Source organism: Tympanuchus pallidicinctus, unplaced genomic scaffold, assembly GCF_026119805.1.
Source record: "Tympanuchus pallidicinctus isolate F22 unplaced genomic scaffold, pur_lepc_1.0 scaffold13, whole genome shotgun sequence".
Lineage (NCBI taxonomy): Eukaryota > Metazoa > Chordata > Aves > Galliformes > Phasianidae > Tympanuchus > Tympanuchus pallidicinctus.
The window spans coordinates 9,037,343-9,181,521 of NW_026294648.1; the positions used below are offsets into that span (position 1 = coordinate 9,037,343).

General features: G+C 36.0%; 3 long non-coding RNA genes across 5 annotated transcripts; all 3 read left to right on the forward strand.

Moving 5' to 3' along the window:
• The first annotated feature begins 47,521 nt into the window (after positions 1 to 47,521).
• LOC128076065 (uncharacterized) lies at positions 47,522 to 62,643 on the forward strand. The gene is made up of 3 exons (XR_008204231.1): positions 47,522 to 47,611; positions 58,157 to 58,214; positions 59,530 to 62,643. It is a non-coding gene; the product is annotated as an uncharacterized LOC128076065 (long non-coding RNA).
• Positions 62,644 to 70,727: 8,084 nt separating this feature from the next.
• On the forward strand, positions 70,728 to 102,088 carry LOC128076066 (uncharacterized). 2 transcript variants are annotated; one of them, XR_008204233.1, is made up of 3 exons: positions 70,728 to 70,853; positions 74,560 to 74,645; positions 100,599 to 102,088. It is a non-coding gene; the product is annotated as an uncharacterized LOC128076066 (long non-coding RNA). The 2 variants fall into 2 exon arrangements; XR_008204232.1 differs by lacking the exon at positions 100,599 to 102,088 and adding an exon at positions 75,611 to 75,877.
• A 7,862-nt stretch (positions 102,089 to 109,950) lies between these two features.
• On the forward strand, positions 109,951 to 116,308 carry LOC128075977 (uncharacterized). Of its 2 annotated transcripts, XR_008204180.1 has the most exons (4): positions 109,951 to 110,077; positions 114,380 to 114,450; positions 115,096 to 115,150; positions 115,628 to 116,308. It is a non-coding gene; the product is annotated as an uncharacterized LOC128075977 (long non-coding RNA). The 2 variants fall into 2 exon arrangements; XR_008204179.1 differs by having other exon boundaries at positions 114,380 to 115,150.
• The last annotated feature ends 27,871 nt before the right edge of the window (positions 116,309 to 144,179 follow it).

The following is a 144,179-nucleotide window of genomic DNA, read 5'->3' on the forward strand; positions in this document are numbered from 1 at the left end:
TATCATGTCTTGCATGTACTTTGTTTGCTGGAAATATTAAGTGTTTAAGTATCCTGATGAGGTGGGCAGATGTTAGTCCTTGCAGAGAAGATTTTGGCTAATGTTTAAGCCTGTCAAACAAATCATTGAGGAAGAAATTTTTTGTGATCTGATGTATTTTTTCATAATCTAAACCAGATGTCAAACACCAAAGCAGTTGCATGTAGGTGTCCACTAGAATGGCTGCAAGAGTTTTGTGCTCATATGCATTAAAATCTGAAGGTTTGTTGCGTCTAGCCTGCAAAAGTTGCTTGATAAACTTTAGACAAGCCAATAATTTTTGCTGTTGAAAAGATTCTGTGAGGCTCTTAATAACATGTAATGGTAATTTAGAGGCTATATAGAGTAAATATCATTTGCTTGTGAATAAAAGCTAATAAATGTGAAACAAAAATTCAGATACTAGTGATAAATACATAGATTTGTAGCCAAACAACTATTTGTAGAGTGCAGAAGGAAAAGTAACTCTTATGTTGTAGCCTCAAAGTTCGTTATTCATGTGTTTCCACTCTTAAAGATCTATGCTGAATCTTTAAGAAACAGTCTTAGTGGAGGAATTCTGAGAATTTTCAGGAATTTTCTGAGCAAAAGAAGACATCAGCCTTTCTTCCACTCAGCTTTCTGTATTTTACAATTTGAACTCAGATTCTTAAGGACACAGTCATTGTTAATTTATTATCCTGTTGACAACTGATATCTTAAAAAAAAAAAGAAACTTTAAAATGTGGTTGACTGAACTGCATTTGAGGGTAGATGTTTGAGCATTCAGAATTAAAGGTTTCAAACACTGTCCTGTAACAAACATAAAAGAGAATCAGAATTCTCATGCCAGTCTTCTTAATTCCTCAAAACACATTCTTCAAGAAAAAAAAAATGTATGTTTTGAAGATTTGCAATAAAAACACTGGTTGTGTGTTTTCCAGAGCTTAGTAAAATGGACTTATGATTTGCACCACCCTATTTTTCCCTCAGAGGTTATAAAGACAATGTTCATATTTTCCAGCTGCTCTTTATTTATTTCCTCTTTCAGCTGTCTTTGTACATATGTGTACTTTAAGAACCAACTTTAGGAACTACTTGGTAGGGAGATTTTTCCCTGGAAACTATATTCTCCTTTTGAGAATTAAACATTATGACCACAGCAATGAAATTCAGATGGAAGTAACTACTATTATTTGTCCCTCTTCTGCATTAAGAGACTTGTTTAAACAAGCCCAGTGCATTGCAATGGGGATGCTCCAGATTGCTCTGCATTAGATATACTAGATTAGAATACCAGAAGACAGCAGAACCATTTTAGCATGCCTCCACCTATGCTAATTTACCAGCTATCTCACTAGTGCTAATGAACTGAGACATAATACTGTGCTAACAAGGAGTCATGGCTTCGAGTATCCAGCCAAATTTATTTAACTTTAGCCTGAGCATCTCTATGCATTCAATGAAATGCTGTGTTGTGTAGATACAAATTGAAGCAGATATTAATGTGTTCTTAATGAACTAGCAGAGAAAAAAAACACCCTTCTACATACACTTGTTTGATTTTTTTCCTCTGTTCTCTTAAAAAACAAAATAGTTTTTGAGAGCACAGGAATTACTTGAAAACAACTACCTTTCTAGTGTGAAAAATAAGCAAGCAAACAAAGGGTTTCCCTTCCCTTCCCTTCCCTTCCCTTCCCTTCCCTTCCCTTCCCTTCCCTTCCCTTCCCTTCCCTTCCCTTCCCTTCCCTTCCCTTCCCTTCCCTTCCCTTCCCTTCCCTTCCCTTCCCTTCCCTTCCCTTCCCTTCCCTTCCCTTCCCTTCCCTTCCCTTCCCTTCCCTTCCCTTCCCTTCCCTTCCCTTCCCTTCCCTTCCCTTCCCTTCCCTTCCCTGGTAGATGATAAACAAACCCCTATTCCTCACAGTCATGTTTGAGGGATCACATTACAATGTCAGATTGAAGAGGCATAAAAGGGCATAAAAACTCTTAACAGAAAGATGGAAAAAATCAGTGAACATGTAAATGGTAGTTTCTGAAGTGCTTGTAAGAAGAGCAAGGAGCAGAGGAGGGACCATTTTGTAACTGGCTCTAGAAAAGAGACTGCGTCAAAAAGGAGAAGACTCTGTGGGGATGCTCAGGGAGCAAGGCAGTGATGAGTCCACTAGAGTCCCAGGACAGGAAACAGGAGCACAACTGTGGTGGTGGCTTAAGGTATCCTCACACTTGTCTCTACTTTCTGTGGTGTTTGACTGCTTTCCCTTTAAGACCCTCTTGGGCATTGCTACCTCCAGTCCCAGCCGTGCTATAATGCATTATTTTGAATGTTGTTTTGCCATCTCAACTCCTGTTAATGGCTTCCTCCTGCCACTTGTTTGAGAAGTGTTCTACAAGTTGTTTGTAGAAATGTTTCTCGAATTACGTTGACAAGTGAGACCAGATTGTAGTTTGAGTGTTCTATGGTAAAAAGATGTGAACTCTCTTGCTCCAAGATATAGAGAAAAGTTATGGACCACTTCCCTTCCTCCTCAATATCACTTATTTATCATAGGCTGCCTTAAAGAACTTCAGCTTTTCATCTATTGCTGTCTATTCTCCCTTCATTTCTACAACCAAATTTCTCTAACTCTATTGGGTCCCGTAGCCTTGAAATTCCCTCTGCAAGAACTGACCGAACGTCCTTTTGCATTTTCCCTCATATTTAATGAAACTCATTCATGCCAGCTCTGTTGGAGTTTCACATTCCTGACCAATGTAAGAAAGTTTGAGACCACTATTTTTTAAATTGTACTGCACGCCAAGTCACTTGGGAATATGCACAATTCTCAGAGCACAGATATAATGTGCTTTCATGAGAAGCACCATTAAGTCAGTGGGCTGCTTTATTACACATTAAAGCTTTGACACTGCTCATTAAGGCTAATAGCAACATTCCCTGTACATTCAGGAGAACACACCTCAGATCAACTTTCTGAAGTGAATTTAGGTATGGTTCCTTGAAAGGGCATGTAATAGAATTCTGTCCTGGATATATTTTATTGTACCTGTAGGGATGTAATTTCAAAAGAAAGAAATAACAGGGGAATAGTGGGCAAGGTCACATTAAAAAAAAAAAAAAAAATTGATACTTTTAGCTTCTACTTGAAATGCTATGCAAAATCCTGAGCTACTTACAGAATAAGATATTAGCCTCTTTGTTCTCCCTTTGTTCTCACAAAAGCATTTATATTATTCATTCACCTGTGCATTCACCCTCTGTTTCACAGCTTTCTTGCGGAGAAGGAGCCCTATGCAACAACATTCCAAAATCTTTCTCAGAGGGCAACAATTCCCTCCTAAAGCACAAGATGAAAAATGATCTTTACATTTTCATATTCGTCTCATGTTTGGTCTGCATTAAGACCGTAGAAGGAGAATGAATGCATTTTAATATTTATTTTCTTTCATAGTAGTCCGATGGAGTAGATCAAAATATTGTGTGTTTGAAATCAGTATCAGAATAATGTGCTAAGTAAATCTTGCTGTTATCACTGTCTCAGCCTCATTTAAATTGTTGGTTGTTTGGGGGCTGTCAATTTTTTTTCTTCACTATGTGACAGAGTTGTTATGTTATTGCTTAATAATAATTTTCAGAATTTAAATATAATAAAAAGCACAGGACTTGGTTCTGCTGCACGCTGTAAGCTACCTGTCCATCTTTGTCTACTGAGTTCTGGTTTTACAGCACTGTGTTCTGGATGATGCCCATAGCTTACATATCAGGATCTTTCTGTTGAACCTTTTATAACCCTTCACTAAGTGCTGATCTGGAACAGACTCAGTTCCATACAGTGCTGTACATAACATTTTCTAACAAGCAGTTTAGGAGGTGATGCAAGATATCCAGGTTAAATGTTACTACGCTAACTTCATTGTGATTTTTATGGAAGATCCACTGTAGTTTTTATGTAATTACTGACAACCTTCATTTATTCTCTCTTCTCAATTCTTTGTTCTTCATGCTTTTCTCAACCTTTTGTTTCCTTACTCTCTTTTCCTATCATTATTTTTCGGTTTGATATATCTATACAGTTCTGATATTTCTTTGTCTGGCTATAAAAGGCTTGAAGGCTAATTTGTGAGGATATGTGTTGAGAAGACAAATGTATGACAATTGGGCAAGGATTTAGACAAGGACAGAAAACTAATGAATACTTTACTAACGCATTTGATTAATTACGCATTATTTATTTAGAGATGCATTACAATTCTAATCTACAACTACTTACCCTGTAAGATACATTTTAAGGATTTTGATAAAAAGTAACCTACGATGTTAGAAAGTGTGATATTTCTCTCATTACATTTCTGCTGCCTAAAAGTTAGGTATTTAGTCACAAATAGCTATCTTGAGCCTTCTGATTTCCAGTGAATGTTTTAACAAAGTAAGAGTCAAACATTATTACTAGATTTTTTTCACATACTCTAGAATAGAAATTAGTGTTCTCCTTCTTATCTTATTGTCATTAATCTAATTTGATATCTGTTTCCACGTATTCTGCTGATTACACTATGCTGGCAGGTAATGCGATTATTTAGATAAAGTAAACAAACGTGTTTTATGCAAGCTGCCTGCCAGCATGAACGTGTACATATAGTAAATACTTGAGTTTTTTGGTTCCAATGAAGGGAAAAGCTGTACAAATTGTTTCTCTCACTAAGTAAAACTGCAAAGCAAAAAATATTGTATTCAAATATTTTGGAAGCACATATAAAAATTACTCCAGAATGCTGTGGATTTGTCAGCTCTTCCCCAAACAAAAATAGTTCGTTTCCACTGAAACATCTGAGAACCCAGAGAAATAAAATCCTGGTTCATTTCCATATGCTTTTGTATGTTTTCATAGTCCAAATGTTAGCTGGAAAGTCAAGCCTGAGAAGAACCAAGTAGATAGGAACTTAAAAAGAGATTTGATGGACAATTTAACAGTCATGGTTTGAGAAACCAATAACAGGGCTGTCAGAAGCTAAGAAGATATTCTTGCTTTTATTTGGCAGTAACTTTGTTTGTCCCTTGTTTATGAGATGTAAAATGGTGGAAAGAAAATAGTGAGTATCACAAGGGAGTATGCCACGAGCACTGAGTGCAAGGAACAAGACAAACATGCAGTGATGGGCTGTTTTAGACATTGCTGTTGAAGAGAGGGGGGCTCTGCACAGTCTGTGGTTGGTGAAATGAGGAGGGAAAGCTGAACGATTCATTCTGCAGGTTCCTTTATTTTCATTTTTTTTTTCACATTCAGAAAGTCATTGCAGCAAAAGTAGACAAGAATTATTCCATTAAAGAAGGACAAGTAGGGGAGGAACAAACATAGTGCTGAAGCAATGTGTTTTCTGCTGTATCTTCTGTGGCTGAGTTGCTGTAAGGGCAAACTCAGCCAGTGCATCAGCAAGACCCAGGGGTACAATGTGATGGCACTAGTGGCAATGAAACATGATAGAAGAAGGCATGCCTGTTCTGAGAGGTTTTGTGTAGTTCCGATCTTGCTCACTTCAGTGTGATAGAAAACACTCCACAAGAGTCAGAGGAATTGCACTGGCTTAAACATGGAGTGGATAAAGTTAGGATCGGGACTTCTGTTTCCTGGTTGAAAAGAAATGCTCAGATAAATTTAAATCTCTAGCAATACATTTAAACAAGAATGGTGGTTCACACTTAATAGCACTATGGATGCTGCCAGGGGTATTGACAAGCAGCTCTACAATATCCTTTTTCTTATTATTGTCATGATGATCTAAAAGCTGCCACAAAACCATCATGCATGATATTGCCTATTAATTGGGTTATGCTTTATGAAGTATGCAGTTTTATTGACATTAGTGCAGGGCATGCAGAGAGACTGAAGCTCAGGTGTGGTGTTCAGATAATCCTTTGATCTGCTATCCTTCACAGTGTCGTGACTGACATTCTTGGGGCTGCATGAGTAGCTGCTAGGGTACTTAGATGGGAATGCCAATAAAAAAGAATATTATCCCAAACAGATCTACAGGTTAAAGGACAGCAGTTCATCTGGGAATTAAAGACATTCATATTCTCTAATGCTTTCATTATTACATTGCTATCCTAGCTAATTTTTACTGGATGAACTAGTAGCAGTTCTTATACTTAGGCTGCTTGCCACTTCTTATTATAGAGTGTTCTTGTAACCTTTATTTGAACAGTTTCAACACCTCAGCTACTTGCAAAAGACCTTTGAAATTCAGTAGGGTGGAAGCCCTCAAGGTAATAAGTGTTTTCAATGAGAATCAGCTGGGATCTTTCTGTAAAAGATTTAGAGGCTTTCAGGTTGAAAAATGCTGATTCCCATGAACTGAATCTTTCCAGACCTGAACTTTGAACAGATGCAGAATGGAATGCAGTCTGGTCCAAATGAGAAAAAAAACCCAAAACATGGCATGTCCAATATGCAGAATGGAAATGAAACAGAAAATTGCCTACTTGAGAAGTGCATCAGACACTTAGAATCTATCGTACTTCAGGCTCAGTTTTAATTAATGCTCTAAATTAGTATCTTGAACCTGGACTTTTATTGTATTAGCTGTACCATAATGTCTGAGCTTTGGAATTTGTAGTTACTCCTTCTCTCTGTCATTAAAGATGAGAATTCTAATTTTGATATATTGTTATATAGTTGCTAGCAGAATGGAAACTACACTAGGCAGCTACAGGTGCAAAAATATTGGCAGATATGAAAGAGGAAGGAAGACCTTGCTGGGTTACATGGATGTGAACCATGCCATCTCTGCAGAGCCAATTTTAAATAAGTGAGACTCCAGGGCTAGAGTTATTGCTAGACTATAAGGACCACAACTTGTAATGTCTGTGGTATACTGATCCCCAGACTGGTTGGTCTATTTTCAGCAGAGATAGCATAGCTCCTTCTGCAACGATATGTCTTCCAAACATCTTCATCTGAAAGGTGAAACTATTCTGTAACTCAGACACCAGCAGGGGAAAGTCTGCTCACAAAAAGCATTGCTTCCAAATTCTGGATTACATGGCTTTTAAGGTGTCTGATTCTGTTCCTTACTAATTACGTCCACCTCTACAAGTACTTGGTTAGTTTAATAGTATTTCTCATACAATAAATAAAACAGACGTTTATCCAATTCCTCTTTTGCAGCAGGTAAAATTGTTAATCACCAGCAGCACTCTCACACTGGAGCATGGCAGGGGATAACAAACACCCATCAGAGGCTAGCAATAACAGCATTCTTTTCAGAGCTGTATGGCGCTGCGTAGAGAAGATGTTAGTCAATAGAAGCTATTTTAGCCCATTGAATTTCTTCTCTATTTGAGAAGTGAGTTTAATGGCCATAGAAAGTGTTCATATGATACCTCTGTGAACTCAAATCCTCTGCTATAACACAGTAGTGATGCAACATGGATTTTATTACTTCTGACCTGGTAGATTAGCCTTAGAAGTAACTTGCTTGTGCAGCTGCCCTACTCAAAAAATGAGACAAGGGAATATTAACTGAGAGGGGATGTGTGTCAGTTGGAAACAGACTGAGATCTTATAAATTATTCAACAAGCAAAAGAAACACACACAAGATATTTGTTGGGTTTCTGTCACAGGCAAGAGACAGACAACAGGTAATGACTTTAACTTAAAAGAGGGGCGATTTAAGTTAGATATTAGGAAGAAATATTTTACTCAGAGAGTGCTGAGGCACTGGCACTGCTGCCCACAGAAGCTGTGGGTGCCCCATCCCTGGGTCCAGGTTCAATTCTTCCTCAGTGAAATGGAAGAAATATAGTTTCCTTACTTTTCCAAAGCTGCAAGAGTCAGTATTATCAGTGCAACACTACAGGATTTAGAAGCTAAGGAACAGCAGACTTCTTCAGTTCTGAAAACTATTTTTCCCAAATTTATTACAGTTCATCTTACTCTTTGTCTCTTATCTTTTATCATTCTCAATTAAGTTGTACACAAAATTACATGCAAAAATCCTTAAAATCCTTCCACAATCCAAACATCCTTCTGCAGAGCAGTTCTTAGAGAAATACGGGTCTGAAAGAAAAGTAAGTGAGGAAAACCTTGGCAATGCATGACTACAACATTTGCAAACCAACTAGTATTTACAGTAAAGTATTGTTAGTTTCAGGATGATTGGAATGAGAAGATGTTCACTTGCTAATAAGTTATTAATAAATTGTCGATCAGTTTGTTTATGCGTGTTGCAAGTTTATCTGTCTGTATTTAGCCCATCTTATACGAAAAGAAAAGAATCTCACAATTTATTTTCCCAACATACTGTCTGTATCCTTCAACTTCTGTTTTTGATTTTTTTCCTTCTTTTTTTCTTGTAACCAAAAAGCTACAATAAAGTTTTCAAGTACAAACACTCGCTGTACCAACTGCAAAGTAATTTTCTCATTATCCTTTCTGTGAAGGTCTCTCTTGCTATTGCTTTTTAAATGGCTCACTGCAGATGTGTTTTAATATCCCAGACAATTTTGACTCCTCCTTATTTTTTTTAGAGGGCAGAGTTTTCTGTTTTCAGAAAACATTAATACTGCTTTGTTGACATATTAAGCTGTCTTTAAAAGCCATAGTTTTGATGAAAGTTGGTGCATTCTTTTTGCAGCAGAATTGTACCTAAACAAATTTTAGCTGGGGAAAATAAGTAAAAAAATAAATAAAAATTAAAAAAAAAGGGAGAGATAAGAAGAGAGATATAAATGCAAAATATTAAAATGCAGAAATGGAATGTTAAAATTTTCATGTTGTTATCATTGGTTAGTGATAACCAGTTCACTGAGTAAGCTTAGGTAACAAAATTTAGATCTAGATTCCTGTTAGGTAGATGCTGGCAAAAGTTGGATGCTGGCAATTCTAGCATTTGTCTTTTAGAATGGGAGGCACTGGGAATTCCCAGGCACCTGTTCAGTGTGCATCTGTGGCTCCAGTTTTGGTCATGCCCAGTATGTGATTACAGTGCAATTGAGTGATTCCAAAGCAGATATGGCTGCCACAATTCTGGACATGGTGATGCTGAGCTATGTGTCTCTAACACAAAAAGAGAAATGAAGTCATACGCTCTTTCCACAACACGTAGGAAGATGTATATACCTTATGCAGTTGTTCCTATCACTCAGTAGCCTTTATGAGGTACATAAAGAAAGGGGTACAACGAAACCCTCTTGCAAATCAAGTGAGGCTGAATTAATCTGATAGATAAGCACTGTGAAATGAAAGCAGAAACCCCAAAATGGAATTTTTTAGGTCAAGGAACAGTCTCATAAGCCTGCTCAGTGCTCTTTTTTCCCCCTCAAATATGTAAGAGCTTGACTTTGTTCATAAAACCATCTGTGTATATAATTTTGTACATATTAATGATGTTTTTGTAGGAAAGTGTAAAGGTCTAGGAATGAATTACAGTTTCCAATGGTCTTTGAAAATCAATTAGAAAAATACAGAGTTCTATAATTTGTTTTCTCTTTCATCAAACCAATTTTAACATGCTTGCTCAGAAAATAGAAAACATGAATCATACTGAGATTTCATCACAGGTGAAACTAAACAGAGCTTATAAAAATTTGCTCTTTGCTAGAGATCTATTTCAGCTGAAAGTTATTATCCACTTCTTCCTATATTATGTGTTCCAGTTTCTCCACTTTTTCAATTTTTTCTTTTCTTTTTATTTTTTTCATTTAGGAACAAAATGAAATGCAGATTAAACATGTACAGGAAAGCAGGTTTTTGCTTCCATCTCCTATTTCACTAGCTACGTGCAGTGTATTAGAAAATTTATTTCTGTGCCTCAATTTATCAAGCCAGATTGTATTAGTTAGAAGTTTTATTTTTGGTTTGTTTTATTTAATGAACTTCTGTCTATACTTGAAAAAACCTCCACTACAGCACTGCACTGGAATTATGTTAGGAGACAAAATGTAGATTACAGGCACATTTCAGCTAATAGATCTTTTTTAGCTCCAAGTGATAGGTGAGTTTATTTCCACAAGGTACCAGGAGGAGACTGTTTTGGATGTGGTAGAGAAAGATGATTTGTTATCAATTCACAATTCTGTATGTATAAGCTATTTGTTTAAGAAGACTGTTTGTCTTAATCCATTAGTTCAAAAGAAAGTCACTGTGTTAAAGAATAATGATTCTTAAAATGTGAAAGTGTACAGGGAATATACAGCCAGGATCAACAGTAGCACTTTTTAAATCCCTGCCTAATACTGAGCATCTTTAAGAAGGTTCTGGAGGCTTCAAACTCCCACTGGCCACAGCAGCAACACTTTTCTTACAGTACAAAAAGCAACCAGAGGCATTCCTAATGTCTGTCTGCACTGTGGGACCAAGATGTGTGCACATGAAACACTTTTCAAGAATAAAAGCAGCCTCTTAAATGCCTTTAATTACATATTTTGTTTTTATATATTTTGTTTGTAAATCAGTTACATTTAATGAGTTGTTGACCACTAGAGAAAAACTCAAACAAATCCAGATCTGGCATCAAATATATACAAACCCATAGTTGTTTCTTTCCCTCTTAGAGAATGATAGAAGAAGAAATTATTATTGACAGCAGATGTAGACAGGACTGCACAATGTTTGCCTTGGTGGTTCCTGCCTTAGGAAACATTTTGGTTCATAATACTGCTGACTTTTAGTAGGAGTTGAAACTATTAGTGATCTGCAGATGGCTTTCATTAGGAGACTTTCACCTAGATAGAGCACTGTATTTTGTTCTACATTTGCTTGCTCGCCGAGGTCATATGCAATCTTATGAATGGTGGCCAAAATGGCTTGTGAAGTTGACTGATCCTCATAGTGGTTTAAACTTAGGGCACATCAAACACTGACATTATTTAAATATTCCTATACTATTCTCTAAGTCTTTCTAAATGAGTCACTTAATCTTTCTTGTCCAGCATTAAATCTCTCTATCAGGAACTCTCCTGGGAAGTATGCCACTCGAGATGTTAGCTGTAGAAGAGACTGTATGAATAAATATTCAGCACACATATTTCAAGTGATATTTACTGTGTGTGAATAGATTCTAAATAGTCTGAAATTGCTGTAAATTGATCACTTCCATCTATTCCTGCTGTTGTTTTGTCTCTTAGTATGCATTACAAAGATTTGAGTTAGCAATAGTTTCATATTTCTTTATTTTTGTTGTCTGCAATAAGTCTGCAATATTTCTCTTTTTGTTTCTATAGAACTCTTTCTAAAGACTTCTGTGAGTCTTATTTGTATTTATTGCTACTGGAATCATAAATTAAAGAAGTGATTAATTTGTATTTATTGCTACTGGAATCATAAATTAAAGAAGTGATTAATTTATGAACTGTTTTTAAAGAAGTGGTCGTGATATTGAAATACAAGTTTTATAGCCTTGTCTAGATTTGGCTTGTAACTGTTTGATGCCAACAGTCTGAAATGCTGCTTGTGTTAGACACAAACGTGTATCCAACCAATGCTCTTGATATTCTGTAGAAAGATAATTGAAAACAATTTCAGTCTTACTTTACTGGTATTTTGTTTAGTGATTATAAAGTGGCAGGTTTAATTAAATTTCATGATCATCTTCTAACTCCAGTAAGTATTCAAAATCTAAATATTGAATTTGATTTACTTAGTATTTTTTCTCCTTCTGATACTACAGTTTTATTAGGAATTGTAGGAGATAAGCACTGCAGGCTGGAGTCAGCTGGCATTAACAGTATTATTCCACTGCAGTTGCCTAACAGCATGGTGCCCTTGACAAGAGATAATCTTGACAGGCTTGTTCAATCCATCAAAAGAAACAGTGATATAGGGATGTTTATGGACAATAAATTCCACAGATATTTGATGAACTGAGAACATAGTAGGAAATCTTACATGTCATCTGAGCTAAGTCCTTCAATTGTGCAGAAGTTTGCTTTCTTAAAAAATATATTAACAGGTATAGAAAAGCCGTACTTTCCTAGTTATGTTGTAGGCATTGTCCTGAATACATGACAGGCTGACAATACATTTTTATTCTTCTATTAATTTATTGCTATACAGTAGGAAATTTCCTCAAACATATTCCATTTCACTGACTTACTCTCTTCCAGTGACTGTTCTGAAAAAAGAACAGAGCTTTTTCCTACCTTGTTGCATGTCAGCTCTTGTACTCAGGATGCTATGAAAGCCATTTCTTTCTGTCTGCTCTCTTACAACTGTACAAATGCTGAATTCTCTCACAAGAAGTAATAACAATTCAACTCTGTAAGTTTTGTAGTATTTCACTGAGTTTTGAAAAGGTTAGTTGAAATCCAGCTTTGTGAAAGTCTGTGTATTTTGTCAAAGTAAAATTATCTGTTGATGATCAGAAGCAGTTTAATACAAATAATTGTGTTAGTATCTGTCTGAGTTAATTTCCCAGAGGATTTACCAAGAAGAGTAGATCACACCAAAATTAATTACAAAGTCTTCTATAACTTATTTAGCAAAGCTTCTGCTTATTTGCAAATAACAATTGGGATACTATCAATGATAGCACAACCTGGAGTCACTGAAAAAACTAATTAAAAAATTGTTTACATTTACTGAAACATCAGCTCCGATCAAAATTACCTTCCTTAGTGATAAGTCATTGTCAAAGTTTTTTCTTTTATACACTTGCTAATGCGTGCAATGAATTATTCCAGCTAATTCTAGTTTCTTTTGAAGTTCATTAGTAGCCGTAACCACGGTAACCTATAATTTTAATCCTACTTCACTATGAAGTCTTGCACAGTTTTTGTCAAACATGATGGTAAACTCTTCATTTATACATCAGACATTCATTAAATCATTTTTGTCTGCCTCTATCCAGAAGAAGTGACAGTTTTCTGCAATACACAATGGGGCTCATGGTAATGGCTGGGGCTTATGGTTTGTGTGTATGCCATTTGTAGTTAGCATTTCCTTACACATCAGTTATGCTTTCCAGTATATTAGTTTGGCAAACAACTGAATTTAAAAATACTTTTTCTGTTTCCTCCTTTTGTGAAAGTCAGTGCCAGAAATTACTGCATTTAAGAATGAGAACTGAGACACAAAAAGTGATAGATGTACATGTAAACAGTGCTCCTTGTGCTCTTTGTTGCTGGTGTTAACACATAGAGCCATGTTGGTAATTTCTTGTGTCAGTTTAGTTAATGGATGGATGTAGAATATCCATGATATATACACCTTTGCTTGGGTCAACACTGAGTGTGCAGGGCCCTATGAAACTCTGACAAATCAATGCATCTCATGGACATATAAACAGCCATATAGGGGAGAAGCAAATGTGCAAGTGTGCACAGATATGGTTTGTGTCCCAGGAAGAACATTACAACTAGAATGTTTGAGTGTTAAAAGCAGACTGCATGCAGATAGAAATAAGTTGTTTATCTGCTAGCAAGAAAGGCTTACGTAGACATGGAAGGTCTACCAGGAAAAATCCTTCCTATAATATCTTGGGCTTCTGGAGAAGTATAAATCTTCTATTATTCATTCCTTAGTAAGGAGCCTTGCTTAACAGCATCCTCATAAGTCGACAGCTGTCAGTATGGTTTAACAGAATGTGTTTCTTTCTGGTTATTTTCTTTTTTTCAGAAAGGATGATTCTTTTGTTTTCAATGTTTATTTTTAACTAAATGAAAAAAAAGCAGTCATGATTATCCAAAGTTGTTATACTACTTGCACATGATAGATATGCCATAGAGAATACAGTTAATAGTCCTTCTAACTGCATATTGCATTTCCTGCAGTGTCAGTTTTATTGGATGATAAAGCTAGATTCACTCTGGGATGTCATCTCCTTTTTTTATTAAAATGATCTGCCTAACTAAAGGGAACAATTAAAACCAGCATCACTGGGACCAGTGCTGATCCCCCATGAATGTTACCTGCGTCCTTCTGTGGCTCATATCACTGAGCAGATCCACATGACATGCATATGTAATCTCTCTAAAGAGTGAGAGACTCTTCCTGTCAGAACTGTTCTCCAAATTCTATATAACAGTCAGCTAAATAGAACAAAACAATGAGAGTCACTATAGTGTTTACATAGAATACACACTGCAGCATTAGCTATCTTTCCATATCTCTAATTGGCTGTTCTTATTTCTTTGTATTCCTAGCAGGCAACTTATAGCCTGAATTTTGCTCTATGTAGAATTAGAAAGACTTGCAAAAGCAGTTTTAATTCAGTACATTTAAATCTTTCATGATCGGTGTCACTGTAGAAGTTAAGAGTGAGGCAGCCCATTTTGGACTACTCTGTAAGACTACAATAATTGAATTTTTCACTGTCACGAGCTCAAGGGCTAGAACTTCTGGTTATGGCATTTCTAGGAGGGCTGAGATGCTGGTTCAAAGTCAGCCTTACGTTGCTGGAGGCATTATCTCTGTGAGAAGTTAGATAAGTAGACATGGCCACTACTTAAGTGGGATGATTGCTTAATCTCTCTCTTAGGTGGTGATCTTCCCTTCTGTTCACAAATATCCAAATATCCAATATCCCTTCCTCCAGTGAAATTCATTCAGTGTTGTACAAATATTTATTCAAGACAATGCAGAGATCTGAATGACACCAGAAAAAGACTGCAGTAACCCCAATTTATTTCAGAAGGCTTGTTGTGGATTTATCCTACTTAGAGATTAATAAACAAATACATGTATATTTATAGTATTTCTGTCTTTGAATTGTATAGCATAGAGTATAATGATGTGCTAAGCTTCATTCTCAGTTAGTAAAACAGTCCAGGGCAATCAGCGGAAAAATTTTACTGTAGACAAGATTGACAAGCTATGTTCCATTATCCATTTGGTCAAACAAAATATGAATGCCAGTGAATTCATTTTATTCTGTCATGCTCTTTTGAGAATGAGAAAACTTCTAAAACAGGTTTTCTGTTGTTGTTTATTTTTCTATAGATTTTACTTACTGGCATGTGTAAGAAATAAAAATTGAATTCTATCCAATTAGCCAATTAGTGAGTTTTCTACTGCATTAGTGTTTGGTAGATAGAAATTAAGTTCTTTCAACAGAAATTTTCTACAATACTTAAAAGTAGTTAAACTTATTATTAGACCTTTTTTGGGTCTGGCATGGAAAGGACGCTGGGCACACAATAAACATATAGTCAGGATATATGCTATAGCACACCGTTTCTGCTACACGAGCTTTCCTGCACCACCCCTACTCTATTTGGTCAGGAAAACAAATGCATGAATAAGAAACATTTACAGCTTGTGAAGGCAAATATTCTGGCCTTAGTTTCTGTGCTGAAAGTTTTCATATGAAAGCTGATGAAATTATTACTTCATCCATTCTCTTTTTTTTTATTATTTTTTCTCCAGAATCTCTACTTTGAACCATTTTTATTTTGAATTTCATCATAATTTTTCATGATTCACATTTAGATTGCAGAATAGGCATCTGCTCTGTTTTAGACTTGGCAAAATACTATATAAAGTTATGTGTACTATCCCATTTTAATAGTAATATTGCATTTAGATCAGATAATTATATTATTTTAGTGACTGTGCATTATATGAAATTGGTGCCTTCTTGTCTGTGGATATTATTTTATTATATTAAATATTCATCAGTTTTAGAAAAGTAGAATAAAACTGCAATGCAGAACAATAGCTTTTCTTAGTTCTGTTTTATTCCATGATTTTTTTTACATTAATGCTTGGAGATCCAACTGCTGGTCTGATATTTCTTCAGAAACATAATTTGATGTCCGGGGAAAGTTAGGACAGAATAGAATTCGACATTTTAATAAAGAAGTGTGGCTTTGTGCTGCAGTCATCATGCTTGACTAGAAAACAGCAAACCAAGCAGAGATGATGATAAAGTAGGTTGGTTTTTGTTGTTGTTGTTGCTGTTTTTGTAACTTAAATCCAGTAATCTGCAGAATTTTAGTAGTTCTAGGACCTAATTTGAAGGTGAAATTGTTACTGAACACTTTTATAGTTACTTATTTAAAACCACGGGGTTCAATCTGCTCTCAAAATGATATTCTCTTTGCTCTATTATGTCAGGATATTGCAGGTACTGAAACAAATTTTCTCCTTAGGATTGAATTATGAACTAAGGAACACCCCCTCCAGCCATACTACCACTTCACCCATTCCAAACATACCACCACCTTATTTCATTTATTGTAGCATTACGACATCCTTCATTCCAGATAATCTGTATCCTTCAGATAGAGAAAGATGTAGTTTTTAAGAATTGGGAAAATAAATTGATTTTGTTCTTGGGATTCTCTCTGGAGCATAAACAGAAAACTCAGTTTTGAGTACTCTTTGTAAGGTAGACATGCTCCAAAATAAATCTTTCATCACGTGTTCTATCAAAAACATATCCTCATGTGTCAGAATTTCAGCTCTTTATATTAAACTGTTCTGCATAGTCTCAAAAAGCTTCATGATAACAATGAAAGTTGCAATAAAACAGTCCTAAGTTTTCAAGATAGGAATCTTATTTTTAGAAAGAACGGCTGTGTATAATCACTATTCAACACCTGTGTAGGTCAGCATGTAGGTCAGTATTTTCAGGTGTTGGTGCTTAACATAAACGGGCTCTAAAACTTGAACGATGTAAATCTTGTTGCAGGTCACAGAGTGTCTGCTGTGCTTGACATTTGGCAAATTAAATTGCTTTAAAATACGATTTTGAGTGACCTTGAGAATTAGTGGCTTTTCTTGTAGGTTCTGTCTAGTATCTCAGGAAGCTGTAAGGGGAGAGATGGTGGCTACTCATTGTCTAAACAAATCAGTCTAATTTTAATAAGCATCTTTTTAAAATATGAGTTTTATGTCTTGGCCTCAGTGATCTGGTTCAACAATTTCTGAAGATGAATAGACTTGTTGCTGGGATTTGGGGGCTTTGTTCGCTTCAGGAAGGATTTAATTTTTTTATCTACAGATTGCTTTAAATGCATTTTATTTCATTTATTTATTTTTTTGCATAATGGGAAAATATTCTTACTTTCACTCCTGTTTCTTAAGTTGCTTTATGGATACTTCCTGTGTAGAGATGATCAGTTCTAACTCTGCGCTGGCAACAGCCTTTACCTAGATAAGATATCAGGAAGTTGGGTAATAATTCTTCACAAACTTCTACTTAAAACTGGAACAAAGGTGAGACACCATGAGTTCCATGAGAGTCAGACTGTTCTGCCTGAGCACACAGTGATTTTGTAATACTTAGCCCATGGTACCATAATGTAATGACCCTGGTATTATATTGCACTTTATTGTAAGTGGTGTCAGAGTGATTGTATGTTGTGTTAGACTCATAAGAAGGCCATCAAAATATGGTGATCTAATGTTGGCAAGACATTTTTATGTTTGAATGCTCTTAATTTGAAGTTTATTGCGCTCCTGTTGATTTGGTCAGTTGTGAAAATACTACCCTGGATGCTTATTTTCTTGCTGTGTTATGTCTCCCAGTTTAAGATGAAGTTTCTTTCTTTTTATTTGAAAGGGAATTTTTGCTTCATTTGTATTTGGAAGAACAGAAGGTGGTGCTTGACTTGAAGCTCTTTCAATCATCTTTAAATGTTACCAGTTAAAATCAGGTTTTGATTAATTAGTAGTTTAATCAATAGGATAGAGACAAAGTCATGAATGCTGGTGAGATGCATTCAGAGGAAATCATGGGAGGAAAGCATCAAGGAAAAGAAGCCATCAGTGTCTCAGAGGACACTGATCATTTTGCTATAGGACATCCTCCAGCAGCCAGTTCAAACTGGTTTGAATGAAGTAACACAGAAACGAGCTATCATTTAAAAGTAGTTTGATGCTCACAAGAGCACCCTTCCTTGAGCATGAGTGAATGGTTGCATGTAGTATTTTTTCAAATATCAGGCTACCACAGCAAAGTAAATGTCAAGAGTATGTGCACATCCTCAGACAATCAGTCTTAGTTTAATTTTATCCTCTTATTTTAAGAGATGTGTTGTATCTGCTGTGCCAAAGGAGAGAATTGCTTTTGGAGAGGGAAAGGGTGTGTTATTGGTCACTGTATCTCTAGTTCCCATTTATTTAAAGCTGCATATTGTTAGCACTAGTGCTTTCTCTGTCATTTTCATAATGCCATTTATGTAGAGGCTTTGAAATTGTCTTCACACTGAGTATGGAAGATTGGCATCAGTTCTTCATGTATCACCCGAATAGTTAAAGCTTGCGGCAAAATGATAGTACTGTAACAATGGGAGAACTCTGCTGTGGTTGCAGTCCTGAAGGCTGGAGGTGTGGTGAACTGGCAGTGTGATGTCTGGCTGTGGAATGGGGGGAGAATTCATCTGAGAAAGAGCAAGTTGCTGATAGGAAATTCTTTCTAGTGCTCATCCAAAAAATGGAACTAGAAATGCCAGAATCCAGGACATCTCTTGTAACTTCGGCCTTCCTGAGGTGTAACATGCTAGCAATTTAAGACTTGTTTGGTTAAGTTCCTGTCAGCTAGCTCTGGGTCAGGAGTAAAAATATTAAAGTAGGTTCTACATTACAGTGATGTGAACTTAAGGGAACTCTTTTAAATGTCAACATAACCTGACTTCAAATTTTTTAAAGAAGTTGACAAGTGCCTTTCAGCTCTTCTGGGGAACTGCTGTTTCCAAAGTCAGTGGCTCTCCTCTTCATACTCATGTTTAGCACAGTGTTTTCAAGAAAGCCTTGAACAGAGAGTGAAAACAGAATGTCATTGGTCATGTAGAAACACAGAAAAATCAAAGCAACTTGGAAATAAAATGTACTGAGATTGTAGAACCTTGACCGTAGAAGGGTTTATTCTGCAGTTAAGTGTCATTTTAAAATATTGGACTTAAAAAGCAGCACTCAGTAGTTCTCTTTCTAGTAGTTAGCTTTGATTACTTTATCACAAAACTGCACTGGAATTCTTCCCTGTAGCCAGAAAATAAGTTTATTTTATTTTCCTCTGTTTTGTTTGATGCTAGTCTGTCAGTGCAGATCTGGTTTACTCTGTTGCTTTCACCTGTGAAAGTATTTTCCAAAAACAATAGATGGTATCAGGATGTGGCTTCTCAGAAGAAAACACACATGTTCTGCCAGCAGTGGCTCCCGGTTGGGAGATTGGCTCCACCAATCTTTCAGCTTGGCTGCTGTAGCAATCGGCAACAACTCTTACTGATGTATCCTAGGGGAAACAAAAAAAGAAGCACATTCCTAAGGTGAATTATATTCTTGCACTTGATGAATTCAAGTTGGGGAAACAAACTAAGACACTTCCAGTGTTCTCTGCATGGCTTTAGTTTCTCTTGCAAGTTGATATTTTGGTTTTAATACAGTAGGTATTTGGCAGTCTTTGTTTTCTTTCAAACATAAGGGGAATCTATATCTAGAAACCTGCTTAAAACTTCCTGGTTGGATGGTTCGATCCAGAAAGAGTATGCCAGTTATGAACTTTCCTGCCAACCACTTATTTTTGAAGGAAGGAATTGTGATGTTTTTTAAGCTGAAAACTATTGCAAAAAATAAAAAGATGAAAGAAGATAAAAACCTAAAGCCAGTGAAGCCCATCTAAAAATGATTTTACTGGTGCAGAAAATGAAAAGATAGCATCTTTGACACAGGGAAAGGAGCTTCAGGTTTAGTTTTAGAACTTTTGTATCCTGAAAACACTCTTATAAAAGAGAGGCTATAACACTGACTATTGTTTATCTGTTATTTTTTCTTAATGTGAAAGTTGTAGCTTTCATAAGCAGATACTGTGTTCAGCAAAGTGAAATTCAACACTCATAAAATTGAATGAATTTGACCCCACAAAACATTCAAGTATTTTTTTTTTCCCCTTAGAAAATTTCCAACACTTAGCCAGCACTGCTTATTTTTTTCACAGTAGTGTCTTAACATGTAGTCTGCCTGTCATCTTCCTTTTCTTTCATGTGTAAAAACATGTTGCTTCCTGCATCTTCTTACTTCTTGGTAAGATGCTGAACTGTATTTATTTCTACCCAATTTTTTTATTTGTCAGACAGCAGCAGAACAAGTAAAAAGTCTTACATTTAGTGTGTCATTCGTTCATTTACTTGCACTACTCTAGTGTTGTTTATCCTAGTAGGACCAATAGTTACTAGGTATGAATAACAAAGCAGCATTATGTTTCCTAATCTATCTGAAATATCAGTACAAAATGGTCTCAGCTTCTAAAGGAAGAAAATGATTGACTGCTTAGTTGTTTCTGGTTATTTAAATTAAAAATTTCAAGTGGAAGTAGTGAAGACTGTTGATACATTATCCAGAATTCAGAGGAAATCAATAAAAGCCTTAATGACCTCCCTACACTGTTCTTTAGATTGCGTTAGTCACATCTTGGGAGAGCACTGTGGCCATCAATCAAGCAAACAAATTACTTTATTTTCATATTGTCAACATGGTGGCAGCCCTTGCTTAATCTTTCGAAGCTATTCTGAAATTCGGCATGAAAAATAGAACAGGAAAAAGATTCTGAAAGGATGATGAACTTGAAAGAATATACAGCCAGTAATTCAGACACCAGATGAACTTTAGAAAACCAATTTGTGTTCTTTCCAAGAATAGAATCATCTAGGTATGTAACCCTTTACCTTCTTGTGTTGAACCTGAAGAACAGATAAAATGAGCAGGAAGATTCTGTTACAACCGTAGTGTAGAGTAAGTACACATGCTGTCCAATTTCTGAGATCCTTGTGGGTTATAATGAATATAAAATGCTCAGAATAGCAATTTTTTAAATCAAAATTTTGTTGTAATTCATTGTGACAGAATAAAAACCTCAGTTCAAGCTTGTTCTTATGGCTGCAAATGCATATATCCTAACAAAATTCTGTTTGTTCATTTGTCATGGTTCAAACAATGTTTGTAGGGCAGCTGATGACTGAGTTTATTGCTCCCAGAATGCTACAAACTATTAGTAGAGGAATATAAAAGCAGGATAACAAACACTTTCAACACTGATGAATTCGTGATTGAAGTTGGAGCAATGAAATGGCAGTGAGTTTCAAACAAATGAAATGGAGAGCTGTTCTGTGTAAAATAGGCTAGAGGCTGTAATCTTTAATGTTTAGATGATGATGATTAGAAATATTTATGGATACCAGCTCCATCAGTGGTCTTTAAAACGCAATGGCTTGGATGCTGCCTTTACTTCACTTTAAGTCCCTGTTTGCTGGGAATGGAGCCCGTACTTGAAGAAGGATCACCTTATTCTTATTTTTCATATTTTCGGTTGAGCTTTTCATTAGCTTGAAAGCATTTCATTTCTTGAGAGAATAAAAGGAGACAACTGTTTTCTCTAGAGACTGTGCAGCCTTTTGGTCCATCTTCTTCTCCATCTGTGATAAGTTTTTGGATGAACTTGACCCTCAAACATGAGGGCTACTCCGAAAGTAATGCCTCCAGAAGTAATTACTCCAAAAGTATTTTTTTCTGTAGAAATCAAAGCTTCAACACAAAGACAGCATCACCTTTTCTCTGCACCATCCCCAGTAATATTTCTATCCCCTCTGAAGGAATGCTGGCAAGCCCATTTGTTGCTTTGGGATCAAATTAAAGACGGATTTTTTTTGATCCCAAGGGACTGATTACCTGAATTTCACTGCACAAAATGTTCAATTTCTAACAAGAGTTATTCATTAACATCACAATCTAAATTCATGATTTAGCTGAGTAACTATTTTCCTACTTATCGGTGCAAGCCTAGTTTGCAATTGAAATGTTTTTAATGGTTGGTTTAATGAAGGAAGAAGTTTTATTACAGGACAAAAACAAACAAAAACTCGCCATGAACAAGACTTATAGTACCATAGTTTTCTTCTGCTTTTTGTTTATAAATCAGTGTCCTCTTTTGTTGTCAAAACTGCTATGAGTCTGCTGGGTAAAGTTCTCTTTATTTGCATATGCTTAGCTTATTTTTTTACAACATTATTTTTATAATGTTAAAGGGGTTGAGATTTCACAAGAAGCTAAGAAAAAATGTTAGTTTCTTTTCTCATTTGCATGGCAGCACATATTTTTTTAAATAGAAGTTTTCCAAGCTAAATACTTGAATAAGACTCCATGAACCAGGTAGACTTTTTCCCAATCAACTGGAAGTCTGTTCAGGAAAATAGTGTTAATAGAGACTTACCTAATATTGGTACATCAGTCAGTGTGATGCCACTATCTGAAACATCCTCATAGCTATTCTAAAATACATTGGTTCTTATAACTTTCGGGGCTTTGTAGATGGAAAAGAGTTGCAATATTTCTCCCAGAATAGAGAAAATCTAAATGATGTGGAAGCAAAGGAATTGATTATTGTTTTCACGTTTGCTTATCTTAGTACACTCTCAGACTGCTTTCAGGAAGGGTATTTGTCTTTTTCAGGTTGGATTATTTTTGAAGTGCTTAATTTTAAAGAGTCAATGGAAACAAACCTCCTGCTGATTTCTCATGGATACTAGCTTGCAAAAGAGAGGTTACTCTGCTGGGATTAATAAAAAATTAATCAGAAGTTCCTGCCATTTTTCTTTCACTTTGTCATGATCTCAGCCATATTCTCATTCTGGTGAGAGAAGAGTCAAGGCGTCGTAAACAAGGGGATCAATGATCAACTGCTGCATGGTTGGAACGCAACAATACAAAAGATGTGGTGTCTGTAAAATAATCCACATTTTTACATGACAGGATATTTTCTTTACCAGCCTCTGCTTGTATGATTCAGTTCAGATAAGTAATCCTTCCAGTAATGCTGAGAAAAATTGGGTCAGAACTCGAAACAAAATTCTCCTTTATTATTTGTCAAGATTTATGTTCATTATTTTTATAACAACTGAATAATTTACATCACTAGTTTGCACTCATACACATTAGTTTAGGTCAAGCTTATTGTTTATTACAATTAAAATTAGTTCAGTTCATTCTGAGCAATTGTAGCGTTGCAGTGGAAAGTAAGGAAAAAAAAGGTTTTTTCTCATTGTTTTATTGAATGTCTTACCTTTGATGCACAGTTGAGTAAATTACATTCCTGCTTGGCAGAAATTCGTAGACCCATTACATTTTCATAACTACTGATCTGCCTTAAACAGATGCAGCTGTGCTCCAGTCCCCTGATCATCCTTGTGGCCCTCTCCAACAGCTCCCTGTCTTTTTTTGTACTGGGGGCTTCACACTGGGATGCAGTATTCCAGAGGGGACCTCACAAGAGCAGAGTGGAGGGGACAATCAAATTACAAGATACAGAAGAGTTTTAGATATTTATTTTTAAGAAACATATAAATTCTGTTAACTTTGGTATATTTCAGCTTAGACACTCAGTTCATATCTGTCCTTTGCTGCAGTATATTCTAAGTGTTTTTCTAGATGGAACCAGATGTTTAAGACAAAATATCATTGAGTTGGTAAAGATGGTGATTAGGGATCAGATTGTAAATCAGATCTTTAGGAATGTGGAATGTTTCAAGGAACAGTTTGAAGACAAAAAAAAAAAAAAATCTTGTCTGTACTACCTGTATAAAAAAGATTTTATTCCAATTTTTCTAAAGTATATGATGATGAAAGAAAGAGTGGCACATGGAAGTGTGCCCCTTAAACAATCAACATTACCTCTGTCTGTTTGGATTATGTGAATAAAACACTTGAACTTTTCCTCAAGGCAATATAACTCAAGGATCCTTGACACTCACTCATGTTCTGAGCCACTGAATATAATCCCCTTATAAATAGGGAAGCCACGCTTAGCATATTTACTCCTCTTAGAGATTTATCAAAGGTGATACATTCATTCTTGAGTAATAGATCACTGCCTTGAATTTCAGAGGCTATCTGGAATATCATAGAGACCAGGATTTTGTGCTTAGTGTCTCAAAGGTGTCAGTATCTCATGAAGTTTGATTTACTTCTTAAGCAAAGAGTAAGCAGCATATTTGTGTTTTCCTGGCCAGTGCCATATTGCATCTCAAAGACACAAGATTTGGACCCACAGAATAGGCTAAGGATTTATTGCATATCTGCATTTTCCTCTTTGACAGTTCTACTTCATTTATCTTTTTCATTCACTCAACAATGCTAACCTCCCAAAATATCCTATTTTTGAGATTTTTTTTTTTTTTTTTACTCAGCCAGTGGTCTTCTGAAGTTTATAACAGATTATAAAGTCCATAAAAACAAGAGCATTGGTCATTTTTGAGTAAATTCCTTCATGCCAAATAAGAACTATTAAAACAGAGAAGATTGATTGGTTTTGGTATTTGACTACCTTATGTTTTAAAAACGTTAGGTCATTTTTGTGTTTTGGTTCAGTGAGTATTTATAACATCTGAATATAAAACAAAAAAAACTGCTTCCAAAAATATACATATGTGTGCATCTCTGTGTCTGTATTTGTGTGCATACAGTAGCTTATGCTGTTGTCACATAAACTGACTGTTCAGCTATAATATTATGCAGTTGAATGATAATTGCAAGGCCAAGAATTGGGGGTTATTTAAAAGGTGAATGAGTAATGGTGAAATGGCTTAGAAGAGCATCTTAAATTCATAATGGTCATTCACATAAATAACACTTTACCATTTCCCATCTGTCATCCTCTGTGAAGATTTGTGGTACCCTTTGATCAGATGACTTGTCCTTGAAGTACAGTTAGCATTCTAGTGTGAAATATCAACTGTTCTGCTGACAGAATGAGTTCAGTCGGCAAGCATCAAACACTCTGCATGGCACTTATCATGGGAACTAAGAATAAAATAGTTTTAGCCCCCAGGCAGAGCAACCTGCACTAATAAGTGTTGCATTAGGACTATGAAAGCCTTAATTTTTAAAATTGAATTCATTCTGGTGGCAACAACATAGTTCGAAATAGTTCAAGCAAAGCTATGAACTATCATTGCCTGATAATCTCTCTGAAGTAATCACCTCACTGCTTAGAAAGCTTCTGTTACTTCCACCCCCACAGTCTTTTTTTTCCCCAAGTAATTCCTGACTTTACTTCTAAATCTCTTTTTCTCCACAACTACATTTTGTTTAGTTTGGTTTATGTTATGAATGGAAAAGTAAATAATAATGCTGATGGGAAGCAGGGGAAACAAAGCTAGATCATTTATAATGAAGGGAAATCAACGTAATTGCATCTCTCCTAACAGAATACACAATTAATATGATATCTGTTCAGGTTTTAGAGTTCTCTTGGTGACCTGATACTTGAAGGAAATGAATATGTGGTACATACTCATGAGTCAGAGAATATCTCTATAGAAGTAATCCAATACAGAAATGTCTGTATAAATCTGATTGAATTCATTGACTTCAGGATAAATAATTTTCATCTTGATGTGTATAGGCCCCACATATGCTGTGGGGCAGCTGAACCCTGCAAAATATCTCACAGCTTTTATGCTTTTATCATCCACAACTTCATTCTGGCTCAAATACTGAGCTGCCTTTTTGTGAAAATAAGGTCACATGCACAGCATACTTCTGGCCTTTCCTTCCCACACAAAGCCAAAAGTAGCTTCTACAGACATTTGGAGCCAGCAAACACTTCCACTACCTACAGTGTAACTCTATCTTTAAAGTCAATTCTGTTCCTTTGCCTTTTCTAAAATAGCTTGCTTACACTGGTGAGCATAGCTGTCTATGGAGCTGCCCTTGAAGAAGTCTATGATGCTTCTTGTATGGAACACAGAATAGCTGGAACACACAGGATGTGAATGCAAAGTAAGGATGATTTTTTTTTTTAAGCAGAGAGTCAGTTGCTTCCACAATGGGATTGCCTCTGCTACAAGCATTAAAATTGGAGATTTCTTGCTCGTGTAAAATACTTTGAATGAATGCAGATCTTGTGTCAAAGCATAAGCACTCCAATGAGAGCTATGCTGCTTTTGACAGAATAAGAAGAGCAAAATGAGAAAGGGATTTCATTATTTTGTTACGATTACTTTGCAACGATCTTTTATTCTGATATTTGCTGTAGTTTTTCTTTTGCCTGTTTAGGAAGTTCAAATGACTTCTTGGTTTACTTATAAATTTTAAACATAACTTGGATGTAGATCAAAATATGCCTTTCAGTTTTTTCATTCAATACACTGTTATTTAAGTTGTGCATATGGATATATGCACTACAACCTAGTTCTAAATACCTGAGGATGCATTTCTTTGTGACCAAGTATGAGTGTGATGTAGATATTACGAATATTCTTAATTGTTCAGGATCAAACTTTACTAATGAATAGAGCTCTCTATGAATTTTGCTGCCAGTAAATAAATCTTTCCTCAGATGTCTGGATGACCCTGAGCAGAAAGGTATTTTAAAAAAATATTCAGTTTTTTCAATAGACTCAAACTTATTCATAGATAAAATAATCTATCAATTTTATTTCTTACAAATATAGTCTTCTTAGTTCTTTGTTACTTTTCTTCAGAAAACTGAAAAATCTTCATAGCTTACTCAGTAGGGAACTGGTACTTTATTTCCACTGAGACTAAGATGATATTAAAGAACAACTGGTATATCAGTGACATTACTCAGCTATCTGGACCCTATCCAATCCTCTATAATTCCTAGATGCCATGAGATGTGCTAGTGTTGATTTTCATTTTTTACCTGCTCTTTCCTGAGAAGCAATAGAAGTGGGGAACAGTTCAAAGGTCAGTCAGTTTCCCACAAAAATTCATCACGTTGTTTTCCTGGTGGTTTCTTCCCATAAAAGTCTCTGGGGTTCAAAGGGATATACTAACAGGGATGAGTGTGCTTAGTCCCCCTGTGGTGTTAATCACAACTGCAGTCATGTTTTTGAAAGGATGGTTGCAGGACAGAAGGGATGTGTCAATCCCTACTCACATAAAACAGCTGGGAAATTACCAATGGAGAGATTTTTTTTCTTGAATGATCATAATGTATTCATTATTTATGATATTCATCATGGTGAGATGCATTCATGTAATTTATTCTTGCAGTAAATTTCTGTGCAGGTGAGAAAAACCTTCAGACATTCTTTTACATGGCTTTTTTTCCCTTAGTTATCCCTGTTAGTTGTGGATCACAGATCATTGCTGAAACTGGGGAAATTTTCAGGAATGAAGCAAGGCTTTTATTTTACAGGCATTTTTCCATGTGATAAGGAACGACGGAAAGTTGGCTTACTTTTAATTAGGCTAATTCTGTTTCAGTAGGGCTGATTATTATAATTCTGTTAGAACACTTAAGATATGAAATATTAGAATTTAAGAGCTTAGAGTACACATTCTTTTAGCATGATTTTGTATACATAAATCTTATTACAATAATTCCATGTTTTTGATTCTGCTTGTGCTCAGTTAGATCTTCCTTGCACTTAGTGGTATGGGTATAAGATGCTGTATAAGTCACGTATGTTGGATGAATACTTTATGGTTTTTCAGACAAAAGCTGCATCAAAATTTCCTGATGTGGTTTAAGCTCACAAAAGGATGAAAATTCTCAGTGTTGAGATTCAAAAACTGCTGCAAAAGGGTGCCTTGAAATTAAGTTTAAGTGGTTCCCTGTTGTGCCTTGATCGTGCTTGTGAATGTCTGTGCTTTTGTTGGTGCAGACAAAAGTTGTCAAACTGAAGTCATTTTAAAAGCTGGGGAAGGTAAAGAAAACAATCTCTAAACCCTTCTGGTTAGGAAAGTAGAAAGGTCCACACTGGCTGGGGTCTTCAGACTCAAAATTTCTTTTGTGTGCCATACTCAGAGGAACAGATGAATCTGAACAATAGCAGTTCCTTCTTGTGGACACAAATTTGTTAAGAATTGTATTGTTGTTATTCTCCAAGGAACTACGTAGTTATCTGTATTGCTTGCTGTAACACCTTAAGGAGCCTACATATCAAAATGGCTTTTGCTTAGTGGAAGAAATCAGTAGAAACTGAAAAATGTAATAATTTTTTATGCAACTCACTTAAATGAAGCTTCTCCACTCCCCTGATGGTAAAGGATCAGGATTTCTTTTAAAATCAGACTGATTTTTATTTTATCAGTTTGCAATGACTGTGTAACTGAGACAGTGTTCAGTTTTGTGTTTAGCCTAAAAAATGATTCTATGTATATAGAATATACCAGCTAGTGGAAAACAATAGAAAGTAATGTTTAAGAACACAGTTATTGATTGAAATATCATCACATTGAAACAAAGTTGACATTTTATTTTTACATTTTTCTTTCCATTATCATGCTAGAAAATATATCTTCATATACTGCACTTACCATTAAGCAAATGAAATGTTCTTTTCACAGCCTGTGAATGAAACAAAAGGCATGCTTATACTGAGTATGAAAAATCATTAATAGATTTTTTCATCAACAGTACCAAAATGACAACTGTGAGTCCACCTTAAAAGTAGCTACAATAAAGGCAAAATAACCTTCACAATTGCAAAAAGCTTTTTCATGGTGCTGAAAATAACATTTTCACTTGCTCCCTTTTAAAATAGCTTATCTGTAAGAACAAACAACATGAGCATTCAACCTTGAGACAGATGAAAGGACCTTTTTACAGAGAAGTAATCCACTGATGGATTAATTTAATTTAAAGCCCTTAATTGGTTAAGGGTCAGCCCCATTTTATGTTATAGAATATTATTTTCATGTTTTAAAAGAGATTGACATAGACTTTTCCAAGAGGAAATTTATTTCAAGAGGAATTTATTTTAGTTTGTCTGGTTTACTTAAACTGCCTATGTTAGATTGATATACTGCGTCCTAAAACTATTTTACATATATGATAACACTAATTTTTTATTTGTATTGGAGGAGGAAAAAAATGGAGAATAGGCTACAACATTGTAGAGATGCTTTGGAGGCCTAATATATTTCAGGTGCTGTATGGAAATTACAGCCAATTGCAAGTGGACTTTTGTGCACTTTTTGTTGGGAAGTGTAAAACATGAGCAATCAGATGTTCTTTACTTTGCTTCTTCTACAAGACCTGAGAAGCAGAAAACAACTTTGGCATTCAGTAGCTTAGTGAATATGACATCAAAAACAGCGTTTATTTGCAGAGATGATCATAGTGAAGTCTCTGGATTTTTTGTTTGTTTGTTTGTTTCATTTTTTCCATTAAAATAATGTAGGATCTGGATTTAGGTCCTCTGAATCACAAACCTGAACTACCATTCTACTTGTTGCTTCATACGCAGTGACAATACAGATGCCCTTCAAACGAGGCTGGAGAACAGCTGCATGGATGAACTGGGTATTCAATCTCAGTGAGCTTGTTAAATGCCACAAATTGCTAACTAACTTTACAAACCATATTACAGGAACTAGCGAGTCCACTGTTTTTCTGTGGTTACATCTCAAACCTTGAGCAATAGCCAGAGTATAGGTTGTGTTACTGTATAATAAGAAGTAATGATGTTCATACTTCACATTATTTTAAAACAGCTATGGCTAAGGTAAGTAATACCTAACACCATGTTTCTGTTTACCACTGACTATCACTGATAGTTGTAACAAAAACAAGTCCAATTTCTGGAGGTGATATCCTGGAAGATTTCAGTGGCTGCTATTTGTCAAACGTCAAGATAACACATCAGATTAGATGGAAAATTCTCTCTTTCATGAAAACTAAATTTTCTAAATATGGATAATGACTGTAATTATTGTGCTTTTAGTAGTGTCACAGTCTTCTCAGGATCTGTCCCAAAAGCTTTCATACTCTGTAAATCCAAATGTTTTAGACTTACAAACTGTTGAAGTATCAGATATGGTGACTTCATTACAAGAGCAGTGGTATAAGAGTGGCAGACAGAGTATCATATTTGGATGCACTGTACATCTAGGAATGACAAAATTTAAAATAAAAGTCTGCATAACAAAGTGGCCAGCATTTTGGTTACAAAATAACTAGATAAACAAAGTTCATGAAATGGTTTGATTCATTTATATACTTAAAAAAATAAAACACCAAATTTTATTACTCTTCCATTTGAGTTAAGTTGAATTTCATTGTACTGGCATCAGGAGGCTGACATGTCTAAATATTACGTAACTAATGAGATTTTCACAAATCTATCATTATGATTGATAACCAGCCCAGAGAGATATTTAAGTAGGGATAACAGTAAAAGTCATGACTAGACCTCTGATCTGCTGATTAACGATTCTGTGGTGAAACACAATTCCACCATGTAGACATAGAACAAAGAAAATCCACAGATCAATGTCTGGGTAATTGTAGATTTAGGTTTAATAGAAGAGTAGAAACAAAAATTTGATGTCCCATCTCACAAAGTCTTCTGATGAATTTTTTTGAACTCTGAAACTAAAACTGCTTTAAAGAATATGGACAGAAGAGAAGATAGAAATGAAAAAAAAAAAAGAAAAGAAATTGGCTTGTATGGATGCAAACTTCACTTAGTAAGACTACATCCAAATATCCATGATATATTGGATTCTTCTTTCATCTGTGTGAATGGTTGCAGAAACTGAGTTCCTCTTCTCTTATTCTAAGCACCTGGGTGAAAGATATTTACAATCTCAGACACCTATATTACTATGCCTGAAGTAATAAATTCATAAGTATTCTAAAATACGAGCTCATTTTGGAGCTCTATAGAGCTATTCACAGTCTGTGCAATTAGTAACCCTTTGACTGTAAGTAGTATGCCCTTAAGTAGTATTTGAGACTGTGAATTCTACCATATAAGTAGGTCTATGTAAATCCTTCATTGCTATCCATTTTTGTCATGTTGTTTCCTTGTTTAACTCCTCAGGGTTTCAGTAACATAGTACATGTTTATGGAGTTATGAAAATCTAATGTAGAAAGTGCTTTATATCCCAAGATAGTGCCCATAATTTTCCTTAAAATGTTTGCAGATACAACACATTATGAAGGAATAATCATTCTTTTCTAATCAATAAGTAATTATAAAATAACATTCAGATTCCAATGAATTGCACAACTGAATTATTACCTTTTGCCATTTGTGTGATAAGACTCATGACTCTGGATTCTTTTTCCCAGTGATCTGCCATCAATGGAGCTGTCGATTTTTCTTCCGTAGCCAAGTATGTGGCTCTGAGTCTTAGAGTTCCATATGCCATGGTTTTTATCCAATCCAAATACTATAACTTGCATCATATAAAATGCTAAATGAATAAACATGGATCTAGTGCAGTTTAATTTGTAATAGTAAAAGAATAATGTAAGGATACCAAAACCTAAGTCTGACTCGTGTTGTGACACATTTTTGCACCAAAGAAATAGGTATGTTTCTGTGATATAACATGATATGACACAATATTGAATTTTAAAATTAAATTTTACTTTATCAATTTATCTTCATTTTATTTATTACTTTAAGATGTTTCTCATTAAGTTTAATTCTATTTAAATGCAATTCAAGAATTGGCTCTAGGTACATAATTAAATCTTGCCAGTATTATAATGTATGTAATGTATTTCAAGTATGAGTTCTTTCAGTTGGATACATGTTTTGTGCTGGACTGTGCTTCAAACAGTCCTGACGTAAGCTGTAGCAGCAGAGAAACAGGTACCCAAGGCAAAATAAACCGAGACATGGAATTTTGGTAAAGTCACTTATCCCCAGCAAGTTAACTGTGATGGGCATAACAAATCAGCGTTATTTCCATACTATCTTTTTAAAAGTTCAGCCTTCCTTCAATAGATTTTATATTAAAATATATATTGAAGTCTATTTTCCACATGTTTTCTCTCTCTTCTGCCCCTGTGGATTACCATGTAGTTTTGTAGCTTTAAAATGTGCAGGAAGGAAGAACTGGGAGAGATGGAGAGGCTTTCTGCCAAACTAGTGGTAAGAATTCCTACCAAGTTCACTTGCATTCCTAAGGGAGGTTTGCATTCAAGCAGCATGCTGTAGCGTAGAAGCCAGAGAACTCTATTCCTTGCCAAACGGACAATATTTTGTCATGATGTGACTAAAAAAATCTCCCTGATCTTACTAAAGCATGCCATTCTAAATCACAGAAGATAAATTTGGCAGTTCCCTGTAATTGCAGTTTTTGGCTGTGATACTCTTCTTGGCTCAGATAAAATAGAGGGAACATTCTCTCTCTCTCTCTCTTTTTTTTTTTTTTTTTTTTAAGTGGGCTACCATGCCCTTCTCTGTCTGACAAAGTGAAATGCCTTTGAAGGTATTTTCATTAAGACTCTTCTTTCCCCTTCATGCATTTTATAAAAGCTAACACCTTACAAAGTTCTGCTCTTAGTAGGATTAGGAACAGCTACCAGGCTCTGGATTTTCATTGCAATCCTCCTGTCTCTTCTACATACCTTTTACTGAACATCAGGAAAGGCCACAGCCAGGAATCAAATGGAAAGATTGTCAGTGAACAGGAAAAGTGGGCCCAATTCAGCAATCAAATCTCTTTGCTGTGTTGAGCTGGATCTTGTTGGAATGGGTCTGGTTCAGTGCCAGAAGTCATCAACTGATGGGGGCTTTGCTCCCAACTCTCTTAGGTTTTTCATGTAACTATGAGCAACTGATTGTCCTTTGAAGAGAAATGACGTCTTGAAATTTTGTCTTTTGTTTCTCTTCTTATGAAACCATTCTTTTTATGCCCTGCATTGATTTGGCAAATACACTAATATCATTTTGTAAGCTGCACAGTTTAGGATATAAATAGAATAATAATTCTACACTTTACCATTGATCATTAATGAGCTGATTAATGATTAATTAATCAGCTTTCTTCTCCTTAGTATAATAAAGAGCCCTGAGATATCTACCACTGGCTTTGCTGTGATCTGGCACAGAAAAGTTCTTATGTTTTACTTATGAAATACTTTAATGCTGATAGTGTAAATAAGATTTTGTTACCTTCTGCTCTATTAGTCCACTAATCTGGCAGTTCTCAAGCCTGATTCACGCCATTTCTTGGCAGCTGAATAGTAGATAGTTATATCAGTAAGGCTTCATCTAATCTACTGCAGTGCATGTATTATATACTGTGGAGTATTACAGACAGCAGAACTCTCAGACTAGCTCAGTTTTCATTTTTCATGTGTTCATTTCTCATCTGTTCATCCCTCTGAATTCTGATTAAACTTTGGACTTCTGCTGTAGATTTCCATTGTGTCGAATTAAATTTTTCATGATACGTGCCGTAAACAAGATTCCCACATTTTCCTTTGGGTAGTGAAACTATTTTCCACATGGGAAATAGTTCCTGTGGGAGGGGTCTCGCTGAAGTTTGGGTGATTGCAGTGATCTTCTATGACCAACAATGCACAAAAACTCTGGCTCTGTTAACAAGGGCCTCCAGCTATGTTCTGCACCTGGGACGTATTAAGATCTGTTTCTAAACCAGATAATTGAAAACAAAGAGGAGTCAGGATGAAAAATTCACCTGTCCAAGATACATGCATTAAGAGCAAATTGGTTTCTGCCCCTAAAGAAATACAAACCTCATGATAACTTTTAGTCTTTCTCTTCATGTATCTTTGCTATCCTTACTAACACCTTTTGTTTGGTTAAAACATGGTGTACATAATAAAGAGGCTATGGATCCTGTTGTTTTGTGATGGAAGAGGATTTTCCTAAAAGAGGCAGGCAGGGGCACAAATTGCCTGATGATCTTGTCATGAAGAGAGACCCAAAAGAAATATTCTTCTTTTTGTCTTCTCTGTAATAATAATGAGAAACGAGCTGCTTTTTTATTTTTTTCCTATGATTTTAGTTCTGTTATCTAATAAATCTGTCTGTGAAGTAGTCAGTCCATTACCAGACAGAAATCTTTTGATCAATTTATTTTTTAATCAGAAGATAGACAGCCTTCCCCAAAATAACTATCTTTTAATTAGCAGAAAAACATCAAAGGTTTTGGATTTCATTCAGCATAGAATAAGGGCAATCTGAAGTCTCAGAGACTTTAGTGAGAAAACCATCTCACTATGAAGGGGAATTTGTAGTCGGCTGACTGGGAATAGTATGAAGTCTCTGAGAGGAATGATCTTGGGGGAGAGGAGAAGGACATCAGAAGAAGGGTAGTGTGAGTTAGATCATATATCCTTTCTATGGCAAAAGTCTTGCCTGATGAGCTAAACTCTGAAGACACTTCCTGTAGCTTCATAAGTCAGGCAGTGGCTGAGATAAAATTCTTGGATGAATTTGGGGTCAGAGAGTCAACAGCAATTCTGACTCTGTTTTTATTTTCTTTTAAAGGATAGCTCACATAGTGGTGAAATGGATATTTTTACATCTCTTTCAGTCCCTTCAGAAGGTCCTCAAATCGTGAGAAAATAACACCTTTTTGAAAAATAATAATTAGAGCTGCCCAAACAATAATGAAGATGAAAGATGTTTTGGAACATCTTGGTTATTTAAAAAAAAATGGCAAGTTCATTACTGACTTTTTTTGGTGTGTGTGTGTTTGTGTGTGTGTGTGTGTGTGTGTGTGTGTGTGAATAACAGAATTAAATCCTTTTATGGTCCAGGGAATATTAAGTTAGTAGCTCAGTTTAATAAAAGAAAGAGAGTGACTTAGGAAAAAAAAAAAAATCCATTAATGAATAAGGGAACTGAAAGAGATAGAAAAGGGAAATGATGAAGTGGAAACAATTGAGCATTCAAACAAGTCATAGGAATCAACTATAAGAGTAAAAATGTATTGTTTATATACCAGAAGGGTGAGAATCTGTGGAAAATAAAGGCTCTTAAAGTTTGCATATTCGATGGCATTTCATCTTAAGGATGATATAAACTTGATAGTAAAAAGCTCTTGTTTTTCTGTGCAGATCATTTGTCTGATGCTTCACTTGCAGTCTGACTTGATGTTTGTATCCTGACTGATGTAGTGATTGAATAGAAATTCAGTCAGTTTTGCAATGTTTCATGTTAAGAATCAGTTTGTGGAATATGGGGCTTTAAAGCTTGATCCAAAATCCACTTGAATAAGCAGAAGTTAATGAGGTGTTACAGTGCTTACTCACCTGTACAAGTAGATCTCATGTCACTAACAGGAAATGTAGATCAAGGTATACATATATTGAGTGACTTCAGTATGCATCTGTTACGCTAAAGAAAGCCGGACAGTCATGAAGGAATATCAGTGCCAGCATCCTGAGGAGAAGAATTCAGACGTGTTTTGTGCAGGGAAGATCTGGCATTTAATGACTCGGAATATTCTTACTTGAAGCAGAGCATCATTTATAGCCTCCCTTTCCCCCAAGCACTGGTTATGGAAAGTACTGACGTGCAAGTTATAGTGACCTGCCATTGCAGCAGGTATTTTGCTATTTCCAGTTGCTTCTTAAAAGTTTTAGAAAAGCACTTTTGTTCTAGCTGCTGTTGCATCAAAAGATGTAATACACCATGGCATTGCACTGAGTTGCCTAATAAGAAATGACAAAACTTGTCGTGTCAGGAATTTAACAAAGAATCACTTCTCTCTCCCATATGGTACCTGTTAAAAATATATACATTTCATTTTAAAGACTTCATGTTGTATAAAAATGTACAAGATTCTGCAATATCACTTTAGAGTTGCCTTTCTGTGTAAGTGGCAGTCAAAAATGTACATGGAATATTTGATATAAAGGAAATGAAAACAGTTAATTGAATTTGCTATGCCTCTATTCCTTGCTTTATAAGTTTTATATTTTTCTTCTTTATACCAGCTTTCCGTCCTGATGGAGAAAAGACAGTTTGTTTAGAGAAACTAAAATGAAGATAAAGGTTTCTGAGTGAGTGGCTTGCTTTCTATTAATTTAGCACAATTCATTAGCTAGGAGGGAAAAAGGGAGGTATAAATCAGATCTTGGTGTTCGGAAACTCAGGTACCATTAAGAAGTTTGTTCTTTATGAGGAAAATCTGCTAAGAGTAAATTTTTATTTCCCTCTTTGTTATATCGGGAGTTACAAGAGCTGTACTTTGGGCTTTTTAAGAGACTTTTCAGTATTTTTTGATACTCTTGCTACAGGCTTGCTAGGTTTTTGCTCTTATCTCACCACTCTTTCTGAGAAACACTTAAATGCAGCCCTAAGCCTAGCAGATTTATGAAGCTATGACTCACATCTCCTGTGAGAACGTCCTTTACCTGCTAGAAGCATCAGCTTTGTGTCACTAAGGAAATAATCCAACTCTCCAAGTCCTCAATTCCTGAGGACAACTTCTAATAAAAGAAGAAAGGCAATTCAAATAAATTTTGGAAATTATTTTGTCAAATCAGTACTTATTAGTTAAAGAAAATTCTCTCTGTAGAGCTATCATTGAGCTTTTTCAATCTGAATGTGAGACTGCTCTGGTGGGATTCATTTCATGCAACTTAAAATAGCTGAAATGTGCTCTAAAACTAGCTGCTCAGGCTCTATTTGTAATCACCTTCATCAGAGGAGGAGAACGATTCCACTCTTTTACACCTGGACATATTGAGGCTATGCTGCCTGATGGCAAACTACTACTAACTATTGCAAAGAAGCCACCACAGAGCTCCAGTAACCATTACTTAACTTGCTGTTGAGTCTGCGGATTTGTGGATAAAGGATAAGTATTGCCTTAAGTAACTACTTTTAATGATGAATAAACTGAGTTGGATATACCTTCCAAAGCATATGACAGATAGAACTCAAAGATGGCATGCATCAGCTTATTGTAACTGCGTTTGTCTCTTCAAGTGAGGTATTTTAATCAATCACTGCAGTGGACAGTATAGGCGTTACGAGCAATAAAACAGCTCAAAGTTGAAAGCTGGTCACAGCAAATGACAAGATGCATCCAGTCTTCATATCAAGAGATGAGTAATCTGTGGTAGCAGAACAGGATTTAGTATAAACAGGATAATGCTAGGAGGTTTAAGAGCTCACGTCATGGAGAAATACACATATCACAGCTGGTCATGACTGAAGTGAGTTGGGGAGTATATCTTACAGCTAGTTGTGAATCCCTAAGGACATGCATAAAACATTACAAGTCATGTAGAATTATGGACTGATAGTGGAAAGGGATTGTCTGATCCCATAAAATTCTGTCCTAACTCTGAGTCCAATCTTTTTACTCTTTGTTCTCTTTAATGATGGAAACTATGTTTCGGAACATTACCTCTCCCATTTCTGGGAGATGAATTGTCACTCAGACATGTGCTATGATTAGAAAGCTGAAAGTGTGCATTGCAGTATAAAAGGCAGCTGACACTGAATTTGTAGATGATGATCTACAGTTCACTGAAGCTGAATTTAAATGGTTCAGCACCATTGCGGCGTTAAGATGACTTCCTTTGAGCACCCACAAAGCAATGGGAGGAGAAGGTTGTCTGCAAAAAGCAACATATATCTAATGGAAATGGTAAAATTGGAAGAAAGTCCTACTGCCTTGTTGGACCTCTTCTGTCCTTAGATACAGGAGATTGAAATCTGGAGAATGGCATAAACTAGAACATAGGCACATGAGTAAGGTCTACCTCAGAGGAGCAGCTTCGTTTAGCATGGATTCCTGGCCATCACAAGTGTGGCAGAAAACTGAGGTTAGAGATTCAGTTTGGGACTTAAAACAGCAACAGAATTATGTACATAAAGACCTAAGCCATAAGGGACTCAGAACTGTAATGGATGTAAATTTGACAGTGACTGTGAAGTCCTGTTGGACTGCTTGTACACTCAGACAAATAGAGCTGATCTCAGGACTGGAATAAGTTTCAGCATTCAGTTATTTAAAGCAAATATGGGAAATGTACACAATGCCACTTTCAAATTATAATCAAGAATGCAAATTCCAGATAGGTTCAAGTCCGATGTTACCTGAATTGTAAGTAGGTGTAAGTAGTAAGTAGTATCCTATAGATGATGTTGTAATTTCAAACTTCAAGTAATGAATTAGCTCAGAACAATTTTTGCTTAAACAAACACTTGAAAATTGTCAACAGTTATGTAAATATAGGAAAAACATCACAGTGTGTATGCATGTCACAGATGGAATTGCACAGGAAAGTATTGGAATGGTCTCATGATAGTAATACATGTCACCACTAATAGCTTGTGATATTGAAAATCCAGTAGTGGATAATAGTATAATGATTTCTTTATTTTATCTGAATTTGTTCCCTCTCTGATCTTTCGTTTTCAGAGCATAAGAACTGCAAATGTAACAGAAAACAAGGGGAGAAGATGACTGGGAATATAATGGTTGCTTTTTCTCCTTTTGATGTATACATGTACACACATAATTTTCAAGTCTTATTGTAAACAATTTCTGATTCATGGCAGCATAAAACAGTTAACCTGTGACTATAAACTTTGACTCATGTAAATGTGAATATAATCTTACTAAGCTGGGGTTTATTTCCTTCTGCTTCTGACTTTCACTCTGAATTCATACTTTTGGAAAAAAAAAAAAGAAAGATTCATAAGTAACCTTACTTTTATAAAAGGTGTTTTTGTTTCATTAGATAATATAGTTTACATGGTGGAAATATGACCATTTCACTACTAATGTTTTCATATAGTGTTCATTCAAAAATAAAGATGATTGCTGTAATAAATAGGGCTGAAATTATCGTTCACCTCTCTCCTCCCCAGCCTGGTAGTAAATATTAACCATTTCCAAGTTCAAAAACATCTTTATGTCCCACAGTACTGTTACATACAATTTAATAAGATTTCAATAAAACGTACCTGTGTTGTACGGTTGATCAACACCACAAATACTTTTAGTTTGGAGAGATGAGTTTTAAGAAAAAAAGTAATGAAAGAATGTCTGTCGATATTGTCTGTTTGTGAAAGCAGTTTCTAGCTGATATAAAACTGATAAAACCTACTTCTAAAAAACAAAATGCATGGCTATGCTTTGAAGATACCCTTCAAGGTGCCTCTCAATTCTGCCCTTGTTTTTTCTCAAATTTGATCTTTTTATAACTGCAATGGGAATTAACAGGTCATGTGTTATGTGTCAGCCATTTTTAGCGTATGAATGAACTTGCGTAGATACACAGTATGCACAAATAAAAATATATGCATTATATAAACAGAGAAGTATAAATATATTTTAACAAACTGAGACTGAAAGGAACCTGTTCTTTAAATAGCCTTGTTACATCACAAGAGCTATTTTAAGAACTGTGTCGCAAAATTGCTTCTTCTGTGCCTGCTACGTGCAATGTGTGATGGATTACAGCTAACAGTTAAACTAGGAGATAATACGATTCTAGCATCTCTCAGCAAGTATCGGAGCAGAATCTGGGCATATTATCATGGAAAGGCTCCACAGCTGATGTGCAAGGGATCCACATGAGGAGACCCAGAAGGAAAACCACTGGGTCTTGCACTGGGTCAAGATCTTCCAAGGCACACAGATGTCAGGGCTTTGCACTACAAATGCAAATCTTACTGCAGCAGGATTCTTTTGCTCTCACAAAAGAGAACTGTGCTTGCTGGTTCATTTTTAAGCTCCAGTTAAACAAGTTAATGACATGGAAAACCCATAAGATGCACAGTCCTATGGAGAGAAGGAGATGCTTCTGACTGCATGACTGTATTATCTTCTGATAACTGCCTTTTGGCTAGGTGATAAAATACATTTCTTCTGCTCAGTGAGCACACTGGCTCTCTAAAAGCAAGTGTAACAACGGTGCAGAACATAAAATGCAGTGGGAAACTGTGAGGGTGCAGCAGTGCAGCAACAAATATCATGGTGAGCTAGCAAGAGTAGTTTGGAAAAAGTAGCACGGGAAACAACGCAAGACCAAAATTTGTGTGCTTGTTCTCTGATGCCTGTGTTATTTCTTGAACTGGGAAGTTTACTTAGCAAAATCAGCTGGTTTCAAAGCTTGTTGTCTCTATGTTAGAGAGCCATCAAAGAAACGTCTGGTGCTATCTTCATATCATTTCATTTTCTGAGATTTCATGAAAATAAATATAGGTTGACTTTGTTTCTGAAAGTGTATTGCCATGTCTTTGCAATAGGTATCTGCTGATAACCATTTTTCCCAGTAAATACTAGCTTTCACCCACCACTTTATATTTAGGAGACAGAGACAGAAAAGGATACCTTTCCTTGAATTTAATTCACGTACATTATAAAACTTTTTTTTGTTGTTGTTGTTTTGTTTTTTGTTTTTTTTTAAGGTACTGATACAATCTCTGTTTTACTTGACTGAGGAGAAAATGAAGGAAAAAGTAATAGCATGAAGTTCTGTAAATTTGTGTATTGGCATCTGCAGATAAAATTCTCTCATACAACTCTCAAGGTACCCAATCCACAATAACAATTATCTGATTTTTGTCTTTTTGTGTGGAAATTCCTTTTTGTTCTGGAAATTGTTGCTTGAAATGATATCTGTATTAATGAAACATGCAACTTTTGTTCTTAGTGCCCCTCCCTCACCCATTTTTATGTGGAAGTGGAAAATCTAGTGCATTATTTGAAATGGAATGTTGAACATCTCTACCATCTTTAGAAAGAAAATGTATGTTAGTACAGATTAGTGAAAAACAGATATTTAAGTGTTTTAAGAACATATATTAAACATATTCTAGCCTATAGAATGCAAGTCTTGAGATTGGGAAGAAAAATTTTTAAAGGGTGCAGGCCTGATTTGCTTGTTTTTTTCTAGTATAAGAAAATCATTTAACAAGATACTCCAGAAGTGATCTGGAATGAGTAGCATTCATATTGTTTTAAAAATTGTTTAACAAAAAGAGAACTTAATAACCTTACAGGTGGAGGATACATTTAAATCACCTATGGGTGATTGTTTGGGAAACATGTCAGTACTGATTCTGTAGGTATTTGCATCTGATGTTGTGTGACTTATAGTAAAAGAGCACCAGAGGCCTGAAGGTAATTGGAACTCCTGTCTCTTCCATCTATCAGACATGTTAAAAGCTAAATTGACATGGTTTGATTTGCAAAGCATAAGTGACTCCAAAATGTGTTAGGTCCTGCATCCTACAGTTCCTTCGAATGTTTGTACCTCAGTATCACTTACTGAAATCAAGACACCTTGCCTTTTGCATTTCTAAAGTCAAGTAACAATGCTTAAATTGTTGTTAGAATGGATAATTGAGGAATGTTTTAAGCTTAAATGAATTGTGCCTTATGTAGCCAGGTCTACACATTGTATCAGAAACAATTTTTTTTATCCGTGTCTTAAAAAGTGATGGGTGACCTTTTAGTGCAAGGAGATCAATTATTCCTTTCAGTAGAACTAGAAGTTAACCTAGCTTCAAGTATGAATGTTAAAATCTGTCAGAAAACTCAGGTGAATACACACAAAAAGGAGTATTTATAGGAAACAGAAACAGGTGTTTGCTGCTTACCATTAAAGTGTATCAGAAAGAAATAGCTGCAAAGCTGTCAGATTTCTGTCATGGTTCTCTGGTGCTTCTTTTCATGCTTTTGTTTTCTGTGGTCAACAGAGTTCATGAGAACTTGTTTTCATTTTCAGTGAAATGGTTTCTGGCCATTGTTTAAAGAAAGCCTTGAAAATATGAAGGGAGGACAATCTGTTAAGTGAGGCTCAGAAAAGCAGGAGGCAGGGGAAAGGCTTTACGTTTATTCTTCAGATGAAGACTCAAAGTTTCAAGTCTTTCAAAGGAATATTAGGATTCTTTCAGTTAATCAAAACAGATATTTTTTTTCAATGTTTTTGCTTGGAAAAGTACATTCTGGGAGTAAATGATGAGGGGATTTTGGAGCTGAAGCAGTGTGCAATTCTCCTGACAGTTCTGGTCTGCATGAGAGAACATCACCTTTTTAAAAAGCAGTGATGATCATGCAAGAGCACAGACTTGATTTTAAAAGTGTGTGTGCAAAGGTCTTTTGTTATTTGCACTTATATAGATCTAGTGGATATCAGTGTTAATATTTACCTGTATAAGAACAATGATCTTTATTAAAAATGACTGTTTTACAAGTATAAGTGATTTTAAGAATGCAACCAAGTTTCAGCAGGCAAACTTTGACTTTGGTTGATTGCACTGTTTAGTTTCAGATTGATGCTTGTCACATGTTTATTTTGACACAACAGAGAATTTTACTTTCTTATATGAGGACACCAAGATTTATCTTGCTATGAACCACGAGGCTTCTACCAGCTGTAACACAAACAAATAGAAACCCCAGATGTGTTGTTTCTCTTTGCAATTCATTATGCTTCATTTTTGTATGATCTTTTAGCAAATCCACTTTGGAATTACTTCATATCATTAGTAAATCACTTCTTCCCAGCTGTATGTTTGCCAACTAGTTACTGCAACATAAACATGAAGCACAAAGTGCATTGGAATAGCTTGAGATGTCCTTTCTAATGAGGGATTTGTTAACTCTAAATAGTTGATTTTCTGCAGATTTTAAGCATTTCATTCATAGATGTTAAGAGTCATTTGGTGTTGGATAATATCCTGTAGTATCAAGCATGATATTGCAGGGGAAAAAAAAAACACAAAACAAACAGGAGAGGGGAGCAAACTATCTTATTGTACAATTATGCACTCAGGTTTCCTGTGTAGTACCTTCCTGTAACTGAGATAAAGTAAATCTTAACTATATGTCTGAATGATTTTTCAGTAACAGAGAAAATAGGCTTGAAATTTTCAAGATCAGCAAGCAGTTATTGAAGAGTTGTTCTACTGCCTGAGTAGTGAAAGCGTTATCCCAAGGCATAAAATAGCTTCTTTTCCAGTGTTTGCAAGCTGAATGATATTGAATCAGCTGAGGAAAAGTATTTTTAATGACTATGGAAATGTAATTCATTTTGGCTAAAAGCTGGAAAGCTGCACAATACAACTCCAAAAAGTCAATTTTGTAGCAGGATAGAGATGCTTGATTTCATTTGCAGACATTTTTTTTTTCCATTTACATTGGATATGGCTTTTTTCTAAACAGAAAATCATCTATAGGCAAGAGGTGTCAAATAAAGTATGGTAATGTTTCTGTGCACTTCTGTAATCATTTGAAGTTGATTCTTTTAAAGAAAATAGGCTAAATTCTCTTACGAACTTCAATGTCTATTGTAAGCCTGGAAAGTTCCTGAGCCAACATGTCTTCTTTTCTCACGTCCTCAGTCTGGACTCTTCTTGAGTGATTTTCTATGAACACTGGAAAACATTTCTTCCCTAAGAATCTGTATGAATTTTCACATCTTTTGATGATTTCTGATGATAAAATGGAAGCCCTTGATTTAAGACTTTCTAAATGTGAAAATTCTATCTCCAATATCTTCTTTGTGCCCCTTACTTCATTATGGATGTCTTGCTTGCAATCTGCATTTCTTAACTGATTATTTTACACACATAGCTGTACTAAAGGTTATAAATATGAGCAGAGTGTGAATATGTGAAATTCAAGTAGACCTAGGTCAGCAAGAGATTTCTATGTCTGATTGAAACTGAAATGTAAAAACCAACATAAAAATCATGCTTATCTAAACCTAGTACTGAATGCATTTGTGCTTACATCTCTCACATCTCTTGTTTGCTAGGTAATTTTGGAAGTGCCAAGGTCTTAATGCTGCTGACCTGCTCAATGGCTGGTCATATGCAGGATATACCAAGATCAATAACATGGGGTACTTTCTGCAGCAGAACTTGCCATGCTGTTTTAGAGATAACATCCTGGCTGCAGCTCTGGCAATTCAGAGTGCATGACTTTTCTGTTACAGATTTACCTTGCAACTCCACCTTGTGCTTGTGAGTAAACCACATGGACTACAGCACTGGTGCTTTCCACACAGTCTTACTTATAGTGAATTCAAGACCAGAGCTGGATGCTGGGGTGCCATCCAGATCACCCTGATTAAAATGCGCATACAAAGTCCTCTGGCAGTTAGCTCTCCAGACACGCACAGTGCCTGTTTAGGGTCAACTGGCACAAATCTTATTGCTGGCAAAAGCTTTTATGTTCCTGTTTAGATATATATCTCTTCTCTGGATCATACAGAAGAGCTACTAGTGCCTAAAAATAAGGCACTCACAATTTTCCAGTCATTTTAGGATCTCAGTTCCAAGAACTATGCTCACTCAATTCTATTCAACTTATACACTCTCACAAAAACAGTAGTAATTATGGTACTTTAAGGATGTACAATGTCATTGTAATTTGTCAGTGGGGTACTACCACTGACTGCTGTCAAGGGAAATTTATATTAGCAGCTTTTTAAAGTACGATGTTTATGGGTTTCTTAGTGAACTGCAGCAAACTGTCATTGTACCTTGTATGCTTAATAGACAGCATAGCGAGAGGCTTCACTGTACCATGAAAAAAACAACACTGAAAACATGCTTGCAACTTTCTTGCAACTTTCAGTCATTTCTCTTAATATTACAGGTGCTTGCATTTAAACATGAAAATGCAGTTTCTTAAGTTTAAATCACAGCTGTGCTGCATGTATCTGTATTAACTTCATCTCCATCATTCTGAAGGCACACACACAAAAGTACTTAGATGTGTCTCAGGTACTCATTTCACTCCAGAGGAAAAGGCTGTGACTGAAATCTAGGCAGTCAGACCTGCTAAGTAGGTGCGTCAGCCTGAATCAAGGGGAAGGTACAGAGTCCTTTGCTTGAAGAAAATATACTTTCCAAAGCTAAGGGCTAGTTTCTAAGAAAATCAGTGAAAGTCTCCTTACTTAATGGTCTAGATCAAATAATAGAAACTGCTGATGGTGTACATTTGATATATAGCTTTCAAAACAAACCACCTTTTTGCATTTAAAATTTGCAAATATTGCTGGGGAGTCAATTTTGAATTCTTATTCTGTTGGTATAGAATCATAAAGTCTTTGAAGTTGGAAGGGACCCTCACAGCACGGAGCAGAGGGGCAAAATCACCTCCCTGATCTGCTGACAACACTTCTCCTGATGCAGCCCAGGATACAGTTAGCTTTCTGGGCTTTCTGGACTGTGATGGCACATTACTGGTTCATGCCCAGCTTCCCATTTGCTCTATCAAGTGGTGTTATTGTGCTCTTCATATCTGTTGTAGTTTCCATGAAAATAAATGAGTTGCATTACTTTCAGCACAGTGTACATATATTGGCAGATTAGAGACAGCAAAGGAGGAGGGTGAAACGTTGGGAATCAGTATTTAAGTACTGAGAATGAATAACAAAGATACAAAAGTAAAATATTCCATGGCAAAAACAGTCCATGAGAGTAGACTGGATGAAACTGAGGGTCATTCACCAATGAGGAAAACACTGGATAAATCCATAAGTGAATCCCACATCACCCTGGATCCCATCATTGCAGACAGGTAATTGCTTGGAAAGTGGGAAAAACGGCAAAGTGAGATTCATAAATTTTGGCTGCAAGAGCACTGTGCCTCCTTGTGGGATAATGTTAGAACTGATTTTGAGTTTGCTCCTATATGTAAGGCCACAGGAGCCGTAGGGTGCTCCTGGTTGCAGAGCAACCTATTTTGTGCCCTGAGAGTCCATTGAACTGGCTGGTCAGCATCTCTTCTGTGAACAGGAGAAGCATAGGCCTTACTGATGTAACATCTCCGTTGAAATATAAGAAACTTTGGAGTGAGGCTGAGAAAGGCAGGACTCACAACAATTATTTTCAACTTAACAAGGTTTAAAAATAAGGAAATTAGTGATTGAATACAAATATAATAATTACAAAGTGGAGATGTGTAGCACTGCATGTTCCTTGGAAAGGAAGATATGTATTAGCAGGATAATGTGAGCTCTGTATTAGTAAGTCCCTGTAAGAAAGTCTGTCACTCAGTTTTCCATTTTTAAATTGGAAATGGATCACCTATAATTTACTTATTCTTTTAGTGTTGTGAACCATGTACAATTCTAAAAGCATGAGGTGCAAAGTGCTAGTTTGAAATAGCATTAGTATTGTGATACGTGGTTAATATAATTTCAGTATATATAGCATTTTCTTACAATATTTTTAACAGGTTCAACAGAATGCAATTATACTTATGTATAATGTGTGAGATGAAGTCATGAATACTATAACATTTGATGAAAATAAACGTAACAGGAAGTAGCAGCTCTTTTTGAGGTGTTTTCAACTGTTGATACTAAACATGATTATTAAATTCGTCAATGGCAAAGTCTATGGCAGCAGACCATCTAAATTCATCTTTGAGTTATTATGTTTCTAGGTTTTTTTTTTCCTCTCCTCGAAGCTATTTTGGTAATAGGAACCTAAGGCAGTCAGAACTCTCTACTTACTTCTCTCTTAGACATTCAACTTTTAAGATTGGTTTAAAATATAATGAGATTTTAAAAATGCAAAGAATATGTATTACTTTTTATGTACCTTTTAGTTTTTGAGCCTTTAGGACCAGACAGATATTAACATTCATTAAAGAAAAGCTGGAAAAAAACCCTCAGATTTAGGAATTCAGGAACCAGAGAAGCAACTATATGGCTTGCAATCTATCATTATTTAACACAATCTTATGAACTGATGAACTTGATGATGAACTTGGGCACCAGTCAGCTAAAACACTGAGTGGAAGAAACCTGACTCTGTTGTAGTTCAGAAAAGTTTATGAAGCTTTAAGCATATTTTAATTTATGCTTAAAATATTTTATATTGTATTTATATTATATTGTATGCTAAAAATATTTTAAAAGACAAAACTGTTAAATGTGTCAATTAACAAAAGTAAAATAATTCTTGGACACAATGCCTTAGTGCTTAATGCTTGTTTTGTTGTGCTCAGGCTGTGGGGTCACAAATTATGAGGCAAGCAAGTAGTGGCAGGCAGTTGGAGAAACATTTGAAGACACGCTGCTTATTGCAGGTTAAATTCTGTCTCAAGGTATGCAAGATCAGCTTGAGTCTCGTTTATTTATTTGGCAACTTAATCTTCTGTAAGTGTTCTGCTTTTTCAAGGAGGATGCTATTGAGTTAGTAAATATTTATCAATGCTACAATCTTTTTAAAACTGCATCCTTATCTTCATTGTTTAAAGATAAAATGTACTGGCCTGGAGGAGAGAGAGACGAGGGAACTGATTGTGTTCTTTTATTTCTCCCAACAGTCAAGCAGGAATTATTTATAATATATTTCCTAGCTCTTGCTATTACAGAGAGGTCTTTTGGCCTCCTGAAAATGATATTTGGATGTGTAATTAAATTTGGTGTAGCTACAATGTTCTCCCAAAGTTTGCAAAATATTCCTTCAGCACCTTGATGCACATTATATAATATAGCTATTAAACATGGATTGTCTTTTGGAGGAGAGGCAAAGATTAATGACTCAAACTAAAATGATGAATTAGTTGTGTGTGATGAGATACAGACTCACAGCAACGTTGGAAACAGAACCAGAAAAGGCAAAAATCTCTTTGAAATGAAAATAATAGAGCCACAAGTTTAAGTTTAAAACAAAACAAAAATAAGGAAAAAAAAAATCTACCTATTCTGCACACAGGTGAGAAAAGAAATGCCGCTCTTGCACGTATTAAATAGGCATATGCAAGGGAGCTCTTATGCCTGAACTGATGACTGGGCACCTGGTGAAGGGGTGGCTGGCCCACGAAGCACAGGTGCAAGGAATTCAACCGTGCTTCCCACATGAGCAGAGGGGGCAGAGCCTGAGCCCTTCCCTCCCTGGGCTCATTTAAAGGCTCACCTGCAGAGCAGAGCCCTTTCTGGATGAAGGCTCTTCCTGAGAGGAAGTGTTGTGTATCAACAGTTCGGTGAGTCAGCGTTTTTATATATGTTATTATTGATATTTCTGATGATGTTTTGTATGGTGTTGCAAGGAAATTACCAGAAGCAATTTTACTGCTTCTAAGGACCAAGAGCCTCTAATAACCTCCTAGAGAAACCTGGCTGGTGACTACAGTCTCAGCTTTTTTGTAGAAAGCCTGCCTGCCACCTTGTGTAAAGAGAGCTTGCAGAAACTATGCTGTAGAGTATTCCTGAGAATTCTCAAAATAAGAGCAGGCAGAAATACACTTTCCTGGCATAATTTACCTATGGGGCTAAATTAATTTCCAGGTGTGGTGCAGTGTGTGGAAGGCATTTTTCTCCCCAGTCACTGTGGTGATGTTTATTGGTTTGTATTTTGTCTTCTTGTATAGATTTTCAGTCCTCTTTCTGAGATAACTGAAGCACTTGTTCAATGGAGTCCTGTCTTTCAGGGCAGTGCATGAAGGACAGTCCCTCCTGTACGGCTTTGGGAGATGGAGCCCATCTGGGGGCATTATAGGAGTAGCAGCAGGTGCTCTCAGCTGGTCATATGGTTCACTTCAGGGGGAGACAGGGCCTTGGCTTCATTTTGTGTGATTGAGACTAGGTTGTAAATGCTGGATGACAAGTGCTGGGGGAGACTCGTGCTTTTGTGCTGGCTCCACTGCCTGAGCAGCTGTTTTCAGTTTGTTTGTGTGCTGGGGCAACAGTAGCACTGGGCCACCAACAGGCCTGCTGGCCGAGCTGCTGGCAGTGTGTGATGCAAAGGGACAGCCTTTTCACAAGATGTTAACTTCTGACGTACCTGCAGACTTCTAGAAATCTACTTGAGTTGGTGTCTTTATGGAAGCTAACCTCCTTTAGTTGTTTTCTCTCTCATTATGAGCAGTACATTAGGATGAATACTTTTATATTTTACAGTTACAGAAGATGGTTCATCTTAAATGTGATGCTTACAGTCATCAACTTGTGCTCTTCTTCAATGAAATGTTTGTCTTTAAGGAAGAGCTACAGAAAGGCGAGCAGATTTTTGTCTATAACTTTTTTTTTTGTGTAACTGATATTTCTGTCAGTGCTATCTTGAATGGAAAAAAGATGCATTGATTTCTGAATTGGTTGAAAACAAATAGTAGTATAAATCTATGGCATAGACACAGATTAAGATGTGTTCCTCCTTAGATGAATAAAGTTGTAATCAGGGCTTCTGTGCACCTGGAAGAGTAACCCTTCTGTAGGTGCTTAAGGAAAGTGCTCCCGGGAATACTCCCGGTAAATGGATAGTTTTTAACAGTGGATGGTACTGAACTGATTTAGCATTTGTTCCGTGATTGGATTAGTTTAATCTGGGAGTACTTGCACAAGAAGCATCTGCCAGCAGCTGATTTGCTGAGGAGTGCCCTGTTACTAGGGAAGTGCTGCTAAGTAGACAAGTATTGCAGCTTTTCCCACTGAGTTAGCTAGATGTGGATTAGAGTATTGCAGTCTGAAGGCACGGGCTCAGATACGTGCACGATCCAAATCCTCTACTGCAGGTTCTAACCTCCCGTACGTGCATCTCCAAGTTCCCCTCCATAACTTTCCACCCCCCTGCATGTCAACGGAAGACTTAACGAGTCTCCTTCCCGTCTAGACACTAACTGCCCATGCAAGTGCTCATCCCATCAGAGCCGCAAGTTGCTTCTATTCACGCGCTACTCCGGTCAGGATCGCCATTACACAGGGATTATGTGCCCTATTTGATTTGGGCTCTTCTCCTGCAGACAGCCTTTGTTCTCAGTGTTCTTCCACACCCTGTCAAACTTGTTTTTTTCAGCCTCTATTCTGAACGTTCGGCTTGAACCCCTACGGGTTATGTTTGCAACCGTTCTTTTTTCCACTCATTTCTATTGGGAATGTTGTCCTCATAAATATTATATATATATATTTTTTTTTTTGTTATCACGCTAACAGTATTGGTACCCTTGTGGTGGGTCTCTCTTTAAATAGGGCATAGGCTCTTCTTGCTCACATGCATCTTCACTGTGCTCCCTCCATGTCCTATGAGCAGTGATGGCATTACAATATTTAGAATCCTATATGAAAAAAGCTGTAGTGAAAAAGTAAAGGTAATTCTCCTAATATTCTTCTGTAACTTGTTGGCACAGACATAAGTGGTGTGGAGATTTTTCGAGAACACATCATTTAGTAAACTAGTATTCTTTTTTTCTTAGCTGAGGATTGAGACCTATTTTAGGGTTGTGGAAAGATCAGCAGTTCGGTTCCATTAAGATGTGGGAGTAAGTAAATACTTGCAGGCAGTAATTACAGCCTGTTTTTGTTCCCCTGCCCAGAAGAAATAGAGGTGCTGATGCCTGGGGAGGAGGAGGGCTGGAAGGAATGGAAGGGTGGCAGGAAGACTGATGAGGAGAAAGGGGCTGCATCTTAAAAAATGTTCGAAAAATGTTGTCATAAGTGGTTATACAAAGTTCAGTGCTATCTTGTGGTAGAAGAAAAACAGCACAGAACTGCTCAGTGATTGATGATTCAATCAAGATTCAGTAAGAAAAAAAAATCATCTTTAAATAAACTGAGATGCTCTGTGTGGAAAGCTTCTTTATTCCTGAAATATTCCTGAAATATTCCTGAATCCCATGCACTGTTCCTGTTTGGGATGTGACTGCTCTGAAAAGCTGATTGCTGCTGGCAGTTTGTTTCTGACTAGGAGTGATTGGTCCAAAATTGCTATGTTGTCCTGGAATGAGAATATATGAACTTCATGTGTAGCCAGAAGGGTGCTTAGTTTTACTGTTTGAGAGTAATGCATTGGCCATCTGCACTATTTGCTCCTGCAGCTTGAATACAGCTTTTGCCTAATGGTTTTCTCTCTGGAAGAACTTAATAAAATCTGCAGTAGATGAAGCAGAGGCTCACAGTTGCACAGTTTAGCACATACTGTGCCTACCTCACAGTCAATAGGATGCCTTAGTCTGGAATAGGATCTAGCTGAATATGACTATAATCCATTATTTTTTAATACAGAACTCATGTTGCCTACAGTGAGATTTCCCTTTAAAGAATGGCAGAATGCATATAATACTTTGAAACATCCTTTAAAAAAAACACCTGGATGCCAAATGTTTTGTTTCATATTAAGTGTTCACTTCTGAAAGAGGGCACTGGACTCACTCCAGGAAAGCACTCAAATGCAGACTAAACTATCGGCACACAAATAGCTTTTGTTCATGGAGCCCGGCTTGGCTTGAGTCCAAAGATTAAATACCTGCCCACAGAGGGTCTTTGTAGAAACTACTGAAGTCAGTAGGAATGTCAGCGTGCTTAATGGTAAACATGTGGGAAAGGCTCAGCTCAAAGTTTTTGATACCTTCAGAAGAGATTTTTCTGTTCACTGAACTGTTTCTGCTTTCCCCAAGGGAATGGTTATCTGTCACCTGCATGGAAAGATGTTCAGGATGCTGGCTTCAGCAGAGTCATCCTATTCACCTGGGCTGTAACTGATGAGTTTTGCAGTTGAAATTCTTGACTTAAACCTTAATGGCAAGAGAGTTGATTTTAAAAAAAAAAAAAAAAAAAAAAAAGTATTTTCATGATCCTGTGCATGTTTATATTGAGGCCTAGTGAATAAAGAAGAGAGCAGGAAAATCAGTTCTGTTGCTGACTTGCCTGCTAACCTGTAAGTTGACTGAGGATGAGGTGATTTATCTCCTTTGTGGATCAGTGCTACTTGGGGTATAACGAGGATTATGATGCCTTCTGAGCAGTATAGCCCTGTTTGAACATCTGCACTGCTGATAAGTGGTAATATCTTTGAACAGTGTTTATCACTGCTGTATGATAGGTGGGTCTGAACCGTGATTTTTATGTGGCTGTCTGTTTGAAGTGGGTGTTAGGAAATATTGAGAGAAGAGCATCAAGTTTTTGTTTTCCTTCAGGAAGGAGAAGAAGGATAGGGATTTTAGCAGTTAAGGGTAAGCATTCTGAAGATTCCAAATGGCTTTATAGATTGTTGAATTTTGTTCTGAATCGATGTTTTTAATCAAAATGCAACCAAATAAAACCCTGCCTACACACAAAATGTCCCCAAAATACCTCTCCCCCCCAGCTGCTAAAAGTACATCTGGATGCACTCAGTGATTGCATGTAATTGCCAGGATGTCTGAGGTGACTAGAAATTTAGTGAAGAAAATCTTTTGTAGCAACAGCTACATCTGGGAAATTATTATGGAGAGTACTTTGAATACAGATTTCTGCTCATAATTAATGATTCAAAGTAAATTTGTTAACAGGAGATACATTTTCTTGTTTTTGCTGCTGCTCTGTGCCTTACAGACAAGTTCTGAACTGTACTGTTGCAGACAAAGAATGAGAAAATTCATTTTTAAAGATGCTTGCAAATTTAGTGGAAAAGATAGACCAAAAAAAATAAGCTATCTCCATTTTACAGGTGAAATTATGAAGCTTGAGAAGCTTGTTTAGAACTACACAATGTTAATGGTCCTAGTGAACCAATCTTGAGATCTAGCTTTTTTAATATCCTACTGGTTGGTGCAACTTGGTTATGACATATTTCCAAATCACCTCTCAGAAAGCCAAATTAACACAGTTTACTGGAGAACATAACCTGTTTCCCACCCAAAGTAGTGGTAGTATTACAGCTCATTGGAATTCATGGTCAGCCTGACTTGCTTCATCGCTTAATCCCAGAGAGCGTCACCTCCAGGATGCAGGCTTCCAAATCTCCTTCCCTCATTTTTTCAGACAGTTCCCCTCAAGGTTTATTGTCCAGCTAAATGATTCCTGTGGTGCATCAAATCAAATGTGCAAGATTGCTAAACTTTGTGTGAATGCTCTTTTCAGAACTGTTTAGCAAAACCTCTTTGAGGGTATTCTAGCTTCAGGAATGTGTCTCAGAGGAGAGGCAGATGGCAGTTTGCCATTGCTGTTTTGTGGTATGTCTGCCTGTGGAGGAAGAGGGAATCCCTTCAGGAGCCTGAATCACAATGTTGATGTAAATGAAAAACGTAAAGCCCTGCTGTGGAATTTTTGGCTGTGTTGAATTGTATGATAGTTTGTTGCTGGCTTTCACCTGCATCTTGGAAAATGTTTCTTTTAAATTAGCTGCTGTAACATATGAATTCTTGCATGAGATATCAATAATTCCAGTTCTCACTGTAACAGAATTAAGCATAGGACTGACAGTTGCCTGGAATTAACCAGAAACTTCTGAATTGTTTGTATGGAGCCTCACAGGGTGGTTTGACTGAAAACAATACGTAAATTTTTCTCTTGAAGAGAGTTGATGATCCTGAACATGCAACATACATTTCAATGGGGACCAGCTTTCCACAAATGCTATTTATCTGTCCCACAGTTTGCTCCTTATATTGTTTCCCTTCATTTTATAGCAGAAATGGTAAACGGATAAGAAGAGTGATTCCCACAGCAATTACACTTTTTAAACAAGTTTATTAATGTGCACCTCTTACATATGTGTATATGCAAGTCTGTTGACATTATTGGAACTGGTATTTTGCCAAGTTCATCCTTGTTCTTACCTCAGGATAGAGTTGCAATTAGTTAAATGTTCACAAAGACTTTTTAAAAAAAACTTTAAACTATTCTTTTGAAATAGAAATTAGATTTTCACAGTATCACAGCATACTTGGCTGCAATTCAGCAATTCAGTGTCCGAGTTCACTAAAGGGTAAACTTGGTTTGAGATCCTTTTTTGTCCCATAATCTCTCAATTACTGTTAGTAAAATAGTTGCTTCTACTTCATCAATCCCTCTACAAAGTGATTCTGTGCAGTCTGGAATTGGAATAATTAACAGGCTCATATGGAAACAGTCTTAAGGAGCTAAGGGCATAGTAACATATGCCAAGACAAACAGCCTGGAAGACAAACAACTGATAAATTATCTGGATAGCACCTCTTTGAATGGAGGTGTTGTGGAAGGAACTGTACTATGGCAACACAGCTGTACAGCCATCAGTTATGAGAGGAGTGCCTATTTGCATACTTGCACTGTGCATTAAGTACAGGTGTTTTCTCTATTAATGAAGACAACCAATTTAATTAGTGCAAGTGAGAAAATTCACCTACTAGTGAATTTTTACTTACCCTTCTGTGATCTGAAAGGGTCACTGCCTCTTGAGTTTAAATGCTTGAATTGATTTATCCAAGACCACATCTATCAGGCCAAACTTGGATCTTATGTGTATTTTTCATTTCAGGCTGAGTAAAGACTTTTGTATATGTTAACAACCAGTGGAAAATTTTGCTGTGTCATGTTCTCTGCTTTGTATTCCAGCAAAGGGAATGTGGAATTCTGGATCTGCTCCTTCTGCAGCTTGTTACCGTATGTTGCTTTGTTTGAAGTGGCAATATGTGAACTAAAATTAAAAGCAACTGAGCAAGAGTTATTTTCACAGCTGTAGGGAGTAGAGGTGAGAAGTGTTTTACTGCCTGTGTTCTCTTCCAGTGTCTTCATTGGAATCATTGTGATCAAGCATGTTTGTTTAAAGAAGAACACTGTTCTAAGTTCTTCAGGAAGGTTTCTGTTATGTACATGCACTCATGTGTAGCATCCTAAACTTGCTGACGAGTTATGAGAGATTGCTAGTGTTCTGATCACTGAGCACTCTGTTCAGATAAAGCAATTATAGTCAGTACAATGTCACCTTGTGGTTAATGAAATCTTATGTTTTGGACCATGAAGTACTTGTGTTTCAGAACCACCATGCTGCATCCAGACTCTTTGCAAAAGTTTTAAAATCTTATTAGCTTCTTAATACTTGAATAACTTTTCACAGTGTTGTAAAAGGAGTTGAGAAAAGTGCTTAATGTTTTATATCTTCCAGTGTCTAAACAGTCTGAGGCTTCCTGTGCTCTTACATTTGTGCGTGTTTAAGATGGAATGGCCCAAAGTTGGATTTCTTAAAAGTGTTGTTTAATGGGAGGCATAACCTGTCTGAGCTTTAGCTTTAGCAAAATAACAGTAAGGTTGGAACAGTGAGTGCTATGTCTTGCATCTGATATCTTAAAGGCAAGGATAGTAAAGATCTCTCACTTGAGAGTATGATGAAAGTGAAAGAAAATCTTTCAGACTTCTTCAGTTTGGTTGAAGGAGAAAGTGGGAGATAGTGGTGAGAGTATTGTTTTGGATGCATCCAGCTTTAGTCCATCTTTCTCTGCACAGTCACTGGAATGAGGATGCATGCCACCTGAAATCCCAAATGCTAACATGGCCTTTTATTTCCTCACCCTTCTCAGGAAAAACAAATCTTCAACTTGATATCTTTCATTCGCAAAGACAGATAAAAATAGCCAGAGGGCAGTAAGCCTGCTTTGGGTGACATACATGGGAGCTTGCTAATTACATTAATAATCATTCCTGCAAATAACAAACCAAAAAAGAGTTGGTTATTTTTGGACAGGAATAAGTACTGAATATTTATAACTAATTGGAGCTGTGTTTCTCCCCCTGTAAGCAGGGACAAAATCTGCTTGGAACAAATTAGTTATAAGTAATTTATTTGTTGTATGTAAAATGATACATAACTATGACTGTATGTGAATAATGCAGATGAACAGATAACTGAAGTACATGCTTACATTGAATTAAAGCAATTTAGATCTTTCTAATTGTCCTTCCTGAATACTTTAGATGCCTCTGTGCAAAAGCCACAGAAATATGACATGTGAAGATTGTATCTTTTGAGTGTCTGTCATCTCTCTAGTTTGTAATGAATAGTTTAAAAAAAATAAAATACACACAAAAAAACAACCCTGATGCTTTCCTATGAAGTGTTCAGTGAGATGGTTCTTATTCATCTAGTCATGTTTTTCCCTCTCCTTTGAAGTGCTATTGCTCTTTGAGCTTGACAAACAGCAATTGAGTTATTCTGCTCTGCTTTTAAAACATTTTAGTGCCTTTAAAAATGTTGTTTTGCCTTTCCAGAATGTTGTATCTGCACAGGGATGCATTGGCATTATTTTTCAACCTTAGAAAAATTGGAGGCCTGTGTCAAAGAATGAAAGAGAATTTGTTGAGGGGCCTGTTCTTGTTATCTTGGATTTGGTGACTGTATTGTTTTGTTACGAGACCAGAAAGTGGCTTCCTGCCCCTTCAATTACAAATGTTTACATCTATAAGTATATCTCTGCTTTCAGAGCTAAAGACTTTTACTAAAAAAAAAAATTGTTGAATGCTCTTTTAAATTGGGGGAAAAAATGTAACAATCCATATCCTATTATTTTAAATAATCTTGTTAAGGCACTAATCTTTTTATTACATTAAGCAGATGGTTTGGAGTAAGAAATCATTTCCATGTAATAGTTAAGCTCATATCAGATTTTCAAAATCTATTGAAAATTAATCATTGGAAGAAAAGTAATTTGGTGATCATTGAAAGGAAATAACAGTTTATCTGAGTCGGAACACAGATTAATTAATGGGATATTCTGCAATGTTAGAATTTCTTAGTGCTGCTCCACCTGTACTGTTGATGTATCAGTGTCATACAGGCTAACCAGGGAAAAGGTAGCAAATCACAACTGTGTGAGGAAATAAAATATTTTTTGCTGCTATTTTTTCCTGGGGTTTATCTGTGTTTTTTCCTACTCTTAATTTCGAGCTTCATCCAATAGCACTAGCTGTTCTCATATGAAAAGAAAGTAATTAAATCAATGATCTGCTCAATTAAATTGTCAGATTACTTGGAATGAGTATCACAGAGAGAAAGGGAAGATGCTAACTAATACAATAAATTGTTTTAATTTCTATTTCTTAAACAGATCACATTGTTACTATTGTGAATAAGATGTGAATAATTGAAATACTGTTGTTTGAAACGCATAAAGCAAGCTTAATGATCTCCTCCTGAAGACTATACTGGACCCATAGCTGAAGATTCATATTGGCCATTATAGGCATGAATAGTTTTCAGGATGAGCGCAGGAAGCTCCACCTCTTCTTGGATATTTTCAGTGGTTTTAATCTGACATCCATTTTTCATGTGCAGAAAACACATTTATGTGCAGCTTAGAAATAACCAAGAAAATGGGACTCAATCCTGAGTCCCAAGATGTTGTGCCTGTGCTGCCAGTCTGGTAGAGGATGATGTGTGCATATATTTGTGCTGACCTGGCACCCCTTTTCCCTCCCTCCATCCCCGTTCTTTCTTGATTTCTTGCCTTGCTTGACAAACTTCCTTCAAACTGTCAAAATTTCTGTAATAGGTAAGAAAAGTCTGGGTACTGCATGTAACAGATTTTTGCCTTTGAGGCATGTGACATTAACCTTTCTCTGCCATTCAGATGAGTTAGGACACTGTCCTGCTTTAATAGGGCCAGATGTTTCAAAGTAGCAATTGAGGTTCTGCCTAAACAGCATGATTTAGATGACAAAGCAGTCCCAGCTTCTGTACTTCTGTATTGCCAAGTCAATTAAGAAGATACAGCTCTTCCATCATGCCAGGCTATAATCTGTCAGCCAAGTAAAGGAATGACTACGGATAGGAAAGAGGAAAGATTATGGTGTTTGTGCTTGGATTTTGCTTTGAGGGCAGAAGGGGCTGGGAGCTAAGCTAGAAGCATGTCTAGTTCTTCCAGATCACAGAGAAATACCTCTGTTTGGACAGTTGCCATATAGGCAGTTCTGGCTTATGCAACTGAAGATTCAGCATCAAAATCTCTTAACTATGTCATACACCATAGTATTTTGGTACAAGTATTGCTTTTTTTTTTTTTTACCTGAAACCTTGTAAATCAGTGAAAGGACACTGATGTTAGTCTTGTCCAATTCATGAGAATCCTTAAGGTGCAACTTCTGTTTATTTTAGTAGGATAACATTATTTTGTTATTTCTTGACATTGATTCATAAATCTTTTCCTGAATAAACCATCTTATTGTCTAGAAAGTGTCTATGCTTTCTGGGCAGTCATTGGACATATTTTTGGATGATTTTAGCTCCTACTAATCCTTATTTATCCCAGATGCTGAAAGAGAAATAATGAGCTTCATCTACCAGGCTCTGTGAAGGAAACACATAAATGATTATCTTCCTAAACCTGACATGTTGATGCAGGTTTCGTGTTCTGCTGTTGTGTTTTTTTGTTTTTGAGATTTGTTTTCCCAGGAGTTTGAAAAGATGTGGATATTTTGGGGGTTTTTTGAAGTTGTCTAAAGAAGAGGTAAATATATTTATATAAAGTCTGTGCATGGCTGTATATAGTATAAATGTAACTGAAATCCCCCAAGCATGGGGTTTAAGACAAGGTTGTATGGGAAATATTGCTAATCTAAGGTATGGGTGCAGATGTGGATTTTCCATGTCCAGGGTACAATTTCTGCAGAGTTAATCCAGTCTAAGAAAGGATTTTTGCATAGCTGCCCCATCAGTGCTTTGCTTAGATTCTGCTTGGAGACTTCATTTTTTTCCCTTATGTTTTTGTGATACGGTAATTACAGAGCAAGTGCACTACTCTTTATCTGAAACTAGTTCCCCTAAGGTGAGACTACGCTGACCTATGGTCACTTTGGTTTTATAGCCAATTGGTGGAGAAAACATAAGCATAACTAAAGAAGTTGGAAATGTTCATGAGAGAGGTATGTACATTGCTCTTACAAAACTGAATAATCTTGTTTGCATAATACTTGAGGTTTTTATTGCAAATTACTATACCCTGCCTTTACGAAGTAGCTGAATGTGTTAATTACTTAGGGGAACCTGCAAATCCGATGTTCTGTCTCACTACAGCTGTGTTGGTAGTGATGTCAAATCATCCTTCATTCCTCTTTGTTTTTGCCTTGCTGATGGAGTTGTGGGCATAATTCAAAGTTAGCAATTAAGCATAATTTCACTGTATGTTTATTTTAGTGGCTTTGTGTTCATAATGTGCAGCACAACTGCGTACTTCCAATCGTGCTGACTTCATTGCATGAAAATAGCAATTTTAACATTAACTGCTGAATACAGGTACACTAGTTAATAATTCATACAGTCCGGATTGCATTTTGTATGACTGAACTGTGAAAGGATGGCTATTTAGATTCCAACAAAGTAGTTTCAGACTTAGGTTTCTTGCTTTTCTAGATAGCACACCCAGCTGATAAAATGAACAAAGACCAGAACTGTGTAACTGAAGTAAGAAGTAGAATGATTCGTTGTTATTTCTGGTCAAGTAACTGAAGAAGGCCAGCAGATGGAGATTTTTGTGCAACTGTTGTAATTTGGAACGTCTGTTTAAAAAAATGCTTTTTAACTACTCCAGTATAGCAGCAATATATTCATTAATCATTTAAATGGCATGCTTAATGACTTCACCTAAAGCCATTGGTTGCACAAAATGGGCTATTAGAAACTGAAGTAGATGCTCTAAAGCCAAAGTCTGAGAACAACTTGATCAACTATTGAAGCTAAATGGAATGCAGAATGCTCAGTGTGTGATTGCTGCTTTAAGTATCTGAATAGTGTTATGACAGTGAGATAAAAAAAAAAAAAAACACCTTTAACTGGACACACTCACTGTTACTTAATTTTAAGAAGTATGTGTGATCTCCAACTTTTAACATAATTTCTGGCGTCTAATTTAAGAAAATTGTTGTGAATTTGGGGCTCATTTGGTCTTTCCATTTTTGGCCTGTATTTTATGGATATGGAACATCCGTAAAACATCCAATCTTACTCTGAAGGCTGTCTGTGCATGTGTTAATTTGGGTGGTCCTTTTTGATGCCACTGAACTCCTTTCTCGTAGACTGTGGTACTGGTAGGAAAACAACATTCTGCTCTGTGTGCCATGTAAAGCTTTAAGCGTTCAGGCTGGTTATTTAGTGCAGTATCAAGATACTCAAAAGTGCCTGATTAGTAATGTAAATGCTCAGTTTCTAAGATGTTTATTTCTAAACCCTCTATTTTTACAGAATATTGATTTTTCTGGAGTTTTCATGTGCTACCTCTGAACTCAAATTTGTTTGGGAAAGTTCCATCACAAACACCCAGCTAGATCCACGACTTACAGCATAAGAATGTGAGCATTTTCTGCTATTCAGAAAATGTTGGGTGTGTGTATTACATAAGTCTAAAAGCCTCTCTTTTAAAACATTAGGCTCAGTAGGAGGCATGAGTAATCTGCACTCTGCCTTGTTTGAAGCAATTGGTTTTGAAAGAAGAACTATGCAAACTTGAAAATACCTGTTTGTGGTAGTCTGGCATTGTGTTCATTTTCTCTGTATTGGAGAGGGACAAGAACAGAGATACTATTAACTTTCGAAGTGATGGGGAATGAAATCTTTTTACATGTGGGATTACTTTTTTAAGTTATGTAAGCTATTCTTTCAATAATACAGTATCCCCAGTTGTTGATTGATGCACGGGTTCTATATTACTGGCTCTGCAGCATGCTTTAGATTCCTTATGGATGTTGTTTTTAGTGCTTTAATAGAGAGGGAATCTTTTATTTCAAAAATTAGCACATATATTTAGAAGTTAGACCAACCTGTTTAATTAGCTTGTTTGTAAGTTTCACTGAAATGCTACAATAATATTGTTTGGGCAAGAAACTTTTGCTGTCATCCAGTTTTCCTCACCTGTTTATTGAAATATCTGCCTAATATACATTAAATTTATGCAAGAAAACCTTCCAAAGATTAGACTATGATGTGTGGATGTAAAAAATTAATAGGGACCATGCATTTCTCAGCAGGATAGCTTCACAAGTGGATGTGTGGTGGTTAGGAGTTATGTATCTCTTAGGCTATTGGATTTGTATAATAATTTTCATGGGAAACTGCTGTGATTTCAGGGATGCAAGACCATTAAGGAGAGGTAGGATCTTTTTCTTCTCAAGTAAGAAGTGAAAGACCCTCTACATATCACTAAATGTTTTAGGAAAAAAAGAAAATAGACTTACTAAGTACTCTAAAGGGACTTGTCACGTACAATTTTCTTTATTCATAATATGCTATGAACCTTTGAGAAATAGCTATGACATGACATAAGCTGCAGGATAAGCCTGAAAGGCAAGAATGCCATTATGGACGTGTAGATATTTCTTGTTAGTCTTTCAGTATAGAGAAATTCCAGTAAACATTGACGTTTTGACCAGCTATTGTTCTGGAAGGAATTTCCTTTCTGTTGCTAGATCTGTAAATGGTCAAGTTATCATTAAGCAATTCCCACAAAAAATATTTTTTTTATCCTGTCCACGTTGTTCTGTTCATTTTCATTGCAGTGTTGTCATCTGTATCCTGTAGGTGTGGTCATTCATGGATTTTGAAGTTCTACTGAGGTATTTTCTAAGGATCTCTATTCTGTCTAATATGTTAATGTATGGGACAATACATCTACTTATATTAAAGTTCTGTCTATTGTACAAGACAAACAATTTTGCAGGAGAATAAACAATTGCATAGCTTTGTTTTGCCCCTCAGTCCTATTGTACAGTCTTGACAAGATACAGGGTCATGGATCTTTGTCTTTTGTTGCTGCTGTTCCTAAAATTGTTCATACTTCTAGAAATTTGTCTTTGTAAGACAGGTTCTCTGCCATTATTAAAAGTGCATTGTTGATCTGTCACTGCCTGGATACTGTTCTTTCAAGTGCTTTCCTAGGCTTCTGTATTTCTATGAGTTAAAATCTGTGTAGTAGGAAGTGAGAACTCAGAGCACAAAAAACAGACTTCAATGTCATAAGGGATAAATAGAAGATAATGAGGACTTGCTGCAAACTCTTCTATTTTTGCAACGAAACCTGAGGAGGAGGAATTCTTGTTCTCATGAGACTTGATGGGGTTCTAAATCTTCCTTCTGTCTTACAAGCCTGTTAATATGCTGTAATCTGTGTTTTTACTACAGATACAAGAATGTCTGCTTGGTCAAATGTAATGCTTTATGCACTGTAGTGTTCTTTTTCAAGCAATGTCCAGAACCAAATCTATTAAAGATGAGCAGAAGTAGTCTGACAGATTGCCCCCAGCATGTTACTGTTTTAGGCTGATTTCTGCTTTGAAACAGGAGGTTTTGAATAACATGAACCAATTTTATGTGAAAACAGGAAGGCATAAAAAGTGATACTGAGACAAAAGTTTGCAGCACAGCTTAGGAGATATAGATAATATTGCTGTAATAATGTGATTACGCAAATTCTTCATATCATTACTGCTTCGCTTCTGTACTTTCACTGTGATCCACGGGAATCGGGGCATAGCAACTCAAGTAACAGCATGTCTGCATTGTGAACAATGGGAATTCTGGCTGTAAAAGATGATAGATGTTGCTCAGTAAATGAGAAACTTGGTAATTCATGGGGTGACTGAGTCAGAATAACTGAAAAGAAGAAAATTCTGAAGTGAAGAACAAACAAAATATGAGAAACAAAAGTCTGTGGTGAAAATAATGGGAAGTAGTATGGCCATTATTTTGATGATTCATCACCAAACTTTAGTACAGTATCATTTATTAATGAATTTTGTACCAAGTGTAAGTGGAAGCCAACAAAGACTATGATAACATATGAAAAAAGAAGTCCCAATTATGTTTTCCAGATGTCAGTATACAACGTGCTATATACTCTGCCAGAAGTCTAAATGGTTGAAGAACTGGGATCGAGATGGAAACCTGAGTATTTTGTTTGAGGGACTTTTTTGCTGCCTGTTGCTTTCAAGAAGCTGAAAGGCAAATTAGGTAAAAGCTTTTTGGACTCTAAACAGAGCTGGCTAGAACTTGAATATTTGAGGGAATCCTTGCAGTCCCACACCATCTGCTGTGTAAGGCACTGAGAAAGTGTTGTTATTCCTGCTGGAACAGATGTGCGTACAGTCATGTTTATTGTATCTCTTGTTTCCTTCTCTAATTACTGCCCATATATTTTTGCTTTGGCTATCCTGTGTGCATTCCCTTGAGTTATTTGGTGTAACAGTAGCCGTTCAGTCTTCATTCTTAACATTGCAGGTAGTCTTCAAGTAACTTCAAATAAAAATTCCTTAGGAAAAAATAACTCTTGTCTTAGTGCTTCCTTTTTGATCATAGTTTAAAAAACAAACAAAAGACCAAATTTCGTATTTGGTATTGTCTTTAAATATTTTTTTGAAGGTGCTTCATTTCTCAGGATAGGAAAAAGGGAAATATTAAATCTAAGTCTCTAAATGTCTGTATGATAGCTGTTTTACAAACACTTTGAAATGACCTTATCAGTTAATTGTGACTCAGGAGCATGCTTACTGTAACTGAAATATAGTTAGCAAGAGTATCCTGAAAGTAATGTCTCCTGTTTTATTATGTTGGTCTGTGATGTTGGGGTAGGTGTTGAACCTTCCTATCAATATTCCATTGTTTTGTTGCTGTGTGACCCAGAGTCTCAAGTACAAGTTGAATCTTCATTAGGAAAACCGTCCAGAAAGGCTATTTTCATAGAAGACATGAAACTAATGCTCTGTATGATGAAGTTTTTTTTCCTAAATGTTTTGTTACATATTTAGATGTTCTTTGAATGCGGGAACAGGCAATATACATTTAAAAAATCAGCTCATTTTCTTGACCCAAGGTCTGAAATGTAACTTGTCTAATGACAGTAAGTTTGTCTTGGTGAACTAATAGAAGTTAGGCCAGTCTCTTGTGCTTTTTCAAAGGTGTTTTCCTTTCTATTCTCAAAGGTACCATGAATATAACTTATCATTTTATGAAGAAATAAGCTTTTGATGTGAAAGGTGACAATCACAAAAGGAATCTTTTGTAGAGATCTGCAAGAACAGAAGTTAACAATACAGGCTGGACTTCTCTGCCCTCACTGTGATATTTGAGAGAGGAAAGGGATACATTAGCAGTGCCATGAAGGAATATGGCATTTCCAGATTGTTGTGCACGAACTATGTGCAAAAGGGCTGAGACCTCTGACATCTTATATTGATCTGAGAGAATAGGTCTTAAAATTTATCTGTCTTGTGGACAGCTAAATACTGTTTAGCTTGCTCATTATCTATGGAGTCTAATTGGTTATTTTCTTTTGATCCAATAACTTGACTTTCTGATGATAGGTGCTCTGGGCTACACTGTGATTGAGGGTACAAGACTCCCTGTTGAGGGGGATGAAAAATTTCTCCCTCCAGCCTGTGAACCTCAGAGGAACCTCAGATTCTTAATGCATTCCCCATTGATAGCCACCATAGAAGGATAAGTAAGAGGAATTAAGACTTAGGTAGTCTCTGTGAGAAATGAATGCAGTACTGTTGTGAGGAATTATGGTTTGTTTTATTCCTTTGATATTTTAACATTCTCTGTATGTTTTAATTGTTCTGCTGTATAGAACTGGTTTAAAACTTGTCTTCATTTACAGTTTCATTTGTAGCAAAGTTTTCAAGTTCTATTTCAGTTGAGATGATGAAGAAATGAGTACTTGCTGACCATTTAGAACTCTAGAGTAAGAATCTATATACTCAAGAAAACAGCTAATACAACTTGTGTATATTATGTCAGTAGTTGGCTTTTTCCTATGATTGTAACAATTCAGTATTTTGAGTTTTATTGTCCACTTAGGAAATAAACAAAAAAATTGCACGAAAGTGATTTGTTCTAAAGCGCAGAGTAACTAAGATTATTACGAAATATTCATGAGAGATCTGAGTATGGTGTGACTTCAGTGCCAGCAAGTAGCTTTTACATCTTCCTGTCAATGCGAACACAAAAGGAATATCTAATCAGCTCTGAAACTGCTTTGAAATAGCTGGTAGAGGTTCAGCGCATTTCTTTTTTCTGATTGATGCTGTGTACTGAAATTAAATCAGTATTGTTTATCATATAGATATTTGCCCACGCCCCCTCTATAACTGACAGAGGTGAGATCTGAACATCAAAGCTGATTTTACATTCTGACCTTCATCATATGGATTACTGATATTTTTCTTAAGATTCTTGCTGACTTTTTTATACTTTTTTGTTAGCCATTACTCCTTCTATAAATATTATTCTGTATTGGGGGGAGAAGTACACAAGTACACTTTTTTCTCATTTTTTATTTTGATTGGTTGTAAGCATTTTCTATAGTGAAATACTATGGAAACATAAATCTCTGGAACTGTTTAAAAAGAAAATAATCTGAAAAATTAGTAATGATGATTTACATCTGTATTTAAACATTCTGCTTTGATAAATTACATGCTATTTCAGAGGATATTAATGATGCTAAAAGCAGTACTAAATATTTTCCTTGCTTTTAGCACCAACACTTCCAGGAAATATCCCGTTCTAATTACAAACCATACACATCCTATTTGATCTTCCTTTATTTTTGCTGTTCCACTGATACCTTGCCATTACTTTTCCTTTATCCTCTGATCCTTTTCAAGCTGTCATTCTGGTCCTGGCCTTTCTATCAGTTTTTTATGTTGATGTCTTTGGATTCTATTTCACTTCTTGCTCAAAGGACCTTCATTGTGAACTAGAAAGGAGGAAGGAGAATGAGGAGAGATTTTCTTTCAAACAAGCCTATTTTACCATTCTCCATAGTTAGTTCTGCAGTTCTGATCACACTAAGCTCTATCCCTCTTTTTTTTCCCCATTGTGCACATCTATCAAATGGATGAAGAATCTGCTTTATTCCTTATTTGCCATTACTCCATCTTCATGGAAGTTCTTCGTTTCTGCTTTTGAGGAGCATCTTCATGCTAAACAGTCCAATACCTTTGTAAGTACTTTGGGTATGGCAACCATTTACCCTGAGTTACACAAAGTGTCCCAGAGGACTGAAGGAAGGAAAAATAATCATCTGTGTGCCTTTCTTAGTGTGAAATCTGAGTTATTCTTTCCTCTATCCTGATGATGTGCTTGAAACTACTGTTTCTGAAACAATTTTTGTCCCTTCCACAGGGAACCTCGCTAACTAAGGCAGACAGGTTTGTGCAGTACGTGGAAAATTAATAGAGATGAGATGATAGCAGTGGGAAAATATCATGTTACCTATTTCCTGTGCTTTTTCCTCTGTTACTCTATAGTTCCTTTGGGATTGAGTAAAAGACATGCAGATTCATACACTTGTATGTGTTTGTGTTTGTTTCGGAAAGATATGGAGAATAAATATAGTGGGCAGAACAATGAGTAAACTTCAAAAATTTAAATGTAGCCACATTATGGCTTGCTAATTAACAAGACAGCACTTGCAATTTAATAAATGAGCTGATGACTTCTGGCATTACTGCAGTATTTCTTAAAGACAATATTGTGGAGAAAAATCATACTTGTTTTTCTCTTGCTGCTGCTTTTTTCACTTTACGAGTCATTATAAGCGAATGACCCACAAGGATTAGCTTTTTCAGTAGGTTATTCTCAGTGTCTTGTTTTGAGCTGAACTCCAACTTGGAACAAATGAAATCATTGAAAAGAGAAAGGAGAGATTAATCAGCTAATATTGAAGGAAACTTGATTACACCGAACTTGCTAAGCGTATAACCCCCTGCATTTGCAACCCAAAAAATATTAATTTAAATAATTAAGATTAAAGAGTAGTGACAGTAAAGAGCTTTGTTTCCCCTCCCATTTATGTTACAGAAATCTCTTGCTTTAAGAGACTCTTGAAATATGTGGTTGACCTTACCCTGATTTCCAATGTCCTTAGCCCCCGTAAATGTTCAATCAGGACTTGTTTTTTTTTTTTTTCCTCACAGTTTCAGTTATACAGGGATTTGAGTGTTGTACTATGTAATGGGAAATGCTCCAGGTGAGGACACATGTTTTCTGTGGATCAGAGAATGAGACAATTATGTTCTGTTTAAAAAGTATTTAAAAATCCCTCTCCATTTCTCCACTGTTGTTAGCTGTTCCTTCTCCCCCCTCTTCATGTAAGGAAGAGGTGGAAAGTGAATTGCCTGTTGCACAAAAGCAGGACTTAACCTTATATCCCTGGGGTGAAGAAATACTTGTTCAGAAGGTGATGTTTGAAAAGGTAGAGAGAGGGGGAAGGCCCTGCATATCAGAAGGAGAGCAGAACAAAGGCAGTCAAACACAGGCTTTCAGTGTTTTCTTGACTGCAGCTTGAATTCTGCAGTTGTCTGCTGGTACTCCAGTCCTGAGAAGTAGAGAGCAGGTCTGAGGAGCTGAACAGCACGAAGCAGTGTGCTGCATAAACCTGGTGAAGCCAAAGAGGTTGAAAGAAGAGTTTTTCCTCAACATAGGTCTTTTCTACATGGGTGTTTGGTTGTTGTTTTTTTTTTTCCACTCAGGAGAATTAAATATCCTTATGAGGAGGGTAATACAGATTTCAGTTAAGTTTGCAGGAATGGAAAATTAAATCCTAAATTCTGCATATGTCAGTTTTGCACAAGTGATGGTACAGATGCTTTTCTGACATATGAATGCACTTAAATTGATAGTTTCTGTAAAGAGATGTAGTCCAAACTCCATTTCTTTTCTTTCAAGGCATATTTATGATACTGCTTGAAAATGCCTTCAAATTGAATCTCTTAAGAGAATGAGAGAAAGATTTGTCTTTCTCTTTTCAAAACTACTGCTGCCTTCAGTGTACCTTTTGTACAGTGGTTCTCTAATTTTTATCTGTAGTTGTGGAGATTAGCAGTGTTTGTCAAGATTTTTGAAGGCAAGGAGTTCAGTTTCTGTGGTTGTAAATATGGTCAATTAATGAAACTTCTTGCACCAATTAAGCTATATACTCTGCCTTTTATTTTACTGAGAGCAGAAATATTGCTTTTGTTGTCAACAGATATTGCTTTGTTCATCCTGAGTGCTCCTCAGTACTAATTAACTATTAATTCCTGTTAAAGGCACAGAAATCAGTTACTTTCTTTTCCTAATTTGGGTGGGAATTAATTCCAATTAGGCTCTTCTTTTTCTGAAGTGAATTTGTAACAGATAGCAAGAACAGCCTTGTGGAACTGCGTAGAATTTAGCATATTTATATGTTGCAGCTGAAGAGGGGAGAAAAAGTTTTGCCCCGTTTTGTTTTCTCCTGACTCCTGAAGAGCAACTAGCATGAATCAGCATTCTATCCTTGCTGCAGTGACTTACCCAGTGACAGCATACAGGAATGCTTTCAGTCAGACCTGAGAAAAAAAGAGACCACGTCTTTTTTTTTTTTTGGTGAAAGAAAGCATCGTGATTTTGGTCAATGGAGACTTTGCTTTCCGAAATCTGTTTTGTTATTTAGCCCAGAAACTAGTTAGAAATGGTGTGATCTGAAGAGTTAAAACCATGGCAACTGTGTGCTAAATAAAACAGGACAGGTTAACAGAAGTGATAATGAACATTCTTGCAGGGAGCAGTCAGGTAGCAAGAAGAATGCTGAGCTTTTGTTCAATGTGGGGGATGCTACAGATAGAATGTATTGGGATTTGAATGTTTAGCTTATGCTATGGGTACAGAAGGGTAGTAATTTATACCTGTGGTCTGTACTAACTTCAATTTCTTACACAGATTTTCTTATCTGGGAAGGTGATCTTCTATTTGAGTACAAAGGATAAAGCTGTTTCTTCTCATGCTGGAACTGCTAAAGATTGCTCCAGTTATTGCACTTCTCAGTACCTCTTAATGCAATGAATGGGTGAAAAGGACGAAGTTTCTTATCAAACAAAAAGCAGCAGTGCGAAACTCCTTTCTGCAGATGTTCAAAACCCAAATCTATGTTTAAATGTTCTTCATCTTTGCTTGCTCCCCATTGGAGCCCTAGCTTGGAGTGAACCTAAATCTAAATAAACTCTCTGGTGTTTGATCCATTCTTGGGTTACCCACAGGCCCTTTTTCAGCTGTATTTTTGGTTTGGTTTTGTTTTTTAATATCTTCTCTGCTGTCACCTACATTTGTCCTTGGAGAAGGATTTTTTTTTTAACCTTACTGATTTTTTTTTTCCTGTGCAAGTTGTCAAATTGACAATTCAGACAGTAAAAAATCTACGAAGTCTCTATAGAAATTTTGAATGTGCATTATTATCAAATACCTTAAATTTAGCTTAACTAGAGTGGAGAAAAAGATAACAAGAACTAGAATTTTACTGATTGTGAAGGAAGAGGAAAGAATGTTAGACAATACTGAAACATTATGGGTGTTACAAAGAATAATATCAGCCTACAGAAATGTTTTGTTTTTTTTTTTAACCTTAAGCTGTGGAATATGGGTTTTTGCTTAGGTCTCTGTAGACCCATTGTCTGACCCTACTGCAGTTTCAGAGGAATCTCTGCAATTCTGCAAATTCCAAACTTTTAATAAAATTCTCACTTGCTACAACCTGTTAAGATTGGGAACTTGTGGATTTTGAATGACAAGGATTGCGCTGAACATTTGTTAAAGATTTTGATCTGTTTCTAGCTGAGCTGTCTTTGGCTTGGAGGTCTGGTTGTCTTGCTGACTGGGTCATGTGTATTTTTCCTCTGTCCTGACAAGCTGTCAGTTTTGTGTTGATATGTGTTCTCTTTTTGATTTTTTTTTTATTTTTTTTATTTTTTTCCCCCAGAATATGGTCAGTTTTTCCTGCTCACTGTTTTATCTCACTTTAAACTAGCCAATGTGTTTCTTTTACTGCAAGGCGTAACAAATCAATATTATAGGATACATGCAATAGAATTTTTTTCTTTATCTTATTCAGTTGGGTTATGCTAATAATAACATTTAGCACTTCTGTACAGCTTGAAATGATTGCACAGGGAGGCAAATGGAGGGAGCAACTCACTCAAGCTCTATAGCGTGTTGGTATAATATGCAGGTCTTCAACCTACTTTTATTTTTTTTCTGAGAAATGTGCTTATGTCTTGGAAGACTAAATATATTCAAACAAATATATAAAGGTAGATTTCAGTAAATGTATTTGTCCTTAAAGCAACAGTGTCACTTTACCATCAGTAAAAATCAAAAGTCTCTTCTAGTAAAATCTGTCAGTACTCAGTGCTTCAAAAAATACCTTACAAACCAGAAATGTGAAGGGAAAGTCAAATTGTTTTAACACTAATTGTAACATTAGTAATTTGCATATATTATCATTTAATTCAATTTTCTGACATTTTTATATGGAAAAGTTTTCACAGCCACTACTGCAAAATTTAAAATAAAATCAAATAGTGAATTATCCTTTAGAAAAAATATTTCAATCTAGGATGTTGGAAGATATCTCAAAGTGGAAGGAAGGGTGTATGTGATGGGTTCTAAAATAATACTAGCTTCTTCTGAGTTCATTTTCTGTGACTGCTACTTCAGGATTGTAGGAGCACTTGATAAACATTAAATGAGAAAGGATGATATCATGTAACTAAGTAAGGAAAAGCAAAAGTTTTACTGAGATTTTGCTTGAGGGCATAAAGTAAATTCAACTATTAGCAATTACTCTACACTGCTGTTTTGCTGCAGCATGTTTCAACATCTTCCTAACTATATTGCCTTCTGAAGTTCCTAACACCTCTTTAGTCCATTTGGACTCAGTAAATTGTAGTCTTTGTATGTTAACATTTTAACTGTGTTCTCTACTGTGTCATTCTGATTACTGAATGTGTGTGTAGAACTGGATTCAGAATAGATTTCTCTAGAATTCAAAGTTTGTTTTCAGTTGGCAGCAAACTGTTGGTTACTGTACTTATAAAGTTTTGTGCCCCATCTTCTGTTGTCTTCACTGAAACCAACTTTCCTAGTTTACTCATGAGTATCCTGAGGGACAGCACCAAGTGCATTACTGCAGTTAAGACAGATTGTCTCTAATGCCTCCTCCTTATCTGCTAGGCCTATTATCCTGTCACGGAAGGCAATTGGATCATTTTGATGTGATTTGTTCTTGACAGATCCATGTTGGCTGCTTTTTATCACCTTTATTATCCTGTAGGTACTTTTAAATTGACTCTTAAGTGATTTGTTCCAGTATCTTTTTGAACACTGAAGGTAGACTGGCTGATCTGTAACTTTCCAGGACCTTTTCCTCATTTTGGTGATTTTCATAAAGTCTGCCTTTCACCAGACCTTTAGAACTTCTCTTTACAAGTTAGGCTCGAAAGGGTAGTCATTACTGATTCACAGATTTAATTGGCTAGAATGTACTTAGTACCCTGGGGTGAATTGAATTGGGTCCTGTCAACTTGGATGCATCTAATTTATCCAAATGTTTTTTCTTACCATTTCTTTTTTCCCCTTTTATTCCAGCACTGGGATCTGATCATAATCCATTCTGCTCTAACGCACAACTCTTTAACCAAATGAATGATAAACTCTTTTAGAGGTTTACATGCATGTATTATAAGCATCCTGCTGTATATCCCACTTCAACTCTCCAGGTGAGCTTCTGTTAAACATCTTTACAAGACAGTTGGGTGTATTTCAAATCTTACAGTTATGCTCTGGAACAAATAAGTATATTACTGGTGAAATTTCAGTTCCTGAAATTCATGTGTGATCCAGTATTAGCTGTCAATGTGCTTTTAAAAAGATGTGCAAGTGGAAAGATGATATACTTTTCATTCCCAAAGCCTTTTCATGAATACACATGAAGCAAATTTAATCTCCCACATGATCTTTTCTAATGAAATTCCCAAACAAATAGCTTTTAGGTCTAAATCTTTCTCTGTTGATTGTAAGGATGGATTTTCTTTGAAAATTAGATTTTTTTTTTTCCCCCCTTTTTCTTTTTTCCCTCAGGCAGAATTTATGATGATTTTAAAGTTTTGGTATGCTTTTTATTTTGAAGAGTAAATAAGCTGTGAATATACTGTAATGCATTCTTTTGTGTTTTGCTTTTTCTATATGCATAAGGGATTTCTATCATTGTGTGCATCTTTGTCAGATGCCTTTTTATATTACTCAGTTTAAATAAACTGTTGATTTATTGTTCAGATTGTTCAATTTTCTAGTCTTGTTTGAGAATCACCTCTCAAGCTTAGCCAATTTTTCAGTATTTTTTCATTCATTATGCAATACATCCATTCATTTAATGGTAGTGAGTAGAATATGCAGTGTTCTTACCAGTTGCAGAGATGCTTTGCAAAACAAAGTCCACAAGGATAATTTGTGTGCAGCTGATACTGAGTCAGTGAAGTTCAATGCCTTTTTTTTAAAAAATGTGCGTAATCACTGCATGTTCTGAGTATGTTTCCTTGTATAATGGTTTGTAAATACACCACAGTTCAAGGAAAACACTTTTGTTTTTGAGGTATTATCAGATTTTCAAAACAGGTACATGGCCTAGAATGCAGAATTCATGCATGAGTTTTAGTTACTTTGACAACAATTTAAAAGTATGGCTTCTGTATCTGTGTGTTTAGAGATGAAAGAGGTTGCTCTCTTTGATTATGGAGTACTTGAGGAGTTGGAAAAAGAAGAGTTTAATACAGCTCAGAAAAGTCCATGTGAAGAGAAATCAATGCAACCATCTCTTCTCTTGCTGCATTTTTGTCTCTGAGTGGTAGAAAACTGAGCAGCACTATCCTGCCCACACTGCAGATATATTAGTTCTACTCACAGCAATGCTGCAGTTAAGTATTTTTAGTAGGCAAATTCTCTTGAGTCTTTGAAGGCCATATATGGGACTACCATTTAATTAGATGTAAATAATGATATAGACCGTTGCTCTTGACTATCTTTAATGATTACTCTGTATTTCCTAGAATACATACCTAAAACTGTGAATACATGCCTTATGATTTTTTTTTCACTGCAACTTTTGTGTGCTGTAGGTGGATGAAACAAAGGCCATAGCTTAGCTTGGACGAAGATAATCAGGGGACTGGAGCACCTCCCCTATAAAGACAGGCTGAGGGAGCTGGGCTTGTTCAGCCTGGAGAAAAGAAGGCTGTGGGGTGACCTTATTGCAGCCTTTCAGTACCTAAAAGGTGCCTACAAAAAGGACAGGAATCAACTCTTTGAAAGGGTTGACAACTGCAGGAGAAGGGTAAATGATTTTAAGTTGAGGGAGGAGAGAGGTTGGATGTGAGGGGGAAATACTTCACAGAGAGAGTGGTGAGGTGCTGGAACAGCTGCCCAGAGAGGTTTTGGATGCCCCATCCCTGGAGGTGTTCAAGGACAGATTGAATGGGGCCCTGGGCAGACTGGTCTGGTATTAATTAGGGTGGTTGGTGGCCCTGCATGTGGCAGAGGGTTGAAGATTCATGATCCTTGAGGTCCCTTTTTTTTTCAACATTGGCCATTCTGTGATTCTGTGAACCCTCTGTACTCTAAGTAAATGGCACCCAAAGCCATTTATCTCCTTTATTTCATTTTTAGGTTGTTAACTGGTTATGCTAGGATGTGACCATACTAAAAAAAATGAAATTCTGTTGTGCTGCATCTTCTGGAGCTTAACAGTTTTGTTTCTATTGGCAAAACCACACTGGAGCTTCTGAACATTTTTGGTATTAAAACCATGGCTGGCTGAAAAAAGCTATGGGCGCCAAATGGCTATAGATGTGAGAGCAGATTTCAGTCCTGACTTTAAAGATCTGGAATAGGATACTCTGACTGAAACACAGCAGAGTATTTCATCGATATAATTCTACATAATCAACTTGAGCTTCACTTTCACCCAGTCAAGGCTGCGTTTAATCTTGTACAGCGTCTTTCTTGCATTTTTGCCCAGCAATCCATATGTGCTATGAAACAAATGCTTTGGCTTCAGTGGAATTTCATTTTGACAGAGATGGTTCTGTCAGTATTTCCTCTTTATTTGGCCGTAGTTCTCTATTTGGGGTAGAACCCTAGCTACGGAAGCACTGTTCAGCTAGGGGATATTACAGTCTTTATAGGACAGTTACTGTACTCTTATTTTCACTCACATTTTCCTGAAAAGTTTTGCAGCTAATTCTTAAATGTCATGAATTAAAATATTAAGAATAACGAATGTTTGTGGATGTGCTTGCAGAAAGTGAAACTGAGTATCTGAGTTTCTGATGAAAAATCTTTTAGCCTACTAAACTATTACTTCATTTAAATATTGATATTTTAAGTATGATTTCATTTTATAATCTAGTAAGAAATGTTAAATTAGGTATGAGTGTTATAATTTTAGGTGCTATATACTTTATTGACTATTGTGAGATTCATTTGTTATTTTTGTTAATTTGTCTCAAATGTTAAATACTAAATTATTTTGTTCAAAAAAGTGATCTCTTTTCTACCCTCATATAAGAAGAGAACTGTATTTCATGGAAAGTTTGTGCTCTGCTGAGACAAAGGGAGTGTTCACTTTTCTCAACTAGTTAGAAGCTCATTCAGGGATGTGTAACATGAGTGACTTGAGTGTTGTACTCATTCTGCCATGCTGATTATGTAGAGAATTGTTGAGTAAGATGTCAGGTGACAGGGCTGCTGTGACTTTTTGGAAGGGTTAATAGAGTAGGAACTTCTATAGTAAGCTAATTATTATACACAACATAATTTCTAGTTAATGTACTGTGGCTTTTCAGTGCATTTTATAAATACAGGGTTTTTTTGTATTGAAATACCTGGATTTAACACTTAATAAATATTAACTGTTAACTTTTAATATTTGCTACATAATGAATATTTCAGTAAGATAATAATTCACAAACCTTATGTTGAGGATATGGAGGTATGGGAAATTCCCATTCCTTCCAGAAAATGTGAATGATGTTCTTATTTGGTTGGAATGCAAAGAGGAACAGTTTCTGGGTTCCTCAGGTTTTCTACACTGTTTCTTCTGCATAACCATCTTGAAAGTCTTGTATTTGTGAGGAAGTAAGGACTACTGCCCAAGCTGAGTGCTAGTATAGTCAAAGTGACTCTTTGATGTATTTCTCTGTAAGGGGAGAGGTTCATATGCCCAAAGTTGTTTTAAACTAAACACTTTGTTTCCCATCTCCTCTATCTGCTTACAGATGTATTATTAGTAGGATCCTTAGGCAAGAAATATTTTGCCAAGCAATAACCTCATAAAAACAAATAAAATGTTACTAGCCTTGTCTTTAATTGCAGCTCTTTACACATTATCCAATTTCAAGCTCTCTAATAAATGATCTTTATTCTTTGCAGTACTGTCCCATTTCCAGAATGAGCCCTTGGCCAAGAATTTTCCAATAGCAATTTCAGAAAGAGAAGTCTACAAGGTGTTTGAAAATGTGGGTATATCTGTGAGAACTTACTTGGGGAACATTAACTAATGCAAATGTATTTCTCGAAGTTAGTATGGAGTTCCTAAATCACTTAGTACTTTTTTGAAATACTGTTTTCTTTCTAATATTTGGACGTTCGTTCTTTTGATATGAAGCATGATATCTACTAATTGGCTCATTTTGCCATTTAAATATTTTCACTTTTTAAATAACAAAGATTTCAACAGTAGCATTTGAGACTTCTTATTTATAATATGATTTTAATTATGAATATGACTGTTAGGAAAGTCAGCTATTTAAAATAGGAAGGTGTTACTGAAATAATGTTGAAAAAACAGTATCAACTGTGAAGGACTTTGCAGGAATATCAATGAGGCAAGTTTGTGTTAGGTAACAGAAGCCCAAAGGCAGAAGTTGATATATTATAAAAGACAGTATTTATGGCTCATTAGATAAAGTCACAATTCAACACATGAGGCTGATGGGGAGGGGGGAAGCATGTAATTAGGTTATGTAGAAGAAGAAAGGCAATTAAAGGAGAAGTCCATTTTTAAAGTGAAATGTGTAAAAACTTGGCAGTGGCAGAACTGGCTAGTTCATGTTCTCTTTTGAGAGCAGATCTGTGATTTTCACATGCTGGATGCAGGAGTAATACTTCAAAATACTTCAACATGGTAATAGTAAAGAACAGTGTCACAGAAGAGTTGATGTTTGTGGTGTTTTTATGGTTTTTCTGCCTTAGGACCCATAGACCTTTCTGAGCTAAGTACTTTTTACTGCAGTTACAAAATGCTCAAAGAGTACCCCATTTAAGTGGCCAAGAGGTTAAAGGGGCACAAGGCTGCCCTGGCTAGGTAATGGATTAGAACAGCAGCCAAGGAAGTTGTAAACTTCCGACTGTAGATCCTCACATCAGTTATTTTGGCAACTGATACATAACTGCTTCATTTATTTTACTCGCATGCTGACAGGCTGCCTGGTACAGGCCGTGCTCTGACTGTGCTGCTTGAGAATTCAAAGCTGATCAGTCCTTTAAGCTTCAAACTTTTGCCTGGGATGTTTAGTGTCTGTTCAGAAGAAGTGAGGGAAGTGCATGGTTTGATATAGGAATTCCTGGGGAAAACCTACTTTCTGGCAGCTGCACTTTGTATCAAGTATTTATTAATGCTGCAGCCTTATTCTTTTTCATGACTGTCATGTTTGTGCTTGTTGTTGAGGTTATTTTTGAACATTAATTGGCAGTTAAAGTAACCTTGTCCAATGCTCTTTTGCTGCTGCTTTTCCCTTGGTTGCTTTTCTCTTCTCATTCTCTACACTGCTAATAAATATTTTAAATTCAGTTGTTGCTTTTTATTGCACTTTGGTCACAGAAGATGGAGAGCTTGGCTTAATCTGTACTTTGGAAAGTAGATAAGCAGAAAAAATGGGAGCAGAGAATTCCTGGGTCAATGGACTTGGAAGCGATCACACAAATGTAATGCTACAAAAATTTTTCTATAACTCTAACATCAGTGAAGCTGCAGTTGTATATTTTAATTCCTTTGGCAATGTATGGATTAATATTAAAAAAAAAAAAAGACAACAGAAATATCAGAGAGAGGATGCAGGCAACTGTGATGTAGCTAAAGGAGAATATGAGGTTTGCTTTTCAAAAACATACCTTTGAGTTGGCTCAATATTTTAAAGTTCTGGCCTTCACTTCTGGCCTTCTTTTAGATTATTGTTAGATAATTATGAAATGAAGTTCACACCTTTGTTAGAAAGGGGTAAAAATGAATGCACGGAGAGGTGAAATTGAGAACTTGGGGGGGTTCAGTGGTTAGTGCTCCAGTCTAGGATTCTTGCATGTGGGGGATATTGCATACAATGCTAGGTGAAAGGTATGCTGTAGTGCAACAGAGCTGTTGTAATGTCAGCAATGCAGAACGTAGAAACGCTGTTATTCCGTATCTTCCTAAACTTTCTTTTAATCTTCTGAAGTACTTCTCCATGCTCCAGTACAATTGCTCCTTTTAGTATCGCAAATACAGTTCCTTGACTGGCCTTATTAATCAAGCAATATTTTTTTCATCCATTTCCTCACATTCCTGTTTTCTCAGATACATTTTTAACATGAGGAACACCAAAAAAAAATGTTACACCATTAAAATCTGTAGACTAGGGATCAATCCTTATATTTTAAATGGCTTCTTAGTTCTCAGTTTTATCATCTTTTTCAATATTTTAGTTTGATAATATATTTGCATTTTAATATCTGCATAAATAATTTAAAACTGCAATTCATAAAAATACTTGGAGGCAATTCCTGCATATTGCATCTAAGAACAGTTGTGAGTTCTTTAGAATGCACAGTAAACTGAGGAATGATACAGTAAATCACTGAACAGTAGCTCATGATATATTTAGTAAGGTGATGCTGCTTTGATTATCATCTAATTTATTTACATTTCAAAGAATGCACTGAACCTTTCTGTCCCAGGCAGAAACTGATTTTGTGAGTTTCAGTGCAAAGGAAAGACAGTTCCTCCTGTTTTAAAAGTTCTACAATATGTAAATGAAATAATTCTTGTAGTATTCAGGAAATAGTAATGAAGTATATTTATGCAGATTAACAAAGCAGGAGAAAAGATAATTGCAAGTTCAGTCTTCAAGAGGTACATGGAGATTCAGTTGGCTTACAGTGGTGCGGAGGAAATTTTTTTTTACTTCGCTTGAATCTTGTACACATACCTTTGTTTTACAGTCTCAAAGGACCTTCTTGTGAAAGCCTTTGGTACTCCAGTACTCTACTGTGGTGCTATTGTCACCTACTTCTCTCTTCAGTGGAAAATTAGTATTAAACCTTGGTTTGGCCAGGCTGGTGTCGGAGTGGTTAGTAGCAGTGAATCAATACTCAAGTTCCTTTTAGAATTAATGAATTTTAAGAGTACTTTTTTTTTTTTTTTTTTTTAAGCTCCACTTAATCTAGAAACAGGCTGAAAACCTACTGGTTAAAACTGTGTGCCAGCTGGGATGTGCAGCTGTTTGTCTTCATTTTTATGTAGGCTTCTCTTGGTAAAAGGAAAGGCTTGTAAACAGCTGCATGCTGATTAACTATGCCAGGTGTGCCCTTAACTCTACCAAAAGAAAGGTCCTGCTATATCTGGCAGTTGAATTGACTTGTAGGTGAAAGTTGTTAATACATTCTTTCTAATATGTAGAATGCACCTGTGCTTTAATGGGTGTTATTATGTAGACTGTACCCCAAAAGGGAAAAATGCATGTGTATGAACTATGAGCACTCACATAGTTAATTTGCTTTTGATCAAGAATATTTCTTTGCCTTGTATTTGTACGCTTGCATCCTGCATTGGAAAATTTGGACTCTGATAATGAATCTGATTCTTCTGTAAGACTCAAAGTCTAGGTCTGAGTACTTTTAAATCATATCACCATCTCAATAGGCTTCTCCAGCAGTAGGATACATGCCATGATTTTTTCTTTTCATGATTAAAAATGAAGATCACCATTTTTTTGCTTTTATAAAGTTCTTATTCTGCTTTCTCACTGATCCTCAAGATAGGAGGGTAGTAACTTGCTGTCAGTTTTTTTTTTAATGTTTTTTCTTTGGTCACCTGAACTTCTAAAGCTTGTTTATTTTCTGTTCTTTAGCTGCTTATTCATAGATGAAATGTTGTATTACTTGTTCTATATTCCCAGATCCAGACTTCCCAGGGGAAATTCACAACTTGAGTGGAAGTGTAAGACAAGTTGGTTTAACTTTAATGTTTTCTGTTATCCTACTTGGCACTGTGGCATGATGACCCTGTTTTGCATACTCTGATGGAGCTGAGTCTCTCCTATTATTTAAATTTCAAAACTGTGATACTAATGTAGAAAAACATAGGTGGTCAGAGTAGCATTTAATCTCTTGTCATGTGGAAGTGCTGTTTGATTCAGACTCCCAACTTTCCAAAAGTATTTTTGTGAGTCATCTCTCATCATACTGTTAAATGAATAAAAAAAGCAAAAAGAGACCCTTATCAAGTCAGTAGTCCAGCTGTGGATGTAGGATTCTAAGATGCTTGTGTTACAGTGCAAGTCATTTCCTGGGGATCATCTGATATTTGCTTTTTTCAAGCAAAGTAATATACTGTATTTCCAGCATGATCTCTTGTAAGTCAGTTGCAATCACCTTGTGGTGACAGATTGCATAAACAGAATTTTCTTTCATTCTTTGAGAAGAGGGATAAAGACACCACTTGTGTCCGAGGCAGAAACCTTGGTATTGTGTTGAATGGTTGCTGGGTATGGCCAAAAGAAATACTGTGCTGCGAAACTGGGGGGAAGCATTCTAGATAGTGTCAATGTAAAGAAAATCTCAACTGTGTGTGATTCGAATGAGATCACTGATGTAGTGGAATGGAAAGCTTGGTATGGTACAACTATGAGCTCATTTTCGCAATCTGCTATGACATGATGATGATTCAGTGTCATAGCTGTAACTGGATCAGGCTGCTTTGCAGTTGTGAACAAAGGCTGGCAAATGCTGTGAGAATAAAGGCAAAGCCTCTGGGTGTGAAAATATAAAACAGTTATAAAGTAAGGAAATACCAGGATACATTTTAAAATGTTATTTTACTGTATGGGGAACATTTTAAGAATAATTGTCACTCTTTGGTATGATCGCTAAAGCCACAACATCATAAATAATAACAAACAAAGCTGGAATCAAAGGAGTTTACTTGACTTACCATCAGACAAAGCATCACCATGAGTTTATTTGCATTAATTACAAGATTAAATATTCTCTGTCTAGAGATCTTCTATCTAAATCATAGAATCATAGAATATCTTAGGTTAGAAGACACCTTAAATATCATCTAGCTCCAACCCCCTGCTGTGGGCAGAGTTTAATCCTTTAACTTGAAAGGACCTTTTTTGTAAAATAAGTAAAAAATGTTCTAATAAGGAATAAGTGGTGGACTGAAGAGAAGGAATTTTGCCTATTTTCTTCAACTTCAGAGGTGTTTTTGTTACCTATGTGCAAATGGGAAAATAATTTCAAAACTAAATATTTTCTTATTGTCTATTTAATAATGTATCAACACTGTAAAGAGACAAGATGAGGCTCTGAAGTTTTGATCAACTCTGTAAGAGTCTAGAATTAGATATAAACTATTTTGAAGATATTGGGATAAATCTGTGAGCAGTCCAAGTCAAAGGCAGGGTCCTTCTCCCTGTACTGTGTTTTTCTGATCCCTGTTCAATCACTGATGTTAAATTCTGATGTTTTGTAAATGAATTATTAGTTTAGAGTTGGAGTTCTTCCTTACCACCATGACAACTCAATTGTATACAAAATCACTTCATTTTGCCTAGGTTCCATCCTAGTTCAGAACTGGAGAAGGATGTTCATTATGCTAGATGTCTGAAGTCAAAACGTGGTGCTTTGTTGTATAGTTTCTACCCGTAAGTTAGTTACATTGCTGAATTACGTTAATTGGCTAGATACCAGGAAGCCTTTAGTCAAAAACTGGGCAAATTATTTCTGCTTACTTGCCTTTTCTCTCTGCATCTGTGTTCTCACCTCTGCAAATTCTGCATTTTAATTTTACCACCATCAATTGAAGTCTACAGCAACAGTTCCTAAACAGATATACTGAATTGTGCTAGAGATACTGCTGCAGACTGTTTTAAGAACACTGTTGGTATTCTGATCTTTCAGTTTTTGGTGTATATATGCAGGGCAACAGAATCATTGTTATTTTAGGTTTTCTTGGCTCCTGCTGGCTGCAATAATAAAATTAGGGAAGAAAGATTTTGCAGGCGGCTTGGAATGGTGCTAAGCATTTTTAACTCCTTTTGAAAGAGGAAGAAAAGAACAATGATGTGTTATGAAAAGGGAAACCTCCCTGAGCAGGATTCTGTCTTCCAGGTGGAAAAGTCCACAGCAGTGCACAAGTCTGGAGGCATTCTGTTGGCCTCTTGTGCTTAACTCCCAAAGTAAAGCTAACAGCCCAAGAACAGCAAGCAGGCTTACCTAGCTGTCAGTATGTGGGAAAAAAACCCTTTGTATTCTGTTCTTACTTGAAGAGGACAGTGTTTTACAGTGACAAACACTAGAAAGGTGCTTTCAAGTCACATCCAAATAGAAGATTCTTGGGTGTATCGGCATAAAGTGGGGCAGGGATCATTCCTTATTCCTTTTGTACTTATACAGAATGCAAGCTTCTTTTGCTTATATTTTGACATCATTTGATTTTTTTTTTTTTCCTCAGAGGTTTTCCTCACTGTCTTCATGTATCTTGCAACAGAAATGTCGATGATGTGAGCAGTCATTTAGTAGGGAACAGCCAGTGTTACGTTTTGCATCCTCTTCTCAAATTTAAAATGTAGGCATAATGGATTGGTACTTCTTTAGTATTTCACTTCCAACAAGGTCTGAATATTGTTTTATTCAACTAGTTGAGTAAGCACTTCCAGCACCCTTTAGATTAACGTTTGGATTGAACAACATGAAGATAGATGATACAGCTAATTGAGAACTGTGGGTGAAAAATGCTCTTGCCTTCGTAGAGATCAGGGAACTGTAAAAAGAGAATTAAAACAAGATAAGAATGAGAGTCGTACACATGCAAAGAATCATCGCTATCTAGGACAGACATTTCTGAATTAACCAGAAGATAACATTTAAGTCTGTCGAGACTTAAGAAGTGTTAAATTTTTGTAGTTTCTCAGTATTAATAAGAATTAGACAGGCCTAAGAACAATAAAATGCCAAGTTACATAGTTAATAACAGACAAGTATCTAAAAAGATCTACATGTGAATAGTGATGAACTTCTACATTACAAATAATTTTTTCTTACTGCTGTACTGCAAGTGGGATCTATATTATGTAAGTTCAACTAGAAAATGTGTAGAAGTTTATGTAAGCAAAGTTATTGTATGCATGAGAATGCCAGACAGTTTTTCCTGCACCTCTGTCCCTCGTTTGTATCTATTTTTATAGTGACTGAGTGTTTTAACTTTTCTGACTTTATCAGCCTTCTGCACTTCCCATCTTCCTCTGCTACAAACTTGTTCGATAAATGTCTTCTATGCGCAGACAGTAAGTTTCAAATAGTTATACTAGAACTGATATACTGACTTACGAACCCAGAGAGGGCAAAGGAAAGAGAATCCTAAGAAACTGTGAGTAAAATTGCAATCTGGTTTTAGGAGAAAGTGCTCAAGGAAAAAAACCTGGAATCTGACAGTATAAGCCTATTCTACGTGTTTTTCTTTGTTCTTAGTGATACTAATTCCTTCTTCATTATACCTCATTTCTCTAAGTATAACATGACATTAACTTTAAAACATTTTGAAATCTCATGAAAAATTGTATGTTTTAAAAAGTCATATCTCTAAGGCTAGCAAAATGTTTCTTCTTACATTTTTACTGTTAAATACTTAGGTTTTTATATGCTTAAGTCCCAAGGCTTGTGTCATAATGTTATGTCTTTGCTATAAGGGAAATTTTCCGTATCTGCAGCTCACCTTTGCGGGATGAGACATTTCAAAACACTTCTTTAAGAAGTTCCAGAACCAAATCTTGACTTCTAGTAAGCAATCTCAGAGGTGTTATAAAATGATAAACATTGAAAGTATGCAGAAGTATTATTTGCTGTGGAAATTAATTCTTATGGAAATAGAAAAAAGTATCAGTGTAAACTTCTGTTATGGACTATTTTATCTGCCAAGTCTTTGAAATGTGGTTTTTGCATTCAGCAAAACTTATCTTTCAAAGAATAAAGCTGTCCTTTGGCTCGCTACTGTTATAAACAAGACAGAAACAAAAGTTACGTACAGCGTGAAAAGTCAGTGACAGTGACAAAAGGAACACAATCGCACCCTACATATCTACGTATTTCTGTCTCATGGTTTTTGATAATACTTTCTTCCACAAAAGTGTACTTATTTTTTTATTTCCCAAGGGTAAATCTAGAAGACTGTAACAATTTCTTGTTGTCTTTTGACTTTTTACTGTATTCACCTAGTAATATTAAAATGAATATAGTATAAAACAGTAGCTCAGATCATTAAACACACCTTGTTCTGTTTTTCAGATCATTTTGGTCAAGTCTATGTTCTCCTTTAAAAACTGCACTATTTCTGACTGTTAGAATTAACTCTTAAATAACTGGAAATTACATGGGGAGACTTCTCTGAGATAAAAGCTTTTGGTGGAGCAGTAAATATTTATTGTTTAAAAAGCCTATATTACAAGTAACTGTTCTAATTGCCACAGAGATCTGGAAACTCAGTGGGAAGTGTGCTCTTTTTGGAGGTGCAGAGTAGTGTTGCGCATTGAGACGTGATTGTTTAGTGTGTAGAGGCTTGTAGCTCATCATTTACTCTTATCAGATAAGGATGACATTGCCAAATTAGGGAACTCTTTTCTCATTTCAAATCTCTCTCTGAGTTGGTTTAAATATGCTTCAGTTATAAGAGGACCTATATTTTGTCCAGTAGTCACATGGATGTGTGTCTGCAGCTGGTAACTGTCAGATGCCATCACCACAGCAAATGGTAAGAAACATAAATTTGTGGAGGTATGTTTATGATGGGTGTAACAAAGAAATGCTTTAAATTCTATTTTTCTCCGACCATCTGCCAGAGGGCGGAACACTGGCAGCATTGTAATGTAAAACTTCTTTACCTGTTTCATGGCTTCTGTATTAGGGACAGCTGCTTTTTTTCCTTTGGGATTCTGAATGTGGAAATGAGTGAACACTTGATTAAAAGCACCTCACTGTTCCTCACTTGGAGTGTTCAAGAAGTAAGCAATTTCTCTGTAGAGCTCAGAAAAATCCCATTCACCTTTTGTCAGTAACTTAAACAGAGCCTATAGGTTTTGATTTGGAATGTCTGAGGTATCTGTTTCATTGTTTTGCTTGTTTTGTAAGAGAAAATGCCTCACATTCAGACATTTCAAACAAAGTTTATTAAATCACTTTGGTTTATTTCATTCCTGTCTGTTTTCTGTTCCTTTCTTGATTATGTTCAAAATGTTCTCTTCTGTTGTGACTTCCCTTTCTGGCTCCTAAGTCTTCCCTTTGGTTCACTGGTCCAGGTGCTAATAGATCTAACAAACTGCTTTGAGTTCTTGCATCTTCCTTCATTTTGCATTCTGAGCTGGATTCTGCCCCTCAGAGTTGTTTGAAAATTCAGTCATTCTCCATTTGATTTAAGGAACAGTGAATCTCCTGTGCCCTTTCTTTTGCAGATGTTTTCAAAACATTTTTCAGATGTTTACAACGAAGCTTGATTTCCTCCCTCTTTTTCAAATAGCTATTAGTTCAGTCCTTCAGGTAGAACCTCAAGTTAACCATAGGAAACATCAGTGAATTTTCCTTCTTACTTGTTTGAATAACTTGGGTTGAATAACTTGTGTCAGCTTCATACTGACCTGTGTTACAATAAGGTTGTGCCTTGTGGAGGTTTTTAAAACAACCATAAGGAAGATTAACTGTAGACTCTACAAAAAGAAAAACAAAAACAAAACAAAAAAACCCAACACTTTGAAGGCAAAAGAGGCTCCAGCAAATTGTTACTCTTTCTTAAAGTATTTGACAATAGCTAGTGGTCCATGAGATCTTTCGCATCTCTTAAAAATAAGAGATAGCAAAAGATTTTAACCAATAATTTTTTCTTCTTGCAATAGTATTTGAGTAATAACTGCAGTAAGGACAGAGCAAGCACCTGAATGCAAATGTTGTGTAACTTTCCTGTGCTCAGTGAAATTACTGAACTGTGCGTTTGGCTTGAGATTAGAAGTGAAGTCCTTCAGTGTGTTTACGAAAATGAAGTGCTTACACATCTGTGCTGGAGGCTCTAGCCTGAGAATTCCATGTATTTAGGCTTTGGATGTTATGGTTAGTAGGTGGTAATTAATGTAATCTGTGTGACGAAAATCCTTGCCACATTGATTTTACTGAACTGGGTTTCATTTTAAAAATCTTATTTGCCAACTAAGGTAAAACAAGCAGAAGCATTCCATTTTCTGTGTAGAAGGAGGAGAGAATAGAAGGCATTAAGGAATTCTTAGTAATCCATAGAAATTAAATACCTAATGAAGTGGGAAGAATCTTTATTCTGTTAAGGATCGACCCCCCACAAAAAAATAATGATGAAAGAGTGTAGGTGAAAGAGTAGAACAGAAGTTCTTGAAGGAGGTTTGTTTTGGTCAGGACTACTCATAAAACTCATCTGCGGTATGCGACTTCGATCAGAAGTTCTCTCTTTTTGACATGTTTGTGTCTTTTGTGAATTTTTATCCCTTTATAGATGTGCCAGGAGATATTATCAGTCTTAAATATTAATTTTAAGTAAAAACAGAAGCAAAAATGTATTTTACCTAATTGAAACTACTTGGAAAAAATTACAAAATTACAACAATGCAAGGTTATTTGTGGCTCTAACTTTGAAACACTGTAATTGTGTAATCGCAATGGAAGCATTCCAAAATGTTTTTCATGTAAGCATTGTACTGTACAGATAGAGCAGATATCCTGTAGCAGAAGGATGGAGGTTTCCAATTATGTCAATTAACAAAGTACCTGATTTTAAGAGGGTAGTGCAATGTCAAGGGGAAATAGATCTAGGCTGAAATTGCTAATGGTTGTAAGGAAAAATAATGTTGCTTTATGAATTTTTACTTTACTTTTTACTTTGGTACTCCCTAGGATTTGGCTTTTGAAGATGTATGCCAGCCCCTCAGTTCTATCGATATGTACTTTAAAAAAGCACATAATCAAAGTAAAGCTGCACAATCTTTTTCCTGGGGCATAACAGCCATTATGTTTGAGAAGGTCAGAACTGTATGGTTTGATTTGTGCCCCATCACTTCAGTATTTAACACACACAACCCTTAACCCAGCATTTGCACTTGCCGAATTTTAGTCTGCTTGGAGTTCAAAGGAACTTCATCAGCACAAGGTTGTGCAGAGTGCCTTGGAAATAATGATAGCTTGAACTAAAAAGGAAGAAAAGCAATTGGAACTAAAAAGACATGATGTAAAGCAAAATAAAGCCCTCAAAGAAAAGCACTTCAGAAATAGCCATTTAATTAGCCTATCCTTTTTACTCCTTTAGTTTTTGATGCTGCAGGTGTCAGTACCTTAATGTGCAGATAAGTATACAGCATTTTTTCTGCTTTGTTTTACACATAGCAGTAGGACAGATAGTCCCAAAGGATTCCTTTCTATTACAGATTATTCCCAATGTATGCCCTGGCTGTAAGCACTCTATGACAGCAAGGTTATTGTAAAATGGCTTTTTTTGCCCTTTGAAGTAGAGCTATAACACTGAGAATAACTTTTATGAGGCCTTGTGGGAATCTTGTTCTTTATGAAATGCAGTGATTATGTTCAGAGGATGGAATAAATGTTCCTGTGAACTTTTTAAAAATAAAAGGAAGGAAAAAAAAAAATGAGAGCATTTGTAGCTTCAGGGGCCACGTACTCTACCACAGGCAGTTTACTGGATTTCCTGCCCTAGCTTTCCCCCTAAAGTGAGGTTAGACACACCTGGAGACTACTCAAAAGAGCAGAAGTTAACTGACACTCTGTGCCAGTGGGGAATTATCAAGTAGTTTCAGTCATTTGCTCTATCCTGTAATGGATGGTGAAGGCAGTGCAATGAGAATCTAAAAAGGATTCTTTCCAAGGCATTCAAAGGAGAACTGAGTAGTTTATTTTTTCATTTTTTATTCATAAAAAGAGTAAAATGATACTGCCTTAATTGATTTCAGGATGTCCGGCTGAATAGCAAATAAAGGTTGAGAAATTAGTCTCTTACTACTTCAAATTGTAATTTTATTTAATGTTTGCAGATCTAAGTTTTAACTTTCCTTCATGCCTATGAGGGTATAGAAGCAAAGAACATATGCTGCTGTGCTGCTTCTTGGTCTGGTATGAAGCAGCTTCAGGAAAGCCTGTGATCCCAAATACAGAATGTGTAAGGCAAGTCCTCAGATGAGGCCCTGGCAGCATTCATGAAGTCCAGTTCTGGATCTTCTGTATACTTTCCAACCTGTTTCTTAAATTCACCTAGAGAGGACTTTTGGTTTCACTCAGAACCTGAATATTTGTTTTCTGTGGCACGTGCTGAAATTATCTCTCTTGTCTTACACACATGAGCTGCTAATAAAGCCTTTGTATAGTAAAGGAGAATTTTATCTGGTAGATGGAACAAATGCATCTCAATCTGAGTCCCTAATGCTGTCCCTGTCGTTCTCCAAAGAGTACTAATAAAACATGTCAGCAAGGAAAGCCATGCATTACATAAGGGCGATGTGGGAAGAGCCTTTGAGACTGGTGTGGCAGAAGGGAAAGATGTGCAGAGAAGATGCAGCTATTTCCATGTTGTGCAAGTTATCAGCCTTTCTCCACTGCTGTACCTAAAGAAATTTTATCCTTTTTGTACCCCTCTGTTCTCTGTGAATGTAGGAAATCCCTTAAGTGGAGGATGATACAAACATTGAAAACGCTAGTTTCAAATTCTCTTAGCATTCACAGAAACTAGTTGACAGACACAGCCAGAAAAAGTGTGAAAACCTGAAAAGCAATCTTCAGAAAAATAAATGCAGATTTATTAGTTGGGAACAATAAGACTTTGTCTCCCGATTAAATAGAATGTTTGAAAAAATATTAGGAAAGAACTGAAGGGGAAAAAAAGCCATTTATGCCAAAAATCTTTTGAACTTGTCATGCATCTTTTTTTTCTGACATTGGTGGAAAATAAAATATTTGCTGAACTAAGCAACATCACTGAGTTCAACACTGAAAGAATATGCTGACGAGTCACCCATTTACAGAGCTGCAAAGGTAGGATAGTTTAACGCCCAGTGGAGCATGTTTTCAGAATCCACAATTATTTGTTGGTTTGCACTTGCATAGGAAGTCTTAAAAAGGAGTGATTGTTAACGCTGTCAGAAATATTAAAGATTTTATGAGAAGCAATTGCTCTTGTTTTAAAATAGAACACAGGTAGAGGGTATTGCCATCCTTGAAAGTCAGTGCCAGCATTTAGGGCCTGGGCAGACCACTGGTCACATACTATGTTGATGTATGATGTTAAGAAATGTTAAGAGTCAGTCATGATGTTTCTCTAAAATAGATGTTCCTGTGCAGTGAGGTCTCATTAGGGTAGGAGGTGTGCAAAACAGGTTTGTGTTTTAATACAAAGGGGGCAGTCTGAGTGATGGAAGATTAGAATAGAACTCTGAATTGCTTCTGGATGCAGGAGTTCATCCCATCAGGTCTTGAAACCTAAGATTTCTTACTTTATCTTTCATGATTTTTTTCTCTCATGACTTGACAAAATTCAGTCGTTTCTGTGCTTCTGACTAAGAATGTGGGAACAACAGCTTTTACTTGACTTGCATGTTCTGAAGAAAATGACCACCAATTTTTCATGCTGGAATCTTCTTTTCTAGTATGGAGATGAAACTTTGCTGTGCAAAGTTCAGTTAGGTGACTGTTGCTTTTTTAGGGTGGCACAGATCTTAGCTGAGGTTTCTAGTTGCTTTCCACAGCAAAGAACAATGTTAATTTTCTGCATCTTTGCAACCCTTCTATTTTTCTCCATCTGGAAGTTCTGTCTCAGTTGAGATGACACTTCCCAGAGTCCTGAGACACTCCTCCCTCATCTGATTTTTACATGTGAGTTAACAAGGCAGTTGGCAGTTAGAATACAGCTAGGAGTAGAAAAAAACATAGATCTTTGCATTACGGCTGGGAAAATGATAGTTAGATGTATATACCTGCATAGTGTCTTTTTCTCTAGCTAATGTTGAAGCTATTAATAGTTATGTTTTACAATCCACGCTTCAAAAACACTCCCTCAATAGCACGCATTCAATCTGACCTTTAATTTTTCTTCTGTCAGCAGCAAAGGACCATTCCAGAAATATTTAACCCAATGGCATTCATCTTGTATGAGCTCTCTTTCATTCAAGCTTCTTGAGCACGTCTGGAGGGTCCTTAAACAAATTTTTTGACACTATTGATGGAACCTTTCCGATAGTTCATTAGGCAAATGGCAGAGAATTCATGAGCTTTTCCAAACATGCCTAGAGACTCGTGTTTGTCAGAGTTCAGTGCTAGCTAACAAATTGCTACAGATCTAATTAAAATGTAAAGTAATTCTAAGCACACAATCTTTGGTAAATCAAATGCGCCAATGATTAAAAAAAATTGTTTCAATCATAGTAATAGTTTACCATAAGAGAATATTATGTTTGCACTTAATGAAAACGAGGAACAATTTTATATCACAGAGTATCTAAAAGCCGAGCAGAAAAGGGCCATTTTAAACAAGTGACAGTATATAAGAGACTCCTTGTTGTGATGAAGAGATTAAGGCACATTTTTAACACAAACTGCCATGATCTCTGTAGTGCAGACAAATGGAATTTCTAATGAAACACACATAATATCCTTCTACAATATTATTGTCTTTAATAGTGTTTCAGTGGAAACTCAAAGTACAGTGATAATTGCAATGCTGCTTTGGGATGTGACTTCCAAATTTGAATACTCCAGATTCCTCCAGATATCTTGATATTTCTCCTCAATATCTCCTATAGCTGAATGTTTCTTATCCAGTACAAGTAGAATAGAGTATGATTTTGATATGTTATCTTATACCAAGATGGTTGCATGTAAATGTTCCCTCAAAAATGTTGAAGGAAGCAAACACAGTATCAACACAGACTTCACAGGAAAGATTTATAAATTGTAGAATATGGCAGTCTTCTCATTGACAGCAGTAATAATCTCATACTCACAGCTTGGGTACTGTACTTACTTGCATTCTCCAAATCAGATACAGTGAGTAACTGTGCAGAATTCCACATAAGTACCTCGCTGTAACTTACATAGTTTTTAATGTAAATTCTATTGATATTTAAAATACGTGCAAAAAAGGCATAATGAAGAATAAGCTTTTATTACCCCTAAGCAACAAAATTGGAAGATTGATGTAAAAGTACAGGTACTTGGAAACATCAGTTTCGGGTGTCTATCATTAAAACAGCTTGAACTTGAAATCTGTCTTATGCATGTACCTCCTCAGTATGTCAGTACAAGACTGATTATTACTTACAAGTTGTAACCCATATTAAGAAAGGGTTGTTGCAAGTTCTCACTTCGGACAAACTGCAAAAATGCATTGCATATTTTAGAATACCCAAAATTTAGATTCTAGTATGAGGATACTTATAGTTTATATTCCTTGACTGTTTCTGTTTCCTTTATCTTTCTCCAGTAGTGTACTCTCACAAGATTGGTACTGCCAAGGAAGGACCAGAATTTAGTCTCTTTCTGCACCAGTGACTCCCTCTCTTGAGGACTCAATGAATTAAGGCCTCATCAGCTTGGAAATAGGAAGATGCAGAGGGAGACTAATGATGCATCGCTTGAAGGCTTGCAGCAGAACTTGTTAGCAGCTGACATGGAGTGCAGTTTTGCCTTATGACAGCAGTAATGAAACCTACAGTATTAGGCTTGTGTGTGTCTCCTCTGCAAAGTTTAATTGTCCAAGCTTCTCTCTCATGTATATGTGACAATGAACACAAAGCAAAGCACTGTTTTCCCTTCTAAAGTTCACGATACAGTGACTTCCAGGTAGGGAGCTCTTATGTTGTTAATGGCACAGCACAAGTGCCAGCTGCTCAGCAGTGCAAACTAGAGAAATCACTATACTTAGTCTTGCATGCAGTGAAGAAGGTGACAAAGAAATGGTCTATATTGATGGCGTTGCTTGGATTGGGAAGAGGAAACAAATGTTTCTCTAGGTGTGTCATCTGCATGTAAAACTACCTTCCTGAAATTTATAATGAATGATCTCCTTCCTTTTAATTAAAAACCTGGGAATTTAGGAGTACGTTACTTACGCTAGAGAAATGAAAGTCTACAGTTATCTAGTGGTTATGGCTCTCTGTCACAGCTGCATCCTTATAGCATGAAAGTACATCATTCCTTTTGTAATAATGAATTCACTGTATGAACTACAGATTAATAGTATAGTCTATGCCCAGATATCCAAATGCTTCTGACTGTACATGTTTTGTATACAGATATGCACAGAAGAGAACAGCTGTCTTAACTATTTTTTCTTAAAAAGAAAATTCACCACAAGGAAGTGCTTTTGGCATTGATGGAACTTGAATGTCCTGAACAGAATAAAATTTTAGTATATTTGAAATTGAATATTTAACTTTAAAGTAGGTTGTTATATGTGTGGATTCTTAGAAATAAGCTTATTTCCACTTTAAAAGATACTGTATGCTAATATTCTTTGCTCTAACAATTACAATGACAGCCTCTTACCTATAATAACAGCCTATTTATACACAGGTCAGGAAAATTCCCTATTTACTGTATACAAAAATGCAGACTAGAAAGGTATTTTAGCCTTCTACAAATTATACTGAACAATGCTTTACATCAGAAGAGAACTGCTTTGCATTGTTGTCTTTTCCAGGAAGATGTAAAGATACTTTTTTTTTTTTCTTTTACATGAATGAGACTGATGTGTTGCTGTGATGAATGACACTGATTTCAGTAAGTATGTGCATTTGGACTTGTTGCAGATCATCAGAATTTGTGACTCCATTGTGAAGATTATCTATGCCATTGGGTAATTTCATTGCCTTATCTCACTCATTAGGAAAATCCATGTAAGGGTACTGATTGCTCCACTGTCTACAGTATCTAGGTATTGTGTATTTTTAAAAAACTGTAGAAAAATATTCAAATGTTGCCTTCTGAAAAAAGCTACAGAACTTGAGTTTCTGTTCCTACATGATGTGGGTACCTGCAAGAGCCAGTGTAAAGCAAATTCATATCATTTTGGTTTTGTGATGATTTAGTGTAGTGAGATACAGCATGCAGAACCCTTGAATGACAGCCCTGTAGACTCTTTGCATTCTTTGTGTTGTCTGCTGTGCTCAGTTTAGGCTGAAAATGATATTTCTGAAGTGTCTGCCAATTTTACTAATGGATGTTCATCAGGACTCGTGTCACAGCACTGATTAATCTTCTGCTTTTATATTTCACACTTTAAAAGAGTATCACCCTCTGACTTCGGTCTCCTGACCATACTCTTAGATATGCAAAACAAATTGAATTACCTTATGTGGATTATCTGGTACAGTTTCACAGCCCATAACAGGTACAGAAGGGTTTCAAAGGAGATTTAAATACAAAGGAGTATGAGAAGGGGAATATAATGTTAACAGTAAAAGCAATTACAGGGATACTCTGGAATATTTTAACTGCAAAGTGGCTTTAAGGAAATTAAGGACTATATTCTCCTGCCCTGCCCCTCTCCCCCCACCTTTCTTTTGATGTAGTGCAGATTGAGATTTTTGTCCTTGAAGAAGATAAAGTGTGTGGGAGGGGGTGGCTTGCTTGTCATGAAAAGGCATTAGCTGCACAGGCTATGTAAAACTTAAAATTGACTATAGGACTACTTGTGCTGGATTAAATCAAAGATCAACCTAATTCAATGTTTCTGAAGAGTGACCCAAGCTTGAGGAGATGTAAAAGTGTCTGCTGCTTGCTTCCCAGATTATCTAGGATACTAAACTGTCATATGGAAGTTACTAATGCATAACTACAAACAGGTAATCTGTGGAAAGAGGAGAAATTATTAATTTCACTAGATGAGCTATTCGAAGTGAATATTGTTAAATCTAAAGTAGAAGTCATGCTTAAACAGAATTTTCTAATCTTTATGATTTGTGACTATTAAAATGCCAATTGAGGAAAGCTAGGTGTAATGAATATCTCTGCATATCAAGTGTATCAGATTAATACAAGGCCACAACCAAAAAAGCAAACTACCCTTACATTTGGAATACAGGTATGTATAAGACATGCTATCTGGATCATGGTGGTATATTTTGTTACATTATCAGGAATACTGAGACTGCTGATGAGATAGTTGTTTGAGTACATAGAAAGTAAGGGATGAAACATACTGTGCTGTCATCTATTCCAGAGATTTGATTTCTTGGACAGTGAATGAATCAGACAGAAATGAGGATGCTAGAACATAAAGGACAGAAAGGTGTATAAGAAAGAAATCTTCAGTTTTAGATACAAAGATGTATTATTCAGTTTGGACTGAAAACAAATACAGGGCAACATACTTGATAAACAACCTATCTGTTTCTGCTTAGGTTGGAGATTCTATTTTCTGTAGAAGAAAGTTGTTTAGGTTGTATCTTATTTAATGGGCATTATTGACAGATGATTAAGGTTTTTTAGTTTTTTTGTTTTCTTCTTGATGGAGACTTTCGGAATTGTTAAGTTTAAACTAAAGATTAAAATGAATGAACAACCCATTTTTTCCAGTTCCCATTTATTGCATTTTTGAGATCTATCCTATTTATGTGGTAGAACAGTGGTCTGTTGCATTGCCCCTATGGCCAGGACCAAATGACTGCACGTACACACCAATATGATGAACAGCAAAATGGCCTTTATTACATGTGAACTCTAGCTTATATAACCTGTGTGCTTTGCCTACGCCCCTAAGGGCACGTGCCACACATCAATCATAGAGCAGGGATAGGGCCTATCGCGTCACATCCCGGGGGGGGGTCTCGGGGTCTCGCAGTTGCAGACAACAGTGGTCATGCTATGTGTCATCTCTTGTCAACACCTGCAAAACCATTGTGGCGTCTAACCCAAGTAGTTTATCAGAATAAACAACAACAAAAAAAGTTAAACTATAAAAGTAGCCTTTGAGGTAAGTAAAATACCTTCATATTGTAAGTAAACGAGGTTGCCGTAAGGAAACAATGTGTTTCAATAATTGCAGTTTTATGATCTACTTCAATATTTCAGTAGTACCTACTTGGCTTTAGAAGAGTAAATAATACAGGTGGTAAATGCGGAGAAAGTTGCTTTCACCATATTACGCATTTAATTGTCATTACTATAAAGGTGAAAGGATTTCCCTCTCAGATTTAAAAGAGGGAAGGGAGTTGTAGCTAACAGAGGGGACTTTATCACTTAGATATGTCAGACAGTTTTGTTATCCATTGTGCAGAGCAAGTATGCTATGCTGAAAAAAGAGAAAGTACAGCCAAGATTACTCAGATACCAACTCTTCTTTCATTGAATCCCAATTAGAATGCCCATTACCTCTAAATAGGATAAAGATTTAAGAAGGTAATGTTTGGTTTTCATTGACTATTGGAATGTATTAATGTAAGACAGTGTTCAGATAACCTTTGTGGACTGATGAATGCAACTGATAGTTATTACTGGGGAAGCTAATGGCTTAAATGAGTAGGAACTGCAAAACGTCATTTGCTCAAACAACTTTCTCTTAAATTCTTGATGTTCAGCTGTAACCATTGTTTACTCATTTCATAAAATTAATGACTAAAATCTGTGCTTTATTATAGTGCTGCTGCAGATATAATTTTCAAAGCACAGCAAATTAAGGTAGTAAATATAGTCTCAATAACTAAATACTGCTGAAAGATTTCTTGTGGAGGGGGAAAAAAGCTGTATCTTTTGTCAAAGCCTATTATCTACTCAGGGCAATAACTCTCTCTTGTTCAAGTGTAGTGTGGTTATATAACATTGGCCAATATTTTCTGAAGATCAAATCAAGTATTTAGGATTGTATTCTCAAAGTTCTCGATTCTCACTTGATTCATTAGCTGCATAATGAAGAACTGTGAGGCACTTATAAATGCAGTTCTAGTTGCCAATTCTTAACTACTGCTGTATATGGAGAATAGTTACTGATCAGTGAAGATGGAAATGCTACAGCCAGAATGCTGGAGGATACTCAGCTATTTACTGCCCATATGGCTTTTCTGATTAGGCCTTCTGGTTTCATCTTCCTTTGTGTATGTGACTGTGAAGCTAACGAGTGGCTTCAAGGTTTCTTGATTTCTGCTTGATATTGCAAACAAATGTGGCTGAATAGCTCCAAAAAATTAGTAGTGCTTACTACTTAAATAGAGTATTTGAGCTGCCATCACTGAGGAATTTTATTTCATTCTGCACTGACAAGTCTAGAAGATTTCATTTTGTACTTTTGACAGTATGTAATGCATAGGCATTGTGTGCTGTGTTTATAAGAAATGCACATCATCACATGAAGTATTACCTGTCATTAGAGCCTTCTTCAGTCACATCTGACTGACATGCATCAAATAGAATGAATCCCCATTTTTGGAATAGGAATTGTTTCTGCAAATGCACCATCACATAAAAACTGTGTTGAAAAACATAGGAATGTACCTAGTATTTGAAGCTATACTCGTAAAACAGCAAATAAAACTGACAATAAACATCAATATAAAGAAGTATATGGCCTATGTTATTGCAGAAACCAGTAATATAAAATTGATGTGACTTATTTAATAAGTAATATTTTTTCAATATGAATAGTGTAACAGACCCTTTTTTTTCCTTGCTTTTCAAACACGAATCTCACAAAAGTAATCAAAACATAGAGTTAATCTGACTGGTGATCTTAAGGTAATGCTACTTACGTAATAGTTTGTGGCTTACAAGGATGGATCTTTTCTTCTTGGTAGCTTGGTGATTCTTCGGAGTTGGATAAGCAGAATTTTCTTTTCCTGGTGTTTCTGGTGACGTGAGGATGATTTGAGCTGCATCTCAAATATAAGATTGTGACATTTGTCAGAAGTGCTATTTCAGCAGTAGCTCTGGCTAAGAAATTATAAAGATTTTCTATGTAATTCAGAACAAACATTTATTTCAGGTCTCTGTGAATGTTGAGTACTATATGCTATGTTAACTGGACAGTAAGCCCCCTCAGTGGAGATTTGAATATCCACATAGCTACGAAATTTATCTGCCTACCTACATTTTGTTAAGCACCAAATGTGAGAGATTACTTTTGATGGACATCCACTAATGGTTTTTCAGAGCAGTTGCAGATTTTATTTCATCTATATTTTGCACAGAACTAGCCAATAATGTTAGTACTCATAAATCTTTCTCTCTTATGAACATTTTGATTTTGTGAATGTGATTCCGTAAGTTATTGATATTTCTGTATTTTTGCAAAGAAGGTATCTGTGCGCTATATTTAATCAAGAATCAATTAAATTGTTGAATTATTTTCAGATGTGGCAAAAAATTCTTGTAAAGACTGAAGTCTGCTGTCAGTTATTTATTCAAGAATAGTGAATGACCTTTCCTACACAGATGAATACAATTCAAGTGAAAGACCAGAATTCAAATAGAGATAATTTGTTTACTGTAAATATAAATAATATGGTAAGCATTTACATGTTCATTGAGCTACTTATTAACAAGTTCAAATGCAAATGTAGAAGCGCTGACAGATAATTTACTGCAATGAGTTTATGCATATGAAAGTTAAAATCAACTGAAAATTATTGTAACAGATAAGACATTCAATGCAATAAAAACACTCTTAAGAACAATTTTATAAAATGAAAACAAACTAAAATTACAGATAATAGGAGAACTGAGAAATGTTTATTTTGTATACTAAAGAATTTACATTACCAATGATAAAAGCTAAATTTTTGCTGTATTGATGTAATCAATTGTTTCGGAGGTGATAAGTAGTGAATGCCTCTTCTTAAAAGACTGTTTTAAGAGCGATAAAATATCAGTATCTTCCAACTCAGGCTCCAGAGTTGGAAGATGGTGACAGAAAACAAGATGAAGAACTGATAATCAATGGGAAACTGCACATGACCTGCTGTGTCATTTGAGTAAGTCCATGAAGATGGACAGGATTTATGTGAGGGTACTGAAGGAATTGGAGAAAGTGTTCACCAAGCCACTATTAATAATTTTTCAGGCGTTCTGGCTAACTGGGGAGGTCCCAGTTTATTGTAGGTTAGGAAATGTGACTCCAATCTACAAGGAGGAGAGAAAGGAGTCAATGAATTTCACCCTTTTCTATCTGGCGTCTGTCACCTTCTTTCAGTATAGGATGATTGTGTGAACAGGTACAGTCAGCACGTGTTTATGAAAAGCAGAGATTGCCTCACCAATCCAATCTCCTCCTATCACAAAATGACCTGATAAGTAAATGAGGAAAAGGCTATGGATGTTGCCTACCCAAAATTTAACAGAGTTATTTGATGCTGTTTCCTGTAGTATTCTCCTGGAGAAACTGACTGCTCATGGCTTGGATAGACATACCATTCTCTGGGTGAAAAACTATCTGGATGGTGGGGCTCAAAGTGAATGGAGTTCACTCCTGCCAGTCACCAGTGGCATTCCCCAGAGTTCAGTATCAGTGATAGTTTTAACATTTTTATGTGTACCTTCACTAAGTTTATGGTCGATACCAAATTAGGTGAAAGCGTTGTTCTGCTTGAGGGTAGAAAGGCTTTGCAAAGGGATGTTGGCAGTCCAGATAAGCAGGCCAAGTCTGACAGCCTGATATTCAACAAGGCTCTGTACTGGATTTGGCACTTAGGTCATAGCAACCAAATAAGCTTGGGAAAGAGAGGCTAGAAAGTTACCCACCAGGTAAGGACCCAGATCTTGAGCTGGTTGATAGCTTGTTGAATATGAGCTAGCAGAGTGCCCAGGTGGCCAAAAAGCCAGTAGCATTCTGGTCTGCATAGAATAATAGAAATCACAAATAATGTGCTCAGAGAATAATATAATGTGCCTAGGGAATTGATTTTTCCCTCTGTGTTCAGCACTGGTGAGACAACACCTCAAGTACTGTGTTCAGTTTGGGGTAGTTCACTACAAGAAGAGTATTGAGCAGCTTCAGTACGTGCAGGGAAGAGTGAAGGGGCTAGAAAATAAGAGTTCTGAGGTCTGACTGAGAGAATGGTATTTAGTCTGGAATATTATCCAGGGAGACCTACCTCATTGCTCTCTACAACTGCCTGGAAGGAAAGACACAAGTAATAAGCTTTTTGAAAACTTGTTTTTCCTCTTGAAGTAGTGAATGTGTGTGGAGAAAAGCCAGTAGGAGAAAAACCCTGGTTGCAGATATACCTGTGACTTTGTACAATTGTATAGTTCTTAGCCGATAACTTGCATTAGATCTCTTTCTGTGTTTGCTTGTAAAGAAAAGCAGAACTTGTTAGGACGAAACAGGCATGCATGCTTAAAATTTTTTTTAATGCTTTATTCTGGATGAAGAGAGACAGGTGCACAGAAGAGCACAACATTCAGAGAAAAGTCCTTGGGCAATTTAAAATAGCTGCATGCTGAAAGCATCAGTGTTCTTTTAAGCTACAAGAGAGAAAGTTTGAAAGTGATATGGTAACTAGCAGGATAAATCACTGGTTCCCCAGATTCTCTCATGGAAGTGGATGAAGGAGGATGTGAAGGAACATGACATTACAACATGTGATAACACCTGTAACTGGTTGCAGAAGCAGAGCATAATGGTACAAATAACCTTTAAAGGGAGCAACTGGTTGCTGCGGGTATTTTCTTTAAACGATTAAACTAAGCAACTTGTTAACCAGCATTATGAGGAACTGAACTTTATGCTTTATGTACACTGAGACAGCATTCTGAAGCTATTACATTACCTATGTGTTGCTCTTTTAAAGAGGTTTACAAGTCACCCTAAAGTATCATATTAAGCTGAAAATAATACTACTGAATTTGATGAAAGGGTGCTTTTTATTTGTTGTTTCATCATGGAGTTGGGAATAAAGAAAATAAAGGAAAAAAACCACAGTTCTGGATTGGTTTGCAGAAAGGGATGACTGCAATACTGGTAGGGTTGCCAGCAAAGGCCTTCAGGGTCAAGAAATACATAAGTCCAAGTAAGTGAAATACCAATACATTTCTTCATTTAAGAGATCCTTGTTGGATACAGGTTTAGCCTGGTCACTGGCTCTAACACATAGTGCTGCAGAAATTCTTGATTTGAAGTTTTCAGAAACAAGACAAATTTTCGTGTGTTCAATTACAAGAAGATGATGTCTCACAATGTTGTAGCAGAAAATTAGAGGTGACACTAGCCATCAGTATTTTTAAGTAGGATTTTTGTTACAGCTTTTTTCCTCCAAAGAATTACATCATAGGTACTAAATCTGTAATGAATGTTATCTTCCTGTTAGATTACCCTACTATTCATTTCTTGTGATATCTATCAAACGTGAGTTGGTTTTAGTGTTTCTTTGGAATCATTGAAAGTGCTGTTAGATGGTGGGCAGTTGCTTGCCATTAAATATTACCGTGTTTTATATACAGTGTTATTCACCAATGAACAATTAATGAGTTCGCAGATAATAAAGATAACTGTTTTATTAAATTCTGACTCAAATTGAAATTTTAAAGCTACATATCTCTTCCTTCACCTTGAACATATTTGGAAATATATATGATAGAAAAAATTAAAGTTTTTTTTAAACATCTGCTATCGAGGCCCAAATGCTTTTTAACTTATGAAAACAAAGGCTACAGCGTGTGAAGATCAAATGAGTTTTGGTTTGGTAAGTTAATCTTACACACATCTGGACATATTGGTCTGTTTAACAATCTGTTAGCTCTACTTGTTTGCACTAGCTAAAAATAACTATAAACTACATAAATTTAAAAACATCATGATATTGTTTCTAAAAAAAGCTTATAGATCAATGGCTGTGACAATGCTTTAAATGGAGATAAATGAACACCTCAATCTTCTTTTCCCCCTGGCAAGTATAAGCATTTGTTATCCCTTATTATCAGTAACGGTAAAGGGAATTCCATGCCATGTTCTTGTTAAAGTGCTGGCAATTAATTGATTGATGTAATTAAGCAGTCAAAGCATGCCTCTATCTGCTGATGTCTTATGAGTGCCAGGCATCTAGAAAGGAGAGCATTACTTCATCTGATTTTACAACCTCTTTTGAGGTCTGAACACATTAAAATCAGCAAAAATATCTTTTAATGAGATAACAGCAGTAGCGTGGCTACAAAGTTCAGAAGCCATTTCCTTTGCATTATTTTCTTCTATAATACTGATAACATTCATATCAAGTAAGGTACTTTGATTTAAAAAAAAAAAAAGCATCTTTTTTTCTAGACAAAATATGAAACTTTCTCTGTTTTCAACATCTGCTTTATCTTAAGGTCTCAGTAGCCTTTAGGCAGCAATAAAGTTAGTTATGGTAGATTGAGTCTCGCTTACTATATAGTAGACATTGAAGTTGTTTCAGCATCACATCTGTCTATCTATTGACTGCTATTAAAAATGAGGTTTGTGTTTAATTGCCTGAAATACTCAAGTGTTGTTTAATTGAGAACATTAATGCTAGAGTTAAGAAATAAAAAGTAAAAAATTATAATAATGTGGCTTAGATTACAACTACGTAAAACTCTGATGCAAACCAATGCAATAACAAACAAGCAAGAGCTAGAAATCATGGCTCAGTACCAGAGCTACAACATCACTGGCAAGTGAAACCTGACGGAAGAGTCCTGTGTCTGGTGGTCCCAGTGGATGGTTCTAGGCTCTTCAGAAGGCACAGGCAGGGCATGTGACATAGAGAGTAGGGCTGTGTGTGAGGGAGTGGCTGGGCTGCATGAAGCTCTCTGGCAATGATATGGTTGAGATCCTGAACGTAGCTATAATTTCTGAGCTTCTGTCAGGAATGTGTCTGAACCATTTGTCCTATGGTCATTTCTGGATGTACTGAGCAATAAAGTTTCTGCATGCATCTCATCTGGTATTCTGAGAAATTGTTGCTATAATGACAGTACTTTTTTTTGTTCTAAGGTAGACTTGTTAATGTGGCATGCTAATGTTTACCTGGTTTTCATTAGAAATTCTATTTTGCTTGTCTCTATTCATTTAATTTCAACATTGCACTGTATTTCTATACTGTGTTATTAAAAATTAAGTAGCTAGTCTAAAAAGAAAACAACTGCTTTGAAACATGGAAAGGAAATGACCTTTTATCCTTTTTGCTTACAGTCCTCTACAGTTGCTGTGCTGCAGAGATTCTACAGAAAGATATTGCTGGGATATAATATGATACAAAGCACAGCAGGATGCAGTCTGTTTGCCATGCCAAATACATCTTGCAACAGACAAGAGGTTTAAAGGATATACCCATGAGGGACTATTAAATGAATGTAACTGGAGAGGCTAGTACAGGGAAGAGCCTTATTCTAAAGATGCAAGATTAACATGAGCAGCTGCTGATGTTAAGGCAAGCAAAGAATAATTTGGTATTGTATAGAATAGACAATATAATAAAAAGGTGTAAGTGATGGTGTCCATCATTACTGTTCAACAAATAAACTATTTCTTCAGCTTCAAATATTCACTGACTTGGAACAAGTTTCTGAAAGAGTGGAAAGAAAAACTGATTAAACAATCTGGAAAACCTGTTCTGAATTTTTTTTTTTTAATGGTTTTCAAAGAGATCTGAAGTTTCAGCTTAATATTGAGAGGACCAGGATGCGCCTGGAAAGCATAGGGATTAGTTGCATAGAGAATCACAGAATGTGCAACATTTGGTTTTTACTACTTGATACTATGTTGAATGTTATGTATGCTAGTAGCTTCTCTTCTACTTCTTCTTTCTTGATGTTACAAGGATGTTCAGAGTTAGGTTATAAAATGTCTTAGGACAAGCAAATTCATGTAAGCATCCTTGTCACTTGAGTTTGCCACTGTGTGGAAGGAGTCAGATTTGTTTATAGGAAGCAGAATAAAGGAGCTAATAACTGAGAGGAATGTAAAAGTGAGGAAGCTGGTGAAATTGTGTGAAGATCTTTTAGAAGCTGGAGTTTGTGCAATAAAAGCTACAGTGTGCTTATCTACAGTTTAGAAAACCACTCTTTACAGAAATACAAAGTAGGCAGTAGATTACTGTTTAAGACAATATACCAGCATAAGGAATGTATGCAGTAACTAGGAGGGAGGCAGTAGGTTTGCAGACTTTTCCAGTATATTAGTTCTAATATTTTTTCTAATTATAGTATTGTTTTCTCTTGTGTTTTTATGTCCCACATTAGGGATATCCACTTTCTAAAATTTAAAACAATCTAGTTACATTTTCATTAGAATATCATCATAGTATCTTATGGTTGCTTGTTTCTAAATTGTCATACATTTGTCTGAATTATGACAAGACTAAATTATGTTATCCCTGTTTATTTTGCTTAAATGAGACTGCTTCTCTTTGTCAAATTGATCACATTTTCTTTGGCCTTAATTACTATAACATACTCACAAAGAATTTTGAGTAATCAGTTATGTATCACTTTCTGGAATCAAGGCAAAGAAATTTTCTCGTATCTGATCAATCATTCTTACACAATGGAATAAAGAATCCTAGAATTTTTTTTATGAAGTATATATCTGTATGAACATACGTGTTAGGTCACTCTGAAAGTAATACCTCATATTTATTTCCTGAAAAAATACAACAGGTACAAAGAGCATAATAGCACTATCTGGTTGTTTTTCAGTGCAGTTACCACCATTAGCTATGCAGTTTTGCCAGTGATGAGTAAGAGCTTTCATGTCACACTCATAAATCTGTACCAATGGAATGCCCCATTGTTTCTATGGGTCTCTACAACTACTATGACAATATCATTACTAGGATAAGGTTTGTTTTTATACATATATATATATATATATATATAGTGTATATATATTTATATACAGTGGTTGTGGTAGGACAATCTGTTCAAGAATGGTAATGTGCTCCACAGTTTACTATTTGGTATGGGGTCTGCATGAAAAAGGTTTGTCTTCTCTGACCTCACTCTGGAAGTTTGAGACTTCAGCTTAGTCAGCATCATGGTGTGGCAGTCAGAGTTGATGGTTTGCTGGGTTCCAGGAAATCCAGAAGGATCACTGCTGGATTGCCATTGATAAATTCACTATCTGCTTTAGTACTAATGTCTCGAGGCTTACTGGTAATTAATTAGCAATTCACTGGCTATGATTTGCAGAGGCACAGTATCATACTCTAGGAGGCATGGCTGCTAATGGGGAAAGGAGGATGAGAAAGATCTAGAGTGTCTCCTGTCAACAAAGTGGTGACAGGGACAGGTTTATACTCTCTATTATGGTGAAGCTGGATTGTGCATGCTGATAGGCATCTTAGCAAGGCTTGCTGTTAATTATGTGGGGGGGTTGATACTGAGCCCTATGTTTGATACTGAGGTGAAGATGCTCTTCTGACTTTACTGAAACAACACTGGGCTGTGAGGCCTCCCATCCCAGTGTCATTCTCTTGCTGTAGTTGCCAGGCTATAGGCAAGGTGATCAGTTGCACATCTGTGTCTGTCTGGTACTTAGGCCAGAGAAGCAAGTTTGTCAACTCTTGCTGTTGTTCAAGTCCCATGCAAGATAACCACATTGAATAAATCACATTTTTGCTTAAGCTTCAATTCTTTGCTGACTTACAGTCATTCTGTATTCTGACACAGCAAGCCTGGTGATTTCCTATAATATTTTTCTGTGTCTAGCAAACATTTACAGTTATTTTGGGAAAGATTAACCAATTTCAGAAAGGGTAGGAAATCAAAACTCTCGTACTCAAAGGCATAAACCAACATCTGAAGCTAAAAAAGCTTTTCTTACTCATGTTCCCTTTCCATATTAATACTTTTACTTTCTAATTCCTTCTGAAGCATATGGCGTGGCTCTGATTGGAAATAGGATATGAGACTAACGTGCTTTCCTCTGTAGTATTTATTACTTCTACATGTGTTTTCTTCAGTTAAATATAATTTAATAAAAAGAGTCTTGTGTTTACCCCTACTGTGGCTTGCTATAATCATGCTGCAGTGTAATAAAGATGGGAATTGGGAACAAATTTATCATTCTCTTTCCTGCGTAATACATCCTTTTTTCTCCTTTCGTTTAATTTACCTACCAACTTACCACTAGGAATACAACATTTCAGTGGTGAAATGTGCTTGATAGCATTTTGTCCTCTGCATTTCAGAATACATTCAACTTTGATCTGCAAAAAGTCTCACATACAAAACCAAAATATCTGAATCCTTAAATGACAAATGAGTGGCAGATTTCACTGCGGCACCTGTTTGTAATTTTTTTTGCAACTGTCCATGAAGATGTTTTATATTCATCTTGTGTAAATTCCCATTGCCAAGAGTATGATTTTTACATAGAAACTCATTTTTTTTATTATTCATATGTGATATTTACTTTTTTTTTTGGTACTTGGCTAACATTTCCTTATGTATAATGGAGAATTTCCCTGTGTTATGATATGCACATTGTTGATGCTGTTATTAGTTTCCCTAGTTTTCTTAGTTTACTTCTCCAGTTCCCAGTGCATTCAGCTGTTTTAATGTTTTGTACTCTATTCCCTCTTATAAATAGGGAATGCTATTTCTATGTCTAAGCTTTCTGACTAGATGTCAAAGACATGCAGGGCAGCAATCTTCCCTGTTCTCTCTGAAGTAATTTTAGAATATTGTTCTCTCATTGCTGTGTTCCTGGCTGCCAAGTTAAGGACTTTGCTCTTTTGTGAAATATGGAAGAGAAGAAAAATAACCGCAGCAACAACAACAAAAAAAAACAACACCCAAAAAACAGGAAACTACAAGCCAAGGAGAACTTGCCAATTCCTGAACCAATGATTTTGCGTTCCAGGATCTCAGGTAGAAGTCTACCTAATTTGAACATCTATTTCATGTAAGTCAAAGTGGAGTTGTATTTGGACAGGATTGTTGGAGTCACTCCATCTCAGTTGTAAATGGTGCGATTTCTCTAAAATGAGTAGCTTAGTAGCTTACTCTGCAAGAGATCCCTGTTGGGGAGAAAAAAAAAAACAACAACAACAAAACAACAACAACAAAAAAAGCAAACAAGCCAACAAAAAAAATAGCCCAAAAAACCAAAAGAATGCAACATAGTTGCCTCCTACTGAATTTTTTGGCTTCTGTACAAGTGATTGCTATAAAAACAGCAGCAACTTCCATCAGTTACTTTCTATGCCAGATTCTCTGTGTAGAGAAAGCATTAGTTTGTCATACTGTTCTTACGTATGAAACTTTGGTGGTTAAGATAGTAACACTTAATTTTTTCTTCTGATTTTTATTACAGCCCAGGCAAGGGGTTAGTTCACAGGAATCTGAGTTCATTCACAAAGCTTTCCAGCCATACTGTGATTGCTGTCAGTTGAATGCTTTTATAGTTAGCATTTCTCCAGCAGAGCGTTCTCTGGTTCAACACCTGCTGAAGCAAATGGAAACATTCACAGTGGCTGCAGTGGGATCAAGATCTCGTCCTTGTTGATCACTGTCTGTAGACCTAATGGACTCTGCTACCAAGCTCTCTCTTGTAAATGAGTGCCCTTATGGATGTGTTGGCCCTTTGGCTCAGGAATCAAGTGTGTTTGCCATTATCACTCTCTTCAGTGATGTGAAAGCTGGTGATTATGTAGCTAGGAACATAACTAAAGTTTTTTAAAGCAATATTTAAGTCTTGTCCCTTTGGCCCTTACAGTAAATAAGCAATGCAATGACATAGGACTGTGTGGCTGACAAGAGAGAGAAAGGCATTTCTTTATTGTTACCACTGGCATAGCTGGAGTGAGTATTCTAAAGGCTTAAATTCACTTTTGACACTATGTCGGTATATAAAAGGGAGAGAGTTTCCAGTGAGTGTCTAGTATTTAACTCATTTTCATCTGATGTCAAGGTGTGTGTTCACATTAAGTGCTCATAATGTCAGACAAAAGTACTGACCTGTCTGTGCTCTAGGAAGGAGGTGGAAAAGGCACTCTGCGAAGTGTCTGAATCTGAAAAGATTTGAATTGCTTTTCAGAGTCCATTGTTTCTCTCGCTTGTCTAAATAAGGTTTGAAGAAAAAGTGCTCTTTTTTAACTGTCTAGTAGGTGCCTAAAACTAGATGTAGTTCCAGAAGGAAATCGTGGAAGAACTCATCATGACATTATGCCTCAGGCATCACAGAACATCCTCACAGGAAATTTGCCTGAAAAACTTAATTGCAATCCAAGCTACTTACAAACTGCCAGCCATCCATCTCACTGAAAGTTTATTAGGATGAATTGTTTGTTGCTGCTATTTTGCATGCCTTCCACTGGGAATAACACTGCATGGGAAAGATCTTGACCGCATTAACTTTTTCTCTCAGTGAGCATTCCTTTCAAGTATTGAACTTCTGAGAGTATTGATTGTCTCTGTCAGATCACTCCATGCCTTACTGTTCTTAAAAATTCTCAATAAGTTAAAAAGAAGTGAAACTCAAATTACAGATCATTTGTAAGCATACTGGAATCTATATCCTATTTTGCAATGTGGTATATATTGGTTTTGCCTTTGTGAGCTTTGATTTTTTTTCAGCCATCCATGAATCCCTGTGGTTTACTTTCTCATCACATTTTTTTATAACATAAAAATTCAGGAGAATGGTCAAAAGAAACCAGCATACTTTTGCATAGTCTCTTCTGTGGTTCACTTTAGTGCTGTTTCTGAAATCCGTGCTTGCAGAAGTTTGCTGAGGAAGGGAATATTTGCATTGGTGCTGCTATTAAGTTGTGATTTAGAAGATAATGTTTATTGCTGGGACTGTTAGTGTATTTCGTAAGATCATCCAGCCAACCATTAAGCTAGGTATAATGAAGTGTTAATGTTCTCAGTTTTTGTTTATGTAAGTTAAATTCAATAAGAACAATGTGCTTATTGGAATTGTAGTGATCGCATAAATCTCTAAGGCTCTGATGTATATCTGTGGAAATGTCAAAGGTTCAACTCATCTCTTGTTGCACTGAGGTTATGTTTTCACAGAGCTTGGATAGATGGCCTAAATAAAGATGTCTGGAGTTAGATTTACTTTTGATTGATGATGGAGGAAACACTTTTCTGATTAGGAAACCTCTGTCTCTTTTCTGAAGATCTCTGATACTGATGTTTTATATGGAAAGAAGGAAAAATAAAGGACCATGCTCCTTTCCTCATTTTTTCCCATAACTCATAGCATGTGTTTAATTAAACCAAATTTCCATTTAAAGACTTTTTTGTTTGAAAAAATGAAAAAAGAAAATAACCGAAACAACAGTCAAGGAAAGAACTCATCAGTTCTGTGCTACATCATTAACAGTATGTTTCCTTTTTTTTTTTTCTCCCCAGCTATGTAAGCTGACCTCATTTACTTCACAATTGTAATAAACAATTATTTCTTGGAGATGGTGCAAATTACATTCAGAGCACTTTCCCACTAAGAAACAGTAGGAGATGACGTTAACTTTGTCTGTGCTAAATGATAGTAGTGCAGTGATCTATATGTAAGAATTGTAAGTTTTCTATGGACAGCAAAGCGGAGACGAAAATAGCCTGGAAAGCAACTTCTGGTCCTTCTGCCATATAACTGATGCACTCTCAAAATTTATACTAACCAGTATCAGAGTATCAGCAATTTCTTAAAAATATGATTTTTTTTTTTTTTAAAGTCATACTTAATATGCACATCATGTTACTAAGACCCAACATTTCTGTCATACCATACAATTATTTGGCTACTACTGTTTTTTTTTTTTTCTGTGAGCGAATTTTGTTTCTCTGTTGCTTTATTTGACATTCAAGCCTCTAATCATATACATTGGAGAACATTCAGGTCAGAATGTTAGGGAATTTTGTGCAATGCAGCATCTTGAAATAGCTATTTTGACTTGGATATGCTGTCCTGTTTCCCTATGCAAGTGCTCTTTAGAATAGATTCTGTGCTGTTTCCCCTGTACAAGTGCTCTTTTTTCTCTCCATGTTACCAAAGATATGCTGACGTCACTTTTGTGGCACATTTTGGACATCCATCCAGACTTGCATGGCCAGTCATTACAAAACAAGTGTCCCATGTAATATGGAACATCAACTGCTTTAGAGTCACTTAAGTTCAGAAGTGTTCTTGTGCTGGTTTTCATTTCAGCTACATCCATAAGGGCATTGGCCATCAGGACTAGGGAGCTAAATATGTCCCATCTCACTGCTGCTCATCTGATTAGCTTTAGGGACTGGGGAAGTTTTACCTTATTGTCCTGGTGAACTACCAGAGCCATCTGAGCTTTTTGTCATTTCCTTATTGATTCCCAGTTGTCGATTTACGTCAGCCATTAAAAATAGCTTTTTAATCTTCTTTCTGTCTCTTGAAACTAGAGAAATCGTTAATTATTTTCTCAGTTAGAACAGGAAGAATAGTTTAATTGCTTAATGATTGAGAAATAATAAGTTAATAAAACACACATAACAGAGAAACACAGCAAGGTTCACTGGTTCTCTTTAATTGTCAAATTTTCCTGTTCAGTCTGTATAATCTTGCAAATGCTGCACCACATTGCAGCTGAGTTTCCATGGTACTCCACAGCCTAAATAATAGGGGAAAAAAGAGAGATTTAAAAAGGGAATTGCTTTTTACCAGTTAATGAAAAACAGATCTGAGTAGGTAGTCTTTACTTATGGTAAAGTCGAATAGAAAATAATGCTTAAGACTTGTAAGCAGGTCTCAGTAAGACCTGCATTCTTACTCAGTATTGCTAATGTCCCTGGAAAATTGTTTCATTGAGCCAACTTTAGGGAATGCTACTCCTATCAAGCTCTCAAAACGCATCTCACATTGGAGGGAGGAGAAAGTGATGAAGTATACATGAATAGTGGACGTGATTAATGAAACAAGTGTATGTGAGAGAGATAGAGATGTATATGTAAAGGTTCTAGCCCATACAATTCTTGGAAGAAAACTTTTAAAATTAATCTTTAAAGGATCAAACAGAGCAAAGAAAGTAGCTTGCTTGGTACTCCAATTAAAAAAAAAAGAAGAAAAAAATAAAGTAGCATCTCATTATACAGTAAGCTTTGATTCATTATTTATTTTAATACAATTGTAGCACTGGGGTTTACAGTACCAACTAGAAACTTTGTAAACTACTTTTGCCACAGTAGTGACAACAGAATTTGTTCATTACATTCCTTTTCTTCCTTTCACTCTCCCTCCTTTTCTTCTCTTCACCAAAGTGCAGAAGCAGTGGGCAGAGAAAAAAGCAAAGCATTTCATTTTTGTTTGTGAAGATTTAAGTTGATACAAAAGTAGACCGAACTCTATTAATTTTTAAGGGATAGAAATTTACCCACGAGTCTGGAAATTACCTGTTTCTAGAAGAAACACATTCATCTTGGATGGCTATTTACAAGAAAGTGGTAATCAATTTTGCAGCAACATGCTAGGCCATTTTTAATTTCTTTCAAGTTAAATGAATCTGCCATATAGAATACTAGAATGTTTCTGAAAGCTGTAATTGTCAATTCTGTGCTTTATAAAGGAAAACTATAATAATTGCTAAATCAGTTTATGTGGAACACAAAATCAAATTCTTAGTGGCTTCTGTGTAAACTTGAACAGCTCTGTGAGTACCATTTAAATTGCTCTGGATTAACATTGTTATAACTGGAAGCAAAGTTTTCCAAGAATCTTTTTCGAAGCATCCAGATTCTTGATTTTGACTGAAAATAATATACAAAGTTGTCTGTTTCTTTAAGACAGATAAAAAGCAAGGATTTAACTTTTCCCATAAACTCTGTCGTAATCCTGACATGATGTGTCAGGAATGAGAACGTAAAATTCTGGCTCTGCTAAAAGATCCACCAACTCTCTTACTGGTATTGCTTATGCCAGAATTTCATCTAGGACAGTGAACTTGGTTAATTTGAAAGGTTTCCTGAAAGGCTTCCACTGCCATTAACATACAACCTTTTTTTTTTTTTTTTTCTTCTTTTTTACACCCCCCCCCCTCCCCCTAAAAGCTTTCTTTTTCTAGGTAAAACAAGAGCTCTCTTGTTTTTCTCGGTTGGTAGTACACCACTGAGTATGGTCTAAGACTTATTGCTTTATGATATGAAGTTCTATTAAATATCAGGTTATGTAAATAAAAGCTTATTTCATTAAAAAAAAAATCTACATTTACAAGACTTTCTATATAATAGTCATTTCAAAGACCATCTTATATCTTATATTACATACAAACCATTGAGCATAAAGACTTTGCTCCTTTTTTGTTTTGCTTTGTTTTAGACAGCGGCCGTCCTTCACTTCCTCTATTTGAATAAATTGCAAAGAATAATTCTTCATAACTGAATGGGAGAGAGGAGAATGATTCAAGAGATAACATTCTTACAGTGCGTAGGTGTTAATTACAACTGTGTTGCACTTCTACTTTTAAGTATACTTTGATAAGAACTGGAAATGTTTTTTTTCTTTGCTATTTTATACTTTGAAGACCACGTGTAGTTTATCTTGCTGCTAGGGTATACATTTTTTTCTTCTCAGAGAGAGGAGCACAACATAGGAAGAGATGACAGCCAGGTGTCATATCAGCCTCTGAGCCTGGAGTAGCACATGATGTTAACTGCCATTTATCTCCTTTCATCCCTCTGTTGTCTGGGAAATCCTGCTAATAAGGTAATTCGGTTGTTTATCTCTTGATATATATAAATACAGCACTTGTTACAAGGAGAGCTGATTTCAGTCAGTGTCTTAACTTTCCAAAAAATGTTCCCTATCCTGCAATAAAAACTTTGTTTCAAATCTTGACAAAAGGTTCACGGATCCCCAGAGCACTACGAATTGTGGTCATAAAAAAGTCCATATTTAGACTCAATTTGAGCAAGATTTTTCTTTGTGTCTGACAGCATCGTAAAGAATCTAATCAGCCCTGACTGATATGCTGCTGATCACTTGCAAGAGTATTTATTTATACTTTTCTCTCCTGTGAGAATTATGTTCTTCAAAACTTAATAAAATGTACTGCATGTTTGTAGTGAGACTGATTACATCTGAAATCAAAGGATACAATCATATACCTATAAACAGTAAACACTTCTTGTTTGCATTGAACATTGAGATATTCCATAGTAGAATATATATTGTAAAATATATAAATCTATATCCATTTATGTCTTCTACTGAAGTATGGTATCTGAAAAGCAAATACTCTGATGCCTATTATTCCTGTGAACAAGTAGTTTTCTTGCAGGATGTAGCAGGTACAAGCTATGTTTTCTTCACTACTGCATCTCAAATATCTGTGACCATCTGAGTGATGAATTTTAGAACATGAAAAGAAATTTTATTGGTGAAGTGCAAGAAGAATGATAATAGGACATGTAAGAGAAGTCAGAATGACTTGCTATATTTCACTATGAATTCTTCCCTAAATTCTTCCCTAAAGATGTGTGAAACTGAACGTACTGTTGGAGTCCTGAAGATAAAGCTTATTGAAGTTAATGGAGATATCTTGGTTGATTTCATTGTATCAAGATAATTGAGGTGGTTTTGATCTACTGCAGACTTCTGCACTTAGAACCTTTTCACTCTTCTTTTTTTTTTTTTTCTTTTTCCCATCTTATCGAATTTAGAGTGCTTCCATTATACCAACAAAGGTGGCAGTAGCATCTAATAACCTGAAAGTCTGAGAGGAGGAACAATAATTTTCCAAAAATTCAGGTGAACGTTGTTCAATTATACTTTTTCAAAGTTTGGAAACATGCTTCTCATGGTTGCTGATACTTTTTTACAGTTCTGTATGAAGTTAGTAAAACTGAAGTCTTCTCACAAAATCAAACAGGCAAGTTATATATTGCTGTTCTCCTGTGGAAGTGCTTCCCTCTTCAACAGAGAACAGTGCATATCTTTTAACAGCTGCGTACTGTGGAATATCAATCATTAAGCCATATGTTCTATACACTAGTGGCACAGTGCATCTGTTATTTTTCCAAAAAGTAAACAGGCAGACAGAGTGCACAGGCTTGGGGGTTACATTTTAATGCATGGTTGTCCAACCTTTTGACTTTCCTGGGTTGCATTGAGTGAAGAGGAATTGCCTTGGGCTGCATCTACAAAGGTTGCTCTGAAAATAATGTCTCCTAATTGTTTCCATGGATACTACAATCAATACAAACAGCACATTAGCAGTGTTTAATAGAGAAAATTCTCAGCTACAAAACATTCTTTTCCAGCAGAGTCACCATCATTAGTTATAGGTTTTCACCACTGATGAGCAAGAGCCTGCCTGCTGCATCCATAAAAATCTCTCTGGTAAGAGGGGGCTTCTGAAAGTCTGGTAAAGAGGCATGATCCAATTTTTGATTACAACTCTATATGTTCCATTTGAAAATCCACAAGTAATTTATTTATGTCAACTGAAAATGGAGTCACAAATAAACCAAAGAATCTGATTTTTTTGGGCAATCTTGAAACTCATTCGCAAATTCTTTTATCAAAAATGAAAACAATGCTGCATGTTTTTCACTGTTCACAGGGCTGTGTTTAGGCAGTGTTTCAAAATCCATACGTTTATTTGCTATAACTTGAATTAGTGCTGCACTGCACCCTCACGGTGCTCAGTTTTCAACCTGGAGGGTATTAATAGCACACCAATGTGACACTTTGCTAGTGGTGCCAGGCCGTGTGTTGGATGTGGCTGATTCAACATTATCTCAAGGCTGATTTTGCCTTTACCCTGTCTTTGTTACCTAGTAACTTGGGTGAGAATTACCTAGTTGAATTTTTTAAGAAAATTTGTTACATTTCCATTTTAAATTGGGAAGCTGATTATGTTGGTGTTATGGGAACAGCAAAAAATGAAGTATCCATTTAACAACCCTCAAAGGAAACAACTGTCTCTAACCAGATATCTGTGTTTAAATGTGGACTGACATTTTTCTTTTTAAGAGAGGCAGATGTTTCACATCGTATCCCATCAAGAATCTTTTTAGTCCAATCCTTTCTCCTTCCTTTTCTTAGCCAAGAACGTATCCTGGTCATAAAATGTTAGACCTTTGCTCAAGGCTGACTCATGAGTTTGCACTACTAGAGCATATTTCTTCTTGAGTAATAGGAAGATAATATTTTCTGTTGAAGTGTTTAATTTATGCTTAAATGTGCATTATTGATGCAAATTGTTAGCTGAAGAGAACTGTTCTGTGGATGGTTTCCTGCATTTGAGGACTGATGAAATATGTCTCTTTTGAGCATTAGAGTATTCAAACAAAATGGAATACTTTAATAGAAATGATAGCACAACACTGTAGAAGCAGTTATAAAATTGTGCTTTGTTTTTGGGAGGGATATCTGATCAATCTTGTCAGAGTATTTCAGAATATCTGCTATGTTGGTGAAATATTCTTCGTGCTGTAAAAAGGTTGATGTTTAGAGAATTTATAAGCAATATAATATGTAATTTATAAAACTTATAAGCAAAATAATATGTAGCCTCTTGTGGAAATCAACAGCCAACATTTCCTTTCTTATTAATTACTAGATAGTGCTAATGAGCAACCACCCATTCTGGTAGAAAATGTTCTACCAGTGGGATTAAATGTTGAAAGAACCTGTAGTTAACAATAAAAAATTACTGAGAGAAAGCAGTGAGAAAGCCAAATCCTGACTCATTTTTGTCTTGATAATGGCTGATCATTTGAAAAGTGTGCACAACTCCCTTGTAATGTGCAACCTGAGCAAAATGAGTAGGATATTTGCTTTTCATCAGCTACTATATTGCCCTGGTAGCAGGGTATCAGTAGAACTCCCACAACATTCACACCTACCTGCTCAGGCACTGTGTAATTCATGGTATTAGTAAAACTGTATTTAAAACTAAAGGTAAGAGTTTTGAGTTGATAGAGGCTATAAAGCTATGTACTAATTTATATTTAGATAATCAACATCCTATGTGATACTTGCTAACATTTGGCTAACGTACAATGTTACTAGAACGTAGTAACATGGCAGTTTGTGATTAAATGTCCATGGTATTCATAAAAGGTTTCCTTCACTGTTTCAGAAATGCATCTTGTTCTGAAGAAATACAGAGGATAATATGAGTCCAGAAACTATAGTCATGTTTTCGGTCTTTATTTTGCATATAAGGCAAGATGTTTGCAAGTTTTCTGTAATGAGAGGGAAGGTGAAGTTGAAGCTGTGAACAGGGCAATATGAGAATTGCCAAAGGAATGAATGATAAAGAAACAGATGTAGAGAGAAATAGTCTTTCATATTCTCTGGACATCATTTGCTTAATCATCACTATTGCTGTCTGGTGACTACTGAAGGCATTTTATTTTATACCATCTGCCCTAGAGGGAGGAAGTAAAGCCTGAGGTATCACTGCTGATAATCTAATCATATTTTAATAACGTCTTGTTGTTGGTGTTGTTTTTGCTGTTTATGTTTCTTTGGTAGTGATTGGTTGCTTTAATGTGCTGTTCACTTTTCTTTTTTAAAAGAAGGTCCATTTTTTGTCCTTAAGATAACTTATGTAATGGAGTTCAAAAAAATTTTTTTAATGAATATTTTATGAATGAATGAAATTTTACAAGAATTTTTATCTTTCTGCAAGATCACCTTAGTCTTTAGTTATTACTGCGTAAAAATGCAGAAGAAAAAGGATATATTTTTTTTTCACTTCCTCAAAAAGAAGGCTTTACCAGCAGCCTGATATGAAACATGCTGATATCTGTGGCTATCTTTCCATTCATCTCAAGCAACCTTTGCTCTTGGTTCTAAGATGCAGAACTTTGTACCTTGAAGAGTCACAGTGGTGTAATCAGAAGACACTTGTAATTATAATATTTCTATAAATCCGTAAAGTTTAAATAGGTCTGCTATTTGGCAAGGTAGTTGGAAAAAACATGGGCTATCGGGAGAAATGAACTAGATAGTAAGAGTCCACTGCTGTATTTTTTGTTTTGTTTTGTTTCTTAGGTGCCATCTACATGTGTTGTCCTACCTTTATCTCAGTTCAGTACTTAAGAATACCTGCAGAGTGCGACTCAGTACTACTTGTCCATTAGGAGCAATTTATGCAGGACAGCTAAGGCTTCTTTGCATGATTTTGCTTTGCCAGATTACTCATAGCAGAGGTGATAATTGTAATTGAGACTTTAGTATCTTTTGTCATGGTAATTACATACTGCATTTTTTAAAAGAATTTAGGAATGCATGCAACAAAATGTAGATCAGAAGCTTTGCCACAAAGGATAAGGCAAGGGAAATGAATTAAATTAACTTTTTATTGGGTTGTCTTGAATAATCTGTTAAATAATACAATACAGGTATGCTTTAAAGGAACAAAGAGAGTGGGAAAGCATATCTCTTCAGCTTTACTTTGTGGAAATCCAATTCGTGTTTGCTTAGATTTACTGTAAGAGAAGACGACCTTGAAAATTAGGCAGTGTTTGTTCGAGTAGTCCTATTTAATTCATACATGATAGATTGAGAGAAGTGTTGCACCTCCTTGATTTATAGACTTTTTCTTATATCCTTATTACCTCTGAAGAGGAAAGATTTAGGCTGTGAATAGAGAATATATAGATGGATAACAAGTGCAAACTTGAAAACTTACACAAAACTGCAGAAACTCTCACTTTTTAGTCAAGATTTTTAGTTCCATTTCAGACACTGCATCCTGTTCTCCTTAGGGTTTGGGTAGGTGATGTTCACTGAAGAACTGAACAGACAAAATGCTTACGCAAGGTAAGGATGTGACAAATCTTGCTATAATTTATTTATATCATGTGATATTTACATTTTTACACCTCATTGCTTTGTATGTGACTCTCCAATACTCTATTTGCATAATAGAGGTGTAGCAAAGCAGTCATAGAGCTCTCATCTTAATGAAATCCCTTGGCCACCACTAGGACTGCAACAGACCAACTTCAGAGGAAAGAATAGGAACAGCTGTGTTTTCCTACTGTTTTCCACTTGCAGCAGCAGAACTGGTTTGTAGATACAGATAAGCAAGAACAATCCCTGGGGCCTAGAGAACAGGGTGCATGCCTAACCTGTCTTTATTTCTGCTGAGCACAGCAGGTGACTATAAGTACCAGGGAACCGTAGTGTGTAAAATTAAGCACTTTACTAACTATTCAGAGTGGATCAAACACAGCCAAGTGAGTACTGCAGCCAAGATTTATTTCTTCCTCTCTATATTCTGGGCTATTTCATCAGACACTTAGTGAAATGTGGGCTCTATAAGACATTCAACATACCATCAAACCACTGTTATGAGAAATGCCTGTTTTGAGAAACAACAATTTTCCAACAGATGCAAATCAGAAAAGATAGCAACAAACAAGAGTAATGTTGGTTTTGTAACCAAATGGTATATATTATTTGCAAAATTATTTTGTCCCCTTTTTTTGCATTGTATAATTTGCATGTCATCTTCTTCTCCCCGCTTATATCCTCTCCAATATGTATTAATTTGTGTAAGAAATAAGTTGTTGTTGTATTAGGAAATTCTTAACAATAAAACCTTGTTCTAATGAACAGTTTTTATTATTAGATAGCATGAGGCTTTGTTAAGGAAGCCAATGTCTGGTAGGAAGCTTTGAAAGCTGAGAGAATTATATGCAGAAAATTAAAGGAACATCCAAGAACTCATTCTTTTCCCACCTTTTCCAAAAAATAGCAGAGTAAATCATAAGATCTGAGTGTTCTTATTCTCAGCTTTTCTGGAACTAGACTCTAAATTTTTATTCCTCAAACTTTAAATAAACTCAGTTATATACCTCTTATATAGTAATCTATTTTTCCATAATGATTTTGAATTAAGTGAAGTGTGCCATTGCTTTGGCCTCTGTGGCAACATCAAAGACTGTTCCTTCTAAGTAAATTTTCTACCTGCCAGACTCAGTAAAGAAAAATAAATCTCACATTGTTCAGTGGAAACACTGATGTGTTTTATGTGTTTCATAATGCTGCATTTGTTCTAATGTTCCAAAGTTATAGTCTGCAGCACTGGGATATGAATGTGGGCAGCAGTGAATACATTTTCTTGATTATGATCTTAAGTCTTAGGGAAGGAAGCTGAAATTGTTTCCGTGTCCAATAAAAGCAAAGTGGAAGTATATGGTCCAGTAACTGACAGGCCACAGAAAGTTAGATTATAAATAGAAAAGTTATAATTATCCCAAATGCAAATATGGAGTCATCAATCAAGTATGAGATTTTCCTTTTGAAAAAGAAGGTAACTTCAGAATCTACTGTACATTGTATTACATCTAAATACATCTTGATCTGTGTGAGTGGGGAATTAACCTTCACAGTGACCTACAAAGATATTTTGAGCTTATTAAGCCTAATACATAAATCAAAGTTATAGTTGTGTTGCATTAGCAAGAGAAAAAGCATAGTTAATGGAAATAAGTATATTTACAAGATGAACAACAAATGCCAACCAGCTCCTCTATGGAGGGATTAATCTGTCTTTCCCTTTACATTCCATTTTGGTCTAGAAAAGGAAGTGGCAATTCTGCAATGATTTGTTACGCAAAATTTTTGACTAAATTTCAGCTAGGAGAGGATCTTTATGATCTGACCTAGCATGTGTCCTGTAGTTCACAAAATAACCCAGTTCTGTATGAAACATATCTGGATTTCATGGTAACTAGTGTGTTGTTAAAAATCTTCAAGCCATTACAGAGATGAATAGTGTAACTGTCACATATGACATTTTAAATGAAATTTGATCACATCTTCTGAGTTTGCAGGCTATAGAAGTTGAAATTATGGTATTTTAGCTTCAGCTGTGGCATCAAATTCAGAACAGGTCAAAATTCAAAACAGCAGCCACATCACTTCTCTTCTGATGGCTGAACTATAGCATTGTGATCTAGGTAGAAGGAATCCTCTTGGTTTCTCAGCAGTTATAGCTGTTGAAGCTCAGAGTGTGTTACGATTTTTTTAAAAGAGAAAACTTCCTAGAGCTGTTCATATGTCACAGTAATGTATTTTATCTTACATTCTCTGCTAATAGATTCCTTGGGATACAGCACATCCTGAGTACTCTGTGCTAAATTTATATTCATCACATCAACTGAATTTCAAGTGTTTAGGGTTGACTTTCATCATGAAAATAAAAATTTCTCAGTTTTCATCATTGAGATTTGGAGAAGAAACTGGCTATTTTCCTTCTTCAGACATGATGATATCTACTGAAAGTGAAAACCGAGTTTCTCAGCGCATGGCAAATTATGGCCATAAGGAGAGAAATCTTCCATATAAGGGTATGAAATCAAACCCCACACCAAGAAGCTGGGATCTTGTCCCCTGCTATATCGTACGTTACACGTTGATTACATTATATGGAATCATGTTCATAACTGGCCTTTAGTGCTCCAGAGGGAACTTGGTTCATAAATGCTATAGAAACTTGCATTTACTCTATAAATGAAGTCAGTCACTATATTTTGCCAGGATAGAAGAAAGACAAAAATCTGTATTTTCTATTTGTTTTCCTATTTGAAAAGTTTTGAATTTTGAATGTTTGAATTTTCTGTAGTCATGGGAAATATCCTCGGCATTAAACAAAATCTACATTGATATTTCTAGAAGTGCAGTTAAAATAGCAATTGCTATTTCAAAGGCATTTTAATTATGAAAGAAAAGATTAAAGTAAATAAAGTTACCAAAAATATATCTATCACACCTGCTGTTGGACATTACTGAAGTACGAATGACTAGGAAAGTATGTAGCACTTTAAAAAAAGTTATATTCTTGGAAGTGAACAAAAATGCTCTTGAATTTAATCAAAGTAAAAGAATTAATGTGAGACTGTGTTTTAAATGTTTATGAATTTTAGAGAAAAAAAAGTGGTCCTGGAGGCCTGAGGGGAAGATTGGGAAGATTGATAATTAAAAATGAAAAAGGACCAATTAAAGTTGTATTATGGTGAATTTATTTTGTATGACAGTTTCAAATTATGATCTGCTACTCCATGCCAAGGATGTGTGTTTGAACATGATCAAACCCAAGTGAGTGATGGTTAAGAAAAGTAGCCATGAATATTAGAGGAATTTCCTGGCATCTTTCCTCTCTGATGTTGTAAACTGTTTGTCTGCATGATGGTAATACTCACATCTTGTTATTGCTTGTAGCTTGAGAAGCATCCTTTTGTTGCTTTTGACCATGCTCCTCTGTACTTTGAAATCTTTTCATATGTACGGAACAGAAATGGAATCTTTTCATTTGTGCTCTCTTAGAAAAGGTTTTAAATGCATGAAGTCTTCATATAACATGTTTGATTTTAAATGATAGGACTATACTGATGATTTGCTGTTGTTGAGAATCTCAAGAAGAAAAATTAAGACAATATGTTGTGGGCCATCTTTGTTATTTTTATAGAAGTCAAGATTTAAAGAGGTTTCCACTTCAAATCCTAATTCAGAGAGTTAAAGTACCTGATTTCTTCAGAAATGAAGATGTTGCAATCTATATCTTTATGCATTTTATATTTTATTGGACTCATTTATTTCCATGGTTTTGTTATCCATCATTCTTAGGCCAATTTGCAGCCTTAAAACACATTAAAATGATTCTCAATAACATAACATCATTCCCTACTACACAGACATAGAATCAGGAACTCTGCTATGTAATAGAGAAACTCAGAGAGGTGGATTCATAGAGATTTTGAGTGACTCTCCACAAATACAGAAAACTAAAATTAAGTTAATAAGGCATACAATTTCTTTTTGTCTCAGTGGTAGCAAGTAAGTATCACAAGTGATATTCCTAGGAATTTCAATCCTGTTCAAGCAGAGTTATTTACTGTAGCCTATGAGTCTAAAAATAAGTTGTTATCAATTGAAAAGAGTCATCTGTTTGCTTGTGATTCAGCTGTGAGATTTTCACACCTATCTTTGGGGATAATCAGATAACATGAATCTATGAAACTCTTATACCTCGAGATAGGACAAGTTTGCTGAACTTGTCAATCTAAGCAGTAGGATTTACTTTGATTATTTAAAGTAGAAATTGTCTCTGTGAGCTGTACTATTTACAAGATGTCTGTTTACATCTCTATAGAAGTCAGTAGTTAAGCTGTTGTTTGAACTGTATGCTGGATTTCTGTTAGGGAGCGCCCAAGGAGCTGTTTGAAACAAGCAAGCTCTGTCTTGGATTTCATGGATAACTTTCTCTTGCTGATCAGGTCTGTTACTTTTTGGGATTCTCAAGTGGTTTGTGCTTCTGAATGGTTCAGTGCTCCAGAGGAAACTTGGTCAATAAACACTGCAGAAGCTGTCCTTTTCAAAATTAATTACATCACTGCATTCTGCCAGGATAGGGGAACAAGGGGAAATAAATAGAGGTGTGATTGTTGGGATAGATTTTTCTAAATGTATTACTACCTTTAATAAACTTTATAACCCCTATGAATGATGCAACACCAGAAGTAATAGAAATGAAAACGCAATATTACAGGAACTTAGAAGTTATGGATTTTTTTCTAGGCAATGTCTAGTAGTGAGATGAAATATATAAGTAGCTCTTAATCTTCATATTTTAGAACTTCCACTTTAATGCAGGATCAAATATTTTTTTTGAATAACTATTCATAATCCATCTGTACTTGGTGCCTTCCTAGTATTTCATCACCCAAATCGTAAGACAGATGTATGAAATCCATATTACTTTGTCATCATTTTACTGCAAGTGAGTGCAAAATAACTGTTCTAAATAAAAATAAGATTGTTTTTACTAAAAGCTTGCTGCTTAAATTTGTGAGTAACATCAAATATTAATATATATTGTCAATATATATTTGTGGTAATTATTACACTATTTTTCCTCTTTTCCTATATTCTTCTCACATTGCTTTTTAATGTGTTTCTGCTCAAGTTGAAACAGTTTCTCAGCAAGAAAAATGCATGAAACAGTGTTGATTTGCTTTGTACCTTCTTACAGATAAACTGGAAAATTCAATTTTTCAATCAGAAACGTGAGAAGGATAATTACTGAATTTTAAAATGCCTATATTTACAAAGGCATAATAAAATATGCATGAAGAGGAGAGACTTGGCAGTGTTAGTAATACATTAGGCTTTAAGTATTTAGTACCAAGAACATGCAAACAGGGTAGATTTTATTAATGGCCTCAAAGTACCAAAGAGACAGATTTAAAATACACATTGAGTTAATAAAAAATATATAGGGTAAATGCAGGGAAGACGTATGCTACTCTTTTAGCATTTTCTTATGAATGAGAGTATATTCTTCATGCCTGCCTTTGTATACACCTTTTGAATAATATACTCTTTTTATACAGTGTTGCCAAAAAAGATGATTTTACCTTGATAATATAATAAGATTGATAATTGAATAACTGGATCATAGGAAGTGTTAAGACTTTTGCTGTATACTCTGAAACTTATAGTTTGACGTGCTTGCAAACCCTTTTGCTTTGTTAATATGTGTCCATTTTCACTGACTGAAAATGGTGAACTGACCTCAAAACTGTAGAAGCCTCTAAAAAGGGCTTTGCCCTGCCAGTGAGTGGTACTGTTACTGTTCAAGCTCAACTGTCCATTGATTTCCCTGGGCAGTGTTTAAGTGGCAAGAGATGTGACTCAATTGTTTGCTTCTTTGCATTGTCTATACTTGGAAAACCTGCCCATCTGGGAATGTTGTTCCCAAGACACAAGTGGATTGTTACAATCTCTAAATACTGAACAGTCAGAGCTGGAGCAGATCAAGACTTTTTCTCAACAGGAGTTGGTAAGATGGTGAGATATGCTGTTTGAATTGAAAACTTGTTTCTGAGAGATCTGACAGACAGGCTTGTCAGCTCTGAGTCCTGACCATGCTTTCTCTTATAGAGACTTTTACTATAGTGCCCTGAGTAGCTGTGTTCAGCTTCTGCTTGGTATTCCCAGTGCCAATATGTGGAAACCATGTGTCCATGTCAACACATAGCAGTGAAATTTTGGAGGTAAGAGTGTGTTATTGAGCCTTAGCTTTATAATTGGAGAGATTGTGTTGTCTTGCATGTGATTATATTCAGTTAATATGAACAGTTCAGGAAGAAGCAGAAGTGGAGAAGCAAACTTGAACTCTGAGCTAATACAAAAGCCAATTAAGAGTCACTAATTATCAACTCTCATTGTGTTTCCTACTACCCTAGAAAATAAGAATGTTAACATCTTAATTTTTAAAAAATGTAGTAGCTACTTGGAAGCATAGTTTGCAAGGAGCAAGTTTTAAAACCTCCCCCTATTTTTTTTTTTTTTTGTCTTTTAGATTTTTTCAGTAGTGTCCTCATCTGTCTGGACTGAGATGAAGTATTTTCCTTTAGATCTACCCATTTCTATGAGGGTGTATTTCCAACAAGTAATTCTTATGGCTTACCTAGGTACTCTCTAATGAAGAAAGCAACACCCACGTACTGCAAGGCATATAATCACTCTGCAGAATTAAATTTAGGCATCTGCTCAAACTTTGCCAACTTGAGCAGCAGCAGCACTCAGCAGCCTCTAAACTTCACCACCTGATGTTTACTCAAGTCTTAAATTATACTTTGGAGAGATCCGAGGAACGTGAAAAGCAAAGGAAAAAAAACTGGAGTTGAGATTTATGCTTCGTTGGTGCTTAATAAAGAAAAACTCCAGGGAGTGTGCAGTGTTGAGAGCTTAGGGTAGGGATTTTGACTATTCATTCATTAATTTCACATCATATGTTCATGTGGATTTTAACTGCAGCATAAATTATGAGCTTTGGAGCCTAATTATGCCAAGTAAGAAACTATCAAACAAACTTCAGTTGTTCTTAATGTAGTTTGAATGATTGGTTTCTTTTTGCTTTTAAGGCCTCAGCAAAAGCATAGCAAATATTGACCTATGCCACTCAGTTTTTCCAGGAAGATAACTTTAATTTCTACTATGGTCTTGTTGCTAAGGTCAAAAAGCCTTTAAGAAATTATTTCCATTCCTTCCCCTTTTCAGAAAAAAAATGTATTCAGCCATCAAAGAGCAATCTGTAAGGTGCAAAGGTCAGGTTAAAGAAGAAAGCATACTCTTAGCGGAAGCAAGGAAGAGTTACTGTATGTAAGCTCTCCCTGTGAGTATCTCACACCAATGCTTTTAAAATTCTGGAAGAACTATTGGTGCTACTACAGGCTCGAACTATTGGTGCTACTACAGGCTCTTCTACTTGATTAACAGGAAATATTCTACATGAGTTAGATGAGTTGACTGAACTTCCTTGGCACTGCATTTTTTAGGCTGCGTGAGGTGGACCTGAAGTGATAAGTATGGGCTTATTGACTTTTTTCTATTTTCTTAAGAATCTGGCAAAGCTTTCCAAACAAATCGTGCAAGGGAAGGTGGTATAAATCAGTCTGAAATATTTCTTGTCATCATTTTGAGCTTTGTAGAACTAGTTTGACAGTTCTTACATTTCAGACTCTTAGCTGATATTAGATATTCAAAATTAATTTGATTAAATATCTAAGAATGTGTCACCAGTAATGTGATTATAATTTGAATTTTTATTCTAATTTGAATTCTATATTGAATTTTATAACAGTCAGTTCTAACTGGGAACAGAAGTGAATCAGTTTCACAGAAACAGTTTCAGTGATGACAAAGAAATTCTCGCTTGCAATTCAGCATATGCACAAGTTTTCACTGTTAAAATTGAAGATTATAAATGTTAGTGCAATTTCTTCTTCTGAATTTGAAAGAAACTGAAGCATCCTTGTTTATGATACTTATATTTGATCGCTGGTGGTTAAATTTCAAGATTACTGAAACTGTGGATGTCAAGTTTGCAGTCAGTAGAAACTGTAAGGTAAACTGGCTGAAACACTTTAGTAGACTGGAGATGAAATGTTTTACATAAGTTGGAGTTTTCACTTCTTGTGCTTGGTTGATAATGCTCCCAGTATAGCATCAGTCCCCTCCTCTCCTTCTCTCCCTCTTCTCTCACAGAGTTACTGAAATAACATACTATGTCAAGTATTTGTGCATTGGTCTGCTTGGTCCATATACATTACCATCTAAATAGATGTTATAAATATAGTTCTGACAATTTCTTTAAATTGTTTTAATTATGTATGTTTTCTAATGTAGGTTTTTTTTTTTTATTTTATCTGAGTTTTCATGTAATCGCTTCATGGGAAATCCAAAACTGAAAATGAAGTAATGATGCTGTAATGAGCTCCTTAGTTTGCTCTCCATATTGTCAAAGAAAAATGTTTCTGACAATTTAGGAAAGCATATTGCAAAGAAATGCATTTAAGGTACAGTGGCCAGCCGTAAATGTTAATGTCTAAATTAAATAGGTTCAGAAAAGAAAGGTATAACGGCTTATATGTTGGAAATTGGTTAAAAGGAGGAAAAGAGAAAAGAAGAATCCTTGTAATCCTATATGCAAACTTTAATCTTGGAGATAATGTGTTTTGTATTCAGTGAAAACCTTTTTGAGTAAAAGACATCTGTGTTGAAAAATTCAGTTCAGAATGAGTATAGGTGTAAATAAGGCACTGGAAAACACTGGTGTTTTTGAGTGTATATTTGGAGGATGTTGCAAAACATCAGGTAAATATACTCAGAAGGGAATTTTCAGAGAAACCACTTTGCAGATATGAGTTGGAGTACAGTTGTGCTTCACACGATTCTTGCGGGAACTATTTAGAAACATGCAGTTTCAGAACATTTAAGCTTGGAATTGATAAGGAAAAATCTTATTAATTTGCAGAGTCACAGTAATCCTATTAATTATATAAGCAGTAATCCAATTAGTTTAGAAGTCCTGAAGACATTCCACCAACATTTTCACCAACAACCACATCGTTGCCATTAGAGACCATTAATGCTCCATTTGAGCTTCCCAAAAGTGGGACAGTTAGTATAGTTGTGACAGTGTTGTAAATGTTTTTCTTTATGAAACCTTAAATTGCTTATTTTAGTTTGCTACCCATTCCTGTTAGTTTCCCACTTATCCTGACCTATTCAAACTACTTAGTCTACATACTACTGTGTGAATAGCTCAGCAAGTACCAAGACAACCTATAAATTCTTTAGATTAGTGAACTTCTCTCCAATCTTAATTTGGCCAGGCAGTTTTTCATTTAATGTTTTCATTTCCAATTGTAATTTTTGTCTGTTTTTTCTGTCACCACTGACAACTTGAAACAATTCAGGTGGATTAGGCTGTTGCCAGGGATGATAGGTTGCTGGTATAGCAACTTCAGTGAGTTTGCAGATGACACCAGGCTGGGAGGTGGTGTTGATCTGCCCAGGGTAGGGAGGCCCTTCAAAAGGGATCTAGATAAGCTGGATCACTGGACTGAGGTGAATAGGATGAGGTTCAACAAGGCCAAGTGCCAGGTTATGCATTTTGGCAACAATAACCCATGCAGCGCTATAGGCTTGGGGCGGAATGGTTGGATGACTGTGAAGAGGAAAGGGACCTGGGGATGTTGGTTGGTGCTCGGCTGAATGTGAGCCGACAGTGTGCCAAGGTGGCCAAGAGGGCCAATGGCATCCTGGCCTGCATTAGAAATAGTGTGGCCAGCAGGAGCAGGGAGGTGATCATCCCCCCCCCTGTACTCAGCACTGATGAGGCCGCACCTCGAATATTGTGTTCAGTTTTGGGTGCCTCACTACAGGAAAGACGTTGAGGCATGGAACGCATCCAGAGAAAGGAAAATGAAACTGGTTAGGGGTCTGGAGCACAGGTCTTATAAGGAGCAGCTGAGGGAGCTGGGATTGTTTAATCTGGAAAAGATGAGGCTTAGGAGAGACCTCACAGCACTCTACAACTTCCTGAAGGGAGGTTGTGATGAGGAAGGATTTGGCCTCTTCTCACAGAAAACAAACAGGACCTGAGGAAATGGCCACAAGTTGTATCAGAGGAGGTTTAGGTTAGATGTAAGGAAGAATTTTTTCTCTCAGAGAGTGGTCAGGCACTGGAATGGCTGCCCAGATAGGTGGTGGAGTCACTGTCCCTGGCAGTGTTCAAGAGGTGTCTGCTATGAGATATGGTTTAGTAGCTTGTGGTAGTAATGGTGATGAGAGGACAGTTGGACTAGATGATCTTGTAGGTCCTTTCCAAAGTTGTGATTCTATGATTCTATAGTATTGCAGTATATGTGGAATATAACACTTCCAGAAGATGTTATTGACTCTTTACAAAGCCATGTAGGTATTCAGCTGCCTCTGAGCTAGCTTGAAGTTCCCAGAGGTGGTATTGCTTTATGCAGTGTAAAGAACAATATATGTTTGTCCTACAGAAGCTTACTTAACAGGAGAGTGGTATTTCCATTAGAACTGTAGAACTACAGTGATGGTGCTATCAAATACCTTGCTGTGTTGTTGAAATCCTTGCTTTCCCACCATGCCAAAGAGTAATGGCGGGATATCTTTAATGATTCCTACCTTATCTTGAATTGAGAGACATATTAAAAATTTTTTTTTTGCAGTTCCAAATTGTCTTTGCTTCTTTGGCTGTCCCAGCAGCAACAGCTGTTATTTATGTGCGTTTCTCAGATAATGCTCCCTGAGGGTCACTCTTTTCTGAATGACCTGTGATTGTGTCTGGGAGTTATGACTTTTTTTTTTTGATACATTTGACACATGTCCAGTGAGTACGACCATTCCTTCTCATACTGGTGGCTTCACGCCCTTGTTCCCACATACTGTGGTACTTCCCACCGTATTCTTTTTGAGGTTATATTTTATTCTGTTAACAGTTATTATAACAGTATTATTAAGCCATATAATGCATGTTTTGTTTCACCTTTATGCTCAGTTGCTTTTATACAGTTCTCTTTTAAGATGTCAATAATTTAAAATAGTTTGTAGCTGCCCAGTGTCAACGTTAACAGATTCCTTTTCCTTGTTTCCTTCTCCTTGAAGAGGAGAATAACAAAAAAATAATGGAAGGTAACAACTTAATTTCTTGGCCTAGTATATCAGTATACAAATGAAGCAGAGCAGATGTTTATATTAACATTTAATTGAATTTATAACAGACTGCCACATATTACATACATAAGTAATAAGCATTACCAAAAATAAAAGAAAATATTATGCATGTGCCCTATGTAGTAGCATGACATGAGCAAGGGAGTAGATCCCTCAGCAGTTGAAATTTTTGCTATCAGTGGAATGAAAGGTGTACAAACCAGCTGTGTCTGTTTGTGCTCTTTATTCTTATGGTTTCAGATGGGAAAGGAGTTGTGCATGTTACACTTGACTTCAAGGCCTGCTTTATCAGCTTTAGCTTTAGCAATGAGTAGGTCAAGGTAACTGTTATTTCTGACATAACAAGGCATATTCAAGATCAGTCCAAACCCCACATCCTCCCATTTTCTATTTCTGTCTTATAGATTATTCTGCATGTTTGTTATTTTTATTTAAATAGAACTGTTTTCCAATGAGATTCTGAATGAGTGTAACCAAATCCTAATGTCAGTCCATGAAACACGATTATAAATAAAACATCAGAACCCTGCAACTTCCTGTCTTTATTAATATTCTGAATCGTCAGTACTCTCAGAACAGTGTATTATTATTTAAAGTAGAACAATTTATCATTTTGATAAAAGAAGTTTATTTTGGCTAATATGTTCATTTACCTTTATTATAATGTCCATTTCTGCTGGCTGTCAATATGTTGTTCCTCTTCTTTGTCATTTCTGTAGATTGAAAAGGAATGTTGTGATCCAGCTAGTGTGAAGGCAGCTGGTAATAAGAAAATTGTTAGAATTATTGAGCTCTCCACAACACCCGGAAGACTCATTTACTAGAATTATAGCTGTTTATGAGGAAGCTCTCAGTGATACTTCACCCTTTTGTCAGATGAGTATTATCTAACTACAGGAAGGCATAAATATCTATCGTGTAAGGTAACAAACCTTAAGGAGGGATTATATTCACAAATAAAGAGAATTGCTGTGTTTTGTGATGTAGGTAATTCAGGAAATGGCAAGTTTTCCTTTTATCACAGTGAATAGTTTAATCTCATATTTCAGCATCACATACTGAGCACCGAGGCTGTAACTCAAGCATCCTAGAAACATGAATATTCTCCCAATATTTATTTATGCATTCTAGTTGCTTGATTTTCTTTCTGTATTTTGTCTGAGTTACCTTCATTTCAGAACCACTAAGTTCTTCAGTTTAAAAAACAAGTCTTTGCCCAAATGATTGATTTAGAAGATACGTTCATTGTGATAAATATAACTCACTACTAACAAAGTTAGCTAGCACAATCTTGAAAACTAGATATGTCCAAAAGTATTTCATATGTATTGATATGTGCAAGATTGCATTCAGTTTCACAACATCTTTTTGGGTTTGAGAAGCACAAGTACTCAAATACTTCACAACCTGCCCTATAGTTCTGCCATTACAAAAAGTAGTATCTCATAAAATGGAAACTCATGACAAAAACTTTGTGCCATGTCAGATGCATTTGATTAAAAGATTATTTTTAAAATATCCTTTTTTATTTATAAACTATCATGCTATTCCCAATGCAACTCTCTAATATGAAGCAAGAATATAATATCCGTAGAAGATTTCTCTTTTGAATGTTTTTTTCAAAAACGAGGTATCAACTATCAAAGAGAATGTCACATCATTAATAACAGTTTAGTCAACTACTTATCATTTTGACAATGTGATAAGCCTATATAAGAACTATATACATTTGTTTGTCATCTAGTCTTCTGTTTGGAAATGGGTTATGTTGTGGCTTTTATGACAGAGGTTATAGCCTTGTGTTTTTTAATGTATGTGATTGATTTAACCTAGTGGAAAGAGATCTGGTTTACTAAAACCAAGGATTTGGTACTTGATCCAAAGTATATGCATTACTCTATTTTGAAGCCATTCTTTTATATGAGCTAAAAGAGCTAGAAACATTCCTTAACTTAGGAAAAAGGCTCTGATATTATAATGTATTAGGCTTAATGAAACTGCTTGCATTTAATTTGTCTATTTTCTTTTTTTTTTTTTCTGTTAAATCCCCCACTTGCTATAAAACAATTATTTGTTAAATAATTGAACATAGTATTTCTCATTTTATATGGATTTAATAACACAAAATTCTGCATAACTGGAGGGTTTGTGAAATATGACAAAATATTTCTTTTCTTGTCATTGTTTCCATTGTAAGCTGTATAGGGTACATTCTACTTTCCTTCTTTGCTGCCTGTGCAGTGATTTTACTGTCTCCTATTATTTTTGTTAGTCAGATATAACTTTTTGAGGGAGTTCTTGAATAAAGCAATGTCAGTCAGATCTTTCAGAGCTGTATTTCACCAAGTTCTACTGAAGTTGCTGAGGATGGTTTTCTTCAAAGGGGCTTTCCAAGTTCACACTGTGTGTGTGTTTTCATTTGGCTTTTCATTGTCCAGGTTTGCTGACTTGGAACAGCAGGGAATACTTTTTTATACACTTTCCTTAAGTGTGATGCGAAAGTGTAGAAATATTTTACTTCTCCTATGAGAAAAGGTTTGTGCTTTTCTTTCAATGCTGCTGGAATTTACAAGTATGACCAAAGTTTGTCCCGATTGAACACAGAGGTTAAGCAGATTTTAAAGGCTTTCTTATTCTTTTGCAGTTCCTAATTTCTGCAAGAAAGAAATTCCAGTTAGTGTGTTCACAAAATTCTGTCCCTACCCTATGATTTCCTATTTAATTGTTAGAGAATGTGATAAATTTTTCTGTTTGATTACCTGTTTGAAATAACTCATCTCCATATCCATTTGAATGTTAATTTTTCATAAGAGATCCTGTAAGTGCACATTAATGGGTATTTTCTGTGTAAATACTCAATTGGCATATAATATTTTTACAAGAAAACAATGTAACATTACCAATGTAATTTCAGGAAATACCATGCAAAAGGGGAATGAGCTAACAGGAAGCTATATAATATCGTAATAACGTCTTATGGTAAATAAAACAGCATATTGATGGGAAAAGATTGTAAATGCTATGAAAGGAACTTTAGGTGATTTGATGTGTTGAAGAGATTTGAATATTTAAACATTTTGTCAGTAGCAGACAGCAAAGCACACACAACTGTTCCCTCCCTTCTCCCCATTGGGCTGGGTGAGAGAATAGGAAAAAAAGTAAAACTTGTGTAAACTGTAAAAGTAAAACTAAGTAAACTTCTGTGCTGAGATTGATACAGTTGATTAGGACAGAAAATGAAGGGAATATAATAATGTTGATGATAAAAGAATAGACAATACAAGTGATGCATAATGCAATTGCTCCTCATCCACTAAATTGATGCCCAACCACTCCCTATCCAACTCCCCCAGTTTTGTTGTTCAGCATGATGTCATATGGTGTGGAATATCCCTTTGGCTCCCTCAACTTCCTTGCTAACAGGGTAATACGAGAAACTGAAAAAAACCCCAAACAAATACTAAGAAGAAATGAACTGTATCATAGCTGAAAGTAGGATAGTGCTTTTAAATTAGTAGCACGGAAACAACTATGCAATAGCGTGAAATTACCCAGGATATACAGATCAATATTAGATGTTAATATCTTGAAATACCTCCAGACTGAGTTTTTGGGCTTTGGATTTGGTAGAATAAGGGTGAAGAAGAGGAATGGGCTTTGCACATTCTCTAGGATAGTTTTTCCATTTTTCACAAACTACTGACCTTTTTGTTTATTTATATTCAACAATGAAATATTTTTGTTTCTTTTGGAATCTGACTGTCATAACTTATTTATACAGACTGTATTTTACATAGGGGTGTCACGACTGTAACATACAGATTAGCGGAAACAAGTAGAAGCTTAAATTGAATTTGGTGCATGTGAAAAGCACTGCTGGGGAGATTAGGTATAGTGAAGTTTCAACTTTCCAAAAGAAATATTTATTTTCCTTTTTTTGAAGATCTTACTGAAAGAGAAGAAAGTTACATTTTGTGCTTGCTTCGTGCCTTCCATGAACTCTTTTTCATGTCTTACTGCTTTGAAAGTCTTTCTAAAATCATGGAAGCACTGAAATGTGGTTAAGTATGTAAAATGAATGTAATGTTTCCCAGGGCATGGAAGCAATAGCAATATCCATAATGTAGAAGTCTGAGGCTAGTTCTCCTTTACTGTAACATCATTTGGAGTCTTGTAGTTGAATTCCATGCAATGAAGATCTCTTGGGAACAAGAAATATGTGTCCCCTATGATGAGTTTTTGAAACTCATTTTTTGCTAAGGTAAAAATGAGTTTTTTTTTTTTTCTTTAGAATCAATGTCACACAACTCTTTAATTCAAAGATCATATTTCTCTGTTCTGTCCAAACTTTTAAAAAGGTAATAGAGCTGCTGATTTACTTGCTATCCTATAATGTGGTGCAAAAAGTGAGATATGGAAATCTGTAATTGCATTCCATTCACTGAAGCAGAATTTTTAAAAATAGAACTGAAGGGAATACACTCATGTTTGCATACAAAACTGAAAGGACTGTGATGGTGTAACACAGCTAAAATTTTTAATTCAATTATTAATAAATTAATATTCTGTATTAAAATAGTCTAATAACTAGAAAAATGGATAATACTGTTAAGACTTTAACTCACACATCTGGAGAAATTATATTGTGTGATGAGATACCTTGGTTAATTTTCTGCTTTGTGGTCTTACACCAGACAACTATTTGCTTAATAATGAAATATACATGCATAGAATGTAATAATATTACTTATGTTTTCCTAGAGATTCTATAATTCAGCGGCATTCTATAATTCAACTGCATGTTTGTGGCTCCTAATTATATCATTGGAAATAAAATTTAGGTATGAGATCTGATGGCTGGAAGGAATAGTTCTGTAGCAACAGAACAAACAAAAGGAAAAATAAAATTACCTACATATTTCAGTGCTGTACTAGTATAGCTAGGCACATTTTAGTTTAGCCATGTTTCTTATTTTTAATTAAACAGAGATAAATCAGCATCATTATATACTGTAATTTTGTTTTTTCAAGTAAAACAAATAAAATGGTTGCTCCACTACTAACTTATGCTTAAAATGACAAACCGAATAAAACAAGTTGCAAGAGCAAAACGATAGCATGGGGGAAAATAATAGGAGGCAGGATAGAACAGCTTGTGTTAGAAAGAGCTCGTGGATGTCGAAGGGGAAGTAAAATAAGATAGACATATCAAATATAAGTGAGTTTAAGACAGTTTAGGAAATAGCTATGTTGAATAAGTAAAAGCAATTTGTTATCGTCCATTTTCTTGATTCATTCTGAAGTTTCTGCTTTTGCTGATATTTTGATTTATGGTAATTTCCTCTTGCCTTCTGTAAGGAAGGCACTTTGAATTTCTAGCCACTCCTTTCTGTGGTGATGCCTTGACCATCCACCAAGTAAGTATTCAGCACCTGCCAGCTCTTGTAATCTTTCCAAATCACTCCAGATTCCTGAGTGAAGAGGAAAAAGGGAACGTTGTTTTAAAATACCCAGGTTCTCCCTTCTTTACAATGAAAGGAGGCAAGAAACATTGACGGATGCTGAAGAACTGGTAGGAGCTTCATTCCCATGTGAGAAGAAGAAATGAGAGGCTATGTACTTAAGGTCTGGCTAAGCAGCAGGGCAAATTTCCTGGATTGGGCTGCTTTAGATACAACAGAAAGCTAATTTAGTGTGTAAATTGTGAACGGTGCAGGTGGCTATGTTGTGCTGAGGAATGTGAGTTTTAGCATATGATATTATTATGTAGATAAATAAGAAAGCAAACCTTCCTTTAGAAGAATAATAATAGGGTAATTCTGGAGCATGTTGCTGAAAGAAACCTGAGGGTGGACTCAGTGAAAAGAGAATGAGAAGCAAATTATTGCAGCAAGTAATTTCCTCTTCTGGTGAAATGTCAAAAACAACAACATGAACAACAACAAACAGACTACCAGGGAGCAAACTGTACAGTCTCTTGACACCTCGAAATTGGCACATCGGTCAGTGATGTGAAAGGGACAGGTTTTGTGTGTAGAATTGATGATGTTCCCGTTCCATCTGAGCTCCTTTTGCAAAAAGCAGCTGAGTTCCTTTGCAAAGGAGACTTCCCTGAATTGGTCTTTCCCCTGAAAAAAGCGGCCAAAATTGATCATGTCAATGAAATTACACTGTGAAATTACACAATGAAATTAGCTTAATTTAAAAGTGAGATTGCTCTATATGATAGACACACAACGATCCCTCCAAACAACTCAGTGAGGTTAGTTTAACTAATGTACGAAACAAGAGGTTGTCTGAATATCAGTTTTTCAAGTTTTTCATTTGTTGCTGCTCTGTTTATCCTGATCAATAGAGGTAATATTATGGAGAAGTATGAATATTTTGTCCCAAATACTCCCATATATTTCTTGCAAGGCAAATTCAATTGCTTTATCTTTAATATGAAATGCCACTCTTCTATTTTATTAGATTCATTAAACCACCATGTTTAGTGATTTAGCCATAAAGAGAAATAATCTGTTGCTGCCAGTGATTTTTGAAAAGTCTCAGAACTTTAACTAAAAGGCACGTGCTGTTCAGTTCCACAGTACACAACATGCCTTCCTCAGGTGTGTCAGGCACCTATTCCATACATGATAAATTCAATCTATATTGTCACAGAAGTCTCAGCGCAAGACTTTTGAACTTATTGCCATATATTTAATCAATCTTATCAACACTTATAAGCAAAGCCAAAGCAAATACAGTCAGTAGAATTGAAGCTCAAAGAGATGAAGCAGCCAGCAGGGGGTCTGATTGCTTGGGGTTTGCTTCTGACTGCTGTTCTTTGCTTTTGAAGCACTGTGACATAGAGCTTGTTTGAAAACTTGAATGACTGAATGTGGAAGACAAATGTGGCTTCTAGCATTATATCACCTGAAAAGAATTATTTCCAGTGTCACTATCACTGCTGCTGGCACATTAACACTGAACATCCTACTGAAATTGGAAAGCAGTGTTGGAATGCTTCTAGGAAGACCATATGCAGAAAGTGAGGCAACCATGTGTGCTGCTGATAGGCACTGGGGTGATAAGAAAAAAGTTTCTAACAGCAATGACATACTCCTTTTCTTGTGTCCCAGCTGTGGACAAAACAGCAGGCAAGACTGTGACTAAACCAGTTAAACTTCATTTCCCTGATGGGCAATGCATGTATGAGACTCTTTTTGCACTGCAGCTGTAAGATTCATCTTCCCTCTTTTGGAGACCTTATTTGCTTTTGGACAGTTTGTACCAGCTGAAGCTATGATGCAATACTTGCACTTTTGAATACTTTTGAGAAATGGTATGACAAAGTGTCCATAAAGGGTAATTATAAAATAAAGTCATCTTCTATCATTCCCCTACATTACTGATACAAAATGTGTGCAAAATATTACCATTTTAAATCACGTTTTACATGGACACTTATGTGATTATCACTAGAAGTTTTTCAGCATTTTTTAATTTAGCCTTATGCATTTTTAACATGACATCTGAAGCACAGCATGTGTGTGACATATACTAACATTGAAGGAGGCTGATAGCAAGTACTGTCTATCTGTTCTTGTAAAGAGAAAGAGATAATCAGGAAATGAACAAAAATGTTTGAATTGACTGCTGCTGGATAACAGCGACAGGCTGCATGGAGTCAGTGCTCAGAGCTTACTCCATTATTTAGTATACATTTTGGTTTTTAGGGGTTAGCTAGTTTTTGTTGTTGTTTTCAATTAAACTGCTGCAGATGTTACAATTTATGTGTAAAATAGAAAGTTGTGCTGGAAATACAGCTTCACTGTAAACTCCAATTCCTGTTTCTCCCTGCTTTGCAAACAAGAAGTCCTCTCTGTGGGCAGGAAGGGGTGGGAAAACAGTGTAGAGAGTTCAGTATTTTCAGGGAAAATAAGCTCACTAGCTTTAACATAACGTGTATTCAGCCCCGCCCCCCTCTTCCCCCCCTCCAGTCTCTCGTAATATTCTCAGTGCAATTTTCTTCTGATAGGTCTGGTTTTGCAAGGTAAATTTTAAAATGCGTGGAGTTTATAAGTTATGTGTCACACATATATATATATAGTTTCCAGCTATTGTGATTAATTTGCTGGATTTTAAATGAGATCTCAAAACTCAACTGCAACAAAGCTGGTTGTATGTCAAAGAAGAGTTAAGCACAGCATTATAACCAGTCTAAAGTTGTGAAAAAAAGAATATAGTTTATAATTATTCTGTTCTTTTTAAAGAGAAAGGAAATCTAATGTAAAACAAAGGAAATGTTAAGAAATCTTCATCTACAAAGAATTTCTAGTTTCATTGTCTGGTGGTTTCTTCACGAATTCATTGATGTTTTCCCATGTTACAATTATAAACTCACTGTTTTGGCCTGAGTTGCTCTTGGCAAGTGAGGCTGTTCGATCCTATGCACTGAACCTGTGTTATGTTTCTGGCTTCAATACTGGCACACTGTCCAGCCTTCAACAATTTTCTACTTCCTCACTAGAAATAACAATCTGGAGTTACCTTTATAAATTGTATTTGAAATACACAGATGAAAAATGTAATATAGCATCAGGTGTGATTTATGTTGACTCAAATAATTTCACCACTGTGGAAAAACAGAGGAAAGTCAGGTTAAATAGATCTGTAGTGCAGCGTTTTCGTTTTTTTAAACAAAAAAGCTATCCTGAAACATGAAAGCTTTAAATATCATTGGCAATAAGCGTACATCATCGACCTGTTGTAGAGGATTAAAGGACAGCAATATTCTTCATTTTACTTTGAGTATCTGCGAATGGCCAGTATGACCTGGGCTCAGATTTTCACTGAAGGATGTAAATAAAAAGAAGGTTTCCCCTTTGCAGGCTCAAGTTGTCTGCCTTCAAGTTAATCAACTTTTGATGGTTTAGCACATGAGAAATTCAGGCAGAGGTGGAATATGTTAAACACCTATTGACATTCTGGAGCAGTTTGCTTTCTGACCTTTCATGACAGAATGAGTTCAGCTAGCAAACAAGAGAATGTCAGAATCCACTGCAGAAATGGGCTGCAATTATGAGACTAGAAAAGCAAACAAATGCCTTAAGCAGTATTTTTAGATTGTAGAATGGTGTGCAGATCACAGATACACTGTATAATAGTGAGGTGACATGCAGGTACCCTTTTAAAAGTTCCATGCCTGTCTGGGTTGGGAGGGGTTTAGTTTGTGGTGATGACAGTCTCTTGTTGGAGGCTGTTCCCGTATGTGGCAGAAGGTGTTGCCTTCATAATATTCCTAGAGTACAGAGGTCCAAGAAATACAATCTCTGGAAACTGGATTGCTGTTTGGCGTATGTGAGAAGATCTTAAGCACTGTTGCTAAGATGATAGTAGTTTCCAGTTTGATTTCTTCATTGACTGAATCTCATATTTTTGATTTGCATCTTCAGCTGGTGCCAGTTATCCTCTATTAATGTAAATCCATTCAATTAGAATCACTTGGCTCATGACTAGCAAAATGTCATTCAAAATAGTTATTGCCATGTCTTCGAAACAACTTGTGCTCTTGGTCACTGAAAGTTTCAGGAAAAAAAAGTTGTTTTTTTTTTTCTAAAGGATTTTGTATAAAACACCGCATTAAGATTTAGTTTAAAAAAATTGCACAAGATATCTATAATCTCAGTTTTCTTTCTCTTTATGCATTTTTTGGCTGTCCCTAAAGCCTGGAGAAAACTATCATTTTCTTGTTTTAACGAAGTTGATGTATAAAATAATAGAATCATAGAATCAATTGAGTTGGAAAGGACCCTTAAAGGCCATCAAGCCACCCCCCTGCAATGAACAGAGACACATCCAGCTCCATTAGGTGCTCGAGCCCCGTGCAGCCTGACCTTGTGTCTCCAGGGACGGGGCACCACCAACTCTCTGGACAACCTGTGCTAGTGCCTCACCATCCTGACTGTAAAAAAAAGAAACTTTTTCCTTATAACCAATTGAAATCTCTGTTCAAGTTTGAAACCATTTCCCCTCGTTCTGTCTGCTAAAGAGTCTGTCCCCTTCTTTCTCACAGCTCCCTTCAGATACTCAGGTCTCCTTGGAGCCTTCTCTTCTTCAGACTGTACAGCCCAAGCTCTCTCAGCATATCTTCTTTGTCAACTGCTGTACTGGGGATATCAGAAAATCTGTGCTATTCCCAAACTTTTGCACCCCTTTTATTTGTGTTCTGACAGAAATTAAAAAAAAAGGCAAAAAGAAAAATGCATTAAGAGAACTTTTAAAAAATAATCAGGTGATCCCATGCAATTTTTCTAATGTGTTGACTTAGCAAATTCTTGGAAAATGATGGGGTTCTGACAGCAATTTTATTGTAATTTTTTTCTCAAACAACAAGCAGCATGTCCTCTTGATTTAACTGATTGTTGCTCCGTAGATCTGGGCCTACCTACTGTGTGATCAGAAACTGAATTGTTTCTCTTCTAATTCTTGGTATTGTAGAACAGCTGGGGCAAGTTATGACTCATAGTGATGCTGAAGACAGTTCCAATGATCGTGCCACTGCAGTGACACAAAGTTCAGTTACACAGAATTTTTCACCAAAATATTTTGGACGCGCAGAAGGGATCTTGCAAGAAAAAGATTCACATCTACAAAATTATCCTTCATCTCCTTAAACTCATATCTGTTATGTTTTACACCATATTTTTCGAGGATAATAGAGACAGACAATGTCCCAGTATCTTTGGTTTCTAGACATAAATATCAACTTAAGCAGTCATTCCACTGTACAAATCTAAACCTTCTTCACACAGGTGCCATACATGCACAGGATTTTAGTCTTTTGATTTTTGAAACAAGATTGATTTCATATAATCTGTTAAATCCACAGTGATACACCAGTAATATAAATATCTCAAATCAAGTGCTGGATATATTGTGTTGAAATATTTTACTTTTTTCACTGAATTTGAAGGATGTTATATTTATAGAATAGATAAGAAAAAATTAAGGCTCTGGATTTTCTTCCTTCCCCTGCCCCCCATTAATTTCCATTTAAAAATAACAGTCCTGTGTGACAATATACCTGAAGTATAGACAGTCTTCTAAAAATACTCTTGAATGTAGTGCTTTAAGTATTGACTGCTTACTTTTGACAGAATATCAAATGCATATGCTTGCTAGGATCAATGTATTTAATTCTTATTTTGCAGAATGATAATATAGGCACTATACCTACTACAGTTACTTTTTGAGTCAGCACAATAGTGAGGATAGTCATTTTATGGCAGGCAGAATAAGGGTGGAACACACAAGATACAGAAATACATTTCTTGAGGCCAAAGGGAGAATCTCTTCTTCTGCTGCATTATCACCCCAGAGGAACGACCAACAGCTGAAGGCAGCTCTCATCTCAGCTTCACATGGGAACATCCCACTAACTTTCTGCAGATCAGTCTGACTCCTGCGTAAGAGTTGTGACCTCTAGTTCAACTGCAGTGAGAAATCATTGAGTAATATTTGGGTTGGAAGGAAAACGGCACTAGCATGGGGATTTTCTAACTAGAAAGTTTGCATAGTGGATTCTTGTTCACAAGGTCGTTTTGTATGCCTCTGTGCTGCTCAAGCATTGCATCAAGCCAGCTCAGGGGAGACTCAGAGCTAAAGCTGCGTTTCAGAGCCTGGAACACTAAAACAGTGTATAATGTTTGCTGAGGGACACTGGTACTTTGACTATATGTTTCAGGAGGGTTATGTATACTGACAGCCTTGAGGGTTATGCCACACATCTTCCCCAAATGGGATGTGTGTGCAAAGATCCTGTAAAGGGAAGGATGGCTCCCCAGATACCTATAGACATTAGTCAATAGTTTTAAAGTGTTCCTCCCTTTCCAGAGCACAGCAATGCAGAACAGTGTATCAAGTCCTCTAATACAGAAGAGCATCTGTCTTTGGTGGCAAGTACAAAAATGAGTAACCGACCAAGTGATATGAACAACTAGGCATTCCCTGATCTTCTTAATATCAAACTTTGTACTTGTTTTTTCCCTTGTCTGTTGCAGCTAAGAGAAAAGTGCCTGATGTGGAATAGACAAAAATGTGTTTTTCCTATTAAAAAAATTCAAATGCTGAAATGCTGCAGTGAACAGCTAATTTGCACAGCTTGCTGATGTCTATCACAAGCACCAGAGAACTTTCAGGGATATTTGTATTTGTATTGCTGTCTTCAGTATGTTGTTATTGTAACCAACAGGCTGGTTATATCCCATTGCCTTCTGTAGGACTGAGCCAATTTCACTGAGGTGCAACATATGCCAAATAATGGTATGCTAGCATAAGGTAGGATGCTTTTAAGTTTGAGTGGGTAGGTTTTCTTATATACTGAATGGCTGCAATGCATACCTATGAAGAAAACTGAAATAAGTTTTCTTTGGGTCATGTTTTACAGGTTGTTTCATTTACAGCTCCCTGATCTGTGGTATCTGTACCTGCACCCTTCATTCCAGACTGAAGGAGGGATTTTGGTGCAGCTTCCATTGAAAGGCCCAGATACACAAAAGGTGTTTAGAAGCAGAACTCAGAATTCATTTGAAGGTGTTTGTTGTGCATCTTTACACTTAGAATACATAAACATATTTGTTACTGTGATCCAGGGTCCTTCTGTCAGTAGCAATCTTAGCCTTAGCCCACTGGTTTGACATCCTAGATCACATGTCAAAGTACTGATTATGAATACAAATGCATGTCTGTGGAGGATTGGAAAGCAGAACTTTAAACTAGAATTCAAAGTTCATAAACTATTGTCAAAGTTTGTAAACTATTGTCAGCATGAAGAGACCTTCAGAGATTAGTAAGTCCAGTTTCCTGCCCATTGGCACAGGGGAATGATGCAAGATGATGAGTTTAGTACCAATTGCTCTGCATTTTCTCTGATTGTACTTACTACTTAATTTCTTCATACCATGTGCTAAAAATTCAATATGTGATCTAAAAAGAAAACACAAAAATTAAGATCTGTAGAGACATGGAACATTTCAGCATTTTTACACCTATTATTACTACCTTATTAATACACTTATAAGTATTAAATTAAATATTTACAAAGTTTATTTTGACTTGATGTGATATTAATCACCTTATCCTTTGATAAATTTAAAGAGAAATCTTGCATGCACATAACTCTGTACAGTTGTAATTTGGTGTACTGTTACACAGTAAATACAATACATTTTCTGTAAGTTGAAGTAGCAAAATATGGAAAGTGGCAAATCAAAAAGCAGCACTTACTTCATCGAAGCTGTAGATGGACCTTCTGTAAATAAGCAGCAGCATTGATCCGTGAAGTATCCTTAACCCCGAGGGACAACACTGGCGTACTTCGCTCTTGTTCTTGCAGGGGCTGTGATTTCTATTTATACCTTTGTTTTTTTACAATGAGTCATTTTGCATACGTAGCACTTGTTGTTCTTTTTTTTCTTTTTTTTTTTTCTTCTTGTCTATGTCCTAAAACCAGTTTTAGCCAACTCTCAAGGTTTTAGTACTTTACATGGTTTATGTCAGTGCATAAATTGGTTTAGGTTAGTAAGGACCTGTTAAAACCAATTTTTTTAGTTCTCTTGTAATTTGATCAAGCTTTTCTCTGAGAAGTGATATAGTTTGGCAGGTTTGTATTCACTGAATTTAGTGCACTCATTAAAATGAACAGCCTCAGTGAATTCATAATCCAATCGCAGTGTAGAATTGTCATTGGTTATCTTCTGTTTTGGGGGTTCCTTAATGCACTGCAAGTGCAAGACTCACTGTTATATCCTGCCTTTGTCATATTTCTGTAGCAGTTTTTCATTTTGTTTTGGTGAGCATGCATAGTCAGAACTCTGATATGACGTCTCTGAAGGCATGGTTTGAAGACACTTCCTCATTTGGAGAAATAATTGATGCCAGATAATGCTTACACTAATTAAGACAATGCAAAAAGTGCCTAGACAAAGCTGCTGGTCTCATCCAAACTAGAAAGGTATAATTCACATTGTTGATTATGTATTTATTTGTCTGAAGATGTTTTATGTTTTCCTTTGATGAGAGATATTAGGGTTAGGATTTGTAGTATAGAACCAGTTTCACTTTATTTAAAGTTGAGAGATACTCATGACAAAATGTTGACTTTTACAAATACTCTAAAATCTGTACATTAATTCTCAAATCGCCCTGCAAATTACTGTGCCAGATGGAAGAACAGAGTAAAGGTTTGAATTTATTGGAGCAATGGGCTCCTTAAACACATTCCCTTCAAGTTGGTATTTTTTAACGTTCACTTAAATTTATTTGCACATCTCTAGAGATCACATCATCTTGTCATCCAGTCTTCCCTCCAATTCATTTCTCTCATTTTATCCTAATGCCAGCTTTCCTAGGATATTGGGCAGTTACCAGAGTAGCTGTTGTCATTATATCCCCTGGTTGAAGCCAATGACAAGACAGATCTTTCTGCATATTGAGTTAGAAGAAGTTAGCCTCAATTAGCTTAATCAGCACAAGCATTTGTGCTTGAGAATCAGCCCCAATGCAGCTGTCCCTATTGCCAGTTGGTGACTGCTAAATCAGACTCTGAACAGTGCCTAAGGGCTTCTACAAGTGCATACAGCAACAAGCCAGCATAGCCAATAAAGTAATCCCTTCCCATGTGCATTTGAACAGTAAATTATACCTATCATTCATTTAGAAAGCAAGGCAAGTTTTAAAGTGCATTTTTCATCTTGGTTTTAATGGTTTTAAAATTATCTTTAGCACTGTTCCATAAGCAAAGTCTTTTGAGATTTTTCTCCTCAGGTTATAAACCTCCCACTGTGGTGGGCTTTTCAGAGATTCAGTACCAATTACTACAAGGGCTTTTTCTAAGTTTTGCCTCAAGTCATCAGCAGGTCACTTGTACTCAGCAACTCAGCTTTCCCTTCTCTAAATGAGAGTACCATAGCTGACACTGATGTAAGATCTCCCAGAGACAATAGAAACTTTATTTGTTAATAGAGCATTCTCTAATCTGGTGCTGTAGTAGACTCTGTAAATCCGTGTAAATTATAGAATCATTAACATTGGAAAAGATGGTTGGAATCATTAAGATATCCAGTGCAAACATCAACTGTCCCCACCGTGCCCACTCAAACATGCCCCTCAGTGCCACATCTCCAGGAACAATGACTCCACAGCCTCTCTGGACAGCCTGTTACAATGTCTGACCACTCTTTTGGAGAAAAAAGTTTTCCTGATATCCATCCTGCCTACTGATTTTGTGCATGACAGTGGCTAAGAGGATTGCAAGAAGCTATGAATGGCTTCTGGCAGGCAGCCTTCAGTGCTGATCTGGAGTCCTGGTTCCTGTATTCCCTATAAGTCAATGAACATAAGTAGCTCCCTCCAGAAGAGAGAATCAGATACCAAAGGTGTTAATTATTGCTCTGAAGAATTGTCAGAGTAATGATTTTATAGAACTGCCACTTTGATATCACATATCTCCAAAGGAAAATCTACAACATCTATAATGCATCTATAATGATGACACTGAGACAACTCACAAGCTTAGGGCTAAGCATGGGCTCAAATGCTGCACTGGATCATTTCCAAGTCCTGTTGTTAATCTTAGAATCAATTAAAGGCCTCTACAGAGGGTTAGCATTTGTTCTCTGCTCTTTGTTTATCTGTATGTTTTTGTATTTCTTACAGGAAAAATTCCTACTAATTCTACCTCCTGGTGAAATAATATTTGCTTTATAATTGTCTGAGAATAAGCAAGTGTATTATGCATAATCACATTTGGGGGAATATAATTTGAATTTAAGGGAGTTATTTTTCCCCACAACAGATGTATAATTCAATTAACATAAATTTTAAACCTAGGTATCAGTTTACCTCTGCTGCACCATGCAGGTAATTACTTTCTGGTTAACTTAAATTCCTTTCTAGCTGCAAACAATGAAGATATTCATGGTACATCTAGAGTACTACCTCTTGTTTCTGGGACAAGTAAATCCTGGATCTGATCCTGCACATTTTTGTCTCAGACTGATTATGAAAATGTGATTCTCTTCTGCCTGTATTCTGTTTAAGAACAGTGTGTTAAAATGCATGAGTTAAAGATTTAAAGAAAGTTTGGAATCTAAAAATATTTTGGCTGTCCCCAAATATAAAGCTTAGGTATTCTATTTCAGGACAACGTGTTCACTGTTAGATAGAATTCACTGGGTTTGAGATTATGCAGAAGTATTTAACTGCATCAGAATTTAGTTTTTTAAAGCTAATGAACATCTGGTATTACATGAGAAACAGTCTCTAGAAGTCTATATCCGTAGGAGACAAACAACTGAAAAATATTTCCTCAAAAAAGAATTCTATGATTTGCTAATTATGCATTTTTCTTTTTGTTTGTTTTGTTTTTCTCCAAAGCAGTTGTTTTCATATAAACATACTGAGCATAAACACTGAGAGAAGTATTTCAATTGCAGGTATTATTTTTTAAACATTTTTTTCCTCATGGGGAAGAGACTTGGATAATTCAGATTATGTGAAATCCATTCTAAACAACTATTCAAATAGTGGGCATCGACTGTTGGTTGCACAAGATGTCAGAGTTGTGTTTAGTAGAATATGAAAGCAGATACAGACACTTTGGTCTTCAGAGTTAAAAGAGAAAATTGTGAATGAAAGAAATGTAGAGCTGTGGGTAGAATCACAGTCATAGGATGGCTTGGGTTGGAAGAGATGTAAAGATCTAGTTCCAAGCCACAGCCATGGGGAGGATTGCCACTGATTACATCAGGTCACCCAGGGGTTGTTCAAGCATATTAATATGTGCATTCTGTAGATTAGTGTTACACATATACATATTTAAATAGTTGACATTCAGTACATTGATTCAAAATTGAAAATTCTAAAAATGTTGGTTGGATTGTATTTTGAGTGTTGTTTTTTGTGTGTTTTATTTTTGGTTTATTTGTTTTTCTTTTGTGGAATGAAGTGGTTAAGAATGTGCTAAAATTTCTGAGCCCAAGAACAGATAAGATGGAAACAGCCTGGGTGAGATGTCACAGAGGAACTAAAGAGGTCACAGTTCTCTGTTTAAATTTCCCTGGTCAATTATATTTACATTTTCTTTTCTTAATAACATCCAGTGATAAGCATGCCAGAAAATAGGGTCTTTAGAAGGAGAACAACCAGTGCCCTAAAAACCTGTTGGAAAAGCTGACAAAATCTGAATGAAATAATTATTGGAGATCTCTTAATGATGGTAAAGAATTCAGAACTGTAAATACAAGGAATTCCAAGGAGTTTTGGGAGTTACTCACACTGAAACTCACAATAAGAGAAAACATTAAAAAAAAAAAAAGTGCTAGTGTGCATAGTAATCCCCAGACATTAAAGTCAAACTTTTGATGTTTATGATATTAGATTCTTTGAACTGAAATATGGCTGTGTTTGCTTCTGTGTCATGGTACTGAAGGAAAGGTTTCTGTGCATCAGAGGAAGAAACTGTTAAGTGTCTTATACTTTCTGACAGAGAAAGAGGATTTGTACCCATACAAGCTCATACTTTACCTGAACTGATTAAAACAAAGTCCAAAAAGAACACTCACTTTTTCAACACCATTTTTTAATTATATTTGGTTCTGTTCATTGAAACTCTCTCTTCCTAAAAATTTCATCTTTTGACTGACTGTGCTGGAATTATGCGTTGACCAAAAGCCAGACAGTCTGCCTGAAGTATTTTTGCTTTTCTTCTGGTATTCTCAGAAGTACTTCTGGGAAGGAAGTCTTT